Raw genomic sequence first — 144,179 nt, 5'->3', positions numbered from 1 at the left:
ATCACTTCGCTCTGTAAATGCAGGACTACTTGTGGTTCCCAGAGTCTGTAAAAGTAGAATGGGAGGCGGAGCCTTCAGCCACCAGGCTCCTCTCCTCTGGAACCAGCTCCCAGTTTGTGTCAGGGTGGCAGACACCCTGTCTACATTTAAAGTTAAACTTAAAACCTTCCTCTTTGATAAAGCTTATAGTTAGAACTGCTCAGGTGTTTAATAAACCATTTTTTTATTATGCTGCTATAGGCCTAGACTGCTGGGGGAACTTATATCATGAGCATCTCTCCCTCTCCCGCTCTCTCCTTCTCCCTCTTTTTCTATCTCTCTCTGCCCCCATGTATCTACATTACATGTCACTAACTCTGTTTTCTCTCTCTCCTAGTAGATCTGACCCCAGAGCTGCAGGATCGAAACCGTCATTATTATTATTACTATTATTATTATTAATAACATCATTGTATTTATAAGTGTCAGTTTTCACTAATTATAAGTATCAGTCTGGTAGAAATTAAAGCAACCGTTATACAACCCACCTATCCCCCGATATGTTTACAGTACATGTCACTAACCCTGTTTGTGATTTCTATCTCTCCTAGTGTATCTCTGACCCCAGAGCTGCATGACCCAAACCCATTATTATTATTATTATTATTATTAATATCATCACTAATAATAACAACAACATAATTGAATTTTGTAATAATAAGTATCAGTCTGGTAGAGATTAAAGCGGCGATTGTACAACTGTCCTCTCTCACTCTTCTCTCCTACGGTCTCTCCTCCCACCCTCTTTCTGCCCACTTCTCCTCTCTTCCTCCTCTCTCTCCTCACCCCAACCGGTCGAGACAGACGACCGCCCACAACTGAGTCTGGTTCTGTCAGAGATTTCTTCCTGATAAAAGGGTTTTTTTTTCTCTCCACCGTTGCCAAGTGCTTTGCTCATTGTGGGATTTGGGTATTATTGATGAATTCTATTATTTTATTTTTGCCCTATGGGGCACATTGCAATTTGTGAATATGGGCTTTAACAATAACATTTAATTGATTTTGTTATTTGTCTCTGACCCATTTATTAATTTCTGTTTTATTACTCAGTTAGATATCACTTGATGAATGTTTTATAACTATTTCAATTACACTCCATATATTGCAATGTTCTTAAACTTTAATGCTCAGTTAAATCTAGTACACCAGTGTCCACACATGAGCTGCTTCTATTCTACTTCCATCTTGAACTAATGTATGAATGTATGAACTGTTGCAGGTGAAGTCTACAGATTATTGGTAAAATATATCATATATTTGACTTTTCAGTGAAGTAGGACATGTGATTTCTTTTACTGAAAAACAAACAAGAGAATTGTTATTCCAAACATAAATTAAACTCATGTTTAGAAAAAGAAAAATCCAGCAATTGTTGGGATTGCAATACATCCTCACCATTCTCATTTGTTTTCAACACTTCTCTGCTTTCATTCAGCTTCTGAACCGTCAGCTCCAACTGCTCCTTCAATTTTGAAACCTGTAAAATGTACAAATATTGTTATCAAGTTCATTCAAATCAATTTCCTACAGTTTTTACTAGAGTGATTAGCAATTTACCAGGTGGCTGTTTGTTTGGTGGCACAGTAAATGGTAATGGACTGTATTTATATAGCGCTTTTCTAGTCATATAGACCACTCAAAGCGCTTTACAGGAAAGTCACATTCACACACATTCATACAGCGCTGCTATTTACCACACAGTTTCTGTGACATTCATACACAGTCGGAAGAGCAATTAGAGGCAAGTTAGGGTCAAGTGTCTTGCCCAAAGACACAACGGCATGTGGATGGCAGAAGCTGGTTTGTCGTTGGTGGACGAACGACTCTAACCCCTTCAGTCAGGAGACTTCAAAGGTAAAAGCTGATCGGTGTTGTTTAAAGTTTGTAGCTCTTGTGTGGCAGCTTGATTGTGTGCTTCATAATAAAATGTGACCATCTGCTTATGATAGGACGCTGATTGCTTTAAGACAATATGATTTCAAATGATTGTTCTAAAATCATTATCTAAAAAACTGTTGTTATCTAAAAAACAGGCAACAATTTGTGGTGTCCCCCAGGGGTCAGTGTTTGGGCCTAAGCTATTCATAACTGTACATTAATGATATATGTAAAGTGTCAGAATCATTAAAATTTGTCTTATTTGCAGATGATACAAAACGTTTGGTTATGGTGAGAATTTACAGCAACTTTTGGCCTTGAATTAAAATTCTAGGTGTAACAATAGTTAATTTGCTGGAAACCTCACATACGACACGTCCAGTCCAAACTATCAAGAAGTATTTCAGTCCTGGCTAGAGCAAAAACATGCACTGGCTCATAAAACACTCCACATTCTATACTGTTCATTAATATTGCCATATCTAAATTACTGTGTAGAGACTTGGGGAAACAAACACTATTTTTACTTCAGAAAAGAGCCACAAGAATAGTGCATGATGTCAGATTTCGTAACCACACTAATATACTTTTCTTTAAGTCAAAAATTCTTCGATCTGGTGGAATTTCAAACAGCTAAGGTAATGTATAAGGCTAGATATCATCTACTACCAGGAAATATTCAGAACGTGTTCTTTGTAAGAGAACTTAAAGACAAATTAAAATTTAAAACTTTAACTGTTCGTACATCTATGAAACAATGTTGTATCTCAATTTGTGCAGTCAAATTTTGGAACAGTCTGCATGTTAAACTAAAGCAATGTTCAAACATTATCCAGTTTTTAAAAAATCATAAAGATATGATCTTCACTAAATACTGTGATGAAGAAGGGCTTTGATCACCAGGTGTGTGTATTTGTATGTATATATGAATGTATGGTATGTGTATGTATATATGCAAATTTTTATGTGCTTATATATTGCTGTCTTCAAGACATTTAAGGTTTTATGTATATAGCTATGTAAATTATGAACTGTATTTAACTGTAAAATATGTAACAAGCTGTGACAAGTGTCAAGCTCTATAATACTATTAAGTTATTGTAAATAATGATTTAAATTATTAAGGGGTAGGATTAAATAAGTTTATACTTCTCCCTGCTTCTTTTCTTTTGCATATCAAGGAAATTCACCAATGAAATGAATTATGTCGTCTCTTTCTTTTTTTTCTAGAACGTTTTCAACAACTGCTGTTGTCTTTTTGTTGTTGTTGAATTTTACATTCTCTAAATAAATAAATAATTAAAGATGATTGGCTGCCAAAAAGTGCTTTCATGTCATTTGAACTAGTGAAAACTAAATCACAACTTTTCAGCCATACTGATGAAAACAGTTTTCCCCAGTGTGTAATTTTAGACAGGATGACGTTCTGGATGTAACAGAGTCAATGTCCCGCCATGTTCCTTCAGCACAGATGTGTAAACATCTGCCCTGCAGAGTGGACAGACGTGAATGGGCTGTAAAAAGTTCATGAACAGCCTCGCTGGGCTCCTCACACACCTTATATCTTCACTGTAATGCCATTTACACTGAAACTAAATCTAATATCACAACACACCTATTTATTTATTATTACCTATATGTGGTGAGATGTGTACATCGATAAAGGACGATCCAAAACATGTTGGACAAACCTGCTCGTCCTTGGTGACAACCTGCTGCTGGGTGCTCTGCAGATCCTTCTCAGCACTCTGAAGTTTCTCCGATGTGTCCTGAAGGACCTTCTCCTGAGACACCGTCACAGTGTTTTTGACTTTTATTTTTCCAACCAGGCCTCGGACCTCCCCTTGCAACTTCTTTATGATACCATTGGCCTGGACAAAAATAAATAAACAAATAAAAGGAGAATGGGAACTAAAACAAAGAAACAACTCTTTAATGCAATAGAGTCAAACAACAACAGAAATTACGTCCTCCAAAATGAGCATGAAGTGGAATCAGCACCTCTTCAGAACAATTTCAACTGAACATTTGAGCCTTGATGAGATTCTAACCAGGACACAGGAACAGCTCAGTGTTGACCTCAGTTTGTTCAGTGTTAGGACATTAACCAACTCCAATAAAGGATCATAATAAACAAAGTCTGTACGGACACAGGGAGATGGCCATCAATGACGAAAATAATTGGTCAAATGTTTGTGGTCTGATGGTTCCATACCATTTAATACTTTGTGTGTTAAGTTTGGGGTTTCACTTCACCAGCAACAGCGTCACAAACCTTTATCAGCTCCTCAGATAGTGATTTCACTGTTGCTTCAAGTTTTCTAATCTGAAGTTCTTTACTGTCAGCATTTTCTTCCACTGATTCCTAGAGATCAACAAACACATATGTTGAAAATGTATAGACAGAATTAGACAGCATAAGCAGATTTTTTTTTAATTCTATATTGTAACCAATAAATGTATAATGTCAGTGGCTCTTAGCCCCAGTACCTCATATTGAACATGCATAGTCAAGTTTATATGTGTTTAAGTTACACCATTTTTGTCATTCTGCCTCTGTACAAAACTACAATCCATTTGTGTCACTGACTTCCTGAAGTCTGGAAGCAGAGTTTCCGCCCTTGAGATGCTTCGTCAGGCCTTCAGGTGCTGCCTTCAGGTTTCACCTCCAGTAACCAAAAAGCTCTACTGGGTTTAGATCAGGTTCTTAGCCTTGGGAAAGATCTAGAGTGTGAAGTGCTGTTCAATCAAAATTGGACAGGAAGTGATGATCCTCCTGCTACTTCCATCAGCAGTCACATCATCAGTAGTTCCACTGCAGCCTCATGATACATCGTGCCATCGGCCATCACGCTGCCTCCACCATGTTGGACAGATGAGGGGTTATGCTTCAGATCATCAGCTCTTCCTTGCCTTTTCCATACTTTTCTCTTCTCTCCATTGTGGTACAAGTTGACCTTGGTTTCATCTGTTCAAAGAATCTTATTCCACAACTGACAAATTCTAATCTGGCCTTCATGTTCCTGAGTGTTTCCAGTGTTGTGCACTTTGTTGTAAAGCCTCTGTATTCACATCCATGAAGACTTTGACGATGATACGTCTACCTCCTCGAGAGTTCTTCACTTGGCTGGATGATGTGAAAAAGATTTTCTTCACCAAGGAATGAACCACCTTGTTGATTTGGCCACTCCTAATGGTTTTCATCTCTGATCATGTCATCAGCCTGATGATGACTTCATCCCTACTCCTTCACTTGCATCAACTCGTATTTGTACCTCGTATTGAGAGTTCCACTGAACAGCTGCCAAATGCAAGTTCAACTGTAGGAATCAACTCCAGACCTTTCATCTGTTTGATTTGTCTTGGAATCGTGAGGGAACAGGTCAACAACTGCTCATGAAACTGCCTTTCACCCAATTGGCCAATAACTTTTGAGCCTCTGAAAATGGACTATGTGTAAAACCAGATGTCTTTTGTCAAAGGTTAATGAATTTTTTTGGTTTAACCCCTTGAATTAAACTCTTCAATCACACTGCTGCTTCAAATGACTGCTTCATTTCAAATCCATTTTGGCGGTGTACAGAGGCAAAATCACAAGAATTGTGTCATTATCCAATTACGTATGGACTTGACTGTACATCTTAACAAATACCTGTTTTTAATTTCCACAAACAAAGAGAAAAAAAATAACATTATATTAATTTGGTGTGCTGGCTGAAACTGGACTTCGTTGGGTACTATCTTAAACGGTGGATGAATCCATATTTGGTACACTAGTTATTTTGGGCAGCAAGAGGGTGTTTGTGGGAGTCAAACTAAGCTAATGTGAATGTTAGAAAAGGTAAACTGTCACATAATACAACAGTATGATTGACATGCTTTTAACAATTTGGAGCTCTATGGCACGTAGAAAAAAAAGTGTGTGTGTGTGTCTGAATATAATAAAATAAAGATAAAAAGATAAAAAATCATCTAATGTGAGGTCAAAGACTATATTGATGCCCCGTCTCCCATATGCTCTCTACAAGACTAAACGAGACTCAGTCCCAACCCTTCCTTCAATCTCCAGCTGATCCTGATAAATAATTACTTAGAAATAATTTGCAATAAATTAAAATGGCTTGAAAAAAGCCAAACAAACATACCTCTGAACAGCAAACATGAAAAAAATAATAATTAAATAAAAATAGAATTCATCGGTAGCAACTGCTTCCCTCTGTGCCCCCCTACCCCCCACAGCCTATCAGAAAGTATTACATCCTGCTATCTAAAAATGTATTGGATAATTGTTTCATATGACCATTGAGAGATTTGTGTACTTTTTTATAGTGACTGTAAATGATTTTATTGCATTGCTGAGGGGCCCGACCAATTTGAAATACGTTCCGCGGTCCATGATGTACAGTATGTACATTTTTGCTTTGAAACAGTAATATTGTCAGTTATCTTATCATCAGCCACACAGCCTATTTACATCATTTTCAGCGATCACTTTTGTCCCTATTCAATTCAATTCAATTCAATTTGTATAGCGCCATATCACAACATACATTGTCTCAAGGCACTTTACATAGTGAGGTCAATATTACAGTATTACAGGGAAAACCCAACAAATCCCACAATGAGCAAAGCACTTGGCAACGGTGGAGAGAAAAAACTCCCTTTTAACAGGAAGAAATCTCTGACAGAACCAGACTCAGTTGTGGGCGGTCATCTGTCTCGACCGGTTGGGGTAAAGAGAGAGAGGAGGAAGAGAGGAGAGGTGGGCAGAAAGAGGGTGGGAGGAGAGACAGTAGGAGAGAAGAGAGAGAGAGGACAGTTGTACAACCGCTGCTGTAATCTCTACCAGACTGATACTTATAATTAAAAAATACAATTATGTTGTTGTTATTATTAGTGATGATATTAATATTAATATTAATAATAACAATAATAAAAAAATCCATATTGTTAAGTCTCTACAGACAATTTGAATATTATTTTCACCTCAGTCGGCTCTGAGTCTACTGAGGCCTGTGGAAGAAGAGCCCAAGCAGGTCAAATGAGGAACTGTGCCTCTGAGAATGCAATAGACAAAGAAGATTTGTGTCCAAAACAGATCAGGATATGCTCAAAGAGCATGACAGCGTCGTAGTTCTTACCTTCTGCTGCTGAGTGGCTTCCAGCACCTCTTTAGTGCGGCGCATCAGCTGATCCTTATCTTTGACCTCCTGTTCGAGAACGGCCACTCTCATCTGCAGCTGGCTCACTGAACGCTCCTTCTCATGGACCGCCGTGTCCAAAGTGCTGTTCTCCCTCCGCAGAGACAGGACCTGCTGCTTTGAGCGCTGGCACTCCTACACAGAAAACACCCACACTGTCAGAGTATGCAACACTGTAACAAACAGAATGACGTGTTTTTATTCATGAATGTTATGTATTTAACAATGTTGGCCACCAATACAACCTCAGATATATGGTAAAACCCCGCCCGTTTAAAGTAGAAACTAACCAGAAGTCCACTCACCTCCTCTGCGCTCACTAGTTTAGTCTTCAGGTCTCTGACGGAGGACTCGTTCTTGTACTTCCTCTCGGTCAGCTCTCTGCAGGAGGCCTCTAGCTCTGTGACTCTGCTGTGAAGCTGCTGGCTGCTCTGCTTGTGAGACCTCTCCAGGTCCTGACGCAGCTGCTCAGTCTGATGCTGAAGCCTGCTCTGTATCTGAAACATCAGGAACACATCAAATAAATACAGCATCCAACAACTCCACACTCTGTGGATCTGCTTGGTGTATCCCAAATAAAGGGCTGCTTGAAAACAATTTCAATGAACTGAAGATGTTGAGTTGAATTCAACATCTGGTGAGTTTCACAGATTTGTTCCCATATTATACATATTTTCACACTTTGTTCATTCGACAGGATGAATTACCAGTTGACACAAAGTCAGCTTCCCAGTGGCTTTGACATTGTTAAGGGGCAAAGACCAAATATCATTTTGATGCAAACAAACACACAACTCAATTTAACACAAACAGTATATCATATATGGAAATGTTAAGCTACATTAACTTGAGATTAATAAAAAACCCAGTTTCTTTCTGCTGTGGAAATCAACATCGCTAATACGAGCTCATTTTTCACATAGACTTTGATAATTGAGTAACAGCTTTGTTAGAAAGGGAGCGTCTCACCTCTGCAGCCTTCTCTCTCTCCAACTGTAACTCCTGAGAATATCGGCTGGACAGAGAGCTGCTCTGACCCGTCCACTCTGAACGCAGTTTGTCCAACTCCTTGGTCTTCTCCGACAGCGTCTGTGACAGAAACACAGACATGTGGTTTCACCACTAAGTGGAAATGGTAGCGAACTTTCTGTCAAAACATGATATGACAAAAAAAGCATCCCCCCAAAAATGAATGCACCAAATCTCAAAGTGTGTGCAAGTCAGTAGCTTGGAGATCAGATCTCAGCTCAGCTACGATTTGTTGTTTTTCTACCCTAAGGAAAACTGGAGTTAGTGTTCTGACAGATAATAAAACTGTCATTTTTGAGTGAGTTTGGCATTTTCTCAAGCAACAAAATTGTTCTACTGTAAAATCAACGTAGGTTCATCTAAGATCAAAGCAGCCACCGTTGCATCAATTTGTATGAATGTATTAAAATTTAATGTTGTAATCGTTGGACAAAATGGTAACAGTCAGAGTCAGAAGCCGAAGGTCAGTAACATTACACTAGTGGAATTACTTCCTAGTGTCAGGCACAACAGACACCTTGAGTAAACAAGAGTTGAACTTTATTGGTCACCCCAGTTCAGTCATGTGATTGACAGACACCTTCCACTTTGCTCGGGTTATAGACACCAAGCTCAAAGACAACTCACCTGTTGAGCATAACTCAGCTGCCTGGACAGATCGTCTTCGGTCTTCTTCAGCTTCGTTTCCAGGGCCTGCTTCTCCGCCTAAACGATCGGGGTGACATGTCCTCATTAATATCACTCAAATCAGACACTTGTGTCAGTACGCTCACATGTCGTACTCTGTGTACACAGTATTCATTCTGACTGACAAACGTGGCCATTCATGTGCAATGCTTGACCGTGATTGTACCTCGTAAAAAATATCTGCAGACTTCTTTGCACACTTGAAACAATGAACAGTTTACATTCCTGTAAATGTCTCGTGTTGAATGCTCAAACCTTCAGAGATGAGAGACACACGGCCAGGTAGTCTTTAATCTCCTTGTCGGAGCCTTGAACAAGCCGCAGAGACAAGTGATTCAGGTGTTTGAATGCATTCGTCTCTACGACACTGAAGTTGGCGGGGCCTTCGAGCACCGCAGACTGATACGACAAGTGCAGGAGAAACCTGTGGAAAATGATCATGTACAAGCATTAAGTGTGTGTTGTTGTTGTTGTTGTTTTAGTGGAGTACGCTATGTCTTTAACATTTCTCCACTCCGCAGATTAAACCTTGTAAGTTGCTAAAAGCAGCCACATGCATGTCATGTGCACTTCAGGAATTTGCAACCTAAAACATCCATTAGAAATAGAATCTACTGATCTCAGTATTATTTGCAGTTCTAAACATAAAAACGCTGTGCATATCGGAGAATATGTAAATTAATGGAATTATTAGGACAAATCAATAAATAATGTAAATCTGACTTCATGTGATGTGGTGGGGTGGTACCTTGGGTTGTCGGACTCTTGCTCAGAATAGCACAGATTGAGCAGGTCAATAAACTTCTGAGGAAAAGATGCAAAGTCAATGAGAAGCCCCTGCTGGACTTTCAAACTGCTCCAACAACGACAAGAAAAGAAAGAAGGCATCAGTGAAAGCTTGTTCACGACATCTAAAAGTTCACACGCTGAGCATCCAGGCAGTATTTACCTTTGGAAATCTTCTTCTGATATCGAGAGGTTGAAGAGGAAATACGAATCTAGATCGTCAGTCAGCCTCACGAGAAGATCCTGCCAGAAGGAGCAGCAACATTTCAGTCAGCAGGAGGACAGCCCGCCTTTATTTCAAGCGTTCACGCAACACTCCCACTCACCCGTTTGTGTACTGGACTTGTTGTCAGCTGAAGCTCGATGGTGACACGGATATTTGCTCTCCTGCTAAAATGAAACGGTAAAACATGACAGAGTCATGTTGGTGACAATAAATAAATGAAGAAAAAATGAAGCAGTTTCTATGTCGCAACATGGTTAGAGCTGCAACAGTTAATCAATTAGTAATCGATTACTAAATGAATATTCGCCAACTATTTTGATAATCGATGAATCGGTTCAAGAGGTTTTTATAGAAAAAACACCTTAATTCTCTGATTTCAGCTTCTTCAATGTGAATATTTCCTGGTTTCTATGCTCCTCTACGACAGTGAACTGAATAAAATTGGCGTGGACCAAACCTCGGGGTTTGTGGAAACATGATCGACATTTTTCACCATTTCTGACATTGTATGGACAAAACAACTGCTCGATTAATCGAGAAAACAATCGACAGATAGATCGACTATGGAAATAATCGTTACTAACAAGAGTCGAGTGACTGAGTCGAATTTCGTGAGATCAGCAGTGAGGGACCTCGGGTCAATGTGTGGAGGCTCATAAGGCTGTTTCAGTCACGTTCCACACTGCCACACCTAACCATAATAATAATCATAACAACAATACCTATCAGCCTGTTCAGCAGATGCGAGGTGAGCTGTCTAACTACGTGTCATCTGACAGTTGAGCACCAACGACCGATGACGTCCTTGTGTACATTCATACTGTGAACAAACACAAACACAGCGTCGTCTCGCTCGGGTCTCACCTCTCCTCGCCGTCTCGGCACCTCACGTTCACCTGTAACCGTCTGCTGAAGAGCTCCTCCATGTTGACCGATGACGTCCGGGGCTCGTGTGTCAAGAGAGGCGCTAGAGGGGCGCTGGAGCCCGAAGCTAACGAGGGGCGCTGGAGCCCGAAGCTAACGAGGGGGGATGCTGCCGGGGCTCGTTGTTTTCGTCGTGCTCAGGAGTTTGGATTTGGCGCTTTTCAGCCGCCGACGGAATCGCCCTGGAAACGGAACATGGATAATCTTCTTCTTCCTGACGCGAGCGAACTTAAAGCTCGAAAGCGCCACCTAGTGACTGGGAGGAGAACTCACACACGTTTCGTTGATGTAGACAGGCTGGCAGCTTGACCCGCTAATTATGACCAGAGCCGTCTAATGAGAGTCGCGACAACAGATGTCCGAAATGCTTGCACGTCACATTGTCTCAAGGCACTTTACATAGTGAGGTCGATATTACAATATTACAGGAAAAACCCAACAAATCCCACAATGAGCAAAGCACTTGGTGACGGTGGAGAGAAGAAACTCCCTTTTAACAGGAAGAAATCTCTGATTTGAATCCATTATTCAGAGCAGCAGAACTGCGATTTTTGATCTTTGTAGTCAATAAATGTATCGATTTACAATATATCAGACCGACCTGCCTATTTAGTTACTCTATGTAGTTTGTCAATACTTTTTTTAAATTATTTAAAAAATCATAAATAATCATAAATCCTAATCCACTTACATGTTTTAAATTAATAAAAACTTATGGTCATAGAGCCATTTAGAGAGAGGGTAGGGACAAATCTGTTCGCTCCAATGGACCTTTTTTTCTTTTCTCCCAGCAATGGCAGATCATCGAGCCTCTCAGTAGTTCCTCAGGTGAGCAGCAGCATTAGTGTAGCAGCAGAATGGATGATTGGACCATCTGTGCTGAGACGTTTAAATAATCAGATTGTATATCATCAGCACATCTGAATCAAATCAACATGCGCATTAAAGCATTTTAGAATTTTTTTAAAAACTTTAATTAAACGTATTGAATAACTTCATAGGCATGTCGGTCTGCTTTATTGTAAATCAATAAATTTATTGACTACTGATTACCAAAAATCTTGTTTCTGTCGCTCTGAATAATGGATTCTCTTCTATGTTGGCCCTACAATACGCTGGCAACCTGTTCAGGGTGTACCCCCCCTCTTGCCCAATGCCGGCTGGGATTGGCTCTAGCCCCATTCACTTCAACACTTGTTCCACTACTTACACATTGTTAAAATCAAGGGAGAATCTGTACACTGAAGAAAGAGAAGGGTGTCAGTCTGCCGTTCCTATTGTAATTTGATAATGTGTTGGATTTTAGTCAGAAAGCAAACTGTCATGCTAGAGTAATAATAAATAAAACGACTGAACAGTAGAACAGTCATGAACAGTCATGCGAAAACAGCGCCCATAACTGATTTCTATCAGCTGAACAGAGGTTCAAGGAAAATATTTTTTGCTTTGTCCAGCCATGAACCCTAGAGCTGCCGCTCACTGGACACAAGTGCAAAGTAAACTACCAAGCTGCACATCTCTTACGAGCTCATGAGGTGCAGTCACAGTTCTCTACTCAAACTAGGGGATGTTGCTTATCTCCATAGTCTCCAGAAACCTGTGTTGACAGCAGGTCCTTTTTCTCCGTTACATTAATGAGAAACATGTTCCTCTCTATAGTCAAATATTCACAAGATGATGATCAGATGTCAAGGATGATGTCAGAGGATGATTTGTTTATTAAACATATGTACCTTTAGCTAGCTAAACGTTAGATTTGTATATTATTGAGGCCCTAATACTTACATTTTAATGTTGATTCTCCGCTCGTCATACTTGAATTGTTCGCCATAGCCTTCATCACTGGTGCGCAATGCATCCTGGGATAGCCTGGCCCGGGTAGGATCCACCTGTTTTATCCTTAGTTGCGCGGGGCTGGAAGGGCGCATTTGAATTGGGACAGCCGATTCACGACGCTGTGATGCAACCGGTCTACAAATGCACCCTCCAAAGGAGGCAGCCCCTGAATTGAGACACAGCCTTTGTCTCTCTCTGCTTGGCGTGTGCTCCCACAGGTGTTTTGAATCCCATTGCTTAGTTCTTCCTTGAGCCACATTTGCAGTAGCAGTAGCAACAGGCTCTCAGGACCCCTGCCTCAACCTGCTGGACTGGAGCCGAACCTTAAAATCTCTGCCTTTCAGATTTTGTTTTTCAGATGACCAAGACCAGTAACATTTGTAAAGTGCCCCCTGACAAATAATATTAACGTTATAATGGCATACACAGGCCTCCACTATCTGCTGCAAATCAGCTGTTCTTAGTGACAGTTTACTAAAATAAACTACTGACCAATAGACCACTTGCAAAATGAGATAATAATTGTCCAGTTTTCATGTGTCGATGGAATAAGGAAAAGTTAACTCAAAATGCATAATACTGTAGTTGTCTCACCCTATACCCTGTGGGTCTGTACCAAGGGGCCAACTCTGAGGCTGAGAAATGAAGCCTATGCGGAAGTGCTATAAACTGCAGTTCACTAGATGCCCGCTTGAGGCTGCTGCAGAAAGGAGCAAATCCCCTTAGAGCCCCATGTTAAAATGCCCAACTTTGCAGCAGAATTAAACATGTTTACAGCCTGGTTCAAAAAACGGGTTTGGTCCCAATGGCTAATCCCCCCCTTCGTGACAACTCTGGGGGGGTGATTTTTTTTATAACTCGCCCATTTATATCATATTACTGTTTGAAATCCTGCATAATTAGGGGCGTGGTCTATTTGATTGACAGCCGGGGCTGGCTCGCTTGGCGTTCGCCGAAAAAAACTAACAACAAAACTGTAAATCCACTAATACTAACCACATATAACTGCTCGTAAATTATATTTGCATTAACTTATTAGAATTAAAATATGGTGGTGAAAACAACAACCATTATACATTATAAAAAATTGGAGGCATTTTTAAGATAGTGTAGTATAATTTTAGTTACATAAATTGTATTTTCATGTCTTTTCTACCACTTGTAACGTTGGCTGGGACAACAGATTGTTACCACTCCCAAACCGTGTGCAGCATCAGGGCCACGCGCCGGCGAGCACCCGAGCGCCGGCGAGCATCAGAAGGTAGCATTTTGCCTAGCTTCTGAGCCTAGCTCCTTAGCCTCAGCTAACAGGGCAGCTTCGCGGTAGGTGGGTGTGTTTCAGCGACCGGTCTGCATTCGGCTCACCCACTCTCCAGCTCTGTCCATATTTGGATTAGCCGGGTAATGGAGGAGTCGTGCCCTGCCAACATGGCGATGGCTGAGCCTGTCATGATCTTGTGTTCTCATTTCCTGTTTTATTTTGAATTAGTTCATTGTGTTATTTCACTTCCTGTCCTGTGTCTTGTTTCTGGTGTCTTGTTTTTTCCTGTCTCCTGCCCCTGTGATTGTCTGCACCTGTTCCTAATGTGTCTCACCTGTGTTCTAATTGCCCTGCCCTCCTTGTGTGTATTTAGTCTCTGTGCTTCCCTTTGTCTGTGTTGGATCGTCTGTTTTTTCATGTTGTCTGGCCCGGTCTGTTCCTGCTCTTTGCCCCTGCTCTTTGCCCCTGCTCTTTGCCCCGGTCTGTTTCTGCATTTTCCCCCCTGGCTCCAGTGTTTGGATTGCCTTTGTTTGCTGCATTTTGTGGACACCTTTAGTTGTATGGTGGTTTTTGTTTTATTAAATATTCTGTTAACCTACATCTGCATTTGGGTCCTGCTTTCTGCTCAGACGTGACAGAACGATCCAACCTCAAAATGGACCTAGCAGGTGATTTCTTTGGTTTAGATCTTCGTGAATTAATTTACACCCTGACTTGTATTCATGGACAATTTAATAGAGAGATGGGAATACAAGGAGGGGTGTCTGCGCATGGCACGCAGGGAAGTTTCCCAGAGGCCCTGGTTGAAGAGTTCGTTGCCTGGCTGGCTCAAGGACTTTTTGAATTCTCCGGACCCCCACCCAGTCTTCCAGTGTGCCTTCCAGCCAGCACCCCAGTTGGCTAGCATCAGGCCTGCTAGCATCCAGCCAGCACCCCAGTTGACTAGCATCAGGCCTGCTAGCATCCAGCCAGCACCCCAATTGGCTAGCATCAGGCCTGCTAGCATCCAGCCAGCCTCCCAGTGTGCCATCCAGCCAGCACCCCAGGTGGCTAGCGTCAGGCCTGCTAGCATCAGGGTTCCGAGGGTACAGCCGGTCTCCACGTTGTCAGTCGGAGGACCAATCGACACGTTCCCCGTCGTTGGTTCGGCCGAAGTCTGCTCCTCCTCGGTGCCAGTCGGAGGACCAATCGACACTTTCCCCGTTGGTGGTTCAGCCGACGTCTGCTCCTCCTCGTCCTCAGTTGGTAGGGGAAAGAGTGGCGTTTCAGTTGAGGAGCTTTTTGACATAATACGAGAACTCCAGGGATTTTTGGATGATTCGGCTCGAGCTAAGAACAGGCCAACAATGTCGGAAGGCCTGCGGCTTGCTTGCCTCCAGCCGTCCTCCACGTCTTCAGTCAATGGACCGATCGACACGTTCCCCGTCGGTGGTCCAGCCGAACCGCCCTCGTCCCGAGTCGGTGAGCCGATCAACATGTCCCTTGTCGGTGGTCCGACCAAGGCCTGCTCCACGTCCCCGGATGGTGGGCCGATCAACGTGTCCCTGGTCGGTGGTCCGACCGTCACCTGCTCCACGTCCCCAGATGGTGGACCGATCGACGCCTTCTCCATGTCCCTCGTCGGTGGTCCGACCAAGGCCTGCTCCACGTCTCCGGTCGGTGGGCTGATCGACGCGTCCCTCGTCAGTGGTCCGACCGTCACCTGCTCCCTGTCCCCGGATGGTGGGCCGATCGACACGTCCCTCTTCGGTGGTCCAACCGTCACCTGCTCCACGTCCCCGGATGGGGGGCCGATCGACGCGTCCCTCGTCTGTGGTCCGACCGTCGCCTGCTCCATGTCCCTCGTCGGTGGTCCAGCCGAACTCTGCTACTTCTCGCCAGTCGGTGGGCCGATCGATGCGTCCCTTGTCGGTGGTCCCCCGGAACTGTCGTGCCTGCCTGCAAAGCCACCGGGCCTTCCCCGAGAACTGCTACGCCTGCATGGCCGGCCTCTGTGCCGTCCCCCAGAGCTCCTACGCCTGCTGAAACCCCCCCAGCAAAACCCCTGTCCAGTTCCCCAGTGACCGTTTTTTCAGTCCGTCCTGGCCCCCTTCCATCCACCCTCTGTGTAGATTGTTTTTTTTTTTTGGACCGTCTGGAATTCGGTCCTTAAGAGGGGGGTTCTGTCATGATCTTGTGTTCTCATTTCCTGTTTTATTTTGAATTAGTTCATTGTGTTTCACTTCCTGTCTTGTTTCTGGTGTCTTGTTTTTTCCTGCCCCTGTGATTGTCTGCACCTGTTCCTAATGTGTCTCACCTGTGTTCTAATTGCCCTGCCCTCCGTGTGTGTATTTAGTCTCTGTGCTTCCCTTTGTCTGTGTTGGATCGTCTGTTTTTTCATGTTGTCTTTTCCTGTCTGTTCCTGCTCTTTGCCCCAGTCTGTTTCTGCATTTTTCCCCCCCCGGTTTGTTTCTGCATTTTTCCCCCTGGCTCCAGTGTTTGGATTGCCTTTGTTTGCTGCATTTTGTGGACACCTTTAGTTGTATGCTGGTTTTTGTTTCATTATTAAATATTCTGTTTCCCTACATCTGCATTTGGGTCCTGCTTTCTGCTCAGACGTGACAGAGCCGCTGCAGAACCGCTCACTTTGGGCTTAAAAACCGGCCTGCAGAAACCAATGGGTGACGTCACGGACGCTACGGCCATGTTTATATACAGTCTATGCTCTATATATAAGCTAACTATAGACCCATAGCAAACCTCCACTTTATCTCTAAAATCCTTGAAAAAACTGTTGCTAACCAGTTATGACTATTTACAGCTGTTTATTAAAAATGTATCATGGTCATAAAGCATTTTTTTTTATAATTGCAAATAATAACAAGCATTTATAAGTGTCAGTATTCATTTTGTAATAAGTATCAGTCTGGTAGAGATTAAAACGGCGGTTGTACAACTGTCCTCTCGTCTCTCCTCTCACCCTCTTTCTGCCCACCTCTTCTCTCTTCCCCATTTTTCTCCTCACCCCAACCGGTCGAGACAGATGACCGCACACAACTAAGTGCGGTTCTGTCAGTGATTTCTTCCTGTTAAGAGGGAGTTTTTATCTCTCCAGTCGCCAAATCACCAAGTGCTTGCTCATTGTGGGATTTGTTTGTATGGTTTAGTCTGTAAAATTGTATTATTGACCTCTATATGTAAAGTGCCTTGAGACAATGTATGTTGTGATTTGGCACTATACAAATTGAATTGAATCAAATCTGTTTCAGTGAAGACAGGTGAGGGGGAAATACAAGCAGGTGAAGGAAAGGAAAATGAACATAAAAAAAGGAAGGAGGGAGCAGTGAAACCTTTGAAGAGTCTATTGAGTGAACAGGTGGAAGAGGCAGAGATGGCGGAGGAATTAATTGTAAAATCAAAAACAGCAACAAAAAGGAGGAAAACTAAGAACACAACTGATACAGAAGGAGAGAAGCAGAAAAGATTCAACAGATGAAAGTGGAACTGATGAGTGTGTCAGACAACAGCAACATTTATAATTTGAACAGCAGCCAAGAGAAGAAACTCTACAAAGCCGAAAAAATCCACAAACCAAAACAGGGTGAAAATAGGAGATCATTTCCCAGACTTAGGTCACATAAGTCCTAAAGGGGAGTCTGGCCTCACCGATCAAGAGGTTTTTAGATTAAAGAAGTGATGATGGGAAAAGCAGCTGTTTTAATAAAAAAAATATTTTTTTATTCTTGGTTTTTCACTCACTATTGATATTTTAATAGTAGGTGTTCTTGAAGTTAACAGTCCTAGATATATAAGAAAAGTGGATTTTTTTTTTACAAGAAACACACAGTGACTTTACAAATGAAGCAGACTGGAGGAGGGAGTGGGAAGGGGAAACCATTTTAAGTCACAACACTTAAGTGGAGGAGTGGGCTTCCTCTTCTTCAGGCTTTTAAACCCAACTCACTGGAGGTCCAACATTTTACCCAGGGGAGGTTTCTTTTAATCAAATCTCAGTTCGAGACGTTTGAATCAGTTTTTATTAATGTGTACGCTAAAACAACTGGTGCACAGAGGAAGCTTTTTAACAAAAAAATAATGACTTTATAAATGGTTGTTCATCGGAGGATTTTTTATTCTTGGGTGGGGATTTTAACTGCACTGAAAATGCGTCTTTAGATCGCAATCACGCAAAACCTTCTCAAACCTCTCAGCACGCCTTAAAACAGCTGATCCACTCCCATGGCCTGGTGGATGTGGAGAAGGATGCACCCAGACAGTAGTCAGTATACCTGGTCCCACCTCAGAGAGAGCAGGGTCTCCTCAGCCCGGCTGGATCATATTTATTGTTTTAAACATCATTTTATTATGTCTTTAAAAGTTGTTATATTTTACCTGCCGGTTTTAGTGATCATTCCCTGCTATTATGTAATGTTATCATAATATCAGAAATATTTGACCAAAAAGTGCATATTGGCATTTTAATTTTGTTTTAACATTTGACAACAAGTTCAGGGAAGTCCTTATTTATTTCTGGAATGTTTTTAGACAGAGGAAGGGTGGTTTTAGCAGTCTTAGGCAGTGGTGGGACCATGGTAAGACTCAGATAAAGATGTTGAGTCAGCAGCACACCCTCAATGTCACACAAGAACTAGAATATTTAAGTGAGTCCACAGAAAATCTAGGCTGTTTTGAAAGTCTCAAAGTAAAAAAAATGGCTTTAGCCGACCGGGCAGAGGAAAGTAATCCACACGGGGCAGCAGTTCGTGGAACCATGCCAGATACGAAGGTGAGCTGTGAGTTTTTATTCATCACTTAACACAAGTGAATATGAAGAGGAGCTGACGCTCCTAGAGGTGTTCTGTGACAGACTGCCTCAAGTCTCTGAAGAGACAAACTCACAACTCCAAGCCCTCCTCCAGATGCAGGAGTTGCAGACCGACCTGGAGGGCATGCATGGACAGCGCGCTCCTGGCATTGATGGCCCAACTATGGAATTTTATAAAGCCTTGTGGGCCAAGAAAATGTGTCTAGAAAGTGAATCTCGTTCCGACCTACAGTGTCTTCATATTTTCTACTTCAACAAAAAGGTCTATTCGTGTTGAGCGACAAATAAAAAAGGTCTCCACATGTAATCCTGCAGTTTTTTTTATGATTAGTGCCTTAATTCGGCCCTAGTTCTTTCTAGACATAATCAGATTTTGTTCACAAGTGGTGAAGCAGACGTCACGTGATCGTGCTAGACCAATACGGTGGCTGCTTTTTGTAAACAGAATCCAACATGGCGGCGTCCGTAAGCAGTAGCGACAATGAGGAAAATCCTTAAAAGTCACTGAAAAAGTCCATAAAGTGTGTTTTATGCATTTATTGGCGGGCAAAAATGAAAATGCAAAAGGATTTACATAGGAGATGGGATACATACCGGAAGACCATCAAACAGTGGTTTGGATTGCAGGGTGAGAGTCAGTCGATGGCCAAAACATACCAACATTGCGTAGATTTCGAGTTTGAGAATGTTCCCCAAGATGCTGGCTTTTACCCTACATGTTACGCATTTATCGACAAAAAACGCCTAGACTCAGCCAAGAAACGAGTCGCACAAGACCAATCAGAAGCTGAAGATTGTGATGTGGCTATGAGTAGTGACATTCCGATGAAGAAGTGTAGCTGATGTGGACTCTGCGTTGTGTTCTGAGCACACTCACACCCAGTAATCCATGGGCGCGCTCCTCATGAACTAGCACAGCTCAGATTACCATACATTACATTTAAATTGAACAGAAATGCAGCAAATACAAGATGTACCTGGAAAAATAAAAAGTCCTGGTCAGCCACGGAGGACACAGCACACTCACACCCAGTCATCCTATAACAGATTAATAAAAATAAATTAGCAATCTAGCATGCTATGCTAACTAGCAGGCCAAACTAACTAGCGTTACCTAAATGCTTCCCGTAAATCACACACAATAACCCTTCCAGCGTGCATAACTACATCGCTACTTTCTACGGTAACATGTATGTATCAAGGCAAGTAAATTAAATAATATTAAAAGAAATGATCAAAATGTGCATATGACTGGGTGCAATCCAACATACCACGGGCGCACTCCTCGTGAACTAGCACAGCCCAGTCACGTACCAGTGCATATATCTACGGGGGAGACGCCCACTGACCAATCACAATACCATAAAATGTCAATAAAACATCTTTGAATCGGTTGTAATTAAATGACAAGTGGAATCATATATAACTCTGTTACAGAAGCTTAGGTCTAGCAGCGACCTGCCCACTCCTTGTCCTGGCCCCGTGCTTCCTGCCCTCTGCATCATATGCAAAAATAACTGACAAGTATATCACTGTGGCAGGCAAACGCCAGATGGTCCATCTGTCACAGGCAGAAACATTGGTAGGTAGAAAACACACACACACACAAACACACAGAAAAAAAGGACAGAGAATGTTACAAGTGAGTCACATTTGTAATAGTGATTGAATTTCCATATAAGAAGAGTTCTTTGGGCTTTAGCAGAGTATCATATTAAGTCCATGTAGTTGTCCAAATCGTTAAAGAACTCAGGGAAATAAGGTTTACCATCACTGAACTTCCATTTATGTATGTGATACTTTGCAAACAAGAATAACATGTTTATGATGAAGTATTTATCTCCACAATCTTTTTCATAATAAAATATACCATAGAAAACATCCTTAAGATTCATCACGCCCATTCTTGGGGTGAAGTAGTAAGTAGTTAACTCTGCCTAAGTTTGGAGTTCCAAATGTCAGATATACGAACCAACCGTTTGATATGCGCAGAACATGCAGACTTAGATTTATGTCTGAAAGCACTTACACACACACACATGCACACACAGTGGTCAAATTTTATTTTGAACTAGTATTGATTTCTCTATGAATGACTGAAAGGTTAAATGTGGGAGAAATATTTATCAACAGGCGGGCCCTCACCGTCCTCACACACTCACTGAATTATCCTTTTGTTACTTCAAGGCCGTAGGAAGCTGCTGAGATGAAGCAAGACAGTAGCATTCTTATGCATATTAAAGACAGAGACTGTGGGTCTCTGGAGGTGCGATACCACAGGTGCTGTTACAAACAGTACACCAGGTTCTTGACAACGTCTACTGCAAGACCAAACAAACAACTGAGTTATTTACTGTATTGCATTTTCAATTCATAACTCATAATTCCTTAACATTACACAAGTAAACATTGAATATATGATTTGTCTGTATATTGTCTGTAGACAAAATAATCACTGCACAACTTTGGCACAGTGATTTAAAGTATTTCATCAACAACTTGCAATAGATGTATTTTCTTTCTGATTAATGTGTTTTCTTTTCAGAAATGAGCCAGCCTTTGATGTCAGCTACAAGATATTCTGCGAGAGGATCATCCGCCAAAGAATAATTGTAAACCAAGAGGTGCTGAAAATGATCCAGCTATGAAGGATGTTTTCTAATCTGGTGAAAAAACATCAAGGTCTTGATGCTTCAAACTACAGGTAACTGCAATACCATTAGTTTCTTTGGCAGCTTAAATTAAATTGGTTTCCAGTGTGAATATATTTTTATTTTTATCCTTCTGATAATCTTTCACTGTATTTGTATGTTGCAGGCAGGATAAATTGTAGAGGAGGTTGACATGGACACTTTATACGGCGACGTTGTTATTGAAAAGACTTTTATGTGACTCTCCCAGTATGACATGCCCTTGGCTGCCCACGTCAGATGATTTAAATGTGACTGAAGCAAATTCTGTTGTGCCACTCGAACTATACTGCATCTGAGGACCCAACATTAGACCATTATGTTCACATTGCAGATGATTTGAACCTGAAAGTGTTATCTATTTGTCAAGACATTGTGTATCTTGCGTCTAAGGGCCAGAAGCAGACGCCTAAATCATTGTGTCTTGGGCTAACTCTTCGCCATTTAACAGGTTCATCATGAATTGTGTCACTTTTAAATAGACTTGGACATTGTGCATCATGGGACACAGTTATGAGTCTAGACACTAGCCTTGCCCAACTTCAACTAGTAGAGAGCACAGAAAAAATACCAAAGGGATTCTCAAAGAGGCACCTATCACACTTTGTGGGACAACATTGACTTTAGGGAAGAGACACTGTCTGGTTGTGGAACTACCCTCCATGCAAATGGGATTATGCTGCAAAGATCTGTAGTTGAGCCTGTGTCAGCAACAATTAGATAGTCACTAAAGAAGGGAGTTTCCTCATTCAAAGCACCCCCCCAGAATCCCTGTAGAACAGTACCATCAGTCTAAATGACAAGGGCCACAGAACTTGCTTCATGATGAAAGTACTCCATTGCAGGCAGAAACATACAGACTGAACACTCAGTTCTGCTGCACAAACTGAACTGGCATATGTTTTTTTGTGAAGTCCAGAGAGGCTGAGAGATGCACAATCCCAAGCGGGGCAGGTTCCATACATTGCTTCAAGGTGAAAGCACTCTGCAATAGTCAGCACTGTATTATTTTCCAGTCATTGAGGGTTCACCGACAGAGATGTCAACAGTCAACACAATCCTGAAGCGAAGTGTCCAAATTGGTGATCAGCCAGAAATGGACCATATTGTGTTAGTTTTTGACCAGGTTATATATGCCAAAAACCCAGCAAATCCGCTGGAAGAGCGATGGCTTTACAAAGCATTTAGTGATCAGACCAGGTGAATTTCACACATGCATGTCCTACCTGGGTATTCTAGGTAAAGGTTTGGAGATGGAGGACTACAAGACATACTCATTGAGCCTGAAGTTGTTGCTCCAGGTTTCATCAATGGGGTGATCGAAGGTCAATACTACAGCCATAGCATGAGGGCATACAAATTTCTATATGAGAGTCTGCAGCGCATCCGATTGATCACCTTCTTAGACTCCTTGCCACCACAGGAGAGAGGTGGGTGTATGGATGTCATCACTGAGATCAAATGTGCATTCCCAGACAGAACAATGGATGTTTTGTGTGCAAATGACAAGTTTGACAAAATGTGTTCAAAGTATACAGACTTTGTGCAAAGGAAAAGTGTAGAAAACCCAACGTTTGATTTCTGGACTTCATACATCGACATAGTGCAGACACTCCTTTTGTTTGTGAGAGCAACACGAGAATCAGACTGGCAGCTTCACCTGTCGACAAGGCCGCTTGATGATGGCATGGTTTTTTCCTTATGATCGTGTCAATTATGCTAGGTATTTACCTTCATACTGGCTGGAAATGGTCAATTTGCCCATCACACATCCTTCTTGCCACAATGAGCTTAGTGTTAAAGGCCAGTGGACTGTCCAAAGTCAAAGTGTGCATGGATTCACATCTATTGCTTGTGACCAGGCTATTGAGCAAACATGCAACAGAGATTCCAAGACAAAGGGTGGCTGGACAGGGATAACACTGAATCGAGCTGCAAATGTATCGCTGGATATTGTCGCAACGTGAAAGGGCTGCCATAGCAAGACAATGTGAGTCTATGGCAGGGAAATCTCCTGAAATACGAACACGAAAAGACCTTGACAGCACACAAATTAAAATGAAAAGGCTGTGACCAGAATTAGAGATGCTCTAACTGTTAATAAAGATGATGGTATCACAAGTGGTCTTGTGGTTCTTGTGGTAATAAACTTACAACAGAGCCACCAGCATATGAATTTTAGTTTTTTAATTCCCATTCACTACATAACAGTCATTTAGCAGATGATTTTATCCAAAGTGACTTACAATAATGCATAGGTGAGCAAGTAAACTGCTAGTCAGAAATCATAGGCCTACATCTCCCTAATAAACATAAGCATAGCCATTGCTGAAATACCAATGCCAGCCCAGAACAAATCTTTAAAAAATACAATGCAATATATGGTAAGATTAAATATCAGGGTAGTATACATATACACTACATACTACATTAATGGGTCGTAACAAAACAGCAGGAGGATACATGTTGTCTATGATAAAATACATACGGTATGGAAAAAAATGGCTTTTGAGACTCTTTTGTCTATGTTCACCTTATTGTCTATGAGCCCCTTCGTTCTTTATGGGTGTGACATGCATACGGCATTGTTTATAATCCTTTCTGCTCACTTTTGGGAGAGATTTGGCAGGATTTCCATAATCTTTGCCACCCCTGGCTGAGATCAAGGAGGCCGCCATATTGGATTCTGTTTACAAAAAGCGGCCACCGTATTGGTCTAGCACGATGACCTGACGGCCGCTTCACAACTCGTGAACAAAATCTGATTCCGACCAGAACGAACTAGTGCTGGACTGGTTTGATTTCCCAAGACCAGGAAAAAACTTTTGATTGCGTTGAGCACAACTTTCTTTGGAAAGTCAAGGAGAGGTTTGGGTTCAACGCTGGTTTCATAGCTAAGATCAAGGTGCTGTACAGTGATGTTGAGAGTGTGCTGAATATTAACGGAAGTCTGTGTGCTCCTTTTAGAGTGTGTAGTGGTGTCAGGCAGGGATGCTCTATACACTCTCCCTGGAACCCCTCCTCAAAACAATACATTCTAGCATATGCAGATGATATTATTTTTTTAATGAAGAATCGGAGAGATGCAGACCTTTTAACCAGTATTGTTAGTGATTTTAGCATAGCATTGGCAGTGAGGGCGAACGGGAACAAAAGTGAATCGCTTGCTGTCGGTGAATGGCATGGCGGTCTCCCAGGCCTCCAACAAAATCTAGCCTTGAAAAAAGATAGAATTAGGTACTTGGGAGTGTTTTTAGGAAAAGAGAACATAGCTAAGAAGAACTGGGAGACTGTCACAGTGAAAGTAGATAGAGAAATCTTTAAATGGAAATGGTTGCTCCTACAGATGTCTTTTAAAGGTAGAGTATTGGTTTTAAATAACCTTGTAGCACCCGAGTTGTGGCACCGCTTAACCTGTGTAGACCCCCCTGCCACCTTCAGACTTCAATTCATCTGTTAGGTTCGGCAGATCTGGTGCGGAGAGATGTGGCCAGTTGCATCCTTAGGCGTGCTAATAACTTGGGGTTGGATAATGCTCTGTTTTTAACTGTTTGTAAATTTTTTAATTAAACAGGGTTACCTCAATTTTATCAAGCTGTTTTTAAATAATGGGCCCTTTTTAATCATAAAAGGTGTCCAGAAGCCGACTCTCTGCAGTGGTTGTTGAAAGAACCACTGATACAAGATGCCAGACTGGATGTCAGCAGCAATACAACACCTGGCCTGGAAGACGCGCTGATCCGGTCTGAGACCCTTACATTACAGCAGCTTGTGGATGCAGTGGGGCCGGCGCGGAACAATGCTCAAACTCTGGGCTCTCTGTTGGGGCTGCAGTCGGTGCGGATAGCCCAGAGGATCCTGGAACTATGGGCCCAGAGGCTCTCTGGGAAAGAGGGGAGCTGGCTACAAAAAGAGCAACAAAGAGAAGTGGCAGCTCCTTAATTTTCTTTTAGGTGAAGCTAAAATGGCAATTTATGTAAGCAGCAAAAACTGGGTGGAGAACAGGGAAGGGCAACCTCAGGCCCAGACTCTGGCTAGAGTTTAGAATTTCATAAAAACATCGGAGATATGGAAGCTTTTAAAAAAACAATGGTGCTATGAAAAACTTTTTTTTACTGCTGAAAATAATGAATTGCATTTTGCATAATTTTTAACTGGCTGAGTAGTTTTTTTAAATGAAGTATGCACTAGCACTGTATTGAACTGGATTTACTTTATGTAAATAAAGTGTTTTTTTAAAATCTCAATCTCTCTCCTCTCTCTCTTTCCTCTCAGCAACCGGTCTCAGCAGATGTTCTGGTTCTGTTCAAGATTTCTTCCTGTTAAAAGGGATTTTTTTTCTCCACAGTCTCAGAGCTGCTCATTGTGGGAACTTTTGGGGTTTCTCTAAAATAATAATTTACTATTTAAGGTGCCTTGAGACAATGTTATTTGTAAGGCATATTAAATAATTCCCAGCTATAACACGACCCTTCTCGCTCAATATGCGTCTGCTTGCTTCATTAAGAACGCTTCAGTGTATATTGGTTTCTTGGAGAAGAGTGTTGTTAAATTATTGTTGAGAAGTCGTCATGACTTCTTCTCGCCCATCAAGCAATTCATCTGGCTTTCTGTAGCCAAACAACCTGAAGTCACTCTCATAGAGCTTGTATAGATTCCTCCTGTCCTCAACAGGCACTGTTCTGAACCAGTCCAACACAGAAAAAGGGGAAGTCATGTTAGCATGGGAAGTGGCGAACTTAATGTCATCCTGCAAGCAACATTAAGAGCTTCAGTAGCTGTTCAGCCTCCTCATGAAGAGTCTCCTGATGGCCAATGAAATCGTACCTGAGGAGAAAAAAAAAACACCATGTCAGCCAACAGGTGAAAATTGTGCTATTTATTCACATTGAATTTACTGGTAATTAGTCATTTTACAGATCAAGATCTAGTCACATTTTTCTGAAAATGTCTTCCTTTCATTTAAATTTTTCGTTTTTGTTTTGTGCAAAATCCCATGATACATTATTTGTGTGTCACTCTAAATTGGTAATTCCTCCTCAGGTCAATAAAACCCCCAAAAGGAAACAGAGGACATGATCTTCATAGCTTCGGTCCTGCTGCCTGATGGCCTTACTGTATGTGGCAGGGGTGGCACAGGCGGTGAATCTGCCTCCAGTGGGGTTCAAAGGGCTGGTCCTTCTCTGTCTGTGGGTCCACAAGATATTGAATAAAGTTTTGAAATGAGGGGTGCACCCCTAATGCAAATGCTTCGTCCACTGTATGTGGTGGATCAGACTGGTTGCCATAGAGATGTAGAATGTCTCGGGCATAGTCGTGATAGAAGAGCTCATTGGATTGGTGGAATTTGTTTCTGTAAGCGGAGATGATGCGGACAAATGGGTCCCGGACAAACAGGAACTTGGTGTAGTGCTTCAGCTTTGCCTGTAGTCAGCAAAATAAAATACTGTCATACATATTCTATTCAAACTGACTAACTTCTTTTAGAAACAAAGGCGGATGTGGTTTGTAACGTAGGAACATACTTCTGAGCTCATTGTATGGACTGACCCTCATCTCTGTTCTTGGGAAGCTGTTTGGAAGAGTGAGCTTGTTGGGGAGACGGACAATGCCACCATGTATGGACATTGGGTCACAATAAGCTCGCTCTGGTTCAGTACAAACATCACCCTCTTCCAGTTGGTACAGGCCACCTGTAGATGAGAACAAGGCCAAGAGTCTACAGCCATGCTAGTGGCACTGTAAGGCGTACCCATGGTACATTAAACTAACAAGCCGGTTCATGAACTGTTGTGTGTTGTGTATATTCATATCTGTATCACCTTGGGGATGTAACAGTAGATGATGCCGTGAGTGTCATCCACAAGGAGGTTCTCCAGCTCTTTGTCACTCATATCATCTACACTGCGCTTCCCCTCAGACAATGCCTCTTTGTCATCACTGCAGATTTCGTTTAACTGCTGCTTTCTCTTTTCCTGCACCTGATGCATCCTCTCTGCTGTGATTAGAAGAATAAATAAAAATATGCTGTAACTATCCAAAAATGTTAGTGTTGAATTAACTGTGCTTTAGCTGTGATGACCCCATTCTCTTAAGGAGATAAGGTGGGAGCAAAAGCTGAACATGTTAGTTTAAGAGAGGAACTGTTTTACATTAACAGGCACACACACACACACACACACACACACACACACACACATCTTAGCACTCTGCTTTAACTTGTCCAACATGATGACAAAAATGGATCCAAGTAAAAGTAATCCAAGGGGCAGCAGGACTCTTCTGTGTGCTACCATGGCAGCTGGATTTTTTTCAGTGTCAGTCTACACTAACAAAACAGAAATAATGAAAATACACTGGTTAAAACCTTTAATAAAAAGGCCATAAGCCATCATCTTCTGTTTATTTTGCAAATGAAATACTGAATGAATGAATGTACTGAACCAGTTACATAAGATGCAGATAAACTAAGACTATAGTGCAATAAACATCTACCCCAAGAACTGGAAGTGCAATAACCCACCTCCACTTACTGTCATATATAGTACCACCTCAGTTTTTATTTATAATTATATTTTTTATTTTGTTATTTTTTATATTTGCAATATGCTAAACTTGGTTCGTTTTCTTAATACAATGACAATCAAGATCTACTCAAACACGTTACCTAAAACTGGAAAAATTATTCCAAGACGCAAATAAATTGAAGCTGAATTCACATACTTACACTACTTATATTTCAGTGCTCTTCAAATTATTAAATGAATAACAAAATTTTTGAAACTGATCAAAGTAGTTGGTATCAAAAAACAAGCACATAGATATCCATTAGTTTTCCTTTAACCTAAATATCACATATAATCAATCATCCCATCACCCACCTTGCTCCGCCAGTGAACTGTTATATCTGTGTAAGAGAACAAAACAAATATGGGCTTATCATTAGAAAGGTGTAACAGACAATATTGATTGATTGCATTATAATTTTCAACAAATGTATGTGTCCTTTGAGTAAAAATTTAAATGAAAATGCAATAATCCAATTTTCATTTTCACATCCTTGTATTGGCATTCTATAACTATGTTAAGATGATAATGCAACTTGATAACAATATGAAAATTTAAATGAACACTCTATTTGCCTTCCATTTTCAAAGACTTAACGTTCTCTTCAATGGACAATATGTAAATGTAAATGCAATATAAACGATGCAGACTAATTTTCAATTTAAGCAAGCAAGATGTAGGTCACAAATTCAAATGCTTTTCTTTTTGGGCCGAAACGTCTTAACGTCTTAAGTCTTTAGAAACTTAAACATATTATGCTGATTTGAATCCATCTCTGTTTCAATGCAGTGATGTTTAGAACGGTTTTTGGCTTCCATCTGTTGTGCCAGTGCACAGAGCTCCCCTCGGAGCAGAGCAGCGGGTCTCAGCAGAGCAGAGGTCTGCAGAGGTCTTCACCTCGTAGGGAACTACGAGGTGAATGTTACTGCTCCATGTCCTCTGCAGCCTCTCGGAGTAGCTGCACTACGGACTTCGCCGTCATGCATGACGTGAGTCAGGAAACTTGTCGGTCTCTGGCTACAGGTTCCCAAAATGCAGCCTATGGTGTGTCGCGTCCTTACAGAAGACGAGCCTTGATGAGAGGACTGACAGAGTCAAGTTATAAGAGCGTGGTAACATGGGGGCGGTGTTTCAACTATTGCATTTACATATTGTCCACCGAAGTGCCGGTGAAGTCTTTGAAAATGAAAAGTCAAATGGACTTTGCAATTTCATTTTCAAATGGTTAGAAATGCATTTTAATTTTAATTGTGACCTACATATTGCTTGCTTAAAATTAAATTTGGCTGCATTGTTTATAGTGCATTTACATTTACAGTACATCTAGTCCACTGAAGAGCAGGTTAAGTCTTTGAAAATGAAAAGTCAAATGGCGTTTTCATTTAAATTTTCATATTGTTATCAAATTGCATTAGCATTTTAATATAGTCACAGTATGCATCAGGGATAAAAAATAGATTATTGCATTTTCATTTAAAATTTAACTCAAAAATCACAACATTTGTGCAAAATTATATTTGCTATTGTGGAATTACATTTTCACATTTACATTATCATTTGAATTAAGTCCCCTATAAGCTTCCATAGAAGTCAGTGGTGATGCGCATCGCAAAGTCCACTCTTCCATGGAGTGTTCTATCTTTTAAGATCAATTCATTTCAATTCAATTTTATTTGTATAGCGCCATATCACAACATACATTGTCTCAAGGCACTTTATATAGTGAGGTCAATATTACAATATTACAGGGAAAACCCAACAAATCCCACAATGAGCAAAGTACTTGGCGAAGGTGGAGAGAAAAAACTTCCTTTTAACAGGAAGAAATCTCTGACAGAACCAGACTCAGTTGTGGGCGGTCATCTGTCTCGACCGGTTGGGGTGAGGAGAGAAATGGGGAAGAGAGGAGAGGTGGGCAGAAAGAGGATGGGAGGAGAGACAGTAGGAGAGAAGAGAGAAAGAGGACAGTTGTACAACCGCCGCTTTAATCTCTACTAGACTGACACTTATAACACAAAAAATTACAGTCATGCTGTTGTTATTATTAGTGATAATAATAATAATAATAATATAATAAAAATTAAAAAATTAAGGAGCTGCCACTTCTCTTTGTTGCTCTTTTTGTAGCCAGCTCCCCTCTTTCCCAGAGAGCCTCTGGGCCCATAGTTCCAGGATCCTCTGGGCTATCCGCACCGACTGCAGCCCCAACAGAGAGCCCAGAGTTTGAGCATTGTTCCGCGCCGGCCCCACTGCATCCACAAGCTGCTGTAATGTAAGGGTCTCAGATTAGATTTTGTTGGAGGCCTGGGAGACCGCCATGCCATTCACCGACAGCAAGCGATTCACTTTTGTTCCTGTTCGCCCTCGCCGCCGATGCTATGCTAAAATCACTAACAATACTGGTTAAAAGGTCCCCATCTCTCCGATTTTTCATTAAAACAATAATATCATCTGCATATGCTGATAAAATTTTGCTTCCATTAAAACCAGGTTAAAGCAGACCTTGTAGGCTAGAATGTATTGTTTTGAGGAGGGGTTCCAGGGAGAGTGTTATCACAGCCCTGCCTGACACCACTACACACTCTAAAAGGAGCACACAGACTGCCGTTAATATTAAGCACACTCTCAAACTTACTGTACAGCACCTTGATCTTAGCTATGAAACCAGGGTTGAACCCAAACCTCTCCATGACTTTCCAAAGTAAGTTGTGCTCAACGCAGTCAAAAGCTTTTTCCTGGTCTTGGGAAATCAAACAAGTATCTATACCCAACGAACTAGAAACATCCAAAACATCCCGAATGAGGTCGACATTGTCCACTATGGACCTGCCGGGAACACAATAGGTCTGGTCCCGGTGGATGACCTGCTCCATAACCTTCCCTAGCCTGGAGGCCAATACTTTTGGCAGAAGTTTACAATCCAAACAGAGCAATGACACAGGGTGCCAGTTTCTGATGTCCTGCAGGTTCCCCTTCTTTGGCAGTAATAGGAAGACTGCCCTCCTGCAGGACACTGGCATGGAACCTGAGGCCAGACACTCATTGAACAAATCCCAAAATAGGCCGTAAGGTGAACCCCTTTTCGTTTCATCTCGTTCAGACCTACGGGGTTTACATATTTTTTACTTCAATAAAAAGATCCCTTCGTGTTGAGTGAGAAAATAAAAGTTCTCCACATGTAATCCCACAGTTTTTTTATGATCAGTGTTTTAATTCGGCACTGGTTCGTTCTGGTAATACTAACAGAGCAAAATATGTGTCACAATCTTCACAATGACAAATAAGCCTGTCTCAGCCAGGGTAAATGCAGACTGATTTTCTTAACAGTATGTCAATAATCAGAAAGTAAAATACAAAAGAATTACCATGAAAAATAAAAGCAGTGCATTAGGCCTGTGTATTACTCATTACATGTTATTTATGGTCTCTTTGTCACTGTCACTATCAGGAGAGCTGTCATCAAATGTAGCTCTTTCCTCAGTTTCTTTGGAAACATTCGCACAATTTTGGCACCGACATAAATCTGTGCAAGACTGTCTTGCAGACATACATGAACATCTACCTGTCTCACACGTGCCTTGCCTGCAACTGCAGTGGACAACCTGCAACACACTTTCAGGGGCAGGATTTCTAGTCATCCAGGTCACTGTTAAATCCCCATACTCAAGATGCCATCCATTGCCAACAGGTGACGGGGCACACATCTTAGCGTTAAGAGATGACCTCGTTATTGCTGCTTGGTAGTTTGCCCTTTTGCAGTGTTGGTACAGAGCGTCACTTGTAGGGGGGATGGATAGTTCTGGCAAGGCTGATGATGCCATGCAGAACGCTCTGTATCTCACGTCATTCACATTTTGAGCAGCTGACTGGTCGTACACCTTAACTACGTCAATGATCCTCATTCTGTTGCCAACTCCCGTGAAAAAATACAACCTACATGGTAAATCTGTCTGCAAACTTACAGCAATCACTGCCACATCAGTATCAGGGCTCTTGATGACTACAGTTTTATACTCCTGTGCCACATGCTGTGCATGTAAATACACCCTGGTGTCACATTCCTCATGATCAAATGTCAGATCCTCTACAGTGCTGAGAGTTTGTAGACCCTCCATTACAGTCACACAGTGACATTGTTCATCATGTGCTATGTACAAGCTGAAGTTTTGGCCCAAAGCAGTAAGATCAGCATCTCGCCATGTCACATAGAGGAATTCTGCCAGTGCCTCTTCATTTTTTCCTTCTGACAGAAACTTTTTTCATTGTGTTGGTGTCCTTTGATCCTGTCCATAGATTTGCACCCGTTATGTGCCGCCACCAGCTCTACGTGAGCGTTCTAGATTCTTAATGCTAATTTCTCGATACTGGTCAATCACAAAGTATATTCTTGTACACTTGTGCTGCAGAGCAAGTTTGACTATATACTGCAGTATGGTCTCGGCGAGCTCTCCGAAGTTACTTGGTCTGGACCTAATGGCTTGAATGACTGCCATGCCATCAAAGAGGATAGCACCATCTTCTGGAACTTTGTCAACTAAGCAGTCTCCACCTCTGGTCTCCAATAAATCCATAAGAGCTGATTTGTTTGTTTAAGCAATTGAACCACCAGCACTGGCTTGCCCACAATGCCATCTTTGCATGTATCAAAAGGGTTAAGCATTGAATCAGTGGTGGAAATTATTCTGGTCACAGCCTTTTCATTTTAATTTGTGTGCTGTCAAGGTCTTTTCGTGTCCGTATTTCAGGAGATTTCCCTGCCATAGACTCACATTGTCTTGCTATGGCAGCCCTTTCACGTTGCGACAATATCCAGCGATACATTTGCAGCTCGATTCAGTGTTATCCCTGTCCAGCCACCCTTTGTCTTGGAATCTCTGTTGCATGTTTGCTCAATAGCCTGGTCACAAGCAATAGATGTGAATCCATGCACACTTTGACTTTGGACAGTCCACTGGCCTTTAACACTAAGCTCATTGTGGCAAGAAGGATGTGTGATGGGCAAATTGACCATTTCCAGCCAGTATGAAGGTAAATACCTAGCATAATTGACACGATCATAAGGAAAAAACCATGCCATCATCAAGCGGCCTTGTCGACAGGTGAAGCTGCCAGTCTGATTCTCGTGTTGCTCTCACAAACAAAAGGAGTGTCTGCACCATGTCGATGTATGAAGTCCAGAAATCAAACGTTGTGTTTTCTACACTTTTCCTTTGCACAAAGTCTGTATACTTTGAACACATTTTGTCAAACTTGTCATTTGCACACAAAACATCCATTGTTCTGTCTGGGAATGCACATTTGATCTCAGTGATGACATCCATACACTCATCTCTCTCCTGTGGTGGCAAGGAGTCTAAGAAGGTGATCAATTGGATGCGCTGCAGACTCTCATATAGAAATTTGTGTGCCCTCATGCTGTGGTTGTAGTATTGACCTTCGATCACCCCATTGATGAAACCTGGAGCAACAACTTCAGGCTCAATGAGTATGTCTTATAGTCCTCCATCTCCAAACCTTTTTCCTAGAATACCCAGGTAGGTCATGCATGTGTGAAATTCACCTGGTCTGATCACTAAATGCTTTGTAAAGCCATCGCTCTTCCAGCGGATTTGCTGGGTTTTTGGCATATATAACCTGGTCAAAAACTAACACAATATGGCCCAGTTCTGGCTGATCACCAATTTGGACACTTCGCTTCAGGATTGTGTTGACTGTTGACATCTCTGTCGGCGAACCCTCAATGACTGGAAGATAATACAGTGCTGACTTTTGCAGAGTGCTTTCACCTTGAAGCAATGTATGGAACCTGCCCCGCTTGGGATTGTGCATCTCTCAGCCTCTATGGACTTCACACAAACATATGCCAGTTCAGTTTGTGCAGCAGAACTGAGTGTTCAGTCTGTATGTTTCTGCCTGCAATGGAGTACTTTCATCATACAGCAAGTTCTGTGGCCCTTGTCATTTAGACTGATGGTACTGTTCTACAGGGATTCTGGGGGGTGCTTTGAATGAGGAAACTCCCTTATTCAGTGACTGTCTAATTGTTGCTGACAGGCTCAACTACAGAACTTTGCAGCATAATCCCATTTGCATGATGGGTAGTTCTACAACCAGACAGTGTCTCTTCCCTAAAGTCAATGTTGTCCCACAAAGTGTGATAGGTGCCTCTTTGAGAATCCCTTTGGTATTTTTTCTGTGCTCTCTACTACTTGAAGTTGGGCAAGGCTAGTGTCTAGACTCATAACTGTGTCCCATGATGCACAATGTCCCAGTCTATTTAGAAGTGACACAATTCATGATGAACCTGATAAATGGCGAAGAGTTAGCCCAAGACACAATGATTTAGGCGTCTGCTTCTGGCCCTTAGACGCAAGATACACAATGTCTTGACAAATAGATAACACTTTCAGGTTCAAATCATCTGCAATGTGAACATAACGGTCTATTGTTGGGTCCTCAGATGCAGTATAGTTCGAGTGGCACAACAGAATTTGCTTCAGTCACATTTAAATCATCTGACGTGGGCGGCCAAGGGCATGTCATGCTGGGAGAGTCACATACAAGTCTTTTCAATAACAACGTCGCCGTATAAAGTGTCCATGTCAACCTCCTCTACAATTTATCCTGCCTGCAACATACAAATACAGTGAAAGATTATCAGAAGGATAAAAATAAAAATATATTCACACTGGAAACCAATTTAATTTAAGCTGGCAAAGAAACTAATGGTATTGCAGTTACCTGTAGTTTGAAGCAACAAGACCTCCATGTTTTTTAACCAGATCAGAAAACATCCTTCATAGCTGGGTCATTTTCAGCACCTCTTGGTTTACAATTATTCTTTGGCGGATGATCCTCTCGCAGAATATTTTATAGCTGACATCAAAGGCTGGCTCATTTCTGAAAAGAAAACACATTAATCAGAAAGAAAATACATCTATTGCAAGTTGTTGATGAAATACCTTAAATCACTGTGCCAAAGTTGTGTAGTGATTATTGTGTCTACAGATAATATACAGACTACAATATACAAATCATATATTCAATGTTTACTTGTGTAATGTTAAGGAATTATGAGTTATGAATTGAAAATGCAATACAGTAAATAACTCAGTTCTTTGTCTGGTCTTGCAGTAGACGTTGTCAAAAACCTGGTGTACTGTTTGTAACTGCACCTGTGGTATCGCACCTCCAGAGACACACAGTCTCTATCTTTAATATGCATAAGAATGCTACTGTCTTGCTTCATCTCAGCAGCTTCCTACGGCCTTGAAGTAACAAAAGGATAATTCAGTGAGTGTGTGAGGATGGTGAGGGCCCGCCTGTTGATAAATATTTCTCCCACATTTAACCTTTCAGTCATTCATAGAGAAATCAATACTAGTTCAAAATAAAATTTGACCACTGTGTGTGCATGTGTGTGTGTGTGTGTAAGTGCTTTCAGACATAAATCCAAGTCTGCATGTTCTGCGCATATCGAACGGTTGGTCCGTATATCTGACATTTGGAACTCCAAACTTAGGCAGAGTTAACACTACTTCACCCCAAGAATGGGCTGAAGTGTGAATGAGGTGATGAATCTTGAGGATGTTTTCTATGGTATATTTTATTATGAAAAAGATTGTGGAATTAAATACTTCATCATAAACATGTTATTCTTGTTTGCAAAGTATCACATACATAAATGGAAGTTCAGTGATGGTAAACCTTATTTCCCTGCCTTCTTTAACGATTTGGACAACTACATGGAGTTAATATGATAATCTGCTAAAGCCCAAAGAAGTGTTCTTATATGGAAATTCAATCACTATGACAAATGTGACTCACTTGTAACATTCTCTCTCCTTTTTTTCTGTGTATGCTGTGTGTGTGTGTGTGTGTGTGTGTGTGTGTGTGTGTGTTCTACCTACCAATGTTTCTGCCTGTGACAGATGGACCATCTGGCGTTTGCCTGCCACAGTGATATACTTGTCAGTTTTTTTTGCATATGATGCAGAGGGCAGGAAGCACGGGGCCAGGACAAGGAGTGGGCAGGTCACTGCTAGACCTAAGCTTCTTCATCGGAATGTCACTACTCATAGCCACATCACAATCTTCAGCTTCTGATTGGCCTTTTGCGACTCGTTTCTCGGCTGAATCTAGGCGTTTTTTGTCTATAAACCCCCTGTAACATGTAGGGTAAAAGCCAGCATCTTGGGGAACATTCTCAAACTCGAGATCTACGCAATGTTGGTATGTTTTGGCCATAGACGGACTCTCACCCTGCAATCCAAACCACTGTTTGATGGTCTTCCGGTACGTATCCCATCTCCTATGTAAATCCTTTTGCATTTTCATTTTTGCCCGCCAATAAATGCATAAAATACACTTTATGGACTTTTTCAGTGACTTTTAAGGATTTTCCTCATTGTCGCTACTGCTTACGGACGCCGCCATGTTGGATTCTGTTTACAAAAGGCAGCCACTGTATTGGTCTAGCACGATCACGTGACGTCCGCTTCACCACTTGTGAACAAAATCTGATTATGTCTAGAAAGAACTAGGGCCGAATTAAGGCACTGATCATAAAAAAAACTGCAGGATTACATGTGGAGACCTTTTTTATTTGTCGCTCAACACGAATAGACCTTTTTGTTGAAGTAGAAAATATGAAGACCCTGTAGGTCGGAACGAGATTCACTTTCTAGACACATTTTCTTGGGTCACCTTACGGCCCACAAGGCTTTATAAAATTCCATAGTTGGGCCATCAATGCCAGGAGCGCGCTGTCCATGCATGCCCTCCAGGTCGGTCTGCAGCTCCTGCATCTGGAGGAGGGCTTGGAGTTGTGAGTTTGTCTCTTCAGAGACTTGAGGCAGTCTGTCACAGAACACCTCTAACCTTAACCTCTTGTGTTAAGTGATGAATAAAAACTCACAGCTCACCTTCGTATCTGGCATGGTTCCACGAACTGCTGCCCCGTGTGGATTACTTTCCTCTGCCTGGTCGGCTAAAGCCATTTTTAAACTTTGAGACTTTCAATACAGCCTTGATTTTCTGTGGACTCCCTTAAATGTTCCAGTTCCACTATATCGGTATCTAGATCCTTCATAGATCTGGTGATGTCTCGTGTGACATTGAGGGTGTGCTGCTGACACAACATCTTTATCTGAGTCTTACCATGGTCCCTACACTGCCTAAGACTGCTAAAACCACCCTTCCTCTGTCTAAAAACATCCCAGAAATGAATAAGGACTTCCCTGAACTTGTTGTCAAATGTTAAAACAGAATTAAAATGCCAATATGCACTTTTTGGTAAAATGTTTCTGATAATAACATTACATAATAGCAGGGAATGATCACTAAAACAGGCAGGTAAAATATAACAACTTTTAAAGACATTAAAATGATGTTTAAAACAATAAATATGATCCAGCCTGGCTGAGGAGACCCTGCTCTCTCTGAGGTGGGACCAGGTGTACTGACTACTTTCTGGGTGCATCCTCCTCCACATCCACCAGGCCATGGGAGTGGATCAGCTGTTTTAAGGGGGGCTGAGAGGTTTGAGAAGGTTCTGCGTGATTGCAATCTAAAGACGCATTTTCAGTGCAGTTAAAATCCCCACCCAAGAATAAAAAATCCTCCGATGAACAACCATTTATAAAGTCATTATTTTTTTGTTAAAAAGCTTCCTCTGTGCACCAGTTGTTGGAGTCCCAGCATGCACTCAGAGAGAGAGAGAGAGAGAGAGAGACAGAGAGAACAGTTTATAGTAGTTGCTTTAATCTCTACAACACTGATACATATAATTACAGATATAATACTAACACTTAAAAAATGTTGTTATTATTATTATTATTATTATTAATAATAATAATAATAATAATAATAAAAATAGTAAAGACAGATTTGGATCCTGCAGCTCTGGAGTCAGAGATACACTGGGAGAAAGAGAAAACATAGTTAGTGACATGTGATGTAAATACATGGGGGCAGAGAGAGAGAGGGAGAGATGCATGATGGGAGTTCCCCCAGCAGTCTAGGCCTATAGCAGCATCACTAAGAGATGGTTTAGTAAACACCTGAGCAGCTTTAACTATAATATTAATCAAAGAGGAAGGTTTTAAGTCTAACTTTAAATGTAGAGAAGGAGTCTGCCTCCTGGTTCCAGAGGACAGGAGCCTGGTGGCTGAAGGCTCTGCCTTCCATTCTACTCATACAGACTCTGGGAACCACAAGTAGTCCTGTGTTTATAGAGACAAGTGATCTATTGGGATAATATGAAACTATGAGCTCTGTAAGATATGATGGAACCTGATCATTAAGGGCTTTGTAGGTTAGGAGCAGGATTTTGAATTCTATTCTGAATCTTACAGGAAGCCAATGCAGAGACGCTAACACTGGAGAAATATGATCTATTTTTCTAGTTCCTTTTACTGTTTGGATTAACTGGAGGATTTTCACAGACTTATTGGGGAAACATCTTAACAGTAATGAATTACAGTAGTCCAGTCTAGAAGTGACATATACCTGGACTAGTTTTTCAGCATCCTTTTGAGATAGGATGTTTCTAATGTTCTTGATATGAGGTGGTGAAAGAAGGCTGTCCTAGAGACTTGTTTCATGTGTGAGTCAAAGGACATGTCCTGGTCAAAGTGTTAGGATCTACCAGTTCCCTGCCCCTGTGTTTCCCCTTTGTGTCTGTCTGTGTGTGTGTGTGTGTGTGTTCCTCGGCTGGGCGTGGCTGACCTACTTTCTGTTCCCGCCACTTCACCTACTCACCTTCTGCTCATCTTGATGATTTCCACTACTCACCGCTCCTGTTTAAATACCTGGTCTTCCTCTTCAGTCTTCGCCAGTTTGTTCCATAACCTTATGTGGTAAATGCTACGGCTCGATCCAGTCCTCGTTCCTTTTAGTTTGTGGTTACCCGTTTTTGACCTTGCCCTCCTCTGCCAGCAGATCACCTCCAGCATCTCTGCCTGCCACGTCCAGCCGCTTCTTCCGCTCTGATTCCCCCCAAACTCAGATCCCTCTGGCTCATGTCCCCTGGACCTTTCCGTCTTCTGCCCACTGGATTTCCCTTTCCCCCGGATCCCACCAGTACCTTTGCCATTCAAACCTGTGCCTTTTTTTAACCAATAAAATCTTCGTATAGTCTTAGTATAACTCAGCTTTGTCTCCAGTCTGATTTGTGTCTGCATTAAGGGTTCAGTTCTATGTTGATGAACCCTGCAGACACAAATCCAGATCCTACTGCTGTTTAACATGCTTTATCAAGCCAAGGTACTCTTCTGGGTCAACAGGACCCGGGCCCTGTTTGAAAGTAACCAAGCCATGACAGTCCAGGTATCTGAATTAGCCCGTCAAGTTTCCACTCTAATCATGTCAGCCACTGCCGTTGTTGGAAACCCTCTGCCTCCTCCTAGTCCGTCAGTCCACGCCAGAATTTCCCTATCGCCAACCCGGAACCGTTTTTAGGTGAAGTGGAGAAATGCCGTGGTTTCCTTTTCCAGTCTGACAAGGTTTTCCACCAGCATCCCTTGTTTTGCCTCAGACGTTACCAAGGTAAATTTTGCTTTGAGTTTACTTGGAGGAAGACCATTGGCCTCGGCCAAGGCGCTTAGCTCCTCGGTTAATTATGAAACCTTATTATTTCATAATTTCGCTGAACAAATTCGAGCTGTGTTTGATCACCCAAACTTCATGGGTTCTGACTCGAACTGCCTGCTGAGCTTGGGAAAGGGAACCAGGAGACTGGCGGATTACTCTATTGAGTTCCAGACGCTGTCCACAGAGGCACAGTGGAATGAGAGAGCATTCACGGGAATATTCATAAAGGGTTTGAACTAGCAGCTGAAGGATCAGCTAGCAACCCAGGATGAACCGAGTGATCTCAACTCTCTGGTGAACCTCGTCTCACACCTCGACAACCGTCTCCGAGAGCAACAAGCTGAGAGAACAACTCGGGGAGCCAACTGCCAGCCTTCTTCACCCCAATCCCTCTCCATCTACTGTGACAAGAGTCCATAAATCATCACCCTGACCCACTACAGTCTGCGCCGCATCAGGGCAGGTGAGTGCATCTACTGCAGTAGGATCGGTCATTTTGTGGCGAAGTGTCCAGTACACCCAAAAGAAGGGGCTCGTCAGTGGAATTAGGGGTACTGATGAGCCCACCTGCCCAGTTTACTCAATCCCCTGCTTTAACCCATTTATCTGTCCCAGCCACCCTTTGTGTGAATTCTCTCTCTCTTTGCCTTTGGAAGCTCTCATCGACTCAGGTGCTGAGGACAGCTTTCTAGATAGAGATCTAGCCATCCAGTCCAGCATTATCCTGGAACCACTGGAGGAAAACCCTCACTGCCTACGCCCTGGATGGCAGTAAAATTGCCAGAGTGACAGAGAAAACCAACTCAGTCAAACTAGTCATCTCTGGTAATCATCAGGAACAAATACAGTACAAGGTAATATCAGATCCATCTACTCTTTGGGTCCTTTGTTACCCTGGCTCTGCTCCCATAATCCCAACATTGACTGGAAAGGAGGGAGAATTCTAGGCTGGAGTGGTCTCTGCTACTCCCTCTGTATGAAATCTACTGTCACCTGGTGGTGTTTCCCCCTGTTCTGCTCCTATAGTCACCTCTGATCTTTCTACAGTCCCTGAGGTCTATCATGACTTGCATGAGGTCTTCAACAAGGAGAGGGCTCTCTCACTTCCCCCCCATAGGCCTATTGACTTCGTCATCCACTTCCTCGTTATTGCCCAACTTCCTAGTAGCCGGCTCTACAGTCTGTCATGGCCTGAAAGGGAGACGATGGAGAAGTACATCACGGACTCCGTGGCGTAGGTACTATTCATCCCTCATCTTCCCCACTCATTGCAGGCTTCTTTTTTGTGAACAAAAAGAACCAGACCCTCCGGCCCTGCATTGACTTTAGTGGACTGAATAGCATTACTGTTAAGAACGAATACCCCTTACCTCTCATAAACTCTGCTTTTGAGCTCCTTCGTGGGGCAACTCACCCTAACCATAATCCTTTTCTTGAAACTGGATTTAAGACCATCTACCATCTTGTCCGCATCCGTCATGGAGACGAGTGGAGGACAGTGTTTTACACACCACTGGGACACTCCGAATATCTAGTGAAGCCATTTGGATTAACCAATGCCCCCGCGATCTTCCAGGCTCTAGTTAATGATGTGATGGGTGACTTCCTTGACCGGTTTGTTTTCGTCTACCTGGATGATATTTAGAATTTTTCTCAGAACATACATGAGCATCAGACCCACGTCCGTCAGGTTTTTCAGCGGCTGCTGGAGAATTGTCTATTTGTCAAGGAGGAGAAGTGCGTGTTCCATCAGCAGAAAGTGAGTTTTCTGCTTTTCTATCTGCCGAACGAAATTATAATCGGGAGCTGCTTGCAGTGAAACTCGCACTGGAGGAGTGGAGGCACTGGCTGGAGGGCAGTGAACAGCCGTTCTTAGTATGGAATGACAACAAGAACCTGTCATATATCCAGTCAACTGAAAGGTTGAATTCCCGGCTAGCCAGGTGAGCACTGTTCTGCAGCCAATTTAACTTTTCCTTATCTTATCGCCCAGGTTCCCGCAATATAAAACCAGATGCCCTGTCCCGACTACAAGCTCCAGACCAAGCCTCACCTCCTGTTGACACCATCCTTCCCTCCAGTCGAGTGGCGGGTGCTCTTACCTGGGTATAAGGTGTGCGGTCATGAAAGCCCAACAACATTACCCGGATCCAGGCAATGGCCCACCTAACCGTCTGTTTGTCCCTGATCCGTACATTCTCAGGTGTTGCACTGGTCCCACGAGCCCCGCTTCGCCAGTCATCAATCGTACTCTGTCTCTCATAAAACGTTATTTCTCGTGGCCGTCTATGGAGTCTGACACCAAGGATTTTGTGTTGGCCTGCAGCGTCTGCACCAGAGGCAAGGCCATCCATCAAGCACCAGCTTTTCTGCTCCTGCCTCTTCCTATCCCCAGTCGGCCCTGGTCCCACATCGCCTTGGATTTCGTCACTGGTCTGACCCCATTACTCCCATACTCACTATAGTCACTAATTTTTCAGAAATTGCCTACTTCATTGCTCTGCCCAAGCTCCCCTCTGCCATGGAGACTGCCAACCTCCTCACGGAACACGTTCGCCTACATCGGATTCCCTCCGACAGCGTTTCTGAGCGTGGGTCTCAGTTTACCTCTCAGGTTTGGAAGACATTTTAACTCAGCTTTGTCTCCAGTCTGATTTGTTTCTGCATTAAGGGTTCAGTTCTATGTTGCTTTTATAAGCGAAGCTTAACACATAGATAACTCCAATCTTCCTCACAGTAGACATGGAGGTCAAGGTTTTAACATCTAAGGAAACTATATGATCATATAATGTTCCTCTGACGTGTTTAGGGCCGAGTACAATGACCTTTAGCTTTTCTGAATTTAGAAGTAAAAAATCATCCAGGCCTTTATGTCTTTAAGAGAGTCCTGAAGTTTGTCTACCTGATTAGTTTTAATCTGGCTTTCATAGATAAATACAGCTGAGTATCATCTGCATAGCAATGGAAGTGTGTGTGGTGTTTTCTTATAATATTTATATAACAATTTATAAATTGAAGTATCGGTCCCAGCACACAACCTTGTGGAACACCATGACTAACTTTTGTATGAGTGGAAGATTTGTTGTTGTTTGTGTGTTTGGGAGCGAAAAAACAGCCTTTGTGACTGGTAGCGGCAGATTCAAGCAGGTGTACTCATTGACTTGTATTTCTACTAGAAAAATGTTTAAGAAAAAATATATATATTTGTGAGAAAATATTCTACAGATGTGCAACTCTGATTGTTCGCATTCACATGATGGTATGCAGATGTGCAAATTTTGTCCATGACTTCACATTATTTGATACGGGTGTGTGAATGTGTTTTGCACCATATTCACTGAAAAAATTTTGCAAAAATGTCAGCATATGAATTTCATAATTTGTGACTCATAGAATATGATTTGAGCACCTGTGATTAAGTATTTGAGAAGGTGTAACTGTAGTTTTGTGTTTGTGGGAGGGGGGAAACAAATCTACAAGTTTGCAAGTCCTTAAGAATTTTTCTCCTCGACTATAAATTTACTGTTACACGTGACTCTTTTTTACAACTTCAAATTTACTGATAGACGTGTGGCTCTTTTCTACAACTACAAATTTACTGATACACCTACAGAGAAAGGGAGAGAAGACGAGGGGAGAATAGCAGACGAAGGGAGAGAGGAGGAGGTGAGGGGAAGAATACTTTTTCACTTAAAGGTGACATATTATGCCAAAATCATTTTTTCAGCCTTTGTGCATATATATTTGGGCCTGCTGGCCCACAACATGTGGAAAAAACCCACAAAGATGTTATATTTTGGAATGGCCTAACCCTACAGACGGGCTCTGAACGAGCCATTCACAACCCCGTTGTCCTATTATGCAACATGAAGCCTGTCCTGGGGTAACCCTGCTCCCAGCCCTGAGAATCTCCACGAATCTCCATGAACTGCGAGACACCAGAGCCATATATGCCATTGTTTTCTCTTGGCAAGTGTACTGAAATAACACTTTGTACTGAAATAACATATAGCTAAATACTGAAATGACATATAGCTAAATAAACTGCCGCACCTATATAGCTTGACATGCGTTATACTTAAGCTTTTATACTAAAGCTTGCAGAGCCTGCATTGCATGCATAAGACTAATTGACATACAGACGGCAGATGTCACAAGATGTGCCGCTCAGAACAGATTTAGCCTAGGACAGCACAATTATTAGACAATAACGGCTACGATCAGTCCAGACACATAGTCATGCGATCCACCCACGTACAGACCGCACCAACCATGTGGGATAAATAGCAAATGAACAATTGTACCGGGTTCCTGTTCTCTGCACGATCCAGCCCTGGTTGGTGACCCGTGAGACAGAAACCCAGAGACTCTGTAAGTATTATTATTGCTTGGGAGATATAAACATGATTTGATTGAATGCATTGGACTCACGACTGTTTTCTCCCCCTGAATAAACAATTCAAGCAATTCCAACTGTCCGTGGCGAAGCTACAGAGGTAAGAAATGTAAGTTTTTAAGATCATGTGTGCACAATGCCTTGTGTGTGTGTGTGTGTGTGTGTGAATGTGTCTTCGTAGTGTTTGTGACTTGTTTGTTTAGCTGCGGTAGCATAAGCTAACGCTCAGGTAAACTATACGTGTCATTATTATTACTGGCTTTAGCGGGGTTGTCGCTGGAATGTGCTCCACGTCCTTAAATGCGATGTGTTGAAATGTAAGATTTAAGACCTTGGGGGCACACACTGCATTGTTTGTTTAGCCGCAATAGCATAAGCTAACCCTGTCCTCTGATGTAAACACTACATGTGTCATTGAAGTTACAGGCTTTAGTTACTTGCCGTCGCCTGAGCAGCCACAATAACATTGACGGTATGAGTGTTGGTTTAATTGCTGTAAGATTTAAGGATGTATCTTTTATGAGCACTCTTCAGTAACTGTGTTTTCTCGGTAGCGTGCACCACCCACAGCTACCTTGGTTAGTTTCTATTTTCGGCTCCGGCACAAGAGAACTACTGAGGGTCAGACTGTGACGTTATCACAAACATTGTATAGAAATATACGGTTGTTAAGCGATCTCATCACATTTAACAGTGCTCGCATAGGCAGGAGCGCAGAGATCGCAAATTGATGCTGCAGAACCACAAGCGGCTGACCGTTTGCCACTTCCATCTCGGCGTCTCTCGCGTGTAGAGGTGGATTTATGATTTCATAAGCTGTAATGTTATGGCTGCAGTCCACCGTAGCGTTGGGCCTCTGCTAACCTTGCTCCTAGCTTTGCTCCGTTATTGCTGTTGCTGCTCTGTGTAACGTGAGGCCCGTTTGATGTGGCTGTTTCGACGGTTCGTTGCTTTTCCAATTTTGGATTAACTGTCTCGGATACACTTTGACCTGTTGTAGATGACGGCAAATTAGAATAAGGAGTTGAGGGAGGGACACCGGTTTCGCCCGGTCGTTGTTATAAACAGTGCTTGGATTTTTTTTACAATGAATTTGTGATCCACATTTTTCTTATCTTTATCTTGTTTTTTTATATTGCTGCAAGAGCTACCAAACAAAATTCCGTTGTGCAATGTCAATAAAGCCTATGAGGGGGGGGGGGTACAACTTAAAATATAGAGCGATTGCTGTCATTTGATGCAAATTTTTCATTTTTCTATTTGACCTTGTATTTCAGAGTACATCACACCATCGGCTACAGCCCTGTTCTACGGTTTAAAGAACCATGTCTATTGGAGTGCAACCTCTTCAACGCCAGGCCCTGAGAAGGTGGCCAAGTGGACTTCACTGTTTAACCACATTCAAAACATCCATGGGCATGAAGCCCCCTCTTCCCCAAATGTTCCCCATTACAATAAAAATGTGGACCATAAGCAAGCTTCAACATCTTCAGGAGAACCAGTTAACAGAGTCATGTTCCCCAAGACAAAGAAGGGTGAAGCCTCCACAAAGCCTGTTATAACAGAACCCACATTCAGTAAGTTGTAATACACTATTTTATTATTACAAACATGATAACAAATTCAAATGAATAATAAATAATTATGAACGTGGTGAGCTGCTTTGTCATTTAACGGAGTTTGGAGTGGAAATGGAAGCAGCGTAAGTCTCCTTTCCACTGTTGCAGAGGGGACCACCGAAAAACGTATTTTTTGCCAAATTTTTTTACCTAAAAAAAATATATCTGTTCAATTGTATGGTGGTCCCCTCTGCAACAGTTTGACTGTGATTTACGCTGCTTCCACTTCTCCTCCAAACTCTGTTAAATGACATTGCTGATTACCATTTCCATAAGGTAACATATTAACTATGCATAAGTAAATCATACAACCCCACTTCAAAATCACTGAACTATCCCTTTAAGTAAACAAAGGTGGATTCAGGAAAACTCTGATTCTGCCCCCATGAACTTTACTTCTACTGGACTTATTTTTCCATTTCTTGTGCAGCCTAGTGCCTAGTGTATCTTTGCCTTGGTTAAGTTACCTTTGCTATCCCGTGTTTATGTTTTCTTGAGTTTCCTGTTTTATTTTGAAGTCCCTTTCCTTTTGTTACTTCACTCCCTTTCCTGTGTCTTGTTTCTGGTGTCTTTACTTTTCCTGTGTCTCCTGCCCCTGTGATTGTCTACACCTGTTCTTAATGTGTCTCACCTGTGTTCATTTTGCCCTGCACACCCTGTGTCTATTTAGTCTCTGTGCTTCCCTTTGTCTTTGTTGGTTTGTCTGTGATTTTGTCCAAATCTGTACCTGTGATGTTGTTCTTATCCACAGGGAAAGAATTCATGCATAGGGTTCATTTGGTCCCTTTGCGTGAGTTAGAGTTTTTTTGAAATTACCTGAGTTTTGTATTATGCTTGTTTTTCCTTAAAAGAATGTAAGTCTGTTTTTTGGTTACCATATATTAAATAATTTTTCCCCCATACCTGCATTTTTGGTCCTGCTTAAGCCCCAACCATAACAGGATGGTGTTTGAGGACCCAGTACCATTTGTGGAGGAGATGAAAAGCTTCAGGACTACTGGCTGGTTCTTGTCAGACTCTGGATTTAACTGGTACGGTTGAATATGTAAGGAATCTTCAGGTTTCAGGAGGTTTGGAGAAATACAAGTCGAAGCAGCCGATGAGCAGCTTCAGCGGGAGACGTTTACTTCGAGATGTGGTTCACAGCACAAAACAAAGACGAATCAAAGTGCATATGGGTGTACAGTTCTTTTGTACCCACCATCTACAGCCAGGCCTGAGGTGTCATATGTTCAATTGTTCACAACAAGGACACATCTGTGTCATCATACTTGATAGCCTCAACAAGATACTGGTCACAGCAAGGACACATCGGCGCCAGCATGATTATATTTAGCAAAAACAAGACTTTGTTCACATTGCTTAAAATCAGGACACATTTCGCCCCTACATATCCCCCTTTTTGAGGGTCTTCTAATCCTCAAATCAATTACTCTTTAAAAATGTAAATACCTGAAAATCATTCTGATAATACTATAATGATGCTGATCAACAATGAAACAGTTTCAATGCCTTCAACATTAACAAGATCCCCGCAAATTCAAAACATATGAGGACGAAAAAACCTACAAACTGCTTTTTTTAGAGAAAATTTCCTCATGGCCGCCTCCCATGTAGAGTGACCACAATCTTGGCATGAATTCAAATCTGCCTTACATTATGGATAAACAAAAACAAAGTGTAAAACATACAAAAAAAATATGAAAATCTAATTACTACACAAAATGCATATAATAATTATGTGTGATCACATAAGAAATATGAAAACAAATTGCTTAAACTCAAAACTAACTAAAAACATTTTAATTATATATATTTTTTTAACATGGACAGACAGATTGCTTTACATTGTAACATGTGATTTATGGTGATTATTAGAACGAGTCCTCCGGCATGCTCCACCCGTTGAAACATATTCATGTTTCAACGGGTGCAATGACACCCGTTAATTGATTTGAGGATTAGAAGACCCTCAAAAAGGGGGATATGTAGGGGCGAAATGTGTCCTGATTTTAAGCAATGTGAACAAAGTCTTGTTTTTGCTAAATATAATCATGCTGGCGCCGATGTGTCCTTGCTGTGACCAGTATCTTGTTGAGGCTATCAAGTATGATGACACAGATGTGTCCTTGTTGTGAACAATTGAACATATGACACCTCAGGCCTGGCTGTAGATGGTGGGTACAAAAGAACTGTACACCCATATGCACTTTGATTCGTCTTTGTTTTGTGCTGTGAACCACATCTCGAAGTAAACGTCTCCCGCTGAAGCTGCTCATCGGCTGCTTCGACTTGTATTTCTCCAAACCTCCTGAAACCTGAAGATTCCTTACATATTCAACCGTACCAGTTAAATCCAGAGTCTGACAAGAACCAGCCAGTAGTCCTGAAGCTTTTCATCTCCTCCACAAATGGTACTGGGTCCTCAAACACCATCCTGTTATGGTTGGGGCTTAAGCAGGACCAAAAATGCAGGTATGGGGGAAAAATTATTTAATATATGGTAACCAAAAAACAGACTTACATTCTTTTAAGGAAAAACAAGCATAATACAAAACTCAGGTAATTTCAAAAAAACTCTAACTCACGCAAAGGGACCAAATGAACCCTATGCATGAATTCTTTCCCTGTGGATAAGAACAACATCACAGGTACAGATTTGGACAAAATCACAGACAAACCAACAAAGACAAAGGGAAGCACAGAGACTAAATAGACACAGGGTGTGCAGGGCAAAATGAACACAGGTGAGACACATTAAGAACAGGTGTAGACAATCACAGGGGCAGGAGACACAGGAAAAGTAAAGACACCAGAAACAAGACACAGGAAAGGGAGTGAAGTAACAAAAGGAAAGGGACTTCAAAATAAAAACATATTCATGTTTCACTTTATTGTTCCATTTAAACAACGTTCTCCTCGTACTTTTATTGTTCCATTCAAACAACGTCTTCCTCGTCCAGACAACCTGGACTAGGAAAAAGGTCCAGTTGTCCAATCACCATTTGAGCAAACTGAGTCTTGTCCCTCTGCTCAGTCACCATCACGTTCATCACTTGAGCCAGTTGAACGTTGGCCATAATGCTCATCTGTCTGTCCATGGTCCTCTGACATTTCCTCCTCAGAATCGGTACGATGCAACATGCAAATAGAAGAATTACAATTAGAACAGCCAATGCACTGATCCCGGTCTTTATACACAGTGCTCACCATTTTTCCAATTTTTTTCAAACCAATCCCATGACCACTTGTCTTTGCAAGCATTCTCCTTAAGCTCCAGTCTCAGCCCTCTCATCTTAGCCATAGCTACAGAAAATGCTTAAGCAGTGCTATTGGGACCGTCATTCAACAAGTGAAGATTAGGAATGGTTTTCGTCAATTTATCACAGCTCTGGTCAAAAGGTCTCTGGGTGTTCATACTACACTGGCGTTTCAATGACCTGTGGGCTCATGTGAATGTGGTGCAATATATTCATCAACAGATTTAAAAATTCAATATCTTTTATTCCTTAATCTCTGTCATCAGGAATGGTAATGTAATCTAATTAACTTCAACAGTAATGTTGGATCTTCATACTGATTGTTTCAAAGCCCCCACTGCTGTGTGTGTGTGTGTGTGTGTGTGTGTGTGTGTGTGTGTGTGTGTGTGTGTGTGTGTGTGTGTGTGTGTGTGTGTGTGTGTGTGTGTGTGTGTGTGTACTGCCATATCTTGGTCCAATTCGCAAGAACGAGGAGCATCTGTTTTTTCTTCGGGCACTTAAAGGATTTCTATTGTAATTCGAAATTTACAACTTAATCTTCATCATTATATTTGTACGGGAATTGTCTCTCATTCTTGTCAGGCTTGATAATAATTGACAGAAATGAAACTTATTTACTCTATAATCGCTTTTCTTCACTCTAATAATTTTTGCCCATAAACATTATCATTCTTTTACTTAGATGAAATCCCATAGACTGTGCTTTACTGAGTCACAGAAAAACTGAACTCTCTCAGAGGTCATGTTATGGCTTCATCAACCAGCTGTTGACATCCTTCAGGACACCCACCCACTCACACACATACAAATTCAATTTCTCCACTCTATTCGTCTATTTGTTCCATTTGTAAAACCATTGCTTCTAATCTTAAGCTTTTCAACATTAACTCTTTAGCACATAGGCATTTTATCTTTATCTTTCACATCTCATTTAAAACTGCAATCTCACTTTTCTCAGTCACACACATACATTTAATCATTCTTCAGGTTGGGCATCTTATCTATGAACATTTTTCTTTGCGTTTTACAATTAATCTACTTCTGTAGGTACTATACCCACCTTCAATGTGGTAGGCGTGGTGGGTTTGGACACTGCTACTTTGGAACCTGGTGTGTTTGTCATTGCACCTTCAGGGATGATTTTATCAACCTTAACTGTTGTTTGATTAGGAGTTTCCTGAGTTGGAACTTGAATGTCATAGTTTTAATCACAGTGTCTGTATTCAATATGTTGCAGTACTAATATTATCTTCACTTTACTTGGACTATGGTATAGATGAGATAACTGGAGCTACAGTGACTTTGTTCACTTCCTGATTGTTTGGTACTTTGTTAGGGACACGACCACAGGACTTTATACTCTGCATGGTTCTCTTCTTGCGTCTATTAGCATGAACTGACTAGTAAAAGTGGAGGTATGTTTGAGCTTAACAGACAATGCTGGCATGGTCCTGGGCCAACATGGACATTGGACTGTGTGTGTTTACATCGTACTCATCTGAATTATAGCTCCAGGCTCCTTTTGGATCCTTCGATTTCCCAAGAGGTCCCACCATTCTCAGTCTCTCTTGCCCCACACTTCCTTGTCGCATCCACAAAAGAGTGATCATCACTGTCAGTACTCAGAGTTATTTTGCTTGACATTTTCCTCTGTCTCAATACTGCCCTGATTCTTGTCATGCGCCTTCGTGCACCGATTCAGATGATGTCACGTGGTGCTTCCTTCGACTTGGACTGCCTTTGTTGTTGCTCTTATCACCGTGTAGGGACCTTCCTGTCTCGGCTCGTGCTACTTCCTTTTGAAGACCATGATTTATGTCTGGTCCACCAGCACCAATAGCCTCTCAGGCTTCTGGTCAGAGCCTGGATCTCTACTCTCTTTCTGTACATAGATAGACTTATAGACAACAGTTAGTTGCTTCACATAATTTTCAGCTTCCTTTACAGTTATTCAAGCTGTAGGTTGAAGGGATCCCTTAGCTTAGCATTTGCGGTGTTAGATGTGTGCTTCTGTTAGTTTACATGTGATAGCTCATTAGTGCAAGCGTCAAAGCATCTACCCAGTTTAGCTTAGTGCTTGCACATATCTTATTTAACTTTGTTTTCAATCGTCCGTTGATTCTCTCAACCATGCCTCAACGCTGGGGATGGTATGCATATTAATTTAATTCAATTTAAAAAAAATTCATGTACTGATTCTATCATGTCAACACAATTCATGACTTGATACTTATTTTTTAAATAAAATTTCAAATTTCACATTGATTTAACACCTCTTAAACCATTGCTTTCAGATGTGGCGACCAATAACCATGCATTTTTACTTTCTCTCCTCTCCCCTTACACAGTTCCTACACTGTGTAACTCAAACCTGTAAACATACATGTTTCTTCCATATCCACCGTCTCACACTCTATAGTGTCTCCTTCAGACAGAACACATTCTCAACACATTCTCGGACCATCGACACAACTTTCACAGACATTCTTCTATTTTCATCATTTCACTTTCACACACCATCTTGTTTTTTCTGAATAATGTAATTATTGAACAGATTATAGGATTGGTGCATTCACAATGAAACCTTTGGAGTATAGGAGTTTACAAAATTAAACTAAATAAGGATCACTAAACATAAATTAGCAAGCTGCATACATTATTCTGATTTATTCAATTTATTTATCAGTTCAGGTGAAATAGTTTGTCATTGATTTAATTCATTTATTTAGTCATCCACCCATATCTATTAGACTCTTTAAAATTATTTATTTATTAGATCCATACCTTTTTCACACCCACGGATTTACTGGGTGTAGCAAATTCTGGATTTACCGGGCCTCCACTACCACGTTGGACGCGCTGAGTTCCGTGACCCCAGTCCACCCATTCCGGGTTTGTCTGTGATTTTGGGCAACTACCTAGGATGTGGCCAAACTCCCAACATGCCCCTGGGGGCCCTCGCCTGCGTGATGAGCTCCACTGGCGGTTCCCTCAAGGTCGTGCATATGGTTGTCTTATTGCATTACACTGCTGGTGCGTGTTCGGTTGTTGTGGATAGATATTAACAACTGATGGTGGTTGTCTGGGCAGTGCGGACAGTTGTTCAACTGGTGGTTGCTCTGTTGGTGCTGGAGGCGGGGTTGATGCTGCATTAGCTGTGTCATTGAATTCAGTCCCATCAGTCATTGGATTTGTCATACAACCATGTCCACTGTGTTGTTGTTGTTCTCCAGCCCCTTCATGTATTTCAGGGAGTCTCACTGTCAGCCCCGCAAGGTTGAGTGTCTGCCTCGGTATGTAATGTCCCTGATTCCCTTTTAGCAAAATTGGACATTGACTCTGATCAGTATATCTGTCTTCATTACACACATTCTCCTGACAGTTGTCTATGTCCATGAGTTCAAAATCTCCATTTATCTTAACAGTTTCTGTTAGAGGTGGATAAAGGCCTGCGGCATTATGAAGTTCCTGTTGTTGATTTTTTTTTCAATCGGATTTAGTTTTCTTGTCTTACAGATCAGCCAATCTGTCCCTCAAGTTCTTTCTGTATTGTTGACCTTCGCTTTTGAACAGTCTTATAATTTCTAGTTCCAAATCCCTTTTCTGTTGGAGTTTTTTACAATGGTCTTTTATGCGCAGCTCCATATCTGCACACACACCTACATCAAACGTGCCTTCCCTTGGCCAGGAGGGATCTAATCCCTTAGTCCGCTTTGCCCATTTTTTAGAACGTTTTGAATGTCTTTCATCCGTTGTGGGTGCTTAGTCTCCACAATGGCTGCTGGTGTTACACTCATTTTCCTGGGTTGCTTAAGCATCTTATTATTCTAATTCGTGTCCGTTCTTTGGCACCTTGAAGAAGCAGGAAGTAATGTCTTATAATTGGGACTTGTTCAAGACAATAAATCAAACCATATGGTTGCATTTGACCATTACATTTAATCATTAATTCAATCACTTACACTGTTCCTTGATGTTCAATATTGTGGATCAAATAACCCAAATTTCTACTACCCAATGACCTATTGTGATTCATGCTATATCGTATGGATCAATAACCCACCTTGGATCAATCAATTAATCAATATGAATCAATAAAACACCGTGAAACAATCACTTATCACTATGCAAGACCAAAACACTGGGAAACCAATCAACTACTCGCTATGTATTTACACAACACTGTTAACCCCTAAGTTGAATTTGTTACTCAATTACTACGGCTCTTAAATTATTAGTTAAAAACTGCTTATGTTTTCTGTATAAGTACGTTCTCCAATAACAGATGGTTGAACACTCGACTTAAAAATTCACCGTTATCAATAGTTGACATGATCTTACTTATTGCCTATAGATTAACTTGTTATTTATAATTCAAATGATTTATTCTGGTTTTGCCCCCACTTAGTCCGGCGAGACCTGCAGCTCTTCAAGGTTTTCTCACAGCCAGTGAACTGGCTGACTCTCATACACACACACGTGGCCTACAGCCAAGCCCCCTCCTTTTTTATTTATTTATTTTTGTTAAATTTGTTCTCCTACTTTTAGTTCACACACACAGATTGCTTCAAATGTATTTTATATTTTGTACCCTATTTTATCGTGAAACACAGTGTCACTTACAACATTTAATTTTCCAGTGAAAAACATAGGTTTCTACTTTCTACACCTCTCGTATTTTATACTTCCAGATTTATTTTGCTTTATTTCACCACCTTCTGCTCGTAGCCCGATTCTCCACTGCACTCTAACAGCATGTACTCATTCAGTTTTATGTTGTTGCAGTGAGGCCGGTTAAATGCATTGGCCCTCACAGAAATAAGAGAAAAAGCAGCACCGAGCACAAAGACCAGAACACAACATGTAACACAACACAAGCACCCGGGGTTTTGGTTTGTCAGTCTGTCTGGTCTGTCAGTCGGTTAAAGCTGTCTGTGTAGTAATAATCTTCTATGTGTGGGTTTTATCATTGGCTGTTGGTGTCTTAGGAGATATTCTTATTAGGTGGAAATGTCTTTTTGTACTTCTATGTCTTTACTGGGTTCTTAGCCTCTCCCAGATAAGGCTCATGGGACATTAATAGGGCCTGAAGAAAGTGTGCGTTTTCACCTCACTCTTCTCCTTATGATTTGAATATCTCCTTTATGTCAAGTGAACAATGTATCAGTTCACAGTCCCCCCTATACTACTACTACTACTGGACTACTACTACTACTGGACTATAACAGTAGTTCATATCATACTTTGCAAAGTTCAGCACGGATCCCAACTGTATATAAAATATACATTATTTATTGCCCCTAGAGATTGTGTTAGCAAAAATTCAGAGAATCAAAACTGTGCCAGGTTTCTTTAGTCGAAACAGCGCTTCCATAGGAACAATTCTCCTTGTCTAGTGAAATGTATTCACATATATATTATTAGACCCAACTGTTAGTCTCCAGGTTTGTTTTCAATCAGAGGTCATGAAAGAAAGCACCTGAAGACTAGAGCCTAGTATCAACGAACGACACCACCTTTGCCGTCACAAAACCATTATCCTATAACACAATCTTCCGACTCCTCCAGTTCACTAACCAAGGTCGTGTTTTTCCTCCGGGCGCAGAGGTACTGCAATATTAACAAACAACCAAAAAAAACAGCTGGTCTGAGAGCAGTTCACACACGCACAACTAACTTTTCTGAACCCATTCAGTCCTTGTGCTGCACTGACTACTTCTCAACCACTCCAACTTCCAACCGGCAAATCTAGCAACAGCTGCTTGTTCAATAACAATTCAGCAACTGTATTACATGCATGTAATTAAAGCGTTGAAAGCACTCATCAGCCCCTCTTCTCCACTACAGATTCTTTTTGAAAGGTCAACATACTAAATAGTCTCAACAAGACTTTGCCTATAATTGAAAAAGCAATTCAGGCCCAAATGTTATTGTACAGTATTGGGCCACTTTAGGCAAAGATGCGGAACAATTGTTACTGGCTTACCTGAATGTGAGCCTGAAGTGGCCTATATATGGGGAAACAAATGTGGCCCTGTTACTTTAAAACATATTTGGCCCACTTTTGGTGATGGAAATACAATGTTTTCTAGACTCTTGAGTCATTACATAAATTGGACTGATTCATAATTTACTCGTGATTGTGCAGATGCGAGGTCCCGCAGCCCATGATAGCATGGCTTTGAATATAAATGATGAAATACCTAATAAATAATTATTTCTCAGAAAAATTAAATATTAATGACTGAGTGAGTTAAAGTTTGGTGGGGGAAAAATATATATATATATATAAATAGATATCCTTAGGTGATATTTATGAAGAGTTTAACACTGAAAACCTGAGCTGATCTGCATCATTGGGACAGTGTGTGTGTTTGGTGTGATCAGATCTGAGTGACAGTAGCCCAGGAAAAAAGAAGCAAAACAACTACACAACTGCCAGGAGTTGCGTAGGAGAAGCGTGCTGGCATCTGCTTTTTCTAACTGGGGTGGGGGGGAGTGAGACAGTCTTCAGCTCATGCTCGCTGCATCTGTGTACACTGATCCTAAGACCTGGACCACAACCTTTAAGCCTATCACAGCTTCTCGATCACACTTCAAAAAGAGGAGGAGCAGATGGAGGCGGTCTGATGGGATAATATCTGAATAAAGTAAAGCAGTTTTAATTTCAACCATCAGAGCTTCCGTCTGAAATCACTCACCGTCTCTCAACAGTCTTATGTAATGAATGCTAAACTTTAAAAGGGCAAATTCTTGCACAGAAACCCTTTGTGGCATCAAATATCACCTAAGGATAGCTTCTTTAGCTCCTTCAGATCCCCCAGCAGCTCCCGAGCAGCCGGGAGGACAGGGCGGCTGGGTGACTGTCCGCAATAAGAGGCATAGTCCTAAACTGAAGCCCACGGTTCACCACCAACCACTTCACGTCTCTAATAAATTCTCCCCTCTCGACACACCCGCTGAGGAAACAACTCTGATCATTGGTGACTCTGTTTTGAGGAACGTGAAGTTAGCGAAACCAGCGACCACAGTCTGTATCCCAGGGGCCAGAGCAGGCGACGTTGAATCCCACCTAAAACTGCTGGCTAAGGATAAACGTAGATATGGTAAAATTATTATTCACGTCGGCAGTAATGACACCCGATTACGTCAATCGGAGGTCATGAAGATGAATATTGATTCGGTGTGTACTTTTGCAAGAACAATGTCGGACTCTGTAGATTTCTCTGGACCCCTGCCCAACTTGAACAGTGATGACATGTATAGCCGTACATCATCACTAAACCGCTGGTTGTCGAGGTGGTGTCCAGATAACAATGTGGGCTTCATAGATAACTGGCGCACCTTTTGGAGAATTCCTGGTCTGATGCGGAGAGACGGCATTCATCCAACTTTGGATGGTGCAGCTCTCATTTGTAGAAACCTGACTCGGTTACCTAGACGGTCAACCCCGTGACTTTTCAGAGTTGGGACCAGGAAGCAGAGTTGCAGTCTTACACGCTTCTCTGCGCTTCTATTACAGCAGTCACCCCCACAAAACCCCATAGAAACTGTTTCTGCCCCACGACCACTTCAACTATCTAATCCAAAGGGAAATAAAAGAGGTGTAATTCACACAAATCTCATAAAGATCAACACAAAGCCTATAAATGAACCTAACAATAGAACAATAAAATGTGGATTATTTAATATTAGGTCACTCCCATCTAAATCTTTGTTAGTGAATGATCTGATAACTGATCAGCACGTTGATTTATTCTGTATGAATGAAACCTGGCTACAGCCAGAAGAATATGTTAGTTTAAATGAATCAACACCTCCCTCTTATAATAATACTCATATTCCTCGGACCACAGGACGAGGAGGAGGAGTAGCAGCAATCTACCAAGCAGACTTATTGCTTAACGCTCGACTTAACCATAGTTTTAACTCATTTGAAAGCCTAACTCTTAGCCTCCTTCACCCTAGCTGGAATTGTCAAAAACCAGTTATTGTAGTCGTTGTTTATCGACCACCAGGCCCTTACTCTGAATTTTTATCTGAATTTTCAGACTTTTTATCTGAGTTGGTGCTTAGCACAGATAAAGTTATTATAGTGGGTGACTTCAACGTTCATGTGGATGTTGCCAACGACAGTCTTAGTTCTGCCTTTAATTCGCTCATAGACTCAATTGGTTTTACTCAACATGTAAACAAACCCACTCACTGTTTTAATCACACCCTCGACCTCGTTCTGACCTATGGCATAGACATTGACAATCTTATAGTATTTCCTCAAAACCCTCTGTCCGATCACTACTTAGTTACATTTGAATTCTCCATTATTAACTTTACTGAATTTGGAGAAAAGTTCTATTACAGCAGGTGTCTATCAGAAAACTCTGTTAGTAAATTCAAAGAAACAGTTCCTTCGTTATTTACTCTACTGCCATGTGTCGATACAGTGCGGGATCGTTATCAAAACTTTACTCCCATACAAATTGATGATGTTGTTGATAGTGCAGCAGCCTCACTACGTTCCACACTTGACACTGTCGCCCCTCTGAAAAAGAAGACAGTCAAACAGAGGAGGATAGCTCCATGGTTTAATGCACAGACACGCGCTTTAAAACAGACGTCACGTAGGTTAGAAAGGAAGTGGCGTTTCAATAGTCTAGATGATTCTCACCTAGACTGGAAAAATAGTTTAATTACATATAAGAAAGCCCTCCGAAATGCCAGAACCAATTATTTTTCTTCACTAATAGAGGAAAATAAAAACAACCCCAGGTTCCTCTTCAGCACTGTAGCCAGGCTGACTGAGAGTAAAAGCTCTACTGAACAGTCTATTCCTCCAACTCTAAGTAGCAATGATTTCATGAGTTTCTTTACTAATAAGATTATTACCATCAGAGAAAAAATTTACCAGCTTCTTCCCACTAATGGCACATGGTCCAGTACTGTAGGTTCTGAACCAATAGTATCGCCTAATTTTTATTTAGAATGCTTCTCCCCTATAGATCTGGCTGAGCTGACTTCACTTGTCACTTCATCCAAGTCATCAACCTGTCTTTTAGATCCTATTCCATCAAGGCTATTTAAGGATGTATTACCTTTAATTAATAATTCCATATTAGATCAGATCAATTTATCTATATTGACAGGCTATGTACCAAAGGCCTTTAAGGTGGCAGTAGTTAAACCTCTGCTCAAAAAACCAACTCTGGACCCAGATATCTTAGCTAACTATAGACCCATATCAAACCTCCCCTTTATCTCTAAAATCCTTGAAAAAACTGTTGCTAACCAGTTATGTGACTATTTACACAGGAATAGTCTGCTTGAAGACTTTCAGTCAGGTTTTAGAAAACATCATAGTACAGAAACAGCACTACTGAAGGTTACCAACGACCTTCTCATGGCCTCAGACAGTGGATATGTTTCTATTCTCGTCCTTTTAGATCTTAGTGCTGCATTTGATACCATCGATCACAAAATTCTGTTACAGAGACTAGAACACATTGGGATTAAAGGAACAGCACTAGAATGGTTTAAGTCCTACTTATCTGATAGATTTCAGTTTGTTAACGTTAATAACAAATCTTCCATGCATACAAAAGTGAGACATGGAGTACCACAAGGTTCTGTACTGGGACCGATACTTTTCACTCTATATATACTTCCTTTAGGCAATATTATAAGAAAACGCCGCATCAATTTCCATTGCTACGCTGATGATACCCAGCTGTATTTATCTATAAAGCCAGATGAAACTAATCAGGTCGACAAAATTCTGGATTGTCTTAAAGACATAAAGGCCTGGATGACTTATAATTTTTTACTTCTAAACTCAGAAAAAACTGAGGTCATTATACTCGGCCCTAAACACCTCAGAGAAACATTATCTGATCATATAGTTACTTTGGATGGCATTACCTTGGCCTCCAGCTCTACTGTGAGAAACCTTGGAGTTACCTTTGACCAGGACATGTCCTTTGACTCACACCTAAAACAAGTCTCTAGGACAGCCTTCTTTCACCTGCGCAATATCAAGAACATTAGAAACATCCTCTCTCAAAAGGATGCTGAAAAACTAGTCCATGCTTTTGTTACTTCTAGACTGGACTACTGTAATTCATTACTGCTAGGATGCCCCAATAAGTCTGTGAAAAGCCTCCAGCTAATCCAAAATGCCGCAGCTCGAGTTCTGACAGGAACTAGAAAAAGAGATCATATTTCTCCAGTGTTAGAATCTCTGCATTGGCTAACTGTAAAATTCAGAATAGAATTCAAAATACTGCTCCTAACATACAAAGCCCTTAATAATCAAGCTCCATCATATCTTACAGAGCTCATAGTTTCATATTATCCCAATAGATCACTTCGCTCTGTAAATGCAGGATTACTTGTGGTTCCCAGAGTCTGTAAAAGTAGAATGGGAGGCAGAGCCTTCAGCCACCAGGCTCCTCTCCTCTGGAACCAGCTCCCAGTTTGTGTCAGGGATGCAGATACCCTGTCTACATTTAAAGTTAAACTTAAAACCTTCCTTTTTGATAAAGCTTATAGTTAGAACTGCTCAGGTGTTTAATAAACCATTTCTTTATTATGCTGTTATAGGCCTAGACTGCTGGGGGAACTTATATCATGAGCATCTTTCTCCCTCTCCCGTTCTCTCCTTCTCCCTCTTTCTCTCCCTTTATATCTCTCTCCTTCTCCCACCTTTTCAATCTCTCTCTCTCTCTCTCTCTCTCTCTCTCTCTGCCCCCATGTATCTACATTACATGTCACTAACTCTGTTTTCTCTCTCCCCTAGTAGATCTGACCCCAGATCTGCAGGATCCAAACCCGTCATTATTATTATTACTATCATTATTATTAATAACATCATTGTATTTATAAGTATCAGTTTTCACTAATTATAAGTATCAGTCTGGTAGAAATTAAAGCAACTGTTATACTACCCCCCCATCCCCCGATATGTTTACAGTACATGTCACTAACCCTGTTTGTGTTTTCTATCTCTCCTAGTGTATCTCTGACCCCAGAGCTGCAGGACCCAAACCCGTCATTATTATTATTGCTATTATTAATATTAATATTAATATCATCACTAATAATGACAACAACATAATTGTATTTTTTAATTATAAGTATCAGTCTGGTAGAGATTACAGCGGCGGTTGTACAACTGTCCTCTCTCTCTCTTCTCTCCTACTGTCTCTCCTCCCACCCTCTTTCTGCCAACCTCTCCTCTCTTCCTCCTCTCTCTCCTCACCCCAACCGGTCGAGACAGATGACCGCCCACAACTGAGTCTGGTTCTGTCAGAGATTTCTTCCTGTTAAAAGGGAGTTTTTTCTCTCCACCGTCGCCAAGTGCTTTGCTCATTGTGGGATTTGTTGGGTTTTCCCTGTAATATTGTAATATTGACCTCACTATGTAAAGTGCCTTGAGACAATGTATGTTGTGATATGGCGCTATACAAATAAAATTGAATTGAATTGAATCTAAAATAATGAAAGTACGGCCACACAGGCCGATCTGCGGTGATCTGTCGTCATCTGCGGTGACCTCGATCTCCGCAGTGCAGTGCATGTGTGAGATTTTGGCTAATGGGCGGTGCGAACGGCCCTGCACCTGTCTGAGTGCATCACCGTCGCCGTTACTCACACATGGCTCTCACCAGGTTCCTGACTGTGCGGACACGGGCACTAAACAGACTGCTGTCAGCCCGGGACGCCGAAAGAGGATACAGACAGAATGAAGACAACAAAATGTGTTTCCATCCACTGAAATGAAGAGTGATGACTGATTTTTTTACTTCTTTTTCTTAAAGACTCCGGTTCATTCATGGGTGGATGGCCACACGGCGTTTAAATGCAAATGCATTCGCAAGGGTAACAGGCCACTTCACACAAGGCTTACTCCATCCACGAAAGCGGAGGAATGTGCAAAACGCATGCACATGGGCACACATCGCAAAATCATATGCACACAAGTGCTTTACAACATTTTTTGCCCACTTTTGGCTAATGTAAGGCACAGCCAGCACTGGCTAATCAGACAGTGAGCCTAATGTGGCCAACAATTGAAAAAGCAATTTAGGCCGAAATATTGTTGTACAATATTGGACCACTTTAGGCAAAGACCTGGTACAATTGCTACTGGCTAACCTGGATGTGAGCCCACAAAAATCTGCCAAAGATGAGGGTGCTGAACAAGTGGGAAACAGGGTGTGAGGGGTCTCTCCTGATCCTATCCACCCAGACAGCTGGAGGAGCCAATCCACCTGTTACTATGAAGATACTGTCCGGTTATTTATCCTGTTGCCTATGGCATCATGTATCTATGTCATAGCCAGCTAGCATTACTTCTGGGTTAATTGAATCTACACAGCTGTAATGAAAACTGCTGTGAACCCCCCTGGACAGGCAAAAGGGTCCAAACCCCGTAAAAAAAATCCATATCTTGGTATCAGCATCCACTGCAGCCTCTGACCATGTACAAAAACACACTGAATGTTTGGTCTGCTTTTCAATTGAGGAAAGGATTTGTAGGAAGGTTAAAGGGGAATTACTTTCAGTGTTATATTATTTTCGGCATTTCTGCTTTGGAGATGCACAGTGAAGAGAGACAGGAAATACCCAAGCCACATCAGTTAGTCTGATGTAGTATATGCTCAACATTTTGCGCCACCGGGGTGCCATGTTCTACCCTTTTGTACAAAATGTTGCTAGCAAGTCCATACCTAAGTTCAAATCCAATCTGGGCCTTTTGCTGCATGTCATCCCCTCTCTCTGCCCCTCTTCCTAGCCATTTCAGTCTCTCCATACTCAAATTAGCCATGGCAGCACATAGCTTGAGAAGGAACCTTTGATTGAAACCTTGCAAAGCATAATACATTGTATGGTCATGATTTTTTGTATTTGGCTGAGACCCTTTGCACCCTTAAGTTCAGAAGCCCCTGACCCACATTCCTTTCAAGTCACGGATTACTATCCCACAAATGCCCCTATTGTAACGAACCAGTTTAGACCCAAGCGCAAGACACACGTAGCTCAGTCGGTATCAACTTTATTGTGGAGAACACAAGCAAGGCTCAGAGTCAGGGGCAGAAGGTAGACGTCTTTTCCGGGATCGTGGCGAGATGGGAAGGTCGGGGACAGCAGGCAGAGGTCTTTACCGGGATTCAGGCGAAACGGGGAAACCAGGGACAAAGACAGGGTCGTAACCAGGGCTGAGACGATACGGGGAAGTCGGGGGCAGAACCAGAGTCGAAACCGAGAGATCCGTCCGTGGGTTAATGCTGGAAAGTCTGACATGGAGAACAAAGAACAATCTGGCGGTGAGTAACTGAGTGAGAGGAGGTTAAATACAGACCTGATTGGTGATGAGCTGCAGCTGCGGGGCCAGGTGAGGTGATGAGGTGGGTGTAGCTGATTGCTCGTGCGGGACAGAGGGGAGGTGACGTGGGAACCTACTGGGCATGACGGTGGCTGACTGTGACACCTATGTTGTAATAGGTTTAAAGATGTTTTAGTCATTCCTGTCCAATCTATTACGTAAAATTAAACAACCAAACAAATTAAACACAAACCATTATATTATTATATTTTAATTCAATCAAAGTGATTATAATTCGTATGGCGCTGAACTCCTTTTAATATGTTGCTGGGCTCATGCCGTGCTCCATCCATTCAATGTCACGTTATTAGCATAAAAATGTTTTTGAGATTTTCAAGTTTAATGTTGCTAAAGCATCAAACTTTAATATGTCCAAAGTAAAGTGCACAGTATCTGTAATATGAACATTATTTACTACTACTTTCATGAGCTCATCACAAAGAAAAAAATAATATAACTTTGAAGAAAGTGCTTGTCCTGCATTATATTCTTGTCATGTAATATTTGTGTGATGATGTTTTTTTTTGCCATAACAGTCATTGTGCATGTTAAAGAAATGTATCTAGCATGCGTTCTCTGGAATGTACACTATCAACATTAAGGTAAGCTGCTTAAATGTGATGCATTTTTTGCTATATTATATGAAATATCATTGTAAAATTTTGCTTCTTCTTTCTTTTTCAGATTGACTGTATTTGACAACCTATATATTGATAGGTAATTCTCTAAGACAAATTGTTTCTACATTTGCTGTCTCATGGAGAGGGAATAGATGAATACTACTCGAAGCAATTACAGGAAAAGGGCTGTGAAAAGAGTCAACAGGTGGTTTGAATCTTTGAATGATGAGGATAGTATTCAGGATAATACTGAAGAAGACTATCTTTTTGAACATGGAGCATGCGCTTCAACCTCTGATTTGCCACCAAACTGTGAATCAGAGAGTAATGGGGAACGTGAATTAACAAGCGATGAGGATAGTCAAGCTGAATCAAGGGCTGAGTTTCATTGATCGCTTTGTCTGCCCTTTATTTATACTGAAAGCCCATCACCCTTCTTTGCCAAAAGATGCAAGAACATTATTTAAAACACAGACTTGCCATAGTGTTGCTTCCTTGGCAGGTGGCTCATTCCATTATTTTCAAATTACAATTGAACATTGATGGTCTTCCAATTTTTAAAAGTTCAGCTGTACCAATGTATAGATACTTCTGGTCAAATATTACAAATGCCAATATTTCTACTGTGTAATTCATTTTACAGTTCCTTTGTCGTTGAAATGCAGTCTTGGTTGTGGCCCAGATCAGGTAAACAGGAGTGGACCGATCAAGTGCCAGTACTGCATGTGGTATGTGGTCCTGATGAAGATATGGAATGTTGACCAGATTTGGGACGGAATAAAAATGAACTGTGGCCCAGATTTGGGGCAGTTTATAATTTATTTAGTTTACATTTGGCTGAGATGTGGCATTGCATTGACTTGCTTTGGGCCCAGATGTGGCAAACAGGAGTGGGCCGCCCAAGTACCATCATTCCACACGGTATGTGGGCCAGATAGATGTGGAACGTGTCTAGTGTGGTCCGGATCTGGGCCTGAATAAAACTAAACTGTGGCCCATATTTGGGCCATTTCTGTCACAGTCTGCTCGCCTCCATACTGGCTCCAGTAAATTTCCGTTCACCCCACCTCTGCTCCTATCTGTCAGCCAGCCACACCCACCTCATTAGTTCATCCCCCTCACCTGGTCTCTCAGTTGCATCTCATCCACAGTCAGACCCAGTATATAAGCCTCTCCAGTTCATAGACTCAGTGCCAGATTGTTCTTTGCATCGATGACAGACTTTCTAGTATTTGGACTGATTTCCCGGCTTCGCCCCAGGTTCACCCCAACTTCCCTGCCTCGTCTCTGCCACGGTAAGCACCTCTGCCTTCTGTCGCCGACTTTGTCAGTGTGTTTCTGGAGCACTGTCTGCCTGTCGCCTCGGCGACCTGGCTTCTCCCTTCTACCTGCTCATCAGTGTGAGTTTCAAGCCATCAATGCTGTGGGTTGCCTCATCTTACAGACTCTAAGCTGTGTTACACCCCGGTAGTCTGGACTGCTCCTGGGTGCCTGCTCTTCTGCCTGGTATACGCTACAAGCTGCCTTTAGCCTGTTTTATCTGCCAACCTGCTGGTCTGCTGCAAAAAAGGACATTGCCAACTCTCCCCGTTGTGTACTGCTCTTGGGTTCAATCCCCCCCGTTACAATTTCTGGTTTATTTGTTTCACTTTTTGCTGACCTGCTCTGGCTTGCTTGTGGCCCAGATGCGGCAAACAGGAGCGGACCGCCCAAGTGCCATCATTCCACAAGGTATGTGGGCCAGATGAACGTGTCTGGTGTGGACCAGAGCTGAGCCAGAATAATTTTGCTATCTGGGGAGGAAGCCCACTCCTCCACTCAGAGAAGTGTTGTGACATAAAATGGCTTCCCCTTCCCACTCCGTCCCAAATACCTGCTTCATTCGTAAAAACACTGTGCGTTTCTTGTAAAAAAGCACCGTGAACCTTAAGAACACCTACTCTAAAACATCCATAGTGAGTGAGATGTTAAAAACCAAGATAAAACAAACAAACAAATTAATTAAAACAGCTGCTTTTCCCATCAGCACAAGTATCTTTATCTTGATCGGTGAAGCCAGACTTATGTGGAAACTGGTCGAAGAATGACAAATAGCTTTTGCATCATTTGTGTTGTTAGTTTTCCTCCTTTTGGTTATTTTTTGGTTTTACAATGAATTCCTCCTCCATCTCAGCCTAGGGTTAGGGGTTAGGGGTTAGGCTGCTCCCTCCTTCCTTTTTTTCTGTATATATTCCTTTCCTTCAGCTGCCTGTATTTCCCCCTCACCTGTTTTCACTTGACCTGTTCACTGAAACAGATTTTATTTGTAAAGCGCCAAATCACAGCATAATTGTCTCAAGGCACTTTACATAGTGAGGTCAATAATACAATATTACAGACAAAACCCCACAATGACCAATCACTTGGCGATTTAGCGACTGTGGAGAGAAAAAAAACTCCCTTTTAACAGGAAGAAATCTCTGGCAGACCTGGACTCAGTTGTGGGCGATCATCTGTCCCGACCGGTTGGGGTGAGGAGAGAAATGGGGAAGAGAGGAGAGGTGGGCAGAAAGAGGAGAGACAGGAGGAGAAAAAAGTTCTACAACCGCCGTTTTAATCTCTACCAGACTGATACTTATAATTACAAAATGAATACTGACACTTATAAATGCAATGATGTGGTTGTTATTATTAGTAATAATAAAAATAATAATAATAATGATGGATTTGGGTCCTGCAGCTCTGGAGTCAGAGATACACTAGAACAGCTCTCTAGATAGAGATCTAGCCATCCAGTCCGGCATTATCCTGGAACCGCTGGAGGAAACCCTCACTGCCTAGGCCCTGGACAGCAGTAAAATTACCAGAATGACAGAGAAAACCAACTCAGTAACACTAGTCATCTCTGGTAATCATTGGGAAGAAATACAGTTCAAGGTAATGTCAGCTCCATCTACTCCTTGGGTCCTTGGTTACCCTTGGCTCCACTCCCATAATCCCAACATTGACTGGAAAGGATGGAGAATTCTAGGCTGGAGTGGTCTCTGCAACTCCCTCTGTATGAAATCTGCTGTTGGTGTTTCCCCCAGTTCTGCTCCTATAGTCACCCCATTCGTCTACAGACCCTGAGGTCTATCATGACTTGCATGAGGTCTTCAACAAGGAGAGGGCTCTCGCCCTTCCCCCCCATAGGCCTTATGACTTTGTCACTGACCTACTCCCTGGTGCCCCACTGCCTAGTAGCCAGCTCTACAGTCTGTCACAGAAAGGGAGACGATGGAGAAGTAAATCAATGACTCCGTGGCGTAGGTATTATTCATCCCTCATCTTCCCTACTCATTGCAGGCTTCTTTTTTGTGAACAAAAAGGACCAGACCCTCTGGTCCTGCATTGACTTTCGTGGACTGAAAATAGCATTACTGTTAAAAACAAATACCCTTTACCTCTCATAAACTCTGCTTTTGAGCTCCTTCGCTGGGCGACAGTTTTCTTGAAACTGGATTTTAGACCATCTACCATCTTGTCCGCATCCGTCAAGGAGACGAGTGGAGGACAGCGTTTAACACACCCCTGGGACACTCCGAATATCTAGTAAAGCCATTTGGATTAACAATGCCTCCGCAATCTTCTAGGCTCTAGTTGATGTGTTGCGTGACTTCCTTAACCGGTTTATTTTCGTCTACCTGGATGATATTTAGATTTTTTTCCCCAGAACATACATGAGCATCAGACCCATGTCCGTCAGGTTCTTCAGCGGCTGCTGGAGAATCGGCTATTCGTCAAAGAGGAGAAGTTCGTGTTCCATCAGGAGAAAGTGAGTTTTCTCGGATACATCATCTGACAGGGTGAATTAGAGGCAGCCATGAGAAGATCCGGGCCGTGGTGGATTGGCCAGTTCCAACTACCAGGAAGGAGTTTCAGAGGTTTTTGGGTTTTTCGAACTTCTATCGCCACTTAATCCGTGAATACAGGCAATGGCCCACCTAACCGTCTGTTTGTCCCTGATCCCGTACGCTCTCAGGTGTTGCAGTGGTCCCACAAGTCCCGCTTCGACAGTCATCCGGGCATCAATCGTACCCTGTCCCACCCCAAATGTTATTTCTGGTGGCCGTTGAAGCCTGTGGAGTCTGACATCTGGAATTTGTTTTGGCCTGCACTGTCTGCACCAGAGGCAAAGCCATCCATCAAGCAGCTGCTGGCCTGCTCCTGCCTCTTCCCATCCGCAGTCGGCCCTGGTCTGCCCCCATTAAGAGGTAATACTGCCATACTCACTATAGTCGCTAATTTTTCCAAAATTGCCCACTTAATTGCTCTGCCCAAGCTCCCCCTGCCATGGAGACTGCCAACCTCCTCAGTCTGATTTGTGTCTGCATTAAGGGTTCAGTTCTATGTTGTTTTTATGAGAGAAGAATCACTAAGATAACTCCAAGGTTTCTCACAGTAGGCCAAGGTTATACCAAGTAAGGTAACTGAATTTATAAGTAAAAAATCATCCAGGCCTTTATGCCTTTAGGACAATCCTGAAGTTTGTCTGCCTGATTAGTTTCATCTGGCTTTATAGATAAATACAGCTGGGTATCATCTGCTTAGCAATGGAAGTGTATGTGGTGTTTTCTTATAATATTGCCTAAAGGAAGCATACATAAAGTGAAAAGTATCGGTCCCAGCACAGAACCTTGTGGAACTCCATGATTTACTTTTGTATGAATGGAAGATTTGTTGTTAACGTTAACAAACTGAAATCCATCGGACCGTACTACTTGAACATGGACTTGAGGGAGGTTTTTTTCACTGTGTACGTGTGAGGCGCCCAAATGAACCAATGAAGTTCGGCCCGCCGGACCCTTCTCAAACAAGCTCTTTTGATTGGTCAAAATGGTTCTGTGCTGCGCCCAGCGCCCACCCCCTAATATTACAAGTGCACAAATAAGTTCTGCTCCACTCTTAGCGAGATGTTTGGTGCAAAAGGCATCTGTGTGTTTGTGAGCGAAAAAACTGCATTTGTGACGGCAGATTCAAGGAGTTGTACTCATTGACTTGTATTTGTACTGTATTTGGAAAAATATATATATATTTGTGAGAAAAATTCTGCAGATATGCAACTCACATTGTACGCATTTAAATGCTGGGTTGCAGATGTGCAAAATCTGTCGATGACTTTACAGTATTTGATACGGGTGTGTGAATGTGTTATGCACCATATTTACTGCAAAAATGTCAGCATATTACTTTCATGATTTGTGACTCAGAATAAGATTTGTGCACCTGTGATTAAGTATTTGAGAAGGTGTAACAGTAGTTTTGCGTTTGTGGGAAAGGGGAAACAAATATACAAGTTTGCAAGTCCTAAAGCATTTTTCTTGGTGACTACAAATTTACTGTTACACGTGTGACTTTTTTCTACAGCTAAAAATTTACTGAATCCCATGTGTGACTCTTTTCTACAACTACAAATTTACTGTTACACATTTGTGACTCTTCTACAACTACAGAGGAAAGGAGATAGGTGGAAGGGAGAGAAGAGGAGGGGAGAATAGTAGAGTAAGGGAGAGAAGATGAGGGGATAATAGTAGAGGAAGGGAGAGAAGATGAGAGGAGGAGGTGAAAGGGGATGGGAGAATAGGGAGGGAATGCAAGGAACCTGGGTGTGATACTGGACGGCCAGCTGTCCCTCATTGCCAACATCGCAGTGACGACCCACTCCTGCAGATTCATCCTCCACAACATCAGAAGGATACGTCCGTTCCTCACAGAGAAGGCGACACAGGTATTGGTGCAGGGTCTTGTAGGCACAAGATGAACGTTTCTTGAGATATGACAGACGTACAGAGTCTGAAAATTAACTTAATTTCTTTAAAGAAAACAAAACACGATAGTGGAAATTAAATGAAAATCATAATTGACCGAATTATGCAAATAATAAAATTTTCAAAAGATGCTACTTCTCCCTCTTCTATGTTATAGTATGTGGGTGGGGGATGTCAGTGTCTAAACACCACATATATAGGTTGTAAGGATATTAATGATGGTAATCATCATTCATACTCATACATTCATACCTATGTGGCTGTTTACTACAGCACACAATTGTTGATTAGTACAGAGTAAAGTTCTTATATATGTAGCCACCTAAATTTATATCAAAGTTCACCAGATTGATGGATCTAACTTTGAAATGTAGAAAATGTTCTTTTCTGACATCTGAATTTTTTTGTATCTGAATACCGAAGTAAAATAATTTCAAATAGGTGAATTCCACACAAATAAATTCAGATACATGTTTTTCAAAATAAAATATTTCAATATTAAGTATTCAGTGGCTGTTAAAGGTCAAAGACTTATGTCTCTTATTTGCTTCCATAATACAGATCAACAAGGTGGGCAGTGTATGGCGTCCCAAGACAATCTGCCTGTTCCCTGTCTCTGTAGTGCATTTAGTTCAGGGTAATGTCGTCATCTCCCCGCGACTATGACACCTCGAGAGAGACTTCAGCTGCTCGATGATTGTTGTGGCTTGCCACAGACAGGTTGACCTTGCCTGAGAAGACTCGTCTTAACAGTTTCTCAGGGGAGGATAGACAAAATTCCATGACAGTTTCTCCCTCTTGTTGTCAATACACAAACATGAAATAAAAGATAAGGACCGGGAAAGGTCTTGAAAACCAAGCACTTAAAAGAAAAGACGATAAAAATTGCAAACAGAAATCAAAGCGCATCAAGCTCAGTTAATTTGGACCCTGCCTCAATGCACAAGCGTCCAGTCTTGAGGACAGCACCCCTGAAGGTGTAAATGTCCTTCCGATCATAGCCAGGCATCAAGGGGGCAATCACATCAAACCTCTCTGCTAATCAGAGTAAAAGATTGTGACCGCCAATAATACTTCTTAAGTGTTTCTATTAAAATGTTACATCGTATACAGGGATACAATGAAACATCAACAGAAAAACAGATGGCATACATGGTTCAAAAACAGGATGATCAACTTCCCTAAATAACCAAATGCGATCAAATATGTGTGGTGAAATTATTTGTGGTGAATCTATGTGTATTTAAAATTATCTTCAGTGAAACTGGATTAACGCACTAATAATCATGTGGCAGTGAACCTAAGTACAAATCAAAGTCATTTTATTCAAATAAAACAATGCATGAAATTCGAAATCTTAGCAAATTCAATCAAAAGGCATCGGCAGTGTGATATCGTCGAATATCTATGATCATCACCCAGGCATTTCCACTTTTAGTGACTTTATTCAGGGAGCTGGCAGAATATGATAACATGCCCAACGTGGGGTTAAAACCTTTCATGCCTCCGGCCATATACACTCTCTGCACCTGGCTATACGTAATTCCCATGAGTATACTCCTAGAGCCCTCTACTGGCCCGGGACTGTAACAACATATAACTAGTCCCTTCATGACAGGCAGGACGAGAGTCAACGAACGGTAATATTCTCTATTCATACATGTTCAAGTAGGCTGTAGCTGTCAAAAACTGCTTAATGGCTACGTTTTGTTAGCTACCTATAAAACCTATCAATGTTTTTTTGCATGTATAAAATCGACTCTGTAATGCACAGTCAAGCTATAAACACCATTTTTTCAGAGTCTATTTTGACAGCTGCAGCCTACTTGAAAATGTATAAATAGCGAATATTACCGTGATCATTTATATCCGAAAATATCACACTGCCGATGCGGACACTGTCTCTCGCCTTGCCAACAGTATCCTACCTACGTGAAAATCCAACCTGGCAACTCCAGGCTCCCTAAGAGCTGTCAGTCTTAGTCCAGAGGCTCCGCCCCCAAAGTGTCAAAAACTTTCTCCGCGAGCGTACAAACCGCTCCACGAGCAGCGGAGCTGCCTCTCGCGCAAGTGTAAAATGTTTCAGCAGACCCTCTTGAGCCTCAAGGGATTTAAATCTGTGTGCGATGGGCGAGTGAAATCACAAACATCGCTCGTGAGTCATTTTTTTGTGCGCTGACCCAATTCTGTCTCCATAGCCGACCGGTGGATTTTATAACCCAGTAGCTGCTCTCGTCCTGAAGATGTCTTTGTCTTCATGTGTAATTTGTCAACATGTATTCATTCTCTTATTTATTCATTATGATCTTTATTCAATCGTTTCTCTTATAGTCAGGTTGCAATCACAAATCTAAACAATATGAATCAATTAATCAATTAAGATATAAATTAAGGCTATTATTCAAATAATCAATTAAGGGATCCATTAATCAATTAAGTCTAGTAAAACAGAATCAAACCGTGATATAACACTGTTTATTTTACTCTTTTTCCTATCTGTAATTCATTTGTTATTTTACTTCATGTCATGATTAATATAAGAGAAAATATTCCTGTCGGGGGAATCTGGGTGTTAGGACAGCAAAATGGATAGCAGAAATTCCATTCTTCAGAGTGTGTTTTTGATTTATACTCATTCTCCTTCTCTTCAGTTGGAATCTGACTTTTGCATTTCTCTACATCATTGTGTGCTCGAACCCTTAAGGTGGTCCTCGTCGTCAGTTAACACCTGAGACGGTTCTCTGTACCTGTGAGACAGGGAAACATTCGAGAGATTGGAGAGATTTGATTAATACACATTCGTCTGATTTAAAAATGTATAGAAACATGAATCCCCCACGATGTTTCCAGGTATCTGTGGAGCAGCTGTAAATGAGATATTTTTAGTATCACTGTTAGTTTGTTAGTTTTGTTAACATGCAATACACACATATATACTCATATACTCATCAGTCCAGAGAAGTGTGACTTTTTGGTTGATACTCTCTGTTAGGACTCACAAGGACTGCGTTCAGTTGCTGCATTCTCTGTACTGCGGATGAAATATAGAACAATGGTCAAGTTCATTCTCTCATTCTCACGCATTCATAGCCTTGACAGCTTGGCATATATATCAAATCTCTTTTCATACTTATTAATGATAATAATAATAATAATAATAATAATAATAATAATAATAATATAATACTGATAATATATAATAATAATAAACACTAAACATGAACATGAATAAAATTAACATACTTGACCAGACACAACAACTTAGAGTTCGAGGCATAGACTGTTCAGTAGAGGTTTTACTCTCTGTCAGCCTGGCTACAGTGCTGAAGAGGAACCTGGGGTTGTTTTTATTTTCCTCTATTAGTGAAGAATAATAATTGGTTCTGGCATTTCGGAGGGCTTTCTTATATGTAATTAAACTATTTTTCCAGTCTAGGTGAAAATCATCTAGACTATTGGAAGGCCACTTCCTTTCTAACCTAAGTGACGTCTGTTTTAAAGCATGTGTCTGTGCATTAAACCATGGAGCTATCCTCCTCTGTTTGACTGTCTTCTTTTTCAGAGGGGCGACAGTGTTGAGTGTGGAACGTAGTGAGGCTGCTGCACTATCAACAACATCATCTATTTGTGTGGGAGTAAAGTTTTGATAACTATCCTGCACTGTATCGACACATGGCAGTGCAGTAAATAACGATGGAACTTTTTCTTTGAATTTACTTACAGAGTTTTCTGATAGACACCTGCTGTAATAGAACTTTTCTCCAAATTCAGTAAAGTTAATAATCGAGAATTCAAATGTAACTAAGTAGTGATCGGACAGGGGGTTTTGAGGAAATACTATTAGATTGTCTATGTCTATGCCGTATGTCAGAACAAGTTCGAGGGTGTGATTAAAACAGTGAGTGGGTTTGTTTACATTGGTTGAGTAAAACCAATTGAGTCTATGAGCGAATTAAAGGCAGCAATAAAACTGTCATTGGCAACATCCATATGAATTTTGAAATCCCCCACTGTAATAACTTTATCTGTGCTAAGCACCAACTCAGATAAAAAGTCTGATAATTCAGATAAAAATTCAGAGTAGGGTCCTGGTGGTCGATATACAACGACTAAAATAACTGTTTTTTGACATTTCCAGCTTGAGTGTATGAGGTTAAGAGTTACGCTTTCAAATGAGGTAAAACTATGTTTAGGTCGAGGATTGAGCAATAAGTCTGATTGGAAAATTCTTGCTACTCCTCCTCCTCGGCCTGTGGTCCAAGGAATATGAGTATTATTATAAGAAGGAGGTGCCTAAACACACACATTTAAACTAACATATTCTTAGTTTCAATCATGTAGAATAAATCAAAGTGATGATCAGGTATCAGATCGTTCACTAACAGAGATTTAGATGGGAGTGACCTAATATTTACTAATCGATATTTTATCGTTCTATTTTTAGGTTAATTTATAGGCTTTGTGTTGATATTGATGAGGTTTGTATGAATCACACCTCTTTTATTTACTTTTTGTTTAGATAGTTGAAGTTGTCAGGGGGCAGGAACAGTTTCTATGGGGTATTGTGGGGCGACTGCAACTCTGCTTCCTGGTCCCAACTCTGAAATGTCACGGGATGACCGTCTAAGTAACTGAATCAGGTTTCTACAAAACGAGAGCTGCACCCTCCAAAGTTGTATGAATGCCGTCTATCCGCATCAGACTAGGAATTCTCCAAAAGGTGCGCCAGTTATCTATTAAGGCCCACATTGTTATCTGGACACCACCTCTACAACCAGCGGTTTAGTGATGATGTACGGCTATACATGTCATCACTGTTCAAGTTGGGCAGGGGTCCTGAGAAATCTACAGAGTCCAACATTGCTTTTGCATAAGTACACACCGAATCAATATTCATCTTCATGACCTCCGATTGCCGTAATCGGTTGTCGTTACTGCCGACGTGAATAATGATTTTAACATATCTATACGTTTATCCTTAGCCAGCAGTTTTAGGTAGGATTCAACGTCGCCTGCTCTGGCCCCAGGGATACAGACTCTGTCCCCTGGGATACAGACTGTGGCCCCTGGGATACAGACTCTGGCCCCTGGGATACAGACTCTGGCCTCTGGGATACAGACTGTGGTCCCTGGGATACAGACTCTGGCCCCTGGGATACAGACTGTGGTCGCTGGTTTCGCTAACTTCACATTCCTCAAAATAGAGTCACCAATGATCAGAGTTGTTTCCTCAGCGGGTGTGTCGAGAGGGGAGAATTTATTAGAAACGTGAAGTGGTTGATGGTGAACCGTGAGCTTCAGTTTAGGACTATGCCTCCTATTGCTGACAGTCACCAGCCGCCCTGTCCTCTGGCTGCTCGGGAGCTGCTGGAAGAGCTGAAGAAGCTGCACTGGAGCGGCTCGCACCGACTAGCGGGGACTGGCTAATAGTATCAGCTAACGACTTACTCTCCATGGTGCAAAGCCGCGCTTCTAACAGACTGAGCCTTGCCTCCATCCTAGCAAACAAACTACACTTACTACAAGTATCATTATCTATGATCTACATGTATCTATAACTAAACATGGAGCACACAGAGCAAGAGAGGGGAGAGGAAGAAGCCATCGTTAGCTGCTAAAGCTAACTAGCTAAGCTACGATGCGGAGCGCAGATAAGAGCGTGTCAACCGCTGTGAGTTAGTGAGCGAGTCGCTAAAAGAGGAAGAGAGCTGTGTGTTTAGAGTAAACAAGGGAGAGTGGAGCGGATAGTTTCCCAATAGTTAGAAGACACCGCAGTGTTAAAGAGAGACGAGGAGGAGCGGTGGATAAACACAGTTCACAGAAGCAACAACAACCAAAGTGACACAATACGTTACCGCGAGAGTTCAGCAGCGTAGAGGCGTAAATACAAGGGAGATCATCCTCGCCGTGGTTAACATCTGGCTCCTCTACAAGTGGGACTGCAAAGCTCTCAACATTCCTCGGAAAGAGATACTGAACAGGAGACTGTTCCAGGCACAACTAACATCCTCTCTCATCCTGGTGAACACAACTGTGAACACACCAAAGAGGACGACCATCTTGAGGCAATGGGAGCCCAGTAACAGACAGTGGCATCAAGGAGCCCTTTGACTGCTCAGAAGAGACCTTGCTCAGGTGATCAGAGTCCACCACATAAGGGTCCCAGCCAAGAGGACTTCTGTGCACCACCTAAGTTGATGTACACAAGCACATGATCGCACATTTCCCTGTGAAGACGAAGAGAGGACGCTGCAGACACTGGGCTGAAGGATTCACCAACACTCTGCAAGAAGTGCAATGTCTGTGAATAAAGGAGAAGAACTGTCTTTGGGACTGTCACTGCAAGTGAACATGGTGGAACACTTGGTCTATGTCAAGGCTTTCATTCAGGTCATTGATTTTGTAAATATTTTTTGAAAATTCAGTAATTTTTTCCCCATTTTTTTAATGAATAAATTATTATTCATTAAACATGACTGTTGTGTGATGATTATTCATGATATATGTTGTTACAATGCTAAATTAGCAAATAAGGCTGTAAATAATCCCTTAGTAGTTCTGTATATTCATCCAGACTGTGAGTGCAAAAGCAGAACTCCTGCTACCACTGAGGCCCAGCATTGCAAAATTACAACGTTACCCTCAACGTTACCCCCGCATCAGAGGCCTCCTTCAACAACATCTGAAGGGTGAAAAAATGTTTAGCTCATTTTTTTCTATATTCGGGCTTTACAGGGTTAGGTGGCCAGGCTTGGCTCGTAACACTGCGCTGAGTTTGTATACTTTGAAAGAGTGACAAAAGTACAAGATATAAGGTATCGTTGATCACTGTCTCACCAGCTTTCATGTTGGCTGCTTTCTATCGTTTACGACACTGTTCTTCTTCTTTGTTTTTCTGGCGCACACTGCTCTCTACCGCCACCTATGACCATCACCTGTCACTGCACTGTTTTCCTGCTGGCGATCATCAGACCCTGGTCTGCTTGCAGTGTGAAAGTGGCCAATTGACAAATTTTTGGCGGGTTGACCGTGCTTGAAAAACCCGGATCTACACGGTAATTTGGGTGTGGAAAGGGTATGACAGTGGCTTTCAGGTAACATAAAAACTTCCGAAGGGTCTCTCTCTCTCTCAAGCAGGTGTTTGGTTTGTAGAAATATTGAGGTGCAACATGACGCATGTTGCACCTCTTGCACCATCTCTGAAGAGGTCTGAAGAGGACCTGCTCCCCCACACACAGGAGAGGAGTTTGACATCCGATTCCTGGGCATCAGAAAGAGCGTGGCTAACTTGAGCACAAAATGGCTCCTCACTGAGAATTCACATGAACTTAAACTTCTAAAGCCTAAAGCGTCTTTTACTGCAAGAGGGTTGATAGTCAATTGCGGCCAGCCGTGCTGCTGCTCAGTTGCCCATGATTATTCTCCTCCTGCGACCACACACACAATCAAACACACCCACACATTCACAAAGCCAGTGGGGAGGAGGCAGGGATGAGACAGACCAGAACACAAGGAAGCACTAGAAGCCAGGGCAACTCTGTTCATAAGCCGATCAGTTTAGCATCTTTATTCACATGCCGATTAACTTCAGTAATGCGGGAGAACCTAAGTCAGCTATAGAGCCCCCATGGTGGACGAGCTCAGCGTTGTGTGACCACTGACCTAAGGAGAACTCATCACAAACAAGCCAGCCCCGATCATCTGCCTGTGCCAGTCGCTCAACTGAATCTAGACAACGGTAAGAGGGCTTCTTATGGTTGCAGAGCTTGTTTACTTTGTAACCTGGACAGTGGTTAAAGTGGCTTGTCCTGCCACAAGGACAGTTACAGGAAATATTTCCTGCCACAAACCATTAGACTGTACAACACTTCAACTCTGTCTGACAGAGACACTCTGGACTCCGTCATATTACCAGGTTCCTATGGACATTTCTGGTAACTGATTGCACATACTGCACTATTTCATGAAAATTATTTGTATTTATTTTCCTTATGCTTTATATTTTTGTATCCGTATTATACATTGTATATTTGTAACGTGTGTTGTGTGATACCTGCTGATGTAACACCGGAATTTCCAAGCATGGGATCAATAAAGTATCTTATCTTATCTAATCTTAAAAGATAGAACACTCCATGGAAAAGTGGACTTTGCGATGCGCATCACCACTGACTTCTATGGAAGCTTATAGGGGACATAATTCAAATGATAATGTAAATGTGAAAATGTAATTCCACAATTGCATTCTAATTTTCGACAAATGTATGTGTTTTTTCAGTAAAAATTTTCAATTTAATTTCGGCATTCTATGAATATATTAAAATGCTAATGCAATTTGATAACAATATGAAAATTTAAATGAAAACGCCATTTGACTTTTCATTTTCAAAGACTTAACCTGCTCTTCAGTGGACAAGATGTACTATAAATGTAAATGCACTAAAAACAATGCAGCCTAATTTTCCATTTAAGCAAGCAATATGTAGGTCACAACTAAAATTAAAATGCATTTCTAACCATTTGAAAATGAAATTGCAAAGTCCATTTGACTTTTCATTTTCAAAGACTTCACCGGCACTTCGGTGGACAATGTAAATGCAATAGGTGAAACACCGCCCCCATGTTACCACGCTCTTATAACTTGACTCTGTCAGTCCTCTCATCAAGGCTCGTCTTCTGTAAGGACGCGACACACCATAGGCTGCATTTTGGGAACCTGTAGCCAGAGACCGACAAGTTACCTCAACTCACGTCATGCATGACGGCGAAGTCCGTAGCGCAGCTACTCCGAGAGGCTGCAGAGGACATGGAGCAGTAACATTCACCTCGTAGTTCCCTACGAGGTGAAGACCTCTGCAGACCTCTGCTCTGCTGAGACCCGCTGCTCTGCTCCGAGGGGAGCTCTGTGCACTGGCACAACAGAGGGAAGCCAAAAACCGTTCATCTAAACACACTGCATTGAAACAGAGATGGATTCAAATCAGCATAATATGTTTAAGTTTCTAAAGACTTGATGTTGAAAATAGGGAAAAAGTGTTGCACAATTACTGGCATTTATATCTCTATTTATTCTGACAACGTTTCGGCCCACATGCTTTCTTCAAATCAACAATCATTGTTGCGCCAGTGCACAGAGTTTGAAAATGAAAAGCAAGCGCAGGTTGAGTCTTTGAAAATGAAAATTCAAATGAGTTTGCAAAAAGAAAAGCATTTGAATTTGTGACCTACATCTTGCTTGCTTGAATTGAAAAGTCTTTGAAATGGAAAGTCAAATGAAAGTGTTCATTTAAATTTTCATATTGTTATCAAGTTGCATTATCATCTTAACATAGTTATAGAATGCCAATACAAGGACAATTGGATTATTGCATTTTCATTTAAATTTTTACTCAAACGACACATACATTTGTTGAAAATTATAATGCAATCAATCAATATTGTCTGTTACACCTTTCTAATGATAAGCCCATATTTGTTTTGTTCTCTTACACAGATATAACAGTTCACTGGCGGAGCAAGGTGGGTGATGGGATGATGGATTATGTGTGATATTTAGGTTAAAGGAAAACTAATGCATATCTATGTGCTTGTTTTATGATACCAACTAGTTTGATCAGTTTCAAAAAAAATGTATACATTTAATAATTTGAAGAGCACTGAAACAAGAGTAGTGTAAGTATGTGAATTCAGCTTCAATTTATTTGCATCTTGGAATCATTTTTCCAGTTTTAGGTAACGTGTCCGAGTAGATCTTGATTGTCATTGTATTAAGACAATGAACACAGTTTAGCATATTGCAAATATAAAAATAACAAAATTCATTCATTCATTCATCGTCTAACGCTTTATCCATTTGAGGGTCGCGGGGGGGCACTGGAGCCAATCCCAGCTAACATTGGGCGAGAGGCAGGGTACACCCTGGACAGGTCGCCAGCCTATCTAAAAAGAACATAATATAATTATAAATAAAAACTGAGGTGGTACTATATATGAAAGTAAGTGGAGGTGGGTTATTGCACTTCCAGTTCTTGGGGCAGATGTTTATTGCACTATAGTCTTAGTTTATCTACATCTTATGTAACTGGTTCAGTACATTCATTCATTCAGTATTTCATTTGCAAAATAAACAGAAGATGATGGCTTATGCCCTTTTTATTAAAGGTTTTAACCAGTGTATTTTCATTATTTCTGTTTTGTTAGTGTAGACCGACACTGAAAAAAATCCAGCTGCCATGGTAGCACACAGAAGAGTCCTGCTGCCCCTTGGATTACTTGGATCCATTTTTGTCATCATGTTGTCCTTTAAGGGATGGGACAAGTTAAAGCAGAGTGGTAAGATGTGTGTGTGTGTGTGTGTGTGTGCCTGTTAATGTAAAACAGTTCCTCTCTCAAACTAACATGTTCAGCTTTTGCTCCCACCTTATCTCCTTAAGAGAATGGGGTCATCACAGCTAAAGCACAGTTAATTCAACACAAACATTTTTGGATAGTTACAGCATATTTTTATTTATTCTTCTAATCACAGCAGAGAGGATGCATCAGGTGCAGGAACAGAGAAAGCAGCAGTTAAACGAAATCTGCAGTGATGACAAAGAGGCATTGTCTGAGGGGAAGCGCAGTGTAGATGATATGAGTGACAAAGAGCTGGAGAACCTCCTTGTGGATGACACTCACGGCATCATCTACTGTTACATCCCCAAGGTGATACAGATATGAATATACACAACACACAACAGTTCATGAACCGGCTTGTTAGTTTAATGTACCATGGTTACGCCTTATAGTGCCACTAGCATGGCTGTAGACTCTTGGCCTTGTTCTCATCTACAGGTGGCCTGTACCAACTGGAAGAGGGTGATGTTTGTACTGAACCAGAGCGAGCCTTATCCTGATCCCATGTCCATAGATGATGACATTGTCCACCTCCCCAACAAGCTCACTCTTCTAAACAGCTTCCCAAGAACAGAGATGAAGGTCAGTCCATACAATGAGCTCAGAAGTATGTTCCTAGGTTACAAACCACATCCGCCTTTGTTTCTAAAAGAAGTTAGTCAGTTTGAATAGAATATGTATGACAGTATTTTATTTTTGTTGACTACAGGCAAAGCTGAAGCACTACACCAAGTTCCTGTTTGTCCGGGACCCATTTGTCCGCATCATCTCCGCTTACAGAAACAAATTCCACCAACCCAATGAGCTCTTCTATCACGACTATGGCCGAGACATTCTACATCTCTATGGCAACCAGTCTGATCCACCACATACAGTGGACGAAGCATTTACATTAGGGGTGCGCCCCTCATTTCAAAACTTTATTAAATATCTTGTGGACCCACAGACAGAGAAGGACCAGCCCTTTGAACCCCACTGGAGGCAGATGCACCGCCTGTGCCACCCCTGCCACATACAGTAAGGCCATCAGGCAGCAGGACCGAAGCTATGAAGATCATGTCCTCTGTTTCCTTTTTGGGGTTTTATTGACCTGAGGAGGAATTACCAATTTAGAGTGACACACAAATAATGTATCATGGGATTTTGAACAAAACAAAAACGAAAAATTTAAATGAAAGGAAGACATTTTCAGAAAAATGTGACTAGATCTTGATCTGTAAAATGACTAATTACCAGTAAATTCAATGTGAATAAATAACACAATTTTCACCTGTTGGCTGACATGGTGTTTTGTTTTTCTCCTCAGGTACGATTTCATTGGCCATCAGGAGACTCTTCATGAGGAGGCTGAACAGCTACTGAAGCTCTTAATGTTGCAGGATGACATTAAGTTCCCCACTTCCTATGCTAACATGACTTCCCCTTTTTCTGTGTTGGACTGGTTCAGAACAGTGCCTGTTGAGGACAGGAGGAATCTGTACAAGCTCTATGAGAGTGACTTCAGGTTATTTGGCTACAGAAAGCCAGATGAATTGCTTGATGGGCGAGAAGAAGTCATGACGACTTCTCATAGTCGCTAGTAGTCGCTTTAATCCCTACAAGACTTATATATATAATTACAGATATAAAAATTACACTTAAAGATACAATTATGTTATGATAATGATGGGGAACTTATATCATGAGCATCTCTCTCTCTCTCTCTCTCTCTCTCTCTCTCTCTCTCTCTCCTTCTCCCTTTCTCTCTCTCTCTCTGCCCCCATGTATCTACATTACATGTCACTAACTCTCTCTCCTAGTGTATCTCTGACCCCAGAGCTGCAGGAACCAAACCCCTCATTATTATTATTTTTATTACTATTATTATTATTAATAACATCACTGCATTTATAAGTGTCAGTTTTTCCGTAATTATAAGTATCAGTTTGGTAGAAATTAAAGCAACTGTTATACAACCACTCTCTCCCCCGATATGTTTACAGTACATGTCACTAACGCTGTTTGTGTTTTTGATCTCTCCTAGTGTATCTCTGACCCCAGAGCTGCAGGACCCAGACCCCTCATTATTATTATTATTATTATTATTATCATTATTATTATTATTATTATTATTATTATTGTTGTTGTTGTTATTGTTATTATTATTGTTATTGTTGTTATTATTATTATTATTATTATTATTATTATTATCAGTCTGGTAGAGACTAAAGCAGCGGTTGTACAACTGTCCTCTCTCACTCTCTTCTCGACCTGCAGTGGAGGATCCTCCACGGGGCTCTGGCAGTGAATCTCTTTGTGTCCAAGATTAATCCCACCATGTCCTCCACATGTCCATTCTGTCCACACATGGAAACCATCATTCACTTTTATCTGGAATGTCACAGACTGAAACCTTTAACATTATAAAAACTGTGTTTTTAGACTGTGGGGAGGTTTTTATAGAGGCAGCTTTTATTTTTGGTGCTGGCTACAGAAAACAAGATGCAAAGAAGTGGCAGTTGTTGAATTTCATTGTTGGTCAGGCCAAACTGGCCTGGTCGATTTATAAAAGCAGGAAAAACAAAATTGAGAATGTGTCCGGACAAGAGCTGACAAAAATGTACCTGTCTCTGGTAAAAGCCAGAGTGAGAGTGGACTTCAGATTCAACTCTCTGATGAAGGACATGCAGGAGTTTTTAAACCAGTGGTGTTTCACCACGGCAGTGTGTTCAGTGCAGGAGGAAGAGCTCATCTTTCACCTGATTTATTCAGTACATTTCATTTATTTAATTTTTGCTTTTTTTTTCAATTCAGTTGTAAGGACCGTGATGTTCTCTGGTACATTTTAATAATAGTTGTTTTTAAAAATCAAAAAAAAATCTCCTCCTGTCTCTCCTCCCACCCTCTTTCTGCCCACCTCTTCTCTCTTCCCCATTTCTCTCCTCACCCCAACCGGTCGAGACAGATGACCGCCCACAACTGAATCTGGTTCTGTCAGAGATTTCTTCCTGTTAAAAGGGAGTTTTTTTCTCTCCACCGTCGCCAAGTGCTTTGCTCATTGTGGGATTTGTTGGGTTTTCCCTGTAATATTGTAATATTGACCTCACTATGTAAAGTGCCTTGAGACAATGTATGTTGTGATATGGCGCTATACACATAGAAGTGAATTGAATTGAATTGAATAATAATAATAATAATAATAGTAAAGACGGATTTGGAAGATACATTATATATATATGAGTATTATTATAAGAGGGAGGTGTTGATTCATTTAAACTAACATATTCTTCTGGCTGTAGCCAGGTTTCAGTCATATAGAATAAATCAATGTGATGATCAGTTTCCTCAGCGGGTGTGTCGAGAGGGGAGAAGTAATTAGAAATGTGAAGTGGTTGGTGGTGAACCGTGGGCTTCAGTTTATGACTATGCCTCCCATACATTCATACCTATATGTTTATGATTTAATTCTTTACTATAGCCCACAATTGTTTACTAGTACAGAATTAAGTTCGTATAAATCTAGCCTCCTAAATTTATGTCAAAGTTCACCAGATTGATGGATTTAACTCTGAAATGTACAAAATTTTCTTCATTTTCTTCAAATTTTCTCTCCAGGAGAGCATGACCCCTGACCCCCGGACAGGGCCAGATGTCCACCACCATCGTCTCCCAAAATCCCATGGGAAACATTTAAGGACTGTTGAACAAAAATTACAGATTTCTCTGAGTTTGAACATTGTTGGAAAGATTTGGTAATAATCTAAATACACAAGTCAGAGAAATGTGTAACAAAGGTCCCGTCGTTTTTAGACAATTTAATGAACAGGTTATACATTTAAATTAATGTATGTTGTGGACATTACTATTATCCCCTGGTATCTTTTATTCTCTGTAAATTCATTATGTAATACATGTGAATAATGGGATTTTGTTTTCCCATTTCGAGCACTAGCTCGTATTCATTTTATATATTTTTATTATTTATTATCATTTCATATTTTATCTTTATATTCATTATATAACAAGCTTCATAACATATTCAATGCTTAAAAGACAGAAAGTACCGAAGTAATGCTTCTTATTATTACAGTGTTTCTTTGCCACTGGAACTGAACTATGAATAAGTTTTAACTGTCAGAAAAAGGATTGTCTTAGGAATATCTTTGCTTTGATGTCTTATAAATATGTTTTCTGATATGTCTTAAGAATATGTTTGGCTAAAAGTTTAACAAATATGTTTTGTTTAAGATGTTTTACATGCCATGATCAGATTTTTTAACATTGAGTTGATTCATTTGCAACTCAATCATTTACAGTAAAGTTATGAAAGCCATGTTATAACTCTTATGCTAAAACTTTATTTTATAACTAATGTCAAAACGAGTAAAGTATATTTCTAGGTTTATCCTATAATCAAAACTGCCAGTTATACAGGGAAAGCACACACTGACTGTAAGCTGCCCAGAAAGGGTTGACCTCTTGGCCTCAGAGCTTTAAGGGGGGGACAGTTTCATCCTCACCAGGTGGGAGTCTTCCTAGGGGAGGGGCTTGAGGTGGGGCTATGGGAGGGGCTTTCATTCCCATTGGAGGATTCCAAGATGGAAAACTCCCCTTTCAAACGGAGGCTGGTACAAAGCCGGTTGCGCAGAGCAGCTCAGGGGGTCTCTCCTCTCAACCTCAATGAAGTCTGACTGGTCTGTATCAAAGTTGCCTTAGCTGATTGGTGTGGGCTGTCGGCAGCTTGACAGAAATTGGTGGAGGGGTGTATCCGCTATCCCCAAGCCTCTCTTCGGTCGAGGTCTAGTGCCTATAGATGGAGTGTGAATCTGAGCCATTTTGAGCTACCAGTAGCAATTGAAATGGTTACATGTAAGATTATGGGAAAACGGCTTGCCAGGCAAACGGGTAGTGGATTTGTTGGCTGGCAGAGCTGCTCGGAAATAACCTAAAGAAACCTAAAGAATTTGGAAAATTTAAAAGAGTCATAAATTCATTTGATCCAAAATTTAGAGAACTAAATGAATCACATTTCAGAGAAAACCGGGTTTTCCCTTTGAGTTAGAATGTTTCAATTGGCAGTTCACCCTTTCCTATTTCCAACTTCATTATTTTCTCTTAACCTTTTTATGTAGAAAATAAATATGAAGTAGTTATGTTTTAAATTTCGATTTCATTTTTACCTTTCGATTCCAATGAAATGTTTTACTTTTTAATTCTGATTTAAGTTTACTTTTGAGTTATTTGTAATCCTTATTGGTGATCGAATAAAAATCACATAAACTCAGAGAAGGAGTATATACATAACTTTCCAACTGAGGGCCAACGCTTCACTCCCGAGAGGTAAGATTCAACGGGTTCATACCATGACCACATGACTGCTGATACACACACACACACACACACACACACACACACACACATCTATGAAGGTTTAATACAGGCAACGGGGAAAAGCCATCCTCTGTCTTCTCCCCCCATTGGACCCACAGTGGTAACAGAGGCAAGGACTTCAGAGAAATAACCCTAGAAAAATGGAAAAACTTAGCGTAATAATATTTATAACTATTGTTGTTCGTTAATAATTTTTCCCTGTGTTCTCCTTTAGGGCTAAGTGCCTGTTAGCATAATGTTCTTAGATCTGAGAGTGCCACAGGTGGCAGATTAATGAACGTGCCGTCGCCAGCAGGAAAATCACAGTTCTTGACCCACCTGAGATCCAGTCGCTCTTGTCCAGCGGTAGGAGTTCCTGAAAGAGACAAAAGGCTCTGGTGGTTGTGTCCGTGGTGCTGAAATGGCAGCAGCGGCGGAGGCCTTTCCTAAAGCCTGGGGCTGTCCCGGGTGCTGGGATCAGCCTGCGCTCCAGTGCTCATATGATTGAAGCGTCATCGGGAGGTGTATACATCCACCAGCGTTTTCTCTCAACAAAGTTAACAGTTGAATTAATAATGGATTAGTAACCATGAATTGTATCAGGACATGTTCATTTCAATTCAATTTGTGAGGTTTAAGAGCACAATCAAGCCGAGTTGTCCCAGGACGCAGCTAACTTTGTACAACGTGCATCCTCCTTGTATCCTGCACTGTACTTCCTCATCAGTCATCATTCATCTGGCATGACATCTAAAGCCCTGGGGATCACAGCATCCTTGGACGTGATCTTATTTTGGGCAATGTCACAGACACCACGAGTCCACGACAGCATCAGTCGGTTGGCAACAGAAACGGCCGTTGTTAGCCTTTGACAGACATAGTGACATCGGCCGATATGTTTAGAGCCCGACCGATATATAATATGGGCCGATGTGAGCCTTTCAGCGCTTATGTTTATCTATATGAAATATGTTATTGTACAGAACAATGCTGAAAAACGTGCATTTATGTTTCCATTTTACATCAAATGAATTGCTTATTTTCTTAATTTAAGCTCTATATATTTGGTTGTATTTGTGTTTTGTTTTGATTTATAGTTATTTATGATAAAGTTTATGGTTAAACTAAAACATCAAGCCTCAAAGGTTTGATAACAACATCTTAAGAATCATTGACAGATTCAAATATATATGTCGGTCCATGAATCAGTGTCAATATTTTGTATATATTATGTTTTTTTTTTACAAGCTTTTCACGTGTCAGCATTGTTGTAGTATGAGGCTGTTTCAGAGTCCACAGTCATGTAAATGAAACCAACAAACAACACGTCCGTTGGTTGAGTTGTGGTATATTTTGTTTATTTATGGTATATTTTTGCATAGAGAAACATACTCATTTCCAGTAATGACTTCATCAGCATTTGCTGATAGCAATGGCTAAATATGGTTATAATGACATATTATCAAAGATGTTAATATCCCCCACAGCAGGTGAACAGCATGAGACCAGGAACACCGGTGCAGGCAGCTGTCACTCATCCAACCAGGGACAGGAAGTCCGAACTTTAACAGACGTAACTCAGCCACACTGTTGACATAATTTCCTGTCTCTGTCCGAATGTTGTTTTTCATAGGAACAGTTTACAATCATGCAAATAAATGTTGACTATTGATATTCGCTTCAGCTGAAAAACATCCAAAAAGGACAAAAAGTACTTCTAAAAGTTAAAGCTGCAACAAACTACATCCAGTCCAGAGCGGCAGGCCTTTCCACAGTGACCAGTGAACTCTCCGGGTCTGGAGTCAGAAATACAACTACTATTATTTTATTACATTGGGATCTCCAATATAAAACATATCAAAAGTTATGAGAGGGGACAACATTCCAATAGGTTTATATAATGGCCTGGTGTACACCGTCATGTGAAAAGGCCTGTGTCTGTGTGGATGGTAGTCATGCAAAAACTGATGAAAGTTGTTCATGCCTATGCTCTCTCTGATGTAGGGGATATATATCAGGAAGCAAGCAAAGCAGTTCTTTACTATAATATCTGTAAAAATGAGGGAAAAAAAATCCTTAAAATATGAGACTGCAGTAAAACCTAAATCATTACAAATGTCTCCAGCACATGGAGTAAACGGTGTGCAGGAGCAACATACCCACGGACACAGGAGAGGAATCGATATGGCATCGCCGTCACGGGAAAACGTGTGTCGCTGTAACAAAGTCTGATTTCCAGTAACCAAGAAAAGTTTTCCAGCTGAGTTGACAGAACGGGGCCATTCGAAAATGAATGCATTGCAATTCAAGTAAGAAACAGCAAGAGAGAAAGATGAACTGGAGCTAGAAGGTTTTCAGGCAACAGGAGCAGTAGAGTAGAGTCACATTGGTAGTTTATAGAAAAGAGCCCTCCTTGAAAACAACTCCTCAGTCTTTTGTTCAGCCGTTGATCTGCTGCCGCGCTGACGAGCAGGAATCACCACAGCTCCGTTACAGTACGAACGTGAACCCCACAATCACAGTCACAGAGCCTTGACGGTTTCGACTGACACACACCCGGAGGGGCTGTTTGGTTATTCTCTGCTAACATAACAGTGCTTGCACATGGTTTGTACCGCAGTGAAAAAGACTCTAGAAGGACCTCGCTGCGAGACAGAATCTATCCCGATGAGTGATGACCTCATCGTTACCAGATGTGTGACTGACCTTTTTTCAACCTGCCACCAACACTTCCACCTCACCGTTCTGAGCAATTCAATGATGTTCCTTTAATTTCCTCTTTTTGTAATTTTGTTAAGAGAAGTGCTATATATTTAAAGTTTATTATTATCATATCATATGACATTAGGGAGTGCAAATCTATGGACGAATAACTAATGTTCAAAATAAATTAAAGATTATGAAGTAGATTATAAAGTTGTGCCAAATATGTTCATGCACCAGTAAACGATTTCGAATCAGGTCTTAATACAAACACAGCATCCGTATTCATGTGCTTTGTGTCCATCCACTCATGTGGGAACTTGTATTGACTTGTTACTTGGCACAAGTTGTTGTCTACCGGTCAATAACATGATATGTGGAACTGAGAATTAAAGTCGTTTTGTGTGACTCTGAACACAAAATTCAGACAACCAATCAATTGTCACCAGACACACTGACACTATGTCACATACTACGAAGATGGTGAGAAGATGCCCTAGTGTGGGGACTACAATAAGAGTGAAGCTGATTGTGTAGCCTGTAGCTATTGGACGGTATCGACAACCTGTTGACCGAAAGATCATGCAGCAATGAAAGATCATGGTTGTTTCAGTCCTGATGTAATGTAATTGTTAAACTAATCGAGTAAAGAATTCCTAGTTATAATATGGATGTAATGATTTGATGATCCCATTTAGCCTTTTCACAGAAGACATTTCAACGTGACACTTGGTGCTGATAACATGAACATTATGTGAGTTTCCATCCAGCTGCTTTGATGCACATTTTCAGTTTTCGCAAAAAACAAACAAATTACTATATAACTAAATGTTGAAAAATCGAAACATTTGGAAATATCGCAAAGTTCGTACGTTTGGGAGAGATGTAAAAGTTGGTATTGGTGGAAAGTATTCAGAGGTTAAAGTATGTCGGAAGGACAGAGAGCCAGCCTCGAGCAGATGAATGGAATTCAGCCATGTTACTGCTGCTGTGTGATGAAGACTCTGGTTCACTTCTGCCAACGCCTCAAAGCTATTCACAGAATCCCTGTCAAGTCAGGATTTCTTTGCTGTTTTGTTCCTAATTCTGTCTTTGGTAACTTTTTTGCTAAGTAACACAACCACATTTGTTAACTGATTTGAATGAAGAACCGTGGACCACTCAACTCAAACAGTCCGTCAGCGTTCACTCTAGATTCTCTTCAGCTCCGTGGGTTGTTTTATGGCTCGTCACCTCGGGCTCTGCACAGCCCTCGACTGGTGGTGTACTGTATGTTCTCAATACCCCTCAGCTGAAGTGTCACACGACCAGGTGGTCGAATAGAAAACATACTGCAAAGCTCCGCGTACAAAATGACTCAAATTAAAGGAGCAGTCAAATGACAGGCACTGCTTTTTAAAATCATTTTAGGTTGTCTTTTTTCTGTTTCCATGCCGTTGACCTGCTGGTTTATTTGAACGGAGACGATCCGAGTGGAGGACGGTGATGACATGAGGCTGAAGTTCAACTTTGTGATGAACGTATTGTCCTTGGTTCATTTAATCGCTTGATTTGGACAATTTACAGATGTCAGAAGTTGATTTTTTGTTAATTTCAAAATTGGACTTCTGGATAACCGACCCTGGCAACTGTGATACCATGGTTACTGAGAGCTACGTGCTGTTTTACCTTGTAGTTGCATGCTGGCTTGGCTTGGGGAAACAGAAACAAAGGGGTCTCACCTGGTCCTGACAGCCAAGGAGACAACCATTTGAATTATGACAAAACTCTACACTGTTTCTAATACTGTACAACTGCATTCAAATAATGCAAACGTCCTCTGTACAGGTGGCCACCTTGGCTACAGTATATCAAACCTTTTTGATGCTATTGTGTCCACCCCCTTAACTTTGACCTGGAGCCATCAAACTCGAGACTCTAAAAATGTGCCATCTTTTTTGTTTGAGGGCCCAGAGGTTTTTCCTCTTATTTATGTAGTGCAAACAACAGAAACATCAACCTCAGTGAACCACAGTCACCTGCCAAGATGCTGGTCTGTTCAGGTCCAACACGTCTCATTAACTTTGGGTCAATTCAGACCTGGTCTGACTGTCATCAGGTCCATTTTGGATTGGGTCATAATTTTATAAATGGTGACTGAACAGTGACTTTTAGGATAAGACAAATCTACTAGCAGGTCATATTCCAAATGCCTTACATTACACTTCTTACCACTCCCTTATTTCATTCCATTTTCTAGATATTCGGATGAGGTATACATTTTTTTTCATTGATATGCCGCACCGTTTCTTATACACAAAGGATTTTCAACACAGATTCTGCACAATTTTAGGGTGTTTTCCATACCTGTGATGCTACAGCGAAAAAAATACACATCATAACAGCATGTGTAACTTTGCACGATTCATCAATTCTCAAACAGAAGTCCAACATTGCAAGTCGGGATTTTAAAGATGTTGCCAGTATCTTTTTTACTGCAGTCAGATCCAGTCACAGACTTTTCTCAATACTGTGTTATTAAAAGAACTGTGCTGCATTCTACTTCATCCTGTTCCACCCATCATCATTCATCATCATTCATCTTGCCCAAACCTAACTACCAGCCCACCCATTTCATGGGTCCCATATTTTGCGGCTTGGCCACTGTCTTAAGACGAATTCGCCAAAGTAAAAGCATAAATGTGACAAACAAACATGTTACATTTCTATGTTGCACATATTCTTTATACACACTGCTGTGTTCAAACCTATAAATCTACAAGCAACATTATGATAAAAACTCGAGAAATAATTCAAAAAGAACCCAAAAGTCGAGTTGAGTAAGAATAGTGTTAAGTGCACGTATCTATATAAAAACTCAAACTCCTCCACAGCCTTTTGTAGTATCTTGTCACACGATTGGTCTAATGGACGGTGTTCTAATGGCCAATCACAGAGAGCCTTGAAGCCCAAACCTCAACATGTTTAACATGTTTCCATTAGACGGGATTTAGTGGCTTGGCCACATAGCTTGGCTAAATTCCTGACAAAATATTCACAATATAGTTTAAGACACCCCAATGTAATAAATACTCTGAAATGTATTTGCATTGTATTTGATACCTAATCTGAAAACAAGATGTAGACAGAACTGAGCAAAGTGTCTGAAAGTGGCTTTGGCTCAGATTGTGAACATTTCGGCAGGTCCTTACTTTGAGAACCAAATGGTTTTCGCTTTTGTAAAGTGCCGTGTTCAGATCCAAGGAGGCCTTTACACTTTACACTTGTGTGAGTCGTGTCAATGTCAATGTAGCTCAGTCCACACACACACACACACACACACACTCAACCTTTAAAGAGCAGAGCCACTGAACCAGATCAGCTCCATGAGTGCGATCAGCACTGAGCGAGCACCCTTATGGCAAAAAAAAACTAAAAACAGACTGAAGATAATCAACCATCAAAGGATCAGTGCCACATTTTGGGAACCACCGTTCTTTTCGAGCCGTACCCAGAAGTGTGGAGTTCAGTCGTGACCTTGGAGAATATTCATAACTCAGTGGTCACGTGCTCACTAGCTTTTTCTGAGCTTTGTCAGTTTGCTCAGCTTCATGATCAAATGAAGTATGGACTTGAATTGCAGAGGGTGGACCACGACCCCTGGAGCAGAGTAGGGGTTGAGATCTCCTCCATTACAGTTTATGTCATCATGTGAACAAAGCTCCAAACACACAGATCACTGGATGAAACTGAAGCCCCCTCAATCAGCTGCTGAGAAGTGGTCGAAGGCCACAAATATTGTTAGTGCATGGACCTTGAGTGGAAAGAGACACTGTCCTTCTTGTGTGACTGAGTAAGAAGTGTGTTTCCCAAAATGCCACACTTTAAAGAGTTCTTCGTCGTGGCAGAGGATTGGTGGAGTCCCAGCCTCTGCTAAAGCTGACCACACTCAGTATCTCACTATCTCACTGCCACTGTTTAACCTAAAACTATCAACCTGCTACATTGGTTTATGTCAAGCCATCATACATGCAGCTTTTTTTTGTGTTTTTTTTTTTAAGTGCTACCAGCTGTACCATGAAAAGTATGATCACTTTTCCATTATGTATTATTGTTCTCAAACTAAAGGCAAGGCACATAATGTGTTACATGATATATCGTGCAAAATAGAAGTTAAACAACGGGGCCATTATTAAAGATCAAAGAAAGAAAAAGAGAACCCTTCCAGGAAGGGGACACGCAGGAGAAAGAGCAGGATTGAGAGGGAGAGGTATCGTTAGTTTGAGCCATGCATTCTTCAGGTCAGCACAGCGACCAGGGCAGCACCATGCAGTATACATCAGCTTTGAGCGAACCTTAGACCTTGTCCTGCCCAAAACCCAGCTCCCGTCAGCACCTCCGCTAGAAAATCTGAACCCTAATAGGCGCTGACCGATGTCAACAGTAACCCTGAACCCTGGTGAAGGAAGAGACACAGACACCAGTGTTCAGACCGAATGCCAAGCGGATTTCAGAGTGGACGAAAACACGTGCAACTTCTATTCTCAATATGGAGGAACCTGTGTGAGTTGACAATGTGTCTCCTCACACACACTCTTCACACCGGGAGTTGTGCATCGCAAGCTCGCGATGGTGTGTACAGCGTGGCCACATTCCATTTGGGACTTCACCACAGACTCAATGTGACTCGGGGGAGAAGTCAACAACGATATCTGCTCAAACTGTTAGCCTGGCATTCGATCTGACCACACCTCGACACAGAAACACAAGTCCTTCAGCTAAGTACATCCCACGGTAACAAACTAAAAACAAATAGTTGCAAAATCGAAATATGGCATCAATTATAAAACATTAGTCCCTAAAAAAATCTCATATACAATATATTCAGTGTTTTCATCTCCAAAGATGTACGAAATATGAAAAGGCCTTGGTTGTACTCGTTGTACTACTACTGTGTTTGGAGTCTGCATTTGATTTTAGGTACAAATATCAATAGAGAAAATATCTTAAAACTCAATTTTGGATTTGACTGTTTTACTAACTGCGATCTGACATCTTGCTCTTTGCTACTTCTCTGAAGTAGTGTAGTTCTGTTATCAGAATTCTAAGAGTTTTAAGTTTAGGTGAGGAAAGTCAGCCATAACAGAATATTGCTTTGCCTCTTTAAAGCACAGGAATTAAAAATCAAACTCTTGAGTTGCTTGTTGCCCTTGGTGAAGCATTGAGGGTTGACCTGAAACAAAACCTAGCACTGTGGCTAACTTGTCTTTCTGTTCATCTGTGTCCTTCTCCAACTCCTACCCAGCCCAAACCCTTACGGCTACTCTCAGGTTGGGTCGGGGACTTCTTCTACGTCTGGACAAGTGACCACCTGAGTTTGTGCTTGGCTCAAGTCAGCATGCACATGACCTGTTGTCATAAGCATCGACGACCAGCTTACCAACATGCACCATGGTCACAACTTCCACACCTGTACATTTCCTTCTGACCTACCTACATACGAGTACAAACCAGTCACTGTGTTCTCTGACAAACACACACACACACACACACACACACACACACACACACACAGTCTACAGCTGGCCGTGCGGCCACATGACCTTGGTTTTAGTCTTGTCTTGGTCTTCTCTCAGTTCTCGAAGTCGTTTCCTTCTGGCAGGTGCACGTCTCCTCCACATGTTGTGCCTTCGGTACTGTCCTCACAACATGAATGAGCATTTGAATGGGAGGGAGCAGCAGGACCTCTGTGTCAAATGATGCCCTTTTGCTAAAGACTTGAAAGCCCCAGTGTTACTGGTGACTCTATACTGGTGTCCAGCTGTAGCATTGCATGAAGCGTTCCAGGGGGCATGGATATAGCTCTTATATTCCACGATCACTCATTGTTGACTGATTTAAAAAAAAAAGAAGCATAATCAGTCTTAGAAACAAGAGCCTCGCAAAGCAACGTAATGGTTTCAGCCTGATGATTGTCAATAAAAAAAGACAAAGCCTCTGTACTTTAGTGGAAAGAGAGGGCAAAAATGCGCTGTTCCGACTCTTCATTTTCTTCAGATGTATCAATAACATATCAAAAAGTGCAAAGAAACTTTACATATTAACAGCAGGATCTCTCTTGCTAGTTGGTTCAGAAAATAAGGGGAGGCTTATTTGCATATATTATAAGCAGCACCTGCAGCGGAGGGGGCATTCTGGGAGTTGAAGAGGGGTGAGGTCTACGTCTGTCCCAGGGTGGAGAGGGGTAAAGGCTGACATCCATCCCAGGGAAAACAGGCCTCCTCCTGGGGACATGGTTAGGTTCGAGGCTTGAGCCCTGGTTCCGGGCTGCAGTCCATCTGGACCAACCAGACATCTGCATCATTCCACCGCTTCCTCTAGAAAATCACAGCTCATGTCAGTGGCTGTCTGCGAGAACCATTTAGTGTCATATAGCAAAGTACATTCTGGGGCTGCAAAAATGGCTGAGCGAGAGCAGTACACTCCTCCGGTCCATGCTCTCTCCCTTCTGGTTTCGTACGCATATGTAAATATATCCCACTGTATATTTACACATATGTACCACCATGTGTTATATGCGTCTACAAAGTTGAATATATTTTTCCTTTGGCAATGTCTTGACAACATTGTTTCCTCTCCTCGATGACAGTGCCACCGCGACAATCAGCCGTCCTCCAGAGGTCCCTCAGTTGCCCAGATACCAAGACTGGAACAGAGATAAGCACAATCACATGTTACTGGGAAACGAGTCCCATCATAAATGTATTTATGACACAGAGGTACAAGGTACAGGAGCATTCTCCATCACTCTACAAAACACACGGTAAATTAGGTGTATATATATATATATATATATGAAGCTTTAAGCCTATATCAGAACATTATATGCAATTTTTGAAATACCATTAGAGCAAAGTAGCAAGTAAAAAAACAAAAAACATCAATCAAATACATTGTTGTACATTTTAAAATAGTAGATAAACTAACTACAAGGACGATGAAGCGTGTGTGAATCATCATGTGGCGTTATTAACAGGAACAAAGGTTCTATTTAAGTTTAGGACATTTAAAAAGAACTTTGTTGATTTGCCTTCAGTCATAGAAATAATAAACTGAAATCCTGTTTTTTAAAAGAGCACATAGTGAATATGTTCATATTCACAGGTGAACCCAGCTCAGCTTGTCGTCCACACTGGGCTGTTTACAATACTGACCTCGGTTTTGATCCTAATTTTAAAAGTCATCATTCTCTGAATCCAAACCGTAATAATCTACCAATCAAATCACATCAAGGCAATCAATCAAAATTGTTATTAACAGTGTCCCGTCTGGACATGATCTCACTTCAGCTAAACATTCTGAACATTTGGAGTCCGACCATATGAAAGTAATGAAAGTTATTGAGAATCTTCAGAGAGAAGCTGGTCAAATCTGTGGTCATCTCACAGTGAAACACATCCTCTGAACGAAGGCACACTACGGTAAAGTGACCAACATGTAAACACCAACGGGTCTGACCTGATCTCGAACATGCGGATGAAACCAGATATTTGTCCGTACACAGTTCCTGTATCTGGCAGTGTGACGTGTGCATGTAAATGATGAGTCAATGACATCGTCGTATTTACATCAAGGTTCATTGCACTGGAGCTGAAATCGTATAGTCTGATGGACAAACACTCTTCTCCTCTCAAAGCTTCCATTTGTTGAGAATGGATTTCCATTCCACTACACGGGCCAAGAAAGAACCGTGACATGTTGGCACGGATCCAGGAATGTATGAACAATTTCTTAAAGGTTGGAAGATATTTAATTTTCACACATTTCCCAGGGAATTATAAATGGATCTTAGTGAATAAAACATCAGGCACATTTAAGGGATTAGTCCACATGTGTTTTTGTACAATTTGGTGCAGCTTGATTGAGCTCAAGGGCCTTTGCGGAGGTATGCGCACTACTTAGTGCTGGTCTACTTAGTTGTAGCATCATTTCCTCCTCCCATTTCTTTTCACATATTTAACGAATCAAAATCAACATAAAGATATCCCTCACTGCTCAGAAGTTACCTCACCATGTGTTCGGTTGTGACAAACTGTGGAACTACACAGAGAGAGAGAGAGAGAGAGAGGACTACCTGACTCCGGATGAGTTGAGCTGTTTCTGGGCAGTGAACGTGCAATGCAGCAGATCAACACGCGTGGCCCAGCTCTACTCCTAATCAAAACATAGTGTTCTAAACATAATGTAGAAACGTTTCTGCCATGTACTTTCTAACCCACTTACAGTAGCCGACCTATCAGCTGCCTGACGATATTCCACTACCACTGACAGTGACAATTGTGGTCTTAGATGTAAGATGCCAACCAGGATTCAATGTGTGTGTTTTATTGTCATATAGATTTGACAGTTTATTGTCAGATTTCGTATAAAGACCAATAGAGTGTGACAGTAAAAGAGACAGCCGACTCTCCCATCGATGAGCTGAGAGACATAACTTTTGTAAAAATAAAAAAAAAGGTGGATGAAAAAACCGATTACAAAGTCAAGAGTTGATATGTGAAATCATATTCAGCACAAAAGGAGAGGGCACATTTTAGATTGTGCTGACTTCTGCTGTAGTATAGTGATTTATTTCTTATTCAGGCGGAGGCCGACGTCTCAGAGGCGGATAAACCACGACGAGTGGGCGAGAACTGATTCTTTGGTCGGGTCAGCTGAACCCCCCCCCAAATTCCAACTTTTCACAATTTCAAATAAACCATCATTTACTAACCTGGGCTTGGTAGAGTCCACCTGGGTCTCGAGGGGTGACTCCAACAAAGGAGGAGCGACTGGCAGGGGGGGTCCCGGGGGCCGAGTATGCTGAGGGTGTTTGTGTTGACAACATAAGTCTCATAGCGTCTCAACTTTTTAAAGTTGCATGAGGCAGAACTTTGAACAGAAATCTGCTGGGGAGCTACAGCAGAGAACAGCCTGTCACTGACTTCTCCTGTCTGATCTGACTCACACTGGACAATAAATAAACCCGTGAGGTATTCCAGATTGTGGAATTGGCAAATTTGCCAAGTGTTCCACAAATTTAAGGTACCATTAACGCATTTTTACTGCAGGAACTTGATAACACATGATGTAATGAGTATCTCTTGATTCTGCTTCTGTTTCCTATGTTCTGCATTGGGGAGTGAAACTAAATGTAAGTTCCAAGAACTTTCAGGGGTTGCCAGCAGTACTTTGTATAGTGATTGTTTATGTAACATCATATCACATATCTTATTTTCTTTCTCCACTCTATCATTGTACAAATGGAGGACACGTCAAAGAGACACTCTTGCTTGCTCCACAACTCCACCAGTCTCTCCTCCTTTTGTACGGTCCAGAAGAACCGCAGCCTATGAGGCTTCATCCGCTTCTCCATGCGATGTTGCAGCATGAATTTCCTCTACACGCTTTTCTGCTTCCTGTTGGGTTCTGGACAGAGCTCACCTATTGGTTGTGAACAATGTTCGTGTCACTATCTGCGAGAGCCAAGACTTAAAACTAAGGATGATATCAAACATGGTTGATTTTATCGGAACGTCAAGACGAGAAAAAGACCTCGAACAGCTCGGATCACCACCTCACACCGAACGACCGAGGTGACAGCACCTACTGGACCTTCTCCATCGCTACACCCCATCCTGGAATCTGCGGTCCACGGACAAGGGTCTGCTCTCCACCCCCACACCAGACTGCAGACTTCAGGGGACAGAGCCTACTCTGTCGCAGCCCCCACCCTCAGGAACTCCATCTCCTCAGAAATTTCGAAACGCCCCCTCACTGGACTTCTTCAAAAAACTCCTAAAAACCCACCGGTTCACCAAGGCCTGCAATCCCTCATCACTTTTGTGTGTGTGTGTGTGTGTGTTTGTGTGTGTGAATTGTAAAGCTGTCACTCCAGCCCAACCTTCCTGTGTACCATTATTACTAACTAAATTTGGTTGCTGCTTCCAAAGTAAAATTTGAAATTAAAATATTTATGCAAATATAGTTATGTGGGTTTTAATGATGTTTTTCTACATGTCCCTTTTTATAAGATACAGTGGAAACACATGATGGGAAGTGTAAATGAACAGGAATGGTTCTCCGTGAACGAATATGGCAGGTTTACAGAGCCTTTTGTATTTGAGGGAGCATGATGGAAATGATAGAAAAAGAGGATGATAAGAATTTGGTAGTTGTTTTTTTAAGATTTAAGTTTTTGCGAATCAAAAAATACAATTTTTGATCAAATGAACATATTTTGTTAGAGCAAATGAGCAGGGGCAGGATGTTGTGTCACTAATGGTAAATGGACTGTATTTATATAGATCTCTTCTAGTCTTATTGATAACCCAAAGAGCTTTACAGTACAAGTCACGTTCACACACAGCTGCTGTTGCCCCGCTTCTTCTGTCACAATCACACACTGTCTGAAGAGCTGCCAGAGGGTTAAGTGTCTTGCCCAAAGACACATCAGCATGCGGATAAGGGGAAGCTGGGATTGAACCGCCGACCTTCGGGCTCGTGGACGACCGACTCAACCTCCTGAGCCACAGCCCCTCATGAATCTTGAATTTGAACTTGACACACTAAGATGAACTCTCTCTCTCTGTGTGTGTCTCTGTGCGTTTCTGTAGTTTGTCACAACTAAAAACAAGGTGAGAAAAGTTGTTGTTGTTGTTGTTATGGATATTTGAATGTGACTGACCCATGCGGAGATTCAATTGATTCAGTTAAAGGTCTCTTTTTCTATCCCCCTTAATATTTGTTCATCTTAGCCATCAGTGATGTAAGTGGTCCTAAAGACTGTAAATATAATAATTGTATTAGTACTTAACTGTAGTTTTTTCTAATTTCTAAACTTGGTGAACTCAGGGTAGAGGCCAACTGCGTAATCAGTTGCTGCTCTGATAAATTATGTGCTGAACACATACTGTACAAACGATAATATCAATGCATCACTCTACTTTCTAAGTAGTCAGTGGACACGATATCAAGCTATATGTGCAGACAGAAAATAAAAACTCGTAGGACCAGGTCATATAAGTGTTTTTAAGATATGCTCACTGTCAGTCTGGAATACCCCCCAGGAGTATTTACACCATTAAACCAGCTGTGATATCTAACTTGTGCATGTCCAGCTCACAATCTTCTCTTCTTCCATATAAAAACAAATGTAGGACTATGAATGATGAAATATTATATTCTAACACTTATCAGGGGCTTGTGTAAATATGACATTATGAACACTTACTGGGTGAAGTGGGAGAGTGTGCTCCCCCGTCAGAGGAGGTGGTCGTGGCCTTGGACTCTGCAGCCAGGGTGGGCCGGGTCAGGGGTCCTCCCGGTCCAGGAGGGGCCAACATCTGAGAGGAGATGTAGTGACTGGGCACTTTGATCTGGCTGCTGCCGTTCAACTGGGAAAAGACAGACAGACGGAAACACTAATATACTGATATTTAACATGAGGCAGTTCGTCAGCGTACTCCAAAAGTATATATATATAAGTATATATCACAAACGTTTCTGAATGCATTTACCCTCTCAAACTAAAGGCTTTTTTATGAGCAATCTTCCATCACTGATACATCCAAACTAACTGGTTGCTTACAGAGTAAGTTGCACAGAACCTCATGGAACTGACTCATTCACTTCTCCACAAGGTGGAGCTGTTAGGTCTTCATCACACTACTTCTATAAATCTAAAGGAAAGAAAAAAAGACACAGCAACAGCGGAAACCTGGAACCACACTAACCCCGACCCTTAGACAAGGGGAATTCAGTTAAAATTCAAGGAGGTCCAGTCGGAGAAATCTTCCTCAAGATAAGGTCCGGAACGTCATAATGTCTAACTGGCATTATAATTTGGTGTCATATGTGTGTGAAGAGAAGACTCTGTGTTTCCCTTGTCAGGCTGTTGAGGAAAGTCAGGGGGTTGGTCCCGGAGCGAGACAGCGTTATGGAGAAAGTGAAACTGATCCCCTCCTTCGCGACTACGCTCTGAACGCCAAGCAGGAAAAGATCGACACCAGTGTAGTGACGCTCCACCGGTTGATAAGCCCCGTCAACATTTATTAATTCTCAGTGATCTATCAGTTGTGGGTCCGGATAGGACCCCAGTCTGCCTCTGAGGACTTACTGATTAGTGATCATAAATATATCTTGTTATTCTTTCCACTTTTTTTTACATCGGGCCTTTTATGTCCAAATAATAACTGCTGAGACATTAAAATATTATATATAACAACTGTGTGCTGAAGCCTAAAAACCTATACATGTGTTGTATGGACACTAACCCCCTCCCACATACAACTACAAAAAAGGGGGGAAAGCATAGCTTCTTTTGAAAATATCATTATTTGCATAAAAATAATAACAGAACAGAACGATTAACTAAAATTATTAATTGATTAAAATGAACATTAATACTGAACTTGGTACCTGCAGGAATTTTGAGGGAAAGTAGCACAATTTGTATAAAATAATGAACAGATTATTTCCTGAGAAAATATATACTGTATATATATATAAAATGTCACTGCTGCTGGAGACATCTTCTTACTAATCCTGCAGATTATTCAAAGAATATGTCAGTCAGTCTGTCAGTCATATCTGGAGAACCATTCATCAATTACTGCAGGTCACTTTTTGCAGTTTCAGAAAGAAAACTGCAGCCAGCAACACTGTGGGCCAAACATACATGTTGAGAACAGCCACTTCACTAGTAACGTTAATAAGACAACAGCGGATCCTTCCGCCTCCCTCAGTCTGTTATTCGAGTGTGAACGTGAGCGCACGTACGTGACAGAGAGAGAGAGAGAGAGAGAGAGAGAGAGAGAGAGAGAGAGAGAGAGAGACTAAGAGCTGGTCTGCTGAAGTAACGCTGCAAAAATACAGAAATACGCATCTAGTCGCGTCGTTGCATTGACTCATCTCACATGGACTACTGTAATGCTCTCTCCTCCTCCCTCAGTGTGTCTGCTCTTGACGATCCCACATCACATCCTCACTGGCTCCCTGTCCCATTTAGAATCCAGTTTAAAATCCTCACTCTCACCTACCAAGCTGTCCACGGCCGGGCCCCATCATATGTATCTGATCTACTTCACCCCTATATTCAGCTCCCTCAGATCAAACTCCTCAAACCTGCTTTCTAACGCTAAAGACCCTGCTGTTCACACAGGCTTATGGGTAAATTGGCATGTACCAAGTCTATAGTTTTAAGTTGTAGGTAATATTTGTGCCATTTTATTTTTTATCTATTTGATTTGATTTTTTACTGCTTTTATTGTGTTTTTTGTTATATTGCAATTTTTCTATTACTTATTTTATGTATTTATTATAAATGTGTCTTTGCTCTTATTATTTGAGACCCCACATGTTTTACAGGGTCTCAAACTTTTACGACCTTTGCTGTAAATCACATATTGCCGATGTAAAGCACCTTGTGACTTGTGTCTGAGAAATGCACGATACAAATAAACGTATTATTATTATTAGATTATTAATGTCCTTTTATTGAGCTGATTCAGCTTAACATTGGGCTACTTTTGCTTTCTTTGTCTGTAGATGGCACATTTTGGCACTGTAACTCTGAGTAAAACATAAATAACTGGAATAGAGGTGAAGAACTCTCTTGTGTGTATCTCTTATCTTTCTGCAAAGACTTGAATTATTTGTTCAGTTGAAATGCTCGACGTTAGTCACCTTGAGTAGGAGTGAAGAAAGGGAACAGCGTTCGGAGCTCTGTGACATACTGAGCCGACCTTTTGATTGGTTGTACTCACCGAGCTGGAGGTCTGATTGGCAGGGTCACAGGCCAATGAGACCAGGTCTTTCAGGGGGTCCTGGGCCAGGTGAGGAGGATAGCGGATCGCTCCGTGAGGGAAGTAGGAGGAGGATGGGAAGTGAAGCGAAGAGGAGGGGTGGGTGCTCCGCGACAAACCTGGACAGAGATGGGGAAAGAGACGAGACATTAGATTACCTGTGTGTGTGTGTGTGCGCGTTTGTGCATGTGCGTGATACTGACCACTGTGCACCGCTATGACTGGCCGGTGGTGCTGAGTGAAGGATCCCAGTCTTGGTGAGTCTTCCTGGGGAGAAGGACTGTCCAGCTCTGCCTTCTTCACTGGAGGAGACAGACCTAAAACACACATGACCACCACTTCTTCATTGAACCATCAGCATTCACATGTTTAATAGCTAATGACCCAACACGTTTTATGACTACACTGTAGTTATGGTTCAATTTGAAGTGTTTTGGATCTTCACAGACTGACAGTGTTCAGAAGATCATGACGAGTTAACCTCAAATCAAATGAGCTCAAATGAGATGAATTACCCTATGCCCAACCAGTCAGCTCGTTGCCAAGCTCCTCAACTAACCCTTTAAAATGATCATTGAATGCTTATGACATTTGTTCACTCTCTGGGACTATTTGGTTTCTAAATTTGAGTTTGTTATTTTCCCCCCCAGATGATTGAATTTCGCCTCTGTTAACATAGTAGTGTAATTTGTAGAGTGTGTGGTCCGACGCCCCTCGATTACTTGATTTTGAAGCAGAGCAGTATTTGTTTGGGTCTTTAAAAAAAGCTTTGAGTGTGAAATTCCTTTGTTTCATCGGTGCGATATTTCTTAAGGACTTCAAAATAAACTCTGAGATGTTCATTAGTTCATTTCAGCATCTGATCCTCACTGTGTTATTTTATCGTCAGACTGAGTCAGTCCACAGCTCTTGCCCCACATCAGTGTAATTCTATAAACATCATTGATCAACAGCCTCATGGCTCCCGACAACCACTGACCAACCTGTCGCTGTCATTTGTCGAGTTTCATTACTGCAGACCTCAGCTCAGACGTTTAAAAAACAGGTATTTTCACAGTTTTGGAGGGGACTCATAGCTGCACACAGATCTCCATGTATGCATTAGATGCTGTAGCGAATCGTCGGCCTCAGAGTTTCAGTGAAGCAGCCCTTGACAGATTTTGACTTGTGTCAGTGGAATAAATCATTGATGGCTGGTATACATTGGCCGGCGGAGGCATTATATCTGAGGGTTAACTTCAGTTACCCATGACAACTGAAGCAAACCATCTGTGGAGGTATTCATTAGTCTATTTCGACTGGAATGCAAATTCAATTGCAAATGTGTGCAAGTTACACAAACATATTTCCTGTGAGTGCCTTTAAGAATGTGCATGTTACTATTTGTACTGTACATGTTTTTTCCTGCATTAGCACACTCCGCGCAGATACTAGTGGACCCAATGAATCCTGTTCGTGTTCTTGATCTTATTCTGTTACCTCCTTCCATGTCATCAGTCCAGTTCCTGGAGCTGCTGGCTGGAGAGGAAGGGGAGTGGTAGTACTCCCCTCCTGGACTGTCAGCCTCCTCCTCCATGGAGCCGGACTTGTGACGCTTACTCCTGTGGACACACACGCAGAGTGAAGTCAGTGAATGCCTATAGTTTTAGATATAATTGTCCAGGAATGTTATTTTATAGTTGTACTTTAGGGCTTTATTGTTATGCTTCCATAAAGCTGAGGGACTTACAGAGACAGGTTTTAAATAGAACTGCTCACACTTGATGCAACAGAGGCCAAAATATCCTCAACCTCTAAGTATCTTTTTTCTCAGAGTATTGTGATAATAAATTGTAATCTAATCCAGTTTCATCTAATCTAAGGTTAGGTTTCTGTGTTTAGATGTTGTAATGGGTCATGTCATTAACTACCCCTCCAATCTTTTTGTATGAAATATACAAAACAAATGTCTTCATTTTGTTTTCAAGTTTTTTTTTCATTTCCACGTGACAAACCCCTGAGAGGCAAGTGAAAAAAACCCCCAGATTAATTAATTAAAGATATATATATATTAGTAAGCATGTACAGTAAGTGTTTGTTGTAGTAATATTCATTCTGACCACAAGAGGCAGAATATATCTGTCAGAAAGCCATATCGTTGTGCATGGAAAAAATGGTGCCCTGACCCTTTTAAAAGGAGGAGGCTGAAGGAAATGTCTCCCTGTCACTGTCTTGGGTAGAGGTGGAATTGTCAAATTGGCTAAGGAAGTTTCCTAAATCTTGCAGTGACCCGGAAGTATTTGATCAGCAGCCATGATAAGAGCTTTTCTGATTCTCTAAATGCATAGGGAAGGAGATTTAATGCGTCCTTTTCCTATCTCCTTTAGCATAGAGTACACTGGACCTTCCTATGTGAAAGGAAAGGAGATGTAGACCCATTACGTGGGTGCCATGCACATAGGTGAACGTTTGTAGTTTCACCACCGCAGACGCACGTCAATAACATCCACCGTCGCGTGATGACGTAGTTCAGCGAAAGTAGAGTCGGATTCTCTGAGCAGCGCTGTCGGCTTTTCCTAAGTCCTATGAATCCTACTTTACGCCTTTCCTTGACCTCATGACGTTTTACACTGAGGTCAAAGAATAGTAGAGAGGAAGGACAATTGGACCGCACCCTTGAACCAGAAGCAGCCTGCACCTCAGAGCTTAGTTTGTCTTTTCTATGTTTGTTTCTTTCTCGTTGAGGCTGGGAGTCTGGTAGTCCTATTTCCGTGGCTTTAATTCCAGTTGAGAGGCTTTGAAGGATAGCCAGAATGTGTTTGTTATGAAAAGGTTTTCACCTGCCTCTCAGGGTTTCTGGAGGGAAGCATGGTGTACATGGTTAAATAATAGCTTGTTAGCAGTTTTGGATCTTCTTGTCTTGTTTTTTTCTCCTGCCTTCTACTACGTTAGTTTTTCCGTTCAACCTGCGCACCACCACCTCAATCTGTCTCAGCACTCCAGTCAAGCGGTAAGCCACGCTGCCACTGCTCACTCAGCCTCGAACAGTCTGCTCCTGTCCCTGTGCCCGGGTTCTCAACCTGATCCGGGACACTCCATGCTAAAGAACCCAGCCCTGGATCGAAGACTCTGAACCAGTGCCTCAGGTTCACTCAGGTTCACTCAGGTTCATCCTGCACAGTGCAAATAAATCGTATTGGTTTTATCTTCTCCTGCCTCCATCGCCCGTGTTCAGCACGTAGAGGCCGACATTAAATCTTGAAACCATAAGACTGTGATGGAAACACCCAAAATGTCCATCACCTTTGATTGAAAGACGGCTGCCTTTGTGGACACAGAGAGGGCATTTCGTTGAGTCCTTTACTGTCATATTACAGTAAAAACAAGTCAATGTTACAGCGCCTAATGAAATTCTGACGTCAGTCATCCTCTATTACAAAATAATATATATATTTTTTTTAAAGTTAATGTCCACTGTTGTACCACAGTGGACGTTAAGTGTATAGTGCATGTTGCAAACTACATGTGGATAGAACAGGAAGTGCATTGTGAATATTGTATGTACAAAGTAGACCCGATGAATAAATAAAAGTAGTATAAATAAATAGAAAAAGAAAGAGACAAAGAAAAGAAAAGCACTGTTAAAATATTCCGAGCAAGTCAGTGATCCAGAGTTCAAAGTAAGGCTACCGGGGAAGTGCAGTGTGCGTTCACAAGCCTAATGGCATGTGGGAAAAAAACAGTTTAGCAGCGTTGTAGTCCGGGACGTGATACTCTTGTAGCCTCTGTCTGATGGCAGGAGTGTGGAGAGGACACTTTGGCCGCTCTAACTTCCTTCAAATGCTGTTCTCGGGTCTGTAAGGCTTGTTCTCCGTTAAGTTCAAAGCTAGATTTATACGTGACACGTCGGTCATTGTGCACGTCACCTCTGACGTCCCCGCAGCGTCAGACCATTTTATACTGGCACTTCAGGCGCGTCTGACGTAGTGCAGTCTTCTCATACACAAAATGTGCACGCTGCTGACGAAAGACTATCTACACCAATGGAATGGCCACAGAATAAGAACTATGGCAACGGCGTCAGAGCTGGTGTTACGGTCTTTCCTGAATAGAGCCCCTCCACTTGCAGGAAGTGACGTCCTCTCACCAATGCTCCTGACAAAAAATGGGATAGGCGCGACCTTACAAAACGACACCAACGCAGACCCCGCGCCACGGGAAGTGACATCAACGCTACCGCGCGCACGGACCGATGCATCGAGCATAAATCCAGCTTTAGGCTGCTTACCAAAAAAGGTTGTCAATTTGATGCTCCAATGTTAGATGTTAATGAAAAAGATAGTGTAGGTGCATAGATATTTGCAGTGTGTGTGTGTGTGTGTGTGTGTGTGTGTGATTACCCGCTGGATGAGGTGCTGGCCAGTGATCGTCTGATGCTAACTGGCTGGTTGACTGATTGGTTGAGGTCGTAGGCCAGATGACCCTGGAGCTCCCCCACAGAGAAACTGGGACCGACTCCTGTGATGACTGGAGCTGCACACACAGGGGGAACACACACGGTGGTCATGACCTACAGTTTATATCCGCCTCGAACAACTGGTGCAAAAGGTCAGAAAAACAAATAGACATATATCCTAACCAGCTGGGTTGACATGAAGTTTTCTTCGTTGTCCTAATAACACATAGAATCGTGGAATCAATCCAGCAGCAGTTGGATTCATGTACGGCAGCAAGAAATACATGTCACTTGTTGTTTCCTTTGTATTTTCACAAGGTTTAATTGACATTCATTTGTCACAAGTCTTTATTATTAAACATACCAACAGTTAGCCTGTATTAACATTAAATGGCATTCCATTTGGTTGAAGGGTACACAATGTTGTTTGTTTTGTTTTTGACTCGATGCAGAAATCAAGTCGGATGTTTCATCTGATGCACGAGGGCTTACTTCTCGAAACCTGGACCAGCTCAGTGACACTGAAAACTCCCGACGTCACAAAACTCTCCTGGAACTCTGGACCATCTGCAGAAAACACGAGTCAGCAGTCAGATTCTCTGTGTAGAGCAGTGACAATACGCGATCGCAGATGTTCATTCACGTCATTAACCGTATGTGCATGTACAGCACATGTAGTGGTTGTTGATGTGCTCCTTCATTTTGTTTCCTCTTTACCTTTATTTCTATCCTTTCGGTGCTGGTTTTGTTCTGCACCGAGTAAGAATACTATCATGCCAAGGATCTCTCCGAAAAAAGGAATTCAGCACACCATGCACAGTGCAGGCTGTGGGACATGATGTATTCACATGTTGAAATTGTTCTGAGCTTGTCGAGACATGTGGTGCTCGTCAGTGACGTGGTGTCGGCCTCACTGTTTGTCGTATCACTGGAGGACTGGCAGATAACAATAAGTGGTGCATGTTAACAGTCTGTCTTCTCTGACGGACGTTTTGAATGTTTACAAAACAACATCATCTCTTTCTCCTGTGGATGTAGTAGGTCATTACTGAACTTGTACTTGTTCATAATACTGAGCAAACGGATCACACCGCAGATAATGAACACAGTGGATGAAGACGACACAAGGTGCACATTCCACATTCCATGACAAAAGAAACCGTGACAAAGGGCATCATCTTATCACAGACTGACAGACAAAGGACGGCTCCTCCTTCACAGTACCCATGGTGGTGGTTCGACTGTCCTCCTGGTCAGAGCCCACCCCTGTACGACTGGGACTGCTGCTCTGCTCTGCCTCTGGAGAGGGGGGAGGGAGAGAGAGAGGGGGGAGGGAGAGAGAGAGGGGGGGTTATCAGATCAACAGCCTGAGTGACCTTGAGCTTTGACCACCAAAATGAGTTTGTCCTTGAGCCCAAGTGAACATTTCTGCTGAACTGGAAGGGATTCCCTGACGGAGGTCCTTAGACACCACGTTCACGAGGTCAGGTCACAGTGACCTTGACTTTTGACCACCACATTCTCATCAGTCTGTCACTGATTACAAGAGAACCACAGTAATGAGACTGGGACGAACGGATTACCACCAAACATGGTGCCCCCCAAAAAGGCTTGGAGATCCTTCATTGTTTCTCCGACAGGAAAAATAAATTCTGATGACTTTTTCTAAAGATGGTAGGTATATGGAAAAACTACAGGAGATCATTGACTGGATATTCCTCATCTAAGCGGACCTGGTTCCTGCTTTTAGCTGGGCTTGAATACAATGTGTTTTCTACCAGGATTAGTTTCGAATTAGACAATTGTTTGCTTCTGATGGCTTTGTTTCCCTTTTTTTCTTTTATTTTTCCATTTCTATTCTTTCAGTGCTGCTTTTGTTTTCGAATTGCGTACCGTTCTAATCATGCCGAGGATCTCTCTGCCATGAAAATGAATTTGGCACACTATGCACAATACAGGCTCGGGGACAAAAGGTATTCATATGTTGATGTTCAGAACTTTTAGCCTTTTACGATGGTTACAGCAGATCATTCTATAGTTTGAGATGTTTGTCCTTTTCTCCATTGTTTCTATCAGCGACAACATTCAGTCTGATGTCCTCATAGGTTCAGGATAATATGCATAGATCGCCGTCTTGCTAAAGGCCCTGCACACCTGTCCAGCTTTGTTCACGTATTCAGGCTGCTTATTGGTAGATGTCACATCTGTCCACATCCAGAAACTCACCTTTTGTCCCCCCCTCATACAGCGCTGTATGAATGTGTGTGAATGGGTGAATGTGACTTGTGTGGTCGACAAGACAAGAAATGCCCCATATAATTTGTTTTGAGTGAATTTTCGATCTGCAGAGGATTTAGATCTTGTCTTGTCAGAAATACCTTGGAAAATGCATCTTTGAACCATGCATGATATTAATTCCTTGACCTCTTAATGCCATCAGTTATTATTTGACACCATATGATAAACTATTTTTTGACCAATAAGCTTTAGATTGTCTCTCTAGCCCTATTATTTGTGGAAAATTAGTTTTTGGACCGTATTTGTGTTGACCAAATAATTCTAATTTCTTTAATAAATCAGAATTGTATAGGTGGGCCGTGATCAATTTGAGCCCATCTGGTGCCAACAAAAATCAATGTACTGTACAGTCCCTCTATGGCAGAGCCTGAAATCAGCTGCCCAGTCAACGGCAGTAGTCACTTAACGGTTAAAGAGCGGAAACAGATGAAGCGCGGCAGCTTTGGAATGATGAAGACGAAGCAGGTCTTCATATCTTCCAGGTTCTGTCCATGCACACATCTGGTGCCAGAGGAGTAGAGGGCAGAGCAGTCGTACAGTGAGTTTACCATTTGTCATGCAGGTGTAGCCCGTCTACTTTAAGGTGTAACAGGTCATGAGTATGTTGACTTACTGGTGTCTTACTGGGACAAAAGCCATCATTAACACAACTGGTTTCATTTGTAACCAAATCAAAAGCATGTCTCCACTATGTTTTTACATATTGTCATCCCCATTTCTCCACATTGAGTTTCCATTTGTGGCGTGTCAAGGATCTGACTCGGATTTAACCGTTTCAAAAAACTTAATGTTAACATGTGCATAATGGACTGTGAATAAATACTCAGAGTTTGTGTGGTTGATGAATTTTGAAAAATGTGGTCACTGGATGTATCGAAGCAGTGAGAAATGTTCTGTTGGTTTCCACCACTGAAAAAAAACACAGAGAGCAAGGTGGTGCAAGTGTATGAACGTGAACCAATGGTTCAGTAAGTGTTAATACAATCGTCCCAATATTACATTAGGCTTCAGTTATTTCAGCTGGAGCGCTGTTCAGCAAAAATGATCTTGAACCTTATAGGAAATGTTCAAAGACTGGTGCGTGCGTCAAGCGTAAATACTCTTAACTTTGTATTTCATAAGGAAAAGTTAACTTCTGGTCACTTTACAGAGATACACAATCCCACAATGTCTCCAGTGTTCTTTCAGATCAGTGTGGACTCACTTTATTTACATGCTGAGACTGAAACTAAGGCCAACAGTTATTTTCTGATGAACTGAACAGACGATTCCGACTTTTGCATCATTGATGAAAGAGCGCAGCTCATATTACCCTGCTCAGTCATAAAAGAAGCAAATCTATGGCTAAAGAACAAATATAATAGTTTTGGGAACATCGCAACATATACATTTTTTTACTCTGTCGCATTTGTGTTGTATTACCTAAAGCAACAGTTATACAACTGTTCTCTCCTCCCACCAACCGGTCTCAGCAGATGTTCTGGTTCTGTTAGAGATTTCTTCCTCCACAATCTCAGAGCTGCTCATTGAGGGAACTGGTGTGTTTTCTCTGTAGCATTGTGAGGTCTCCACCTCACTATGTAAAGAGCCTTGAGACGATGTATGTTGTGATTTGGCGCTATACAAAATAAAGTTGAAAACTTAACTGGTGGCCAGTTATCTGTCAAGTTTTCATAGTGTAGCCTTTACAGTTTTGGACATATTCGTAAATTTCTGCACTCCTCGACAACTCACTGATTAATTATAAGAGATGTCAGAAAGCTGTTGACAAGATAACATGACCTTGTCCTGCCTGACATTTTAAAAGTAGAACCATGTTTCTTCTTTGTTTTTCATACAATAGCACCCCTAGTGGCAAAACTGTATAAAATGGGACCATGAATCTCACTTGTGGTCTAAGTCTGTACACTTGAGCCAAATGTTATTGCATTTGGATGAAGAATTGCAAGTTATAGCAGATGGAATTGATATGACCACACCAACAGTAACAACAAGTGATATCTCAAATGGAACATGTGTAAAGTGTTGAGAGTCAGACAGACATAGTAATAAGTACCAAGTTTGGTGAGGCTTGGTGGAGGGATGTAGGAATGGTCAACAGTATTGACCCTTTTCCAACGGCACTTTTGGCCGCGCCGAGCCAAACCTCGCCGGGCTGATTTGCTTTTTCATTACCACTATTACTGTGCCGTGCCTCGCCCGGGATGGAATCTGGCCAAAGCAAACCGGCCCCTCCTCCAAAGGGCTGCACTGACGTTAGGGTGCATCGTCATTATTCAGCGACGAATCAGCGCCATCACATAAACAGGGTAAATAGCCTACACTGCTTAAACGCCGCCGAGCTAATTTTACTTTCACCTCAACATGGGTACTACTACGCGGACCAACGACGAGACTCAAGCCACCAATAAGCGGTAGATACCGAGCAAAATCAAAACAACAGCCTGAAAATCCATCATGAGACGTACCAACAACCGTTGCATGAAGCAAAAGTTTAAAAATGCAACAGTGGGCAGTGGCTTTGAACGTCATCAACCCAGGGCGGCAGGTGAGAGGACGCCCACGACCAGGTAGCCCTGCTGTAACGGAAAAGCAAACCCCTGCAGAGCCAAACTGTGCCAACCGAGCCAGCACATGTATATGGAAAAACGCCATAATGGCATTTTTATTGATATAGTCTATGAAGAATTTCGAAAAGGCAGAAAAAGATTTGTTGTAAATTTTCACAGTTGTCGAGATATTAGCCCTAACACTGTGCATCATTCGTTAGTTTCTCACCACATAGTGGTGCTATTGTTACCATTTTAGTATATGAAGGAGTGAGGTATTGGGAAGCTGTTCACCAAGTTTCAGTCTTGCAGCCTTTATATTTTTTTAAAGATCTCTATCATATTTTTGAACATATTTGAAAACCATTGAATTGAAAAAACTTTTACAAATATCAGCACCAAAAGTAATAGCAATTATCTTCTTAACAAAAAATATACAGAAGATAACAGAAGAAGGATGGAATAGAAGATAACTAATAGTGAAGATAACTATAAGTGTGTGATTTTCTCAGAAGAAACAGAAAGACCTTGACTCTTTCAGAGTGTGTTGCTGACTGTCTCTCCAGCCACAATATTAAAACACTGTGATTCCCTCTCCTGCTCCCAGGGCTGGCTGGCTGTCCATCATGTTTATTCTGCCGCGCAGTTGATGTTATTTTACTGCTGTGGAGACCTGGTGTCCCTGGTGTCATTCATCACTGGTCACCCCACTGTGTGTCAGTGAATGAGCCTCTTACCGCTCCTGCAGCCACAAGATAAAAAACACATGTGAACACTGCATTTTCTTTCACGTGTTTTTGGACTCCACTTGTAAGTTGCATTAGGCATATTTATACAAATGGTAATGGCTGACCAATGAGAAAGAAGCACTCAGATAACTGCTGGCTCACAGAACAACAGACCTTTTGTTGAGCCTGGGACAAAACGTCCCCTATGTTCCATATATTGGTTCAGATCCCTCTGTTGGTTTCATGAGAAGGTATGTTTGTTCTGATCCAGTCACTGTCACCTCAGTCTGCTTCAACCTCCTTTCCACAGACTTGTGTCTGTATTTAACCTTGTTAGTCTTGTTTGCTTGTACACAAGTCATTTGCAGATACCTGTGAATTGCACTGCCAATTTCTTCTCCATAAACGACGAACACTTCATCCACTTTCTTCTTGCCACAATATCTCATAATCCAATATGCAGATGACCAGGGCCGGAGCCCTGAATGGTTGTTGTTCACAACATTTTTCATATTGAAGGGAATGATGAACATTACAGCCTCTGGCAGCTGCCAACAGACCTTTTGAATATTTAATCCTGTTACGTCTGAGCTTTTAGACGAGCTATACTTGAGACTGCACCTCGCAAAAGTGTGGCTACAGGGATTGTGTTCACTGGGAATGTCCTATCTGTAATGTGACTATGACATATCTGCCCTACATGGCAAGAACAAATAATCCTATTGGATGCTAAACAGTGGTTGACTGTGATTGGTCAATACACGTAGAGAGTGACTGGCAGCTCACTCTCGGTGTGTGTGAAGTTCACCTTCCTGCAAGAGCATGTGTCTCTTAAGTTATAGCACGTCCTCCGGAATATGATCGTACATACAGTGCAGAACAGGACACCGTCCAGTCCAGGAAGTGCACACACAAACTGTAGGGAGGTGCTCAGGTAGGCTCCAGTGTGTGATGAATAAATGTTGGTTAAATACTTTCCTCAGTCAAAGTGATTAATGGTTGTCCAGTCTGAATAACAGTCACACCCCTGCAGCATGCCTCCTGTAGTTCTCCATCCATCTCCATTAAGGTCAAAGATCAGATGTTTCTTTGAAATCTGTCATAAGGTTTCCCTCTGCCTTATTTCCAACCGTAGTCCATCCTCCTTTCTTTCACCTATACCGTTAAAGGGGCAGTAAGCCATTTTAATTCAGCAAATATTTCCTCATGGTCCGCTAGCTGTCGTTTCTGTGTGAGCGCCAAAAAAATGGTACACTAGTGAGCATGAAGAGATCATAAACTGTTTCCTTTCTGTAGATGCCTCTGTTCATGTTTAGACTACTGACTGTAACCACCACTGGGAGAGTAGGGATGACCCTCTTACAGAGCACGACAACTCCCTGTACCAACAAATCGTTGGGGAGAAGAGAGTAGGAGAGTGGATGATAGACAAACATATGGACTGAAATTAGGGTCAAGAAGATGTAGAGCCTTGAAAGTGCTATTCACAAATGTAAATGTTGCAGCACGAGTTCTGACAGGAACTAGAAAAAGAGATCATATTTCTCCCGTGTTTGCATCTGAGAGCTGCACCGCCTCCAACCACAAGACCCTGCAGCGCATAGTGAAGGCAGCTGGACGGATCATTGGTGTATTGCACATTTTCAAGTTATTCAATTTATTTCGTTTCCTGTATATTTCATACACTGTACAGTATTTCCTTTCTATTGCACATTTTCAATCTCTTTAGTTTTTCTATACCGTTTGGTTTTGCCTTGCTTTTACTTTTGCACTATTTAGAATTTATTTATTGTATATATTACTTATCTCATTTATTTCTACTTATTGCACCGTGGGTCCGAGAGGAACGTTTTTTTAATTCCTCAGTATGTCTGGAACATATTGCAGAAATTGGCAATAAAACTGGATTGACTTGATCTCTCAGGACTACTTGTGGTTCCCAGAGGCTGTAAGAGTGGAAGGCGAGGCAGAGCCTTCAGCCACCAGGCTCCTCTCCTCTGGAACCAGGGAGGCAGACGTTTTTCTCTCTACAGTCTCAGAGCTGCTCATTGTGGGAACTGTTGGGTTTGTCTGTAATATTGTGAGTTCTCAACCTCAGTATGTAAAGAGCCTTGAGATGGTATATGTTGTGATAGGGTTAAAAGGAAAAAAGAAAAAACTAACCCTAAAATTGAAATGAAATCAAAATCCGTTCAGCCTGTCAAATAGATCTGCATGACAAATTCAAGTTCATACTTGTGTAGAAAGACAATGTGAATAAACAGACGCCCTGTGAACAATCTATGCACAGGTGCAGAGCAGAAAACTCTCTGCGTTGTGCTTCCCCCTTCAGGACGCTAGGTCACAGAACCGTCTGCCCTCTGCTATGTAGTTTGATTGTCATTGTCCGGTCAGATTCAGTTGTGAAGACCGGGGTGAATTTCATACTTGTCACTTCAGTGTCACACACAGTTTTTTACACAATTTTCAGCTTTTTATCTGTAAACGTATGACACAGATTTATTTTACAGTTTTACAAATGCTGATTTAAATCACTTTACAGATATAAAATCTTCTTTTTGACCCTAACTTCATCCCATGCAGCGCTGCTACATTCACAGGATAGACTTTCTCCAGCCCCTAAAACAGAGAACCGTCCCGTGATATTATTTCCATTACTTCTGATACAGAACTAAAACACTTTCGTGTGGCTGTAGCCTTACAAGGCTGAACTCTCAGAACATAGACTTCCCATGAACCCTTTCACCACCACTGGTACACAAATGAGAAGAGGCAAGGAAGTCTAGACGGACACAGAACCTCTCCCATCTCCCCCATCTGTTATCACATGGTTGACATGGGATGTGTCTGAAAGAACTGCAAATCTAACACGTGACCGTTTTGTCCTGCGAGGGAAAGTTATTATTAAAGAAGAAAAATAAGAGTCGTACTGTGTTTACACTAGTGGTCAACAAGTAGATGATGTAATCACGAGACATAATAACCATTTCTCGAAAAACTGCCAAAGACAATTTGAACTTTTCAAACAATTACATGCTTATTTTAGTCCGCAGGCCTGGAGCTTCACAGCGGTAACAGGCGTTACGTTTGTGTATGAGTGAGTGTGAACACACACCACCACAGTGCTACCAGCTGGCTGGGTCCGCTCCCGAAAACTGGCACATTCCAACAAGCTTTCTTCACTCAACTATCAATTATCAACCACTGCCAAGATTCACATTAGTTACCACTGCCATTTATCTTTTTTAATGTCATAAATAAATACAAGATCAAATAGACACATGACCACAGCCACTCCATAGGAAATGTTAGAAATATAAACATAAAAACATCACCAGGAACTACGACTGAGGCACTAATGCACATCCATTCATTTGTTTGCCCTTTAACTACCGGGCCGTTCCACAAGTCCTCTGTTGTGCAAAAAAGTCTCAGACAAAATATTATATGAAAATCTTCTGTCCTGTTCTCTGTCTCTCGGTTACACTTTTATAACCTTGCACATTCAACAGTTGAACAATTTAGGATGCTGAAGATCAACAGCGGAGCACAGTGTGATCTGCTGTACTGACACTTACACTTCAGCAGGTAGGTTCACTCAGCAGTACTGCAGTTAAATGCCAAATTGTCCGTCTGTCTTGGAAAAGTGTTGCCATCGAATTTATAAGAATTTGGTGGAACTTGTAGCTCTCTTCTCCTCAACGATAGTCTGGGACTCGGCCGAGAGAGGAGGAATCAATCTAAATGAAGGCACAGGGGCTCTACTACTAATAACACAGGTATGGGGCGCCGACCCCGGCCCACTGCTGTCCTGTCAATAAAGGCTGATGTTAGATGTCAGATAAAATGATGCATCCCGAGTTCATCCCAAATTAATATTCAGTGCACACTTTTTTATTCAGGGCAATAGCATTGTTAAGTTGGTGCAATGATGCAAATCTTGTTCCAAATGTTGCTAGAAAGTGAATCACATCATTTGGCTTTAAGCACAGATAGATATTTAATAGATCAGATCAGATCAGATAATCCTTTATTAGTCCCACTATCGGAAAATGTGCTACTGTAGCAAAGAGGATATTAAAATAGAAATATCAGTAAAAGTGATAAATTGGTAAAAATACAATATAAACAGAAGGAATATATATATAATAATTACTGCTGTCAGTCGATCGATTAAAACAAATGGATTCATTAATCGCACAATTTGCTGTGATTAATCGTGATTACACACCAGCGTCCTGGAAACCACAACAACACTCTTCACTCATATTTTACGCCTTTTCCGTGTTTCTAGTAAACTAAATGCATCAATGGCCGTAAAAAAAAATTTGCGCGTTAAATAGCACAATTAACGCAAGATGAACTCGTTAATGTTGACAGCACTAATAATAATATATATATATTTATATATGTGCAAATAATATATACAGTGTAACAGGACTGCACAAAATACATTGAAATGAGTATTGTACAGTAAGTGAGTGTACAGTGCAGTCTCATAACATTTCAGCGTAGAGTGGTGATGTTGTCGTGTAATGGTGGTCGTGTATATTCATAGTGTGATTACACTTTGTGTTTTCACAGGAAGTGAAACAACCTCGACTAGTGTCTCTTGTTGAAAAGACACTCAGCCTGGTTTCAAAATTAGATCTAGGTTCGCTGATTCCCTGGTCTGAGACACAGCACAGCTAAAAATAGGGAGCCCACATCGACATGGGCCAGCGGCTCTTCCACTTTGCCTGTCTATAGAACTTTTTGAAATGTTTGTTCTTCTGACCATCTCCTCTGTCATCTCTCCTACTTGACACTGGGATCACGTTGTGGAGTTCATCACGTTGTCTCTGCAGTCTCCCTTTCAGTTGTGTCATTCCAGTGTTGGTAACCAGTATCTAAATCCTACCTGTTTGTCCACTGACCAATGGAGGATAGGACTGAAGCGTGTGCTGGCACATACCTCTCTCCTGGACGTAGTAAGCGAGGTAGAGGTCGAGCTCTTTGACGGAGACGGAGATGTGGCGAGGCTGGACGCAGAGCACCGGGTTGGAGCACTGGCCTCCCTTCACCAGCCGCTCTCCGTCTGTGCTTTCCAATGGGATTCCTTTGAACAGGATCACCATCACCAGGTCCAACCTCCACACCTGGGAAGAGACAAAAGTGTTGACTGAACACCACATGAATCCAACTCTCAACAAGGCCAGTACTACAATAGAACATGAGGTGTACCCCTCCACGTGCACAGTACTGTACAGTCATCTATACTGGCCCCAAAATATCTGTCCTTTTATTATTTCATTGTTTTCCTATGCTAAAAAGGATGGAGCAAAAATGAAATCAGAATATTTTATGACAAGTTTCTATATCTATGTTTGAAAGTGAGTGAAGAAAATGGGATTAAATGAGAGTCAAGGCTAACTTCGACATTATGTCCAAATCTTAAGACCAACTGCTCTGATGACATCAGTGATGATGTCAGACCAGACAGCTCTTGACATTTTTTTGGAGATGTGCCTTTTCTTTCATCATATCATCAGATGATATTTATGAAACCAGATGTCTGTCTGTCCTTCATAACTAATCCAATGACACGATGCCCGAGCTGCATCACAGCATGTGACGGAGACTCAAGAGGGGACTGTTGTCTGGCCGGCTGTGACCAACAGGGGAGAGGTTCAATATCAAAACAGGCGTTAATCATCAGGAATAAATGATTTCAGTCCACTGCCATCTGGCTGATGACTATGAAAACAGTGATAGAAGGTCTGCTGACTATAGAAGAATGGACAGTGAAGTGTGATATGTTCCTACACTGTGACGTTTGAACAAGTGGTGCTGGAGCTGCAGAGGGAGTTCCTCTCTCTCTTCCGGCATCTCTATATTCTCTAAGTCTCCACCTTCCTCTGTAACATACCTTGAGATAATGAGTGTTGTGATTTGAACTGAACGGAACTAAAGGTGATGCTGGACATAAATGACATAACACTGCAAACTAAAGGTGCCTTTGTTTAGGATGCAGAATATCAAAAACATCTTCTTTTCAGCTAAAAAAAACATACACAAAAACCCCACCATGCATTGCTGCATAGTTGAACCTAATTCATATTTGCCTGTAAGCCATCCACTTTGATTATCGTTATCATTTATCGATCCTGGCTTGATGATGCAAACAAAAGTCCGGGCCGGAGTCCCGACTGCAGCTGCGGGACAGAACTACTGGAACAGTACGTGCACCGTTAGAGAGAACAGCGTTTACCTTGTCGGCTTGTCGGAGGCAGTCAATGCGTCTCATTTTGCCTTTCTGGTCGGGGTTCGACAGGACACAACACGCAGCTTTCTTCCCAGTGACCGACAGGACAAAGTCTTCCCTGCATTCAGGTCTGATGTCCTTTCTGAGCTTAGCCAAAAGACGGCTGGCCCATTTCTGTTTCACCTGATAACAGAAGGAAGTTGTCATGTCAATGAATGTATTGGTTAATGTATCTTAATAGCATACCTAGAGTTATTGTAATTTCGAACACTGTTTTAAAAACACTGTTTTCTTTTAACAACAAATTTAATTTCAATTGATTTGTAAAAATACATATATATTTTTTTTATTTCTTCAATGTCCCACCTCTGCTTTCTCCCCCAGCAGTTCATCTTTAACAGCTCTCTCTTCTTCTTTCGTCATCCTTTTCTCATGTTTTTTGAAGTACTTCCTCTTCCTGGCTTGCAGGTTGAACCATGTGTAGGCAAAGGCACGGACCTGGGGCAGCAGAGCCTCAATGAACGGATGGAACTCATCCTACGAGACAGACAGACAGACACATGTCAATACAATCGTGTGTGGTACAAGCACACTGCTGCTGCCGTGTATCAAGCACAGACACAAACTAATATTCAATCTAATAAAATGTATGTCCTATGGTTTTGTGACCAAGAGTTGGTGGTTTCACCGAATATGCAAAAGGAGTGTTCACGGCTTAGCCCAGAAAGCTCAGTGCCAGGCGCGGTGCTAAGGAGGGGCTTGCCCGTGCTTCGGCCTCCCCATAGCGTTGGCATGGCAGTGAATAGTGAATTGAGGAGACGCTTCTCCACAGATGCGGCGTCATGTGCTGGCAGGGGTCTCAGCCCTCAACCCAAAACACAAATTTTTCTGAGATAAGCAGTACAGAACTATGGCATCACCAAACATAATTTAAATGCTGAGTTACACCAAGTCTGAAGTCTCCTCGAAACTCGGAAATCACAGCAAGGACAAAGTGGAGATTGGGCTCCGTCTTATTTATGGATGTGAACATATATTATGGAAGACCGTAGTATCAATAAGCTCCGACGTTATGGGTGCTGCTGACGGTATTGAAGAAATTAAGTGATGAGTCTGAGTCTCTGAGTCTGGTTGTACTTCACCAAAATCAATGGAGTAGTGTAACAATCGTTTTGCAAGTAAAGTCGGTAACGCAAGGGATCTGTCGAAACATTTTGTGAAAGTAAGAGTACTTCTAAGCCCGAAGCCCCTTCACAGCTGCAGCTAGTGGGAGGAGGACTGGCTGTTTATCTAAATCTGTGTGGAAATTTGGCTTTTGTATCGAGTGAATGTCAGACACTGGCATTATAGCAATTACAGTTCTCTGATACTTGCCAATTAATATTTTAAAAATTGTGATTTGTACCTATGCACTAGCACAGACTTTCTCAACCACTGGGGCCCATGTGTGGGCCGTGAGTGCACTCTAGTGGGCCGCAAAATGTTTTCAGCTTGAAGTTCACTTTGAAAAAGTAAATTATATATTTTTTTAAATTAAGTTGATTACTCAAATAATATAATGGTAGTTGGATGCTCAAATAATATAAAGTTTATAAACGATTATTAAAATATTGAATTACTAATTCTATTAGCTCACTTGTTAGCGACAGCGCCACGTGTACGGAGGCGTGAGTCCTCCTGCAGCAGCCGTGGCTTCGACGACGACCCTTTGCTGCATGTCTTCCCCAACTCTCTCCCCCCTCCACGCTGACTACTGTCTGTCAAATAAAGGCTTAAAAAATGCCCCCAAAAATATCTTAAAAAATGAAAAGAAAAAAAAAATTCCCTCATCAAACAACATCATCAATATACGACGGTCAGTTTGCCGACAGTTAGCCTGAGCAAGCTGAGCAGTAGGTTGTGGTGCGGCGAATGATGGAAAAGTGCCTGAAACAAAAAACGAAGATGGTGGCATTATTACTTTTTCACCTAAAAATGATAAATGTGTGCGTAGATTCAATCCGGACTTCATTAAATATGGTTTGACATAGAGCCCAAAGCCCAATGTGTGGAGTGTGGCTCGACGCTCTCAAATGAGGCGTAGCACAGAGAAAATAAGCCAAAATAATTAAACTTAATTGATGAATAATTGATCAGTGCCCGGGGGTTGGACCCTGAGTGTCAATAAAATGAATCAAATTCATGACAACAAAATACTGAGCGAAGTTTAGAAAGAATGAAGAACTCATTCAAGGTCCGATGACGTCATTGCATAATAATTAGCCATGTGGATTTACCTTCGGTAGAGACGGGGGCTGGTTTGTTTCCGCAGCTACATTAACAAGGCTTGGCCAAATTCCAAGATTGGTGGCAAACTAAGAAAAACAGTCAGACGACACATACAGACAGCTTTCGTTTGAACTTGTTTGGAACAATTCTCTATTTGCAGAGAAGCGCACTCTGTTTGTGTATGACAGCGGATGTGAATGAGAGACTGCATGTAGACAGAGCAGATTGAATTATTGCATTATTATTATTATTATTATTAAGCATAATTTGATTAGGTCATCCACTGCAGACTCAGCATGCGCAAGCATCTGTGGTGATCCTGAAGCGATGTAGTTCCTTGAAAAACAAAACACAAATTTTCGACTTTATTATGAGAGAATATCCACAAAAAAATGTTCTCGTAAATTTACGACTTTGATGTCAGAAATTTGTTTTTTTCTGTCATAATATTACCCCACTGTAGGGGGAAATACACCATCGCACATATCATTAACTAGAGATGGAGTTTGGTGAAGTCCAGAAGTCATGAAGTAGCGTGGTTACATGGGAGTTGTTCATGGTTCATGAGGGTTTTATCAGAAGCCTCCTCTCAAAAACAGACTGACCCACTGATTAAATCCAGTAATACCACAAGATAAAAAGTGGTTTCAAGTGAAAAATCTGTTCTTCTCAGTGGATGCATGACATCCCGGAGGAGCTGCGAGCCATGCTGCGGCTAACATTTGCTCAGGTTTTCCAGACTTTAAACAGGATGAAGCGCCTGATTGGGACATTCCTGGCAGGAGATATGATACCACTGACAGCTTGAAATCTCTATATAGATGTCAGTCAAGGTCTTATTGACTGACATTTATATAAAAATTTAACCAATGGACTTTAAAATTTGTCCCTCATTCGTAGGGATGGGTACCGGAACCTGGTATTAAACTGGCCCCAGGCTAAATTTTGAAAGACTGTAGAATCAAGTGCAGGGGGCGAGTTCACTGCCCGTCTGTCACACACACAGAGCTGATCCGTGTGGCGATGGCAGAGAGCCAAATGGTCGAAAGTCTGGTTGTCTTTCACCAAAATTGATGGAGACAACGCTCGTTGCCAAAAATGTAACAAAGGTTTTGCAAGCCAAGGCGGCATCACGAGTGATCCATCCAAAGATGGGACGCCTGTTGAGCGACACGGGAGTCAACAGACTCGAGCAGGTACTTTTAGTCACATGCTCGTTCATCAGCGGCAGCCTTGGTTGTTTACAAAAGTCGATTCTTTCCGCGTCGTGGTATAAACCCCGCCCATTATCAGATAATCGGTTGTGATTGGACCGGCAAGTTTTCTGCTGGAGGAAATCACTCTCCAATGGAGGAGACCGAGTCTGGCAGAGCAAATGAAATGAGGTCCCAGAATTCATCTGGTTCCCAGGCAAGGCGGAGTCAGGGACCGGACCCTGTGATTACGGGACTAACCACGAACAATTTAAGTCAGAGGTGTCAGTAAGCTCACATGTCTATTGTGTTTTTCCTGTCAGTGGATGGAATGGACACTATTGTGGAAAAGTCACAGGTAAGTGAAACTTAATTAAATCTATAACACACACATTCATTCAGCACTGCTAATTACAAAGTTTTTTTAAGTTATATTCATACACTGCCAGCACAGCCACCACAGACAATTTAGGGTTAAGTGTCTTGCCCGAGGACACTTTGGCCTGTTTTCTAGGAGGAGCAGGTTAAGAGTTACCAATGTGTGCAATGATTTGTGCGTAACTATGGGTACTCACAAATGTGTGTTCATATCCACACACAAATATGAAGCAATTTGTGCACACTTCAACTTCACAGAAGTAACTTCAACTTAAATATATTAAGTTGAAGTTACATCTGGGGGACGATATTGTCCCAGAGGGTCAATTTGTGGTGCAGCAAGGCATACATACAAGACAATTAGACACATGATACAACAAAAGATAACAAAAGAAGCACATGGAATACAACCACATATTCTCATAATTTAAAAATAGTTAGAGTTCTATAATCTATAATGAGAGTGCCAGTTTTTCCATCATAAAGTACTAGTACATTCATTCATTCATTCATCGTCTACCGCTTTATCCATTTAAGGGTCGCGGGGGGGCGCTGGAGCCAATCCCAGCTAACATTGGGCGAGAGGCAGGGTTCACCCTGGACAGGTCGCCAGCCTATCACAGGGCCACATACAGAGACCGACAACCATTCACTCTCACATTCACACCTACGGTCAATTTAGAGTCTTCAATGAACCTAACCCCATTCTGCATGTCTTTGGACTGTGGGAGGAAGCCGGAGAACTTGGAGAAAACCCACGCATACACGGGGAGAACATGCAAACTCCACAAAGAAAGGCCCTGGTTGAACCGGGATTCAAACCCAGAACCTTCTTGCTGTGAGGCGAAGGTGCTAACCACTACACCACCATGCAGTAGGTATGAATGAGTGTCTGTACCTGTTGCTCTTGGAACCAGATCGAACCAGCTGGACGCTGACTGACAGAATGGATTTAGCTTTTTGAATCACTTGTCTATTGTACAGGTCAGTGTGGTTGACCGCCGAGGATTTATGTAATGTTCGCTTTTCATTTATGGAATAAAATGTATTAACCATACATTTATATGTACATTTATTTTACATTGTATGAGCTCTAATCGAGGGGTGATGAGCTATTCTGTGTATTTAGAAAAGGGTGTTCTTCCCCACAAGAATTCACGGAAAGCCCAGATGTCCCAATTTTCCACCAGCACTTTAACGCAGCATACATTTGTGAATCTTTGTTGAGTGTGCTGAGGAAAAAGAGTCTCAAAGTCCACACGCACGTGTCAGCTGATCTGTGCGGATCCACGGGATTTTCACACGTTAAACAACGTGTAAATAAAACAAAGAATGTCACAAATATTCTTAGACATTTGTACAAACAGGAAGCTATTTGAAAGTGAACATTATTACATCTGTGAAGTTGGGAGATAAACATTTGTACATAAGACATTCATTTGTATTCATTTTGTGATTTGTGTGTGGATATGACCACACATTTGTAAATACCCAAAGTTACGCACAAATCTATTAGCATTTGTAACTCTTATCTTTCACTTGTAGATCAAGTGATCATTTCAAAACTTTTCTCTCCATAGACAAAGACAGGATCTCAGAACAAAATTACATACACACAAAATCTAAACAAGAAAACACACGAAATAATATTATATTATTGGGTGGCATGGTTGTGCAGTGGTTAAAACTGGGGCCTTTCCGCGTGGTAGTTGGCATATGTTCTCATGACTTCGTGGGTTAGACACAAGGTCGTGATAGTTGATGACTCTAAGTTTGAGACTCAACACTTGAATGTAGTTTCCATTATTTCATTTTTAAGAAAGAATGTGCTGAAGCAAAGAGCCTCAACCACTACAAACCATTGTGTAACTGTCCAAATACTTATACTACAGCTTTCATAGTTTTTTCTGACTGGAATGTGCACAACGAAATCCCTCTTGAAATCCCACATGAAGGATTTATGCTAACTATATACTAACTATAAGAAAAAAAAAATGGGGACAGTCTTTCTCCAAAGGCTGACATGAAGGCAGTGACTTTTAAAGGTACAGTGCAATAGTCCATGATGGAAAAATGGTGTCAGACTCTTTGACCCCCTGATAAATATTTACTGAGGTTCATGATTTCCAGTCAAGAAGAATGGTTTTCTTGGTAAGTGAATCGAGCACACTTTGCAACATGGCTGCCACTACTTTTCCCTGTTCAGTCTCCCGACAAACCTCCAAAAATCTACAAAACATATTGCCATCCATTTCAACTTAAATCATCGCAGATAGTACAGTAATGTCTTGCTTTCATCTTTTGAAAATTTTTCGTCAATTTGGTGGGTCACTTCGGTCAACGATATGGTTAAGGCCTTAGGAACACATGGTGATTGGCAACAGAGCAGTTTTTCTTTTTTCATTAAGCTCTTTTTGACCAAGAAACAAATGCAATATATATATCTGCCATCAAGGCAAATAAAAACAATTTAAAGAAACATGCATGCTTAAATTAGTCAGTGGCATCTCATAATCCGGTTTATTTTCCCCTGAAAAAATTTGGCTAGTGGAAAATCTGATTGGCTGTAACTTTAAAATTCTACTAGCCATTTTGGCTGGTGATCAAGAAAGTTAATTCAAAGCCCTGCACACTGTGGTGGAGAGACACATCATCCAATTCAAATTAAAGAATTTCATTTAGTTTTGATTATGACATGTTGGGGAGTAGGGGTCGACCAATATGGCTTTTTCTGGCCTAATACCGATACCAATTATTACTAATCTAAGAGAACGATGACCGATATTTGAAACCGATATTTGTCTGCAGTAAAAAAGTGTCAAAAGTCTTAAGTAGATACTTTATTTATCCCGAGGGAAATTCAGGCATCCAGCAGCATTTACAAACATACATACATTAAACAAACATCAATCCTACATAAAATAAAAATACAAAATTAAATTAAATATTAAACTAACTATAAAAACTAGCTTATTACTAGAGTGCAAAACGGGAAAATGTGCAAATGAAGGTTGAAATAAATTGTCCTTTTCTATTGTCCTCCCTGCCTTGACTAGGAGCTGTTGTACCATCTGATGGCCGGGGGAACTGTTGGTGGAGCTGGACTGGGACAGCAGTCGGCCACTGAACACACTCCTCTGCCTGGTGAAGGTGTTGTGCAGTGGGTGGTTGGCGTTGTCCAGTATGGACAGCAGTTTGTCCAGGGTCCTTTTTTCTGCCACTGTCCCCAGAGAGTCCAGCTCTGTGCCCACCACTGAGCCAGCTCTCCTCAGCAGTCTGTCCAGTCGACCAGCGTCTCTCTTCTTGCTGCTTCCTCGCCAGCAGACCACGGCATAAAAGAGGACGCTGGCCACCACAGACTGGTAAAACATCTGCAACAATTTTTTTGCAGATGTTGAAGGACCCCAGCCTTTTCAGGAAGTACAGACGGCTCTGCCCTTTCCTGTGTAGAGCGTCCATATTTGCTGTCCAGTCCAGCTTGTCGTCCATCTGCAGCCCTGACCACCTCCACATCGACCCCCTCGATGGACACGGGTAGGAGATGTGGTTTCTTCCTTCTGAAGTCCACCACCATCTCCTTGGTCTTGGAGGTGTTCAGCTGCAGATGGTTGGACCTGCACCACCTCACGAAGTCCTCGACCAGGCTCCTGTACTCCCCCTCCTGTCCATCCTTGATACAACCAACTATCGCAGTGTCATCCGAGTATTTCTGCATGTGGCAGAGCCCTGAGTTATACTGGAAGTCAGATGTATACAAGGTAAAGAGGAATGGAGAGAGCATGGTCCCCTGCGGTGATCCGGTGCTGCTGACCACAGTGTCTGACGTGCAGCCCTTTAGTCTGACGTACTGTGGTCTCTCCGTGAGGGAGTCCGTAATCCATGTCACCAGGAGTGGGTCCACCCTCATCTCTGTCAGCTTGTCTCTCAGCAGTAGCGGCCGGATTGTGTTGAAGGCGCTGGAGAAGTCAAAGAACGCGATTCTCACAGCGCCGCTCTCCTTTTCCAGATGAGAGTAGGACCTATGGAGCAGGTAGAGGATGGCATCCTCCACGCCCACCATGTCCTGGTCCAAACTGCAGTGAATCTTGTGCGTGGTGGACCTGGGGTCTGAGGACATGGAGCAGCAGCCGTTCGAAGGTCTTCATGATGTGTGATGTCAGTGCTACTGATCTGAAGTCACCCGGCTCCCTGGGGTGTTTTTTCTTGGGAACCGGGATGAGACATGAAGTCTTCCAGAGCACTGGGACCCTCCCCAGCTGCAGGCTTAGGTTGAAGACGTGCTGGAGGGGCTCCCCCAGTTCAGCAGAACTGGCTTTAAGCATCCTTGGACACACTCTGTCCGGGCCCGCTGCTTTCCTTGGACAAAGCCTCCTCAGCTCTCTGCTCACCTGATCCTTGGTGATGATGGTAGGGAGGAGGGTTGGTGGTGAGGAGGGGGGTGAACTGTCCATGGGTGTGGAGGGTGGGGGTGGTCTGCAGTCTGAGATGGTGATGGACATGGTGGTAGCGTTGGGGGAGGTGATGGACATGGTAGGGGTGTGAAGTGGGCCGTCGTTGTTTGTGGGAGTATCAAACCTGTTAAAAAACAGGTTTAGCTGGTTTGCTCTCCCAGCATCCCCCTCTCCTGTGATGTTGCCCTTCTTCTTGCAGCCTGTGATGGTTTCCATGCCATCCCAGACCTCCCTCATGTTGTTGTGCTGCAGCTTCTGTTCTACCTTCCTTCTGTATTCCTCTTTTGCCTCTCTCACATGGACCTTGAGTTCCCCCTGTACTCGCTTCAGCTCCTCTCTGTCACCATCCCTGAATGCCCTCTTTTTCCTGTTCAGAATGTCCTTGACATTACTTGTGATCCAGGGCTTGTTATTAAGGAAGCAGCGTACCGTTCTAGTGGGGACCACAACATCCATGCAGAAGTTCAGGTAGTCAGTAATGCAGTGTGTGGCCCCCTCGATGTCCTCACCATGTGCTTCCTGGAAGACACTCCAGTCAGTACATTCAAAGCAGTCCCTCAGAGCCTCCGCTGTCCCAGGAGACCATTTCCTGAAGGAGCGTGTGGTCGTGGACTGTCTCTGGATCTGTGGTCTGTAATGTGGCGTAAGCAGAAGCAGGTTATGATCAGACTTTCCCAGTGGGGGTAGAGGAGTGGCAGTGTAAGCTTCCTTCACGTTGGCATACAGGAGGTCTAATGTCCTGTTCTTCCTTGTGGGGCAGTTTACAAACTGGTGAAAGTCTGGCAGTGTGGAGTCCAGTGTGACGTGGTTAAAATCTCCGGAGATGGCGATGAATGCGTCTGGATGTTGTGTTTGTAGTCTCGCGATGGTGGAGTGCATGACGTCACACGCGGTGTCTGCGTGCGCACGCGGAGGAACGTAAACACCAGCAACAATGGTGTGGGAGAACTCTCTAGGCATGTAGTACGGTCTGAGACCTAACGCCAGCAACACGATGTCTCTGTGGCACACGATCTCTTTCACCGTAACATGCCCCTGGTACAGTCACTGTAGTGAATCAAGGTAGATCCACATTAGCGTCCTGGGTGTTCTGGGTTAGCCAGGTTTCAGAGTGGCAAAAGTAAACTGCACTCCCTGAACGTCGTATCCGTCCTCACAAGGGCAGCCAGCTTGTCCGTCTTGTTGGTCAGGCAGTTCACATTCCCCATCACTATCGACGGAACCGAGGGCTTGTACTTCAACCGCTTAGCTGCTAGCCTAGCCTTCACCTTCGCTCCGGCTCTGTAGCCACGGTGCCTCCTCCTCAGGTATGTGGTGGAAAATGCCGGCTCGTCCCATTGTTTGGAGTGAAAGCAGCTTCTCCCTTGAATAAACAAGGTGTCCACCGCTATGTTGTCCGTAAAAAGTCATTGTAACCGTAGGATATGTAAAGTTCTACACAGCTAGTGCTATATAAAGAGAAAAAAGTTTAAAATAATAAAGACAACACGACACGTACGGAGCTACTGGATTCTTAAAAGCACATGTTTAATTCGCAGAACCTTTCCACATGACCTGAAAACACAAAGTGCAGGAAGCTATCAGCAGCAATATTGTGAAGTTGAACACACAAACATGGATGGGACATTGATAAAGTCCAGAGAGTCGTGACTATGGCTGCATCAGAGCCAAAGTAGCACATTTTATAATTAAATTATCTTATCGGCAAATCAGCTTAAAAAATGGCAGATACCGATAATCATAAAAATGTTGAATATCAGCTCTGAAAGTCAGCCAGGTCAATCCCTATTGGGGAGTAAACCCTGCCACATAGTTAGAATGTAACTTGCAGCTGTACTTACAGCCCCTCGCAACCACTGTCGTCCAACATCATTTGCAGAATATCGTTTTCTGCTCGATGTCCGGGATGAACCAGTTACCAGTTTCACGGTAAACCACGGGTAAATTCCAGAAGGTTAGTTCTACTGTTTCAAATTGTAATTATCATTAAAACGGCTGTGGATTACCACAGTAGATTACCCCGTGCAATTAGTTAGGAACCTTCTCCCAGATGCAGGCGCAGCATGCAACATGGGTGTCTTCTTAAGGAGGAACGAATGATTCGAGTCACGTTTGGGAGCCTTTCTTTTTATTTTGCCATCATGCTCTGCCCAATTCTCTTTTGTCCTAATCCACCCACTCCCCTTGACGTGAGCAGAGGGAATCTGTCATTCGTGAGAGCTATATGCTGTCAAGGTTCAGGGCAGACCGTGATATCGAAAGTGGTGTCGAGTATCGTTCTTTTACACTAGTATTGAATTGAAATTTGAAATGTTGGTGTCGTGACAACCCTACTTTCTACACCGTTTATACCGTCCACCCCTTGTTCAATGACGTCTCCATTTCCTGCAATTGGTCTGAAAGTCCAAACTATCGCAACATAAAAGATCTCTTAACTTAGTGTTTTGCACCAGTGCATCATTGTAGAGCTGTGCAGTGCTCTTTCAAGATTCAGCATAAACTCGATAGATACTGCTTTCACTGTAGGCATGGGCCGGTATGAGATTTTGGCTGTACATTAACCTCGGCCCAAAATACCGTGGTTTCACAATATCGTGCACCTCTAAAATGTGCTGTTGTAAATTATCTGGGTAAAAATTATTTTTATAACATATAGAACATTTGTAAATGTTGTATGTTAACATATAGAACATTATTGAATTATTTTTCTTCTAGATAAAATCAAAATGAATGCAGCGTCTTTAGTGTTGTTGATGGTGACGTTTGACTGCTCTGTACTGCTCCTGTTGGAGACAGATGTTCCTCTGCACATTATCCGACCTGGGGGATTCCACTTCACTTGTTGGTTCATAGTCAGAATCTCTGTAAACACTGGTGGAGGCGAGCGTGATTCTGGCTCTCAGCTGTTGGACAGAGAGGCGGAGCAGGCTCAGCTTTGGTGAGTTGGCTCATCATGCTCTCTGGAGCAGCCAGTGTTGGTCTTTTCCTGCCGGGTCTAGACCGTACTGTAGTCGGGAAGGGACGTCTCGCTCTGATGCACGCAGAAACTTAAGGCACTGCGGCATTTATTAGATTGAGACTGTAAACGGCACTGCACATTAGCCAATCTCACAGCACACTCAGTCTCCTCTCGCTCGTCACTCTCTTTCCCTCTCACACACACAACACTGGGCAGCGCACTGGAATTAAAAGACATCATTTTTGAATTAAGTGCGTCAGAGAATAAAGTCCCCATCCTTACTCCGTCTGTGTGTGTTACAACATTAAATTTCACATCTCTTTGTGAATAGTCATTTTAACTTGGGGGGACCGTTCATACCATCAGGACTAGGGGTCGACCGATTATCACTGGCGATATTCAACATTTTTATGATTATCGGTATCAGTCATTTTTAAGCCGATTTGCCGATAAGATCATTTCATTATAAAATGCACTAATTTGGCTCTGATGCAGCTGCAGTCACAACTCTCTGGACTTTATCAATGTCCCGTCCATGTTTGTTTGTTCAACTTCAGGATATTGCTGCTGATACAGTAGCTCCCTGCACTTTGTCAGCTGAACGGTTGTGTTAATTAAACACATGCTTTAAGGCATTTCAACCAAGTTTTGTGTTAAGACTTTTTTTACTGCAGACAAATATCGGTTATCAGTTCATTATTGTTATTATTAATATTTTAATTCTTTTTTCGAGAAGAGATTGGTCTCCGTTTTATCTATGGAGTGGAACAGAAACCCAGTATCAACTCCAACGTTGTCTGTGCTGCTAACAGTATTGAAGAAAGACTGTGATGAATTTTCGCGAGTGCCAATCCTGAGGAGAGATCCGTGTCTCTCTCTGTGTCTGTTTACAACAGTAGAGTCCAACAGTCTGTCTGTACATATTGAGTTGTGTTATTTTATTCATTTGACAGGCTTTATGTTAGTCCCATCACTCAACACAACATCATGTACTTTATATTTGTTCAAAATAGTGCTGTTCAGTGAGTAAAGTACGAGAAACAAAACATTTGTCCATTCCATTCTATTCTCATTTTGTTGTAGCAATTAACCTGATGTTGAGCCAGGTCAGAACCAGGTCTGTCAAAAGTGATGTATAATAGTACAGAGAATGCCAAAACACAAGACCCTTGCTGCAGCCAGAATCTAACGACCCTGAAACTAATTTCATTTAACAGTCAGACAGACAGGTTGCCAAAGGGTTAACTGCATCGATGGTGAAGTGGATAGTGGTCCAGCTTGAAAGGACAGTTAACATAATAAGCAACAGAAATTTTGGCTCATTGCCAGGCTTTGCAGCTCACAGTTGTCATTGCCGGACAGACTCTTCTCCTGGACAGAATGAGTGGAAGACCGCTATATTGTGGGGTCTGGATGGTGACTAAGGCTCTTTGATAGTAACAGCATGGGTACATAAGTTGTAGCTGGGCTACACGACATGTGTGTAGGTGAGTGCTTCTCAAGGTTTACGTTACCAATAACTGAGTAAGCCACTGCAGATAAATACTTCCATATATGTACACTGTTGTTTTTTCTCCAATGCTCGACAGGCTTCCTAATTCTAACGCAACAAACTGGGAAAACTGGAAAACAGCCAGTGATCTGCTTTTTCCACTCGCTGTGTCACCTGCTAACACTGATGGGGGTGGGGTACTACTGTAACCATGACAATGGAGGTCCTTTATCCTGACCAGGTTGTCAGTAAAACCTATCCAATCGGTGACTGTTTCATAAGCTCATCGGTTGGGTGGAACTACTCATTCAGACTCCTACTGGTGCCTCACATGGCCAATGGTTTCTGGCCTCATTGGGCGTCAGGAGGAGTTTCAACATAAGGCAATTCTCTATCCATTTATAATGTTTAAATGCAGAAACATTTAACTAATTTGTCATATAAATTAGTAAAAAACATTCCGAATTAATTATTATGCTAATTATTAGGGATGGGAAAATAAATTGAAATTCCAAATATCGCGATCCAAAAATAGTACGATCCCTTTCGTCAGCCAGAAAAGGATATCATGAAATAATTTCCTGCTATTTAAACACAAAAAACAACATGATCTGGGATGACAACCGCCAACATATCTGTCGCATTTACCCACTTTAGACGACAGAGGGCGAAACACCATTATATGCAACAGGGCCTGCAACCGGAAGTCCCTGGACTGTGTTCCACCACGCTACAACTGGAGGATGACTGCGAGCAGTAATCCAACGTCAGATATAACAGAGATAGAAAATGCTCCAGCTACGCTCAAGTCACACGTGTGGCAATACTTTGGCTTTCCAGTGAAGTATGAGAACAACGAGCAAATTGTTGAAAAGACAAAGACAATATGAAAGTTGTGCAAGGCGATAAAACCCAACACAGCAGGTAACACCTCCAACGTGACTGTTCATCTTCAACGGTACCATAAAGAGCAGATTAAAGACATGAGGATTTTGCGGTACGATATGCTCGAACTGGAACAACAGCAGTCCTGATGAGGAGTGAAGTACGAAGAAATGCCAGAGACATTGATGCGTTGGATGTCGGTGACATATCAGATGCTGAGGACATATTCAAGATGCTGAAACCACCGAAGACCACTACAACAGTTGTTTATGACGATAAGAAGCCCACAATCAACTGGCATTGATTGTGCTGCTCGTGTGCATGATTGAGAAGAGCATGTCATCCCATGAGGGGGATTCCCCTGTCGTGGCGAGTTTGAAGAGCACCACCCTTAAAGACATCTCTGGTCGGTACTCTGGCGAGATGTATACAGACGTGGCTCTGAGAGACCGTCTATGGCCTCATATGGAAGAAAACCAAAGATCTTCTTCACCAGATGAATCAGTTTGTATTGTAAGCTCACACTCGCACACTTTATGTGCATGCACTGGGCAAAACACATTTCTTCTTGTATTTTTGATGGGATTTAAATTAAACTATAATGCATTACAGATTAACACAACCATTTCAGTAGCTTGACGTAATGTATGTTGTGATTTGGCATTATACAAATTAAATTGAATTTCATTAAAACAAAACCAGCAATAAGGAAAATCATTACATGATCCCATCCCAAAAAGATGGCCAATATTTCACAAATTCTGCCAGAGTATGTAAATTCATGAGCACAACTGTGAGAGAGCAATTGAGTGAAAGTACATTTTTTGTTCTTTTATTTATTTTTAGACCAGTGTCACAAAGGAGGAATAATCTAGTGAAGAAGGAGCAGAGTCTGTATCAGGGCCAGAGTCTGGCACCAAAGAAGGTGCTGAACCTGAACAGCCAGGCTCCTCCAAAGAAGAAGACCTCTTTGGAAACTCCGGTGAAAAATACCAACAAAGGGGTGACCAAACAAATGGACTCATACAGGGGTATGCCATCCATTCCCACTTAGCGGCAGTCCGCTGGAGTGGTGGAAGGACAATGAACACACCTTTCTTGGCTTGCATCTATGGCCAAAGTCTTCCTTTCAAACCCTGCAATATCTGTGCCCAGCGGACGCACCTTTTCAACTGCAGGTGAAATTGTTACCTCCCAAAGTCCCCTGAAAATGTGGATCATTGGATTTTTCTCACCAGAATTCCAGCAGAATTCAGGCTGTTTGACAGATGGACTCTGTGAATTCTAACCAGAGCTGTGTTCTAGCAGACGTCTCTGCAAGCTTATGTTTGTCAAGACTATTTTATCTTTGTGGATAAGAGTTACTGGTTTCCATCCACCTGATCAACCCAAATATAGACTGCTATTATTTTATTGATTTTATGTATATCTTACTTGAAATGTAAGTTTTACAGTATTTATTCATTTATTTGTTGTATTTATGACACTTTTGTTGTTTTTATCATCTTCATGAGAATTACGGTTACTTTGATCTCCTGGTTGTCTATTAGAGAACCTTATTCCAAAGAGAATTAATTTAGTATTTTCAATGGCTGAAAATTAAATATCAGTTCTGAATATTTATAGTTTGTCACTGAACTGTTATTATCGAATCTTGGTGATATCGAATGGCAAACCTCATATCGCATATCGAACCGAATCGTGAGATAACAGTATCGTCCCATCCCTACTAATTATTGTTATAAAACACAGCATTATGATGTTTGCCCAAGAATTATTTATACCAACACTAGTTTATTTTAAAATTTCAGAGAATTTCTTTTTTTTAAAGTTTCGTTGTACTAATTAGAGCCCATCTTGATATGTGATCACACCAGCCACGACCTCCATCAACATGCTGGCCCTGACCCATGAGTACTCAGTATTCACTACATTATTATACTGTACGAACACTTGGTAGTTCCTACATTATTACATCAATACTCAGTAGTTACTACTTTATTACTTTGAGTACAGTCGTTATTTCGACATCATTATATGAGTACTCAGCAAAACAGGAAAAACTATTGTTTACAAAGGGTACATCCATTTCTATCGCCATTATTATTTCCCTTATTGTTATTTCCCTTATTGTTTTTCTATTAAATAAAATTTGTCTTTGGGTAAATACTTATATATTATTAATGCTACACGATATCTCGGTTTTTAAAATTACTATCAAAATACAGTTTGTTTCTAATGAACTTAGACTGCCCATTTTTACTTAACATGTCAAATTGAGCAGGCTGAGACATAGAATTTCATCATTGGTAATGATGTTTGCAATCATATCAAGTATATGACAATGAGCTTGAAATTTTAAACTTCTACCGACACTTTAATGATGTACGTCCAGTGTGACCAGTAAAAAAGAGGTCTGGGTACCTGAATGGCTTGCATGCTATTAAAATCTGAATTATTAGGAAAACGGTTGTCCCCCTGCGGCACCCGTCCAACCTTACAGAGCTTGAGGGGGTTGCAGGGAAGAATGAAAGAAAATCCCTCAACTGAGGAGTGGAAAGCTTGTCATGAAGACTCAAGGCTGTAAACACTGCAATCACAGGTAATTCAACTACAGTAAGTACTCAGCAAAGGGTCTCTATACTTCGGTCTATATCATATTGCAGGTTTTCTCCTTTATACATTTTCAAAAATTTAGAATATCCAGTTTTTGCTTTGTCATTATAGGGTATTGAGTGTAGACTGATGAAATAATTACAATGATTTTAACAAAAGGCTGCAACATTACAACGGGTTGCCATAACAGTGAAACAGTAAAGCTTTGTTTGACACTGTTTAAATAAGATACTTGGCAGGTGATTTGATGAACCATCTGAACCATCACCATTACCACCACCACTTGATGCCACTAAGTCCTACAAACTGAAACTTTAAAAAACACCGCGCTAAACACGTGCTACTGAGAGGAGACAGCAGACAGACACTCATCTGATGTTGTTACACTTTTCCAGCCCCGCGAGTTTGCTCACACGTCAATGTGAGAGTCACACATGAGTCACTAGTTACCTATTCTCCAAGAAAATGTCAGTGAGCCGGTAGGTTTAACAACCTGTAATGTTGTTACATTTAGCATATAGTTTCGAGGTTCCGTTATAACAGCAGCAGTGAACGAAGCAGGTGGTTGTTCTGCGTCTGACATTTAGCAGGCGAACACACCGTTAGTCTGGCACTTTGTTCTTGCTGAAGTAAATGACTCCAGACCTTCCTGCTATAAAACATCCATACTGACATCCTCTTTCTTGGTTTAGCACTAAACGTTTCATACTAATAACACACACGCCCTCATCAAAACAATGTACTGCAATCACAGGTAATTCAAAATCAGAGATAACCTGATAATGTTAGAATCATACAGAGATGTGAATCAACGGGTTATGCCCTATATCATATCTTGAACATTATCAAAACCAGGAGAATATACAACAGGGACTAGTGTGTTTAAAGACAATAATTTGCTGATTGGGTTCATGTGCCATTAACACAAGAACAAGAGCATAGAAATTGAATTAGGTCTAAAATAATACAGCATTATAGAATGTAACCGGGGCTGGTAAAAACTAACTTTGCCGGTTAACATTGTACAGTTCCTAGCCATTCGTCTGGTGATGAATGAAGCAAATCAGACTGCGTCTGTTTGAATCGGCTGCAGAAACGATGCGACGTCAATGTTACCAGTTTGGTCTGTTTTCCACTCAGACATTTGGGCGGTTTTGTGTGTGTTTGTCTTGGAAAACGTAATCTTTATCTGGCAACACTGCTCGTGGAACTAATTCTACATTTCCCATGAGCACTATGGCGTGTGGTGTCATACGACCATCGGCTACGTGCCGAGCGTGCGTGGTATCCCACCCAAAACAAAACAAAGGAGCGGAAAATGAAGTAGTAAAGTTAACGTTAGTTAGGCAAAAACCCAAACGAGATATGTTTCGGGAGTTAAAAAACCAGAGGAGTGAAAGAGGAAGGCTGCAGACACAGGCGACGATGAAGATGAAAGAGGAGGGGAAAAGAAGAAAACCAGGACTTTTAATTCAAAGTGGCTGTCGGGTCGTGAGCGGCTCTTTTTGACCAAGAAATGAATACTATATATATGTTTTTACCATTTTAATGTATATCTGCCATCAATGAAAATAAAAACTATTTAAAGAAACATGGATGCTTAAATGTTTTCAGTGGCTTCTCGTAATCTGGTTTATTTGCTCTGGAAAAAATGAGGCTAGTGGAAAAACGGTTATTGGCTGGTAACTTTAAAAAACTACAACCCATGTTGGCTGGTGATCAAAAAAGTTAATTTAAAGCCCTGAATATAATAGTTTTCATAAAATGTTGAGGAAAAAAAATTACCAGCGGACGTCTCAACTAAGGCACGGAAATGTCCAGAGAAAACTCAATATGGTATATATACATATATAAATACAACCTGAGTGACCAGTATTTTCACTCTCAGTTGTTGTGCACTAGAAATGAGTTAAGCTCAACAAGTAGAGTAGAAATAATAACAATGACTAATAACTTTGTTGGACTTGGAGTGTTAAGGAGATTGTTGCTGCATCACAAAGGAAAGGAAAGGAAATAATTTGAGAACGCTGGATTAATTTACAGAATATTATATGTGCAAAATTCAAGAGTCTTCAAAACACAATGTCAATCAGTCATTTTTTCAATATCTGGATATCGCCACACCCCTGGTGTGCACAGAGTAGAACTAGCTCACAAGTCAGCGGAGTCATTCTCTCCACATGAGAAAACACACCTTGACTGGAAACACAGCCCGACGGTGGACGCTTACTGTACGGCACCAACACACTGCTGCTCCTGCTTCAGTCTTTCTCTGTGACTCATGAGATATATCACAGTAGTCTGGAGCCAATCAAAGCTTCAGCCTGTAGTAAAACTTCCCGTCTGTTCTACTGGAACATTTCCTGTGGCTGCTCCTTCACAATAAAAGCCTTCCAACACTGGGAAACTCCGACACAACAAGATATAATAGTGTATCCGTTTTAATGAAGTTTTAGAGTTTGATGGAAAACAAATGGCACTGTGCGTGCAGCGGCAGCAGGGGGTCAGGTTCAGGCCAGCGCAGGTATCCCACTTAGTTGCTACTTTATACCCTTCATGCTCGAATCTGTCCTTCATTAAAATGTCTTTCTGGTAATTATACTGCCAGGAGAGATTTTTTTATTTTTCCCACATCAGCAAAACTCGGCGCAATAAAGAGTTTGATCTCCCCTCATACTACAGAGGGTTGGGGAGGGCCAGATGAGTGAGTGCACTGTTTAAACGGAGCTGCGGCAGTTGAGGAATAGTTCTGCATTGGGCTGCCGCCATATCTGATATGCAATAACTATAATAACTGCAATAACTGTACAGACAAGTGATCAGTCAAGCCAGGGACATGTCGGATCAGATGATATCACAGGGCCCACTTTAGGTGATATTGTACTTAATTGTTGTTAATTACTATTGAATCATATGAGCAGTTTTAAAGAAAAGCAAAGGAGGGTTAAGCAACTAGGCTAATAGTCGATAAAGTTTTTTAAAGTCCTCTGCAGGCATAATTCAGCATAAACTCATAAATAGCACTTGTACTGTGCATGTTCATGTGACAAGCTGACAGCTCTCAGCTGGCAGGCAGACCTCAGTCGTCGTCGCCGTCCCCCCACGATCAACGAGGGGATACCCTCCCTCCCAAGTAACATTCCCACAAAGTGTGGAGAATATCTGAACATGCCTTTCGCTGTGGCAACAGCTCTGGTAATGAACGTTGGGGCAAATACTGTTTAATACTCAAAGAGTACAGATAGTTGGTAGTATGAGTACAAGTGATCGTAGCACTAGCTCAGCATCAGTGGTAATAACAGTAGAACTAACAGGGGCTGGCAGAGTCCAGATACATTTTTAAATAGTAGCACTAATTTAAGAACAATTTGTGAGTTCAGAAATAGCTATATCATTAGCAGTGTGTTCAATTACAATATGTATGATTTAAGTTCTATTTCTCAGACGGAGTTCTGCAGATGCCAGAATATTTTGAATGTGCTGCCTTTCGTTGGCATGGTCATGGTCTGCCTTAAAAACGAATAAATGGTGTCAGATACATGTATGAGCAGCTTTATGTTAGAATAACGGCAGTGACGATCAATCATGGATCCTCGCGCTGTACTGTACTCCATCTGGTCTCACAGCTCACCTTCTGAAACAGTTGCCCCACTGTCTTTTAGTCTGCATCACTCTGTGGGCTGACATCTGCATCAGGACTCACGTCGTGGTGCATGAGATTATTGAATCCATGACCAGATCCTTCCCAGACACCATTTCATACAGTGACCACTTTTTTCCCAATTAGAATAACAATGACATTGTGACAAGAGCAGCAAATTGTGCCCATAAGGAGTAATAAAAGATATATATATATATATATATATATATATATATATATATATATATATTGCAGCTGATTTACTGTATGCTGACGTGGAAAAAAATAACTACAGCTAACACACACGTCAGTGTAACTCAGCCTAGAGCTGCGACAGTTAATCGATTGATGGATTAGTAATCGATTACTAAATCAATCGCCAACTATTTTGATAATCGATTCATCGGTTCAAGTAGAAATCCTCTGATTTCAGCTTCTTCAATGTGAATATGTTCTGGTTCCTTTGCTCCTCTGTGACAGTAAACTGAAGATCTTTGGTGTGTGGACAAAAACCAAACATCGTCTTGGAGTTTTTGGGAAACACGATCGACATTTTTCACCATTTGATGACGTTTTATAATCGAGAAAATAACTCAGCCCTCCACTCTACCTGTCCTCCTCCTCCTCCTCTACACAGTGACACATATGTGGTCAACCCTGCGCCTCCGACGAGGACGAGAATGAGGATGAGGAGGATGATGAGGAGGAGGATGAGGATGAGCGTTAACCCCGCGGGCTGCGCGGATCACACGGAAGTACGGAGCACTTTTACCTGAGACAGGGACAGGGGAGAAAACATCATTGTGATCGTGACGAGCAGGAGCACAGTCACACCAGGGCGCCGGAGCGGCACATCTTCGTTTCCCCGCGCTCGTCAACTTCCGACGCGGAAACCTCCGGGCGAGCGCGAACGCTGCATTTCCTGGTGTCTCGTGCCGAACGACCCAGATGGGGAGCGCGCAGCGTCGCCTCGGATGACTCCGCCGCGTTAACTCCAGAAATGATGACACGCCAGAAAAGTTGAGGCCCCGGAAAAATGCCCCGCGGGTAGAAAAACCGAGAGGAAGTTGGGAATAATCATTGTCGAGGAGAATGTGTCCGGAGGTGCAGCGGAGCACGGGGTGTGTGTGTGTGGGGGGGGGGGGCTGTCTCCGTCGGAGAGGGACGGTGGTGAGGGGGCGAGCAACACAAGGGAAAAGTGAAATGACGTTATGAAGTGAGCCCATCCCAGACGGCGGCTTAAAGCCGCAGCTGCTGCTGCTCTGTGCCTCTGCACCGCGGCCTCGCAACACTCCACAGGTCAGCTGAGGACCAGCCCACAGGAAGCGCAGCGGTGGCGGTCGGCCGCCAGAGGCCGCTGGTGCGCCTCCCCAAAAAAATGGATTAATAATAAGAGTGGTAAATCATATGAACCGTCAAACCTTGTGTGTTTGACGTGTGGAATGCATCCAGTAATATGTGTAAAATATGATAGAAAAATCCTCTGCATGTCTGTACGTCTGAAGTTTGGCCCTGGGGCCATTTCTCTGTAGACCGGCGTAGCCACACTAATACTCAAATGCGCACTAGTCCGGAAACCTCTTCCGTTCATTTTTTTAATTTCCAAGAGCAGCAGTAGCAGTTTCGCTGATTACTGATTCAAGATGAGAAGGTTTTACATAAAACGTAACCAATCAGCATCCTGAAAACCCTAATGAGAGAAGGGTGGTTATTTTATCGCCCCCGAGCGAGCTCAGAGCTGCCGCTGCTACGTTAGACTGCAGTGTTCATGTTTGGACACTAGGTTGTGCCTTTGAGTAAGGTGAGAGCGTGAGTGTGTTGGTTTCCCTACACAACAAGGTCCACATAGGAGCATCTAAATAAATTCATGTTTTCTATTATTATTTTATATCAGATCACATTATATCGTATATTATATTACATTATATTGTGTATTATATCATATTTTATAATATATTTAATTATATTACATGTTTTATATTATACTTCTTTAATTCAAGTTGGAATAAAATACCATTGATTGTGTTTTTGATGCTTTAAATCACACAGCTGGAATTGGTTATATGTGGCTCAGCCCCACCTGAAAAAAATTCCACCAGCCACTGAAGCACAGGACTGTCACACACACACACACACACACACACACACACACACACACACACCACAACACTGTGCTGACCTTCAAGGTCCACCTTCAACTCACAGTACATACAATATGTACAGTACAAACAGTACAGGTACATAAAGTAAATACTGTACACTACACACATACAGGACAAACATTACACTGTATACACAATACGTACAGCACATAATACACAGTGCAACTTTTACTGGAGTTACATGTTTGACTCCTCCCTCCATCTCAGATATTTTGTTTTTACTTTAGATCACATTCCACTTCTCTGTCTTCATACACGTCAAGTGCCATTACAGCATTGTAAGTTACTATCTGACAGCAAACAGCAAAGTGCTGAGGCTGTAGATTAAACACAAATAATTCCATATCACCAATATTGTAATGTATACCTGAACTAATTTTATACTGAGTCAGAAATATAACAATGTGCAAACCAATTAACAAAGGCAACGTAGTTGAGCATTTGCATGCTGAACTCATTGTGTAGCATAAACCATATTTTGCTCAGATAAATGAATGTTGTGATTTACTATTACCGATCCATGTTAACAGATTTAACGCTCAGGCTGCTGACGTGCAGATTTCTGATCTTCTTTGGACTGTGTGGGGCTTGTTGCTGAATCCACAGCCTGGTCACTGACAGCTGGATATCATTTGACCCGTGCGCTACACAATACATGGGCTTTTGATTTGCTCATGACTTATTGACCTGTGCAGTTTTACAAAATGATATTATCTTTAAAGATTTGGCCATATTTTGTTCAGACTATTAATCATCACTCTTCATTGAATGTTTATTCATGTGTTTGTCTCTATGTATGATCCCTCAGCTGCAGCAGCATAGGGACATAAAATACATACTGTCACGTCCACACACGAAGAGCATCTCTGTGAGGGAGGACTGACCCACATCACATCGCAGTGAGATCAGTTTGTTCTCATGTAATGTGTGTCACCTATGTGCAGCTGATGGGGGGGGTCCCAACATGAGCTCAAATGTTCCGCTCAGACTGCGGCTGCGGGAGGTTCTGCCTCCTCTGCCCCAGCTGCATGCCGGGACAGGAAGGCCCTCCGTCGGCCTGGCCTTCTCGCTCGGCCCGCGGGCTCTGACTGCGGCCATTTTCTGCTGACTAACAGAACACACGCATGCACGCACCGAAAAAAAACCGGGAGAAGGAGGCTGAGAGCTGAACTTCAAGTGGGGCGACCGCCTCCCGCCTGACGGACGGAGCGGGGCAACGGGCTCTTCTACTGAACCCCCCAACTTTCACCGGCTGCTTTAGGCGCTAACACACGCGCCCGCGCGCGCGCCAATGCGTGCTGTCCGCTGACTCTCGCGCCACTAGGGGTCGGAACCACTGGAGCCTGTTCGACGTCCCGCTCCAAACCGCGTCCGCACGGACTCCGTTTAAGTGTCGAGGCTTGTTTTCGAAGACACGCTCGTCGCCTGCGTCGCGACACGACACCCTCTCCCGTTAAATGGCCTTCAGGAGAATTCGGCGCACACATCATTTCCCGAAAGTCCTCCATGTCAACGAAATGTCCAGTGGAGTGGTCCTCCCCGCGCCCCGCGCCCCGGCCCCGGCCCCGGCCCCTGCCCCTGCCCCGCGCCCCGGCCCCGCGCCGAGCCTGCCGCTGTAGACGCTCGAGCCGATCGTGAAAGTTCACGTGTCTCCGTGTGTCCCGCGGGCTTGTGCGTGTTATGGCGCGGGCCGAACCGAAGCGCGGACCGGACGCTTTGTGACCGGCGCGTGTCGGTGCAGGCGAGCAGGGTGAAATTAAAATCTGCCAGATTTCTGAACGATGTTCGAGTGGGACGATCTGTGGATCGGGAGGCGTCCACTCACTGGTCGGCGGAGGGAGAGGACATGGGGACGCAGCGGCACTGCGCCCTCTCAGCTGCGTAGCATGTACTCCTCCAACTCCTCGCATTGCGTCTTTTCCGTCCCGACAACACGGAGCGGCACACGGACGGGGAAGGGGGTTTGTCCTACCATGTCGAAGCGGAGCCGCTCTCAACGCCGGCCCAGGGCGCGCCGCCGGTCCGTGTCATTCCGTGGGCTGCTCATTTCTGCCACGGGGCGCGTGCCAGCCCGAGTCGATCCTCGGTGCTCGAGACCGGGAACGTCCCGCGTCAAGCTTCGGGCTCCACGGCAGTAACACCCCCGCCCCCCCTCTCCCGCCCCCCGCGGGAGGCTGCGGCAGAACAGAACAGAAGAGAACAGAGCTATACACTCCCTCTCCCTCTCAGCTTTCTCTCTAGCTGTTCCCCCTTTCCTTCTTCTTCTATCCTTTCATTTATCTTCTACACTTCTTCCCTTTCTCGCTCTGCCCTCAGACTTCCATCTCCCCCTCTCCCTTCGCTATAACTTTTAATACCTATGCTGTGCACCCGTGGATTATATATAAAATAATCCACGGATGGGCCCCTCCCAGTCTACCTGTGAAGTACACTTTGTTGAGGTGGGGGGTGAACCATGCGTTCAACCCTGACCTAAATCCGCTTACTGCCAAGTGCTTTGGCCTTCACTGCTGTTTTATTTTTCTCTTAGAAATAAGTTTGTTAAAGAATTGCTCGTCCTGGACATATAGTCACTATAGCCTAAATAAACTCTGAAGGGACCACCTCCTCCCTTGCTCTGCAATGTAGGACCTCAATCCACACAGGCAAGGAAAAACCAAATCCATGTAGAATCGCACACATAAAAACAAAAAAAGGCCCAAAAGGCTTTATATGTGGGAGGGTTACGCAGAATATTAAAGCAACATTAGGAACCGAGGCGAGAGGTACTGTATGCTGTGGTTCACCACTTTCTTCCCATAGCTATGAAGTGGTGATGCCCCTGAGAAAGGAGAAGTAAGCATCCTTCTGCCCATCCTGGGACAGCTGGGTTGGGAGTGAACATTCACTTAACCAATGCATTAGTCACAAACTCAAACGTGCCACATCCCACGGCCTTCATCATTAGATCAAGTAAACCCCTCAGCATTTCATGATCATCATTTTACAGTCCCGTCTGCTGACGAAGACAGTGAGGTGAGATTGAAATCTCACAAAAAGCTGCCAAGTGAACCTGGAGTTGAGATGGTTTCTTTCACGTGCTGCTCCAAGGGTCAATAATTAACTTCAATTTATTTATATCTATGATGTGTTCAAATGTAATCAGTGAACCTCTCTGTCTGTGGGGTGATCCCACATTAAGATAATGTTTCTTAAAGATGTATTACACAAACTATGAAACACGATTTGCAGTTAGAAATGTAACTATTATTTTTTCTGTTATTTAACGTAACTTTAATCCTGCCTTTTTAGGATTACAACACCTGCTCTGGAGCAGGTTATCATGAGCGGATCAGATTAAAACCTGTCAACGGGCCGACCACTGACCAATCAGAACACTGGAAAAAACACAGGCCTCATTCTATAGGATCCTGACAGGGACAAAACAGTTTACAGTGAAGTCCAAATAATAAAGACATTTTAAAACTGCAGCTCAGCACAACATGAGATGATGAAAACTTAAGTCTCTGTTGTTTTCATTTGAACAATGACATACTCTTCTCTCTACTTTAGCAGCAGGTTAAGTGCATCAGATGTTCTTAATAGTTTCATCATCATCAGACAAAAGAACAATAACTCCTGCAATTATTCTTTCTGTATTTATTTTGTCCGTCTCCATTATTGATATTTATGTGCAGGTGTCTGCGTTTCTTATCTTTGATTATGATTCTGACGATTTTGCTTGTAGTGAACGACTCCGCCTCTTTAACACGAGCATGCTCACGGCTGGAGAACCCAGAGTCGACTGAGACATCGTAGCACAGGTTTTACTCAGGACGACCGATGTCAGGTTCAGTGAGAAGATGTGGAACTTGCTTCGTGGTACCTCAGTATGCTTCAAATCACACTTGGAGTGTAAACAATCGGATCATATGATCTCACACAGAAGAAAGAAACAACCACAAACCACACCTTTAAAGAGGAGAAGAATAAGGAAGCACAAATGTGTTTACAAGTCAAATCATACTGCACACAGCACTGGCAACGTTGGTCTCAGACTTTTGGACCCCACTGTTGATCAGTAACATGGCTACAGACTCTCCAGTGGAAATCCAACCCGGTCTCTTTTTCTTTGTGTGGAGGAAACATTTCCAGTAGAACACAGCCCACAAATTACAGTGTAATTATCTAGTAGTTCATACTTAGAACATATATCAATAAAATAATTGCAGGGTGGCTACTGAGACAAATACTTGAGCAGAGGGGAAAAGTCAGATAGTCGGAGAATAAGATGAGAGTGAATAACTTTGTGTTTAAGAAGATCTTTGATATAAATGACACTGTTAGTATTTTTTTCATTGCTGTATTTGGATCAAATAATTATAGTTTGTAAGGAAAACTGTTATTAATAAATGGTAACTGTGTTGATGGTGGAGTTAAAGTTGTTGTGGTACCATTTAATGTATTTAAAATGATGCTATACTTAATAACAAATAACATTTACTTTGACCTTTTTACCTATTATTATTATTATTATTATTATTATTATTAATACAGTGCACAATACTATTGGAACAAACCATTTGGTCAAGCTATGGTCATAATATATTTAATAATAAATTGTAAAGTATTAGAGGAAACTTACTGCTGTTTTGGGATCCACTGGATTTATCTGACAATCAAAATAATTTGAAAGAAGAACCTTCCTAACCCTTTCTGGCAAAATAGAATAGTAAACAATGGTGAGGGGAGCTATTGATCAATTCAAAAATTGCTTTTTCATATTACAGAGTGAATCCAGGTTGACTGTACAGTAAAGCAGGACCTTGCTCACTTGTGATCTGAAACAAAAAGTATGATAGCAACTAGTATCTTTCAGTAATAACAATGACACTTAAAGCAGTCTCACTTGTTATTTTGGGCTTGTTGCTTTAAGACAATGTTGCAATCTGTGTATTATTAGGAAGCTAGATCTATCCCTTTTTTGCCATGGATGTATCATAGGAACACATATGTCAGACTCAACGATTACTCAATGGCACATGCTAAGGCT

The 144,179-nt window shown here is 42.0% G+C and overlaps 3 protein-coding genes and 1 pseudogene across 12 annotated transcripts in view; 1 reads left to right on the top strand and 3 right to left on the bottom strand.

The window, feature by feature from the left end:
* Nucleotides 1-11,066, bottom strand: part of sass6 (SAS-6 centriolar assembly protein) — a 15,941-nt gene extending 4,875 nt beyond the window's left edge. Inside the window, exons 1-12 of one of the 2 annotated variants that reach the window (XM_035648255.2) lie at nt 10,711-11,066; nt 9,947-10,007; nt 9,784-9,863; nt 9,583-9,687; nt 9,090-9,258; nt 8,775-8,852; nt 8,088-8,207; nt 7,424-7,615; nt 7,059-7,253; nt 4,193-4,282; nt 3,609-3,788; nt 1,435-1,516 (exon numbers count right to left, since the gene is read on the bottom strand). In XM_035648255.2, coding sequence (XP_035504148.1) covers nt 1,435-1,516; nt 3,609-3,788; nt 4,193-4,282; nt 7,059-7,253; nt 7,424-7,615; nt 8,088-8,207; nt 8,775-8,852; nt 9,090-9,258; nt 9,583-9,687; nt 9,784-9,863; nt 9,947-10,007; nt 10,711-10,772 — 1,414 coding nt within the window. In that variant the 5' untranslated portion in view covers nt 10,773-11,066. Of the gene's footprint in view, nt 1-1,434; nt 1,517-3,608; nt 3,789-4,192; nt 4,283-7,058; nt 7,254-7,423; nt 7,616-8,087; nt 8,208-8,774; nt 8,853-9,089; nt 9,259-9,582; nt 9,688-9,783; nt 9,864-9,946; nt 10,011-10,710 lie in introns of both variants that reach the window. The other variant, XM_035648254.2, reaches the window with a different exon arrangement.
* Nucleotides 11,067-25,164: 14,098 nt separating this feature from the next.
* LOC118318127 lies at nt 25,165-36,927 on the bottom strand (annotated as a pseudogene).
* A 39,147-nt stretch (nt 36,928-76,074) lies between these two features.
* On the top strand, nt 76,075-80,762 carry LOC118318235 (carbohydrate sulfotransferase 12-like). Of its 2 annotated transcripts, none has more exons than XM_047336812.1 (7): nt 76,075-76,320; nt 78,076-78,101; nt 78,788-78,914; nt 79,108-79,283; nt 79,413-79,556; nt 79,684-79,991; nt 80,281-80,762. In XM_047336812.1, the coding sequence occupies exons 3-7, from the start codon at nt 78,815-78,817 to the stop codon at nt 80,552-80,554; spliced, it is 1,002 nt and encodes a 333-aa protein (XP_047192768.1). In that variant the 5' UTR covers nt 76,075-76,320; nt 78,076-78,101; nt 78,788-78,814; the 3' UTR covers nt 80,555-80,762. The 2 variants fall into 2 exon arrangements, with proteins under 2 accessions (XP_047192768.1, XP_047192767.1); XM_047336811.1 differs by having other exon boundaries at nt 78,783-78,914.
* A 4,897-nt stretch (nt 80,763-85,659) lies between these two features.
* Nucleotides 85,660-141,295, bottom strand: nfic (nuclear factor I/C). 8 transcript variants are annotated; one of them, XM_035646744.2, is made up of 13 exons: nt 137,758-138,241; nt 117,470-117,640; nt 117,110-117,286; nt 115,814-115,997; nt 106,479-106,583; nt 105,777-105,851; nt 105,229-105,361; nt 102,329-102,450; nt 101,053-101,166; nt 100,811-100,968; nt 98,278-98,440; nt 95,779-95,867; nt 85,660-93,711 (listed from the first exon to the last, which is right to left on the bottom strand). In XM_035646744.2, exons 1-13 carry the CDS (start codon nt 137,785-137,787, stop codon nt 93,691-93,693), a joined length of 1,542 nt encoding a protein of 513 aa, XP_035502637.1. In that variant the 5' UTR covers nt 137,788-138,241; the 3' UTR covers nt 85,660-93,690. The 8 variants fall into 8 exon arrangements, with proteins under 8 accessions (XP_035502637.1, XP_035502640.1, XP_035502638.1 ...); XM_035646747.2 differs by having other exon boundaries at nt 106,509-106,583; nt 137,758-138,237; XM_035646745.2 differs by lacking the exons at nt 95,779-95,867; nt 137,758-138,241 and adding an exon at nt 141,120-141,295.
* Between the last annotated feature and the right edge of the window lie 2,884 nt (nt 141,296-144,179).

This window comes from Scophthalmus maximus, chromosome 13 (assembly GCF_022379125.1).
Source record: "Scophthalmus maximus strain ysfricsl-2021 chromosome 13, ASM2237912v1, whole genome shotgun sequence".
Taxonomy (NCBI): domain Eukaryota; kingdom Metazoa; phylum Chordata; class Actinopteri; order Pleuronectiformes; family Scophthalmidae; genus Scophthalmus; species Scophthalmus maximus.
Note: the sequence above shows the minus strand (reverse complement) of the source record. Positions and strands in the feature narration are given on the sequence as shown.

What these genes read in the sequence shown, in the direction of transcription:
- LOC118318235 (XM_047336812.1), top strand. Translation starts at nt 78,815, where the DNA reads ATGGTAGCACACAGAAGAGTCCTGCTGCCCCTTGGATTACTTGGATCC. An exon ending in GGACAAGTTAAAGCAGAGTG is followed by an intron (nt 78,915 to 79,107) that starts GTAAGATGTGTG and finishes TTCTAATCACAG; the next exon opens with CAGAGAGGATGCATCAGGTG. An exon ending in TCCCAAGAACAGAGATGAAG is followed by an intron (nt 79,557 to 79,683) that starts GTCAGTCCATAC and finishes TGTTGACTACAG; the next exon opens with GCAAAGCTGAAGCACTACAC.
- nfic (XM_035646743.2), bottom strand. Translation starts at nt 137,787, where the DNA reads ATGATGTTTTCTCCCCTGTCCCTGTCTCAG. An exon ending in GCCTCCGACAAGCCGACAAG is followed by an intron (nt 115,998 to 117,109) that starts GTAAACGCTGTT and finishes GTCTCTTCCCAG; the next exon opens with GTGTGGAGGTTGGACCTGGT. An exon ending in TTACTACGTCCAGGAGAGAG is followed by an intron (nt 106,584 to 115,813) that starts GTATGTGCCAGC and finishes CCCCCTCTCCAG; the next exon opens with AGGCAGAGCAGAGCAGCAGT.